The 111,865-nt window shown below is 46.4% G+C and overlaps 3 protein-coding genes and 2 long non-coding RNA genes across 15 annotated transcripts; 3 read left to right on the top strand and 2 right to left on the bottom strand.

Annotated features, from left to right (window-relative positions):
* Positions 1–26,444: 26,444 nt before the first annotated feature.
* On the bottom strand, positions 26,445–44,417 carry LOC140521260 (uncharacterized). 2 transcript variants are annotated; one of them, XR_011972858.1, is made up of 3 exons: positions 44,079–44,417; positions 39,797–39,892; positions 26,445–28,301 (listed from the first exon to the last, which is right to left on the bottom strand). It is a non-coding gene; the product is annotated as an uncharacterized lncRNA (long non-coding RNA). The 2 variants fall into 2 exon arrangements; XR_011972857.1 differs by lacking the exon at positions 26,445–28,301 and adding an exon at positions 38,504–39,325 and having other exon boundaries at positions 44,079–44,392.
* Positions 32,471–92,748, top strand: SLC12A4 (solute carrier family 12 member 4). 4 transcript variants are annotated; one of them, XR_011972856.1, is made up of 24 exons: positions 32,471–32,667; positions 53,471–53,565; positions 56,967–57,098; positions 66,072–66,218; positions 66,653–66,707; positions 69,469–69,599; positions 70,480–70,721; positions 71,276–71,490; positions 74,254–74,418; positions 74,543–74,641; positions 75,910–75,967; positions 80,887–81,061; positions 82,723–82,841; positions 83,644–83,742; positions 85,562–85,681; positions 85,993–86,097; positions 86,607–86,775; positions 87,443–87,638; positions 88,234–88,403; positions 88,498–88,629; positions 88,760–88,867; positions 88,981–89,672; positions 91,095–91,228; positions 91,807–92,748. XR_011972856.1 is itself a non-coding variant. In XM_072636085.1 (24 exons), the coding sequence occupies exons 1-24, from the start codon at positions 32,496–32,498 to the stop codon at positions 91,896–91,898; spliced, it is 3,315 nt and encodes a 1,104-aa protein (XP_072492186.1). In that variant the 5' UTR covers positions 32,471–32,495; the 3' UTR covers positions 91,899–92,748. The 4 variants fall into 4 exon arrangements, 3 of the variants coding, with proteins under 3 accessions (XP_072492186.1, XP_072492188.1, XP_072492187.1); XM_072636085.1 differs by having other exon boundaries at positions 89,488–89,672; XM_072636087.1 differs by lacking the exon at positions 32,471–32,667 and adding an exon at positions 36,577–36,703 and having other exon boundaries at positions 89,488–89,672.
* LOC140521261 (uncharacterized) lies at positions 77,383–94,914 on the bottom strand. Its single transcript, XR_011972859.1, has 2 exons — positions 94,786–94,914; positions 77,383–79,714 (listed from the first exon to the last, which is right to left on the bottom strand). It is a non-coding gene; the product is annotated as an uncharacterized lncRNA (long non-coding RNA).
* On the top strand, positions 92,809–98,603 carry LCAT (lecithin-cholesterol acyltransferase). Of its 7 annotated transcripts, none has more exons than XM_072636094.1 (9): positions 92,888–93,350; positions 93,749–93,797; positions 93,949–94,005; positions 94,340–94,507; positions 95,083–95,239; positions 95,773–95,888; positions 96,144–96,239; positions 96,335–96,559; positions 97,474–98,603. In XM_072636094.1, exons 4-9 carry the CDS (start codon positions 94,351–94,353, stop codon positions 98,133–98,135), a joined length of 1,413 nt encoding a protein of 470 aa, XP_072492195.1. In that variant the 5' UTR covers positions 92,888–93,350; positions 93,749–93,797; positions 93,949–94,005; positions 94,340–94,350; the 3' UTR covers positions 98,136–98,603. The 7 variants fall into 7 exon arrangements, with proteins under 7 accessions (XP_072492189.1, XP_072492195.1, XP_072492193.1 ...); XM_072636092.1 differs by having other exon boundaries at positions 93,949–94,126; XM_072636088.1 differs by lacking the exons at positions 93,749–93,797; positions 93,949–94,005 and having other exon boundaries at positions 92,809–92,960; positions 93,222–93,350.
* A 3,835-nt stretch (positions 98,604–102,438) lies between these two features.
* On the top strand, positions 102,439–107,695 carry PSMB10 (proteasome 20S subunit beta 10). Its single transcript, XM_072636098.1, has 8 exons — positions 102,439–102,876; positions 103,204–103,291; positions 103,441–103,538; positions 103,891–104,031; positions 104,219–104,334; positions 105,104–105,162; positions 107,206–107,357; positions 107,502–107,695. The coding sequence occupies exons 1-8, from the start codon at positions 102,821–102,823 to the stop codon at positions 107,611–107,613; spliced, it is 822 nt and encodes a 273-aa protein (XP_072492199.1). The 5' UTR covers positions 102,439–102,820; the 3' UTR covers positions 107,614–107,695.
* The last annotated feature ends 4,170 nt before the right edge of the window (positions 107,696–111,865 follow it).

Below are 111,865 nucleotides of genomic sequence, written 5' to 3'. Positions count from 1 at the left end.
TCTCCACCTGGTTTTATAATCATAAGAGCTGGTCAGTTGTAATCCTGCTACTGAAAGAGGGTAAGGCTGGTGGATCGATTGTGCTTGGGAGTTCCAAGCTACAGCAGGGCTGAAGTCAGTCAGTGTGGAACAAAGTCTGGCACCAACATGATGAGCCCTCAGAAATGGGAGAGTCCCAGATAACCTAAGGAGAGGCAAACAGGCCCAGGTCAAAAATGGAGTAGGTCAATACAAGAGAGAACATCATGGGAAGAAAAATGGGTAATTGTGATTACATGAAATGAAAAAGGTTTTGCACACATGAAACCAATGAAGTCAAAATTGGAAGGAAAGCAGGAAACAGGAGGAAGAAGTTTACAGTAAGTTTTTCTGATAAAGGCCTTATTTCTCAAATACGTAGAGAATGGGTCCAAATTTGTAAAAACAAGAGCCATTCCTCAGTTGGTAAATGGTCAAAGGATATAAACAGGAAGTTCTCAGAAGAAATTAAAGCTATAATGGTCACATAAAAATACTCAATCACTATTGATTAGAAAATTGCAAATTAAAATAACTGAGGTATCACTGCATGCTTTATCAGAATGGTTAACATGACAGAAAAGGAATGATCAATGCTGGAGGGGATATGGAAAAATAGGGCCATTAATGTGGAGTTTTAAACTAGTTCAACCATTTTCTAGAACAATTGGAACTATGACCAAAGGGCAGTACTACTACTAGGTTTGTATCCAGAGAGATCAAAGAAAAGGAAAAAAGGATCTAATATACAAAAATATTTATGGCAGTTCTTTTTTTAATTACTTTAATTTTTTTAAATTATGGAATAAAACAAGCATTTCCATAACACAGTACAATAAAAAGATGATTGCATATAAAACCATAATTCCACTATATACAATTTGCTATTCCTTTCAAATATACAACAAAATCTATCATGTAATTTTGTTATTCTTTTTAAATTTTTTTCTCCCCTCCCTCCACCCTAGAGATGGCTACCACTAGACACAAATAGGTATACATATGTAAAATTATTCTATACAGGCTTCTATTTATCAGTTCTTTTTCTGGATGCAGATAGCGTCTTTCTTCATATGCTCTTTATAGTTAATTTGAGTATTTACAATAGACATAATAACTTATTTCCTCAAAGTAATTCTTAAAATAATATTACTATTACTGTGTATGCTATTCTCATTTCATTCTCCATTATTTCGTGTAAGTTTTCCATGTTTCTCTAAACTCATTGAACTCATCGTTATTATAGCACAGTAGTATTCCATCACAACCATAGAACACAACTCGTTCAACCGTTCCTCAATGGATGGGCATTGTTGTAATTTTTCAGTTTTTTGCCACCACAATGAGAGCTGCTATAAACATTTTAGAACATATAGGTTTTTTTCCTTTTTCTCTAATTATCTTTGGAAATAGACCAAGTAGTAGTATTGCTGGGTCAAAGGGTATAGACAGTTTAGAGCAAAATTCTAGATTGCTCTCCAAAATGGTTGGATCAGTTCACAACTCAACCAGCAATGAATTAGTGTACCAGTTTTTCCACATCCTCTCCAACATTTGTCACTTTCCCCTTCTATCATTTTAGCCAATCTGGTAGGTATAAAATGATATCTCAAGGTTGTTTTAATCTGTACTTTTCATTATAGCATTTCTTTTTTTTGGTGGCAAAAAATTGGAAATTGAGGGAATGCCCAATCATTGGGGAATGGTTGAGCAAGTTGTGGTATATGATTGTTATGGAATACGATTGTGCTATGAGAAATGATAAGCAGGATGATTTCAGAAAAACCTGGGAAGACTAACATGAACTGATACAAAGTAAAGTGAGCAGAACCAGGAGAACTTCATGCAGAGTAATAGTAATGTTTTATGATGATCAGCTGTGAAAGACTTAGTTATTCTAATCACAAACAAAAGGAAATTGAAAAATAAAGGAGAGCGGGAGGAATGGAGAGCAGGTACTTGGCACAAGGGGCATGATGGGGAAGTGTGGGAAAGGCTGGTCTGGACACTTTAGAAATGGAGATTCTGGAATGAGCCCTCCTCTCAGAGATAGGGGTACCAGAGGCAGAGGGTACTGGTGTGGTGTGATCCTGGGTTGATGAAAGTTGGACAACATGAAGAGTTTCCTAGGGCATGATAGAAAAATCCCTTCTTTCTCTCTTGTAGAATATTATAATGCAATTAAGAACAAAGTAGAAATTAGAAATGTAGAATAATATCAATAATATAAAATAGAGACTCCATATCCCTTTGAAGCCATAACAGCAGCCTCAGACCAAGATCTGAATCAAGTCATCTGATGCCCTGACCCCCATGCTCTGTCTTCCCTGCCCTATTCTGCTACTTTCATGGAGGGCCCCAAACATGGCAACCTCTTGATGTTGACAAATGGAGCAGAGTTTGAGTTCAAGTTGGTGGAGGAACATAAGGAATTACTGTCAACCTCAATGCTGCCTTTGACAAGCTCAAAGACAAGAAGGTGGGGATCAAGGCACTTGATCAAGGTTGCTATTGGGAAAACCAAAAAGACAAGCTAGGAATCTGGAAAGGACCTGGGAGCGAGGGAGACCCCTCAATCTTCATCAGTACCAGCAACTGTTGCATGCAACTTACCGCCTAACAATTGAGATAAAGATAAAGGTAAGAACAGTGAAAGTCAATGACCAGCCAATGATGACTTGCCTCCAGTGGTGCTGGCCAAACAGCTACTAGTTGACTCCCACTTAGAGAAGCTGTTGGGACTTGAAGTGGTACCATCTTCTTCACTGACCCAGATGGAGCCCTAGACAATAGTCTCCTAGTAAAGCTGAAAGGCACAAGGAGCAACCAAGCACTCTTTATAGAGGGCTCCAATCCTGCTGACCTGAGTGTCCTGGTCATATACGAGCTACATTCTTGACCTGGGCAGGTCAAGTTCTCCTAGACTACCCAAGATTGCTGAGTTTGAAAAAGAGCTGTCAGAGTTGGAGGAAACAGTTTCTTAGAATCCCTACTCTGCAGGTCTACAGGGATGGATACTGCTTAATGGAGCCTATTATAGGCAAAGGTGAGTAGCCCTTGGAACCTTGTCGCTTTGGACTCAGTGGGAGGGGGATGACTGATCAGAGAGCTGTTGGGAAGGATGCAGATGTACCACAGAAGGGACACCAATTGCCCACAATGGTTTCGGTGCTGGAATCCCATTGCTTCCTGGTCTGGTACAGACTTATTCTCAAAGAGCAGTTGTGGAATTTAGTTGACTCCAGACACATTTGGATACCAGCCAAGCTGATGACAGCTGGTTCTCAAAAGGATGGCCCTGTCTTACTGAGAACCTGGTCATGGTGAAGCATCAACACACAAATGAAGAAACTAGGAAAGTGGGCATAAGTGAAAGGGCAGTCCCTGATCTTTGTATATCCTGTACATAATAATAGCAACAGGAGTAATCATAGCTGGCCTTTATATAGCAGTCTTAGATTTGCAAAGCACTTTATAAGTATTATCTCATCCTTACAACTTTGGGAGATAGTTTCTAATATTTTCACCATTTTACAGTTGAGGAGACTGAGGCAGAGGTTAAGTGACTTGCCCAAGGTCACACAGCTAGTGTCTTAGTCCATATTTGAACTGGAATCTTCCTGGATCAAGTTCTATTTACTGCACCACCTAAATGCCTTATCGGCTTATTAGCTTGAGTATGGCTGTCTTCTTCCCTCCCCTCCCCTTTTCATTATAAAAATCCTGAGTGCCCAACTTACTTCCAAAGGGAGTCCTGCATGCGAAAGATTTCCACATTTTAAACATTGGTGCTTAAGGGGAAGTATTTCCTTTTACTTCTTAGGGCTGGGACATGGAAATGACCATTTTCCTAGCCCATATCTAAAATAACTTTCCCATGGTAGGGTGGGGGGGGGGGTATGAGGACAGCTCTTCTGTGGTTAACTATACAACTATTTCTCATTAAATATTTCTGTGCTGCTGAAAGACAAAACAAAATAATACAAAGTGAAGAACACAAGCAGAAAAGCAACACCCTCATGGAGTATGTAAATTGATAGATGATAGATTGAGCATTTATGAAGAGTTTACATCATGCTAAATGCAGTAATGCAGAGAAAAAGAAAAAGACAAAGATGGCCCCACCTTCAAGAAGGTTGTATTTTTAATGGGGGTAGACAAGTCATAAAAAGCAGTTGGGGAGGAATAGAGGGATCAGGGAGAAGTGGAGAAGTAGTCCTGGGAATTATGGGCGGGTACTTGTTGGAAGAGAATAAGACCCAAATGGTGGTGCCTCCTCAAAGGAACGTTGAAGTGACCAAGATGAAGAGAAAACTGGATAGCATTCCATACAAGGACTGGTTGGAGGAACTAGGGAGGGTTAACCGGAATAAAACAAGATGTGTGTGTGTGTGTATGTGTGTGTGTGTGTGTGTGTGTGTGTGTGTGTGTGTGTGTGTGTGTGTGTGTATTGGGGGTTGTCCACAAGCAGTAGTAGAAATAATTATAGTAGTAGTAGTGATGGTGGTAGTAGTAGTATTAATAGTAGTAGTAGTAAGATTTGTGATGGTGGTGGTGGTAATGGTGGCGGTAGTAGTAGTGTTAGTGATGGTGATGGTGGTAGTAGTGGTGGTAGTAGTAATAGTACTGATGATGGTGGTGGTGGTAGTAGTAATAGCAGCAGTGGTAGAAGTGGTAGAGGAGTAGTAATGATAATAATAATAGATAGTATTTATACAGTACTTTGAAAATTTTAAGGCATTTTACATATGTAAATATTTGCCCTCCCATAGCCCCTTTACTTTGTGCCCTAGGTGTTGCCTCCGTAAACCTACAGAAAAAATGTGTATGGTGTTAATTATCCCACAAGGGAATTTAATTAATGGGTACAATATGTGAGTTGCCCACCAGGGGTCACTCTAGTTGAGCTATCAGCCTAGGTCTTGTCACTTCCTAATTAGTACAGGTATGAGTAAGAGCCAGAAGGAGCTCAGCTTTCAGTTGTTTTGGTTGCTCTGTCAACACCAAGCTTACTTGAGGCTTAAAGCAACTATAATAAATCCTTCCCTGGCCGGGTTCAAATTTAATCTAGGGCATAGGTTCTTAACCCAAGGGGTCTGTGGATAGAGTTTAGAGGGAGGTGTGTCTGTAAACCTGAATTGAATTGGGAAAAAAACACATTACTTCAATATAATTGGTTTCCTTTGTAATCCTATGTATTTTATTTTATGTTTTTAAAACCATTATTCTGAGAAGAGGTCCAAACTACCAGCAATCTGCTAAAGGGAACCAAGACACAAAAAAGGTTAAGAACCTCCAACCCGGGTGATGAAAAAAGATATTGTTCAAAATATTAAAATGTGAAAACCGCCTTCTATATCTACCTCAGAGCTCCCACCTAGTAGTGAAAAGCCTCTTTCTTAATTTACATCACCATGTATTCACAGATTTTTTTCTTAGTTAAAAGAAGGTAAACTGAGGCACAAAGTTCAGAGGACAATTTATTAGTAATGTATAAATTTACCACCAAATAGGATCTCAGCTTCACCAGCAAAGCTAAGACCGTTCCCCCAAATGGGGAATGGTTACCCTTTTTGTATTTTTTAGGAAAGTACAGGACAAAGAATGGGACTTTGTAGGCAGGAAACAAGTTATGATTGGTTAAAAGAGCTTGATATCATATATGGTGAAATCAATAAGATTGGATACAGAGCTGAGGCATGGGGGGGGCGATATAATTGGTTGGAAATTGGGAATGAGGAACTAGCAGCAACCACCTTCTTTCCTCCTGTGACTTAGAAATGTTCATTGTGAAGGACCTTCATATACAAAAGTATTTATAGTAGCTGTTTTTGTAGTGGCAAAGAATTGGAAATTGAGGGGATGCCCATCAATTGGGGGAATGGCTGAACAAGGAGTGGTATATGAACGTAATGGAATATTATTGTTCCATAAGAAATTATGACAGGTGGATTTCAGAAAAACCTGGAAAAACTTACATGAACTGATGCTGAGTGAAATGAGCAGAACCAGGGGAAGATTGTACACAGTAACAGCAACATTGTGTGATGATCAACTGATAGACTTTGCTCTTCTCAGCAATACAATGATCCAAGACAATTATCAAAGACTCAACGGAAAATGCTATCCACATTCAGAGAAAGAACTATGGAGTCTGAATACAGATCAAACATACTATTTTCACTTTTTTTGTTTTTCCTTTCTCATGGTTTTCCCATGTTCTGATTCTTCTTTCACAACATGACTAATGTGGAAATATGCTTAATATGATTGTACATGTGTCACCCAGATCAGATTGCTTGCCCATCTCAGGAAGGGAGGAAGGAGGGAGGGAGAAAAAAATTAGAACTCAAAATCTTCTGAAAAAATCTTTTGAAAACTATCTTTACATGTAATTAGAAAAAATAAAATGTTATTAAGTGCAAAAAGAAAAAAAAGAGAAGTGCCAGTGAACCACTCAAAAAAAAAATGTTTATTGTTTGAGTCCACCTGCAAGGTTAGAGATAGTGGGCCAGACTTCTTTGGATAACAAACCAGACATCCTTGAAGGATAGCGTGGTGGAACAAACACTCTAGACCTGACTCCCAGGTGTCTACCTACATTCATCAAGGTTAACAGATTTCCTTGACACAAGAGAACAGTGATTAACAAAAGAATTGGATTTCTAAACTTAACTCATTACAGGACAGCTGAATTTCTGAACTAAGTATGGTACAAAACTGGTCAATTGCAAATAGGATCAATTTAAAAAAAAGATGCAGAATCAATCCGATTATTTCAGATTCAAAGACAGCACACTGTGATCACTTAGTTTATTATACTTTAAAAGAATTGAAAAGGAACTACATCAAACACACTTTTAGGGGAACATTCACTTTCCATCATCCTCTACACTTCCTCTCACCTTCCTACCAGATCTTCAGGTGTGGAAGAGAAGAATCCTGAATGCAACTTCTCACTGCTGGTGGAGAGGGATGTGTGCTACCTAGCTCAGGCTCATGAACTAAAAGGGGAAATGAAGTTCCCCAGCTCACCAGCTGAGCAAGATTCACAATAGTTGGCAGTCTTGGCATCTCTGTGGTTCTTCTCTCCTCAAGGCTTCCAGCTACTCTCTCTGCTCCAGGCCATGATGGTCTCACTCCATGTCTTCTGGCCAGTGTTCCTAGAAGTGCCTGCATGTCTCCATCTAGTTAGTATTCACACCTGACATTCTGCTTTCTTTCCTTTCCTGGAGGTCCAAATAAAAGGTCATAAGAAGGAAGACGCCCATCAAGAAATTCACTACCCTCTTTTTTCACTCACTTTTTTTATGAGTTCTATGCTTGACCCCAGATAAAGAAGGGACAGCAGATGAATTTTCTGTGCCAGGATCATCCAAAGCTTTTCTTCCAGGATTGTTGTTGTCATTTCAATCCTGTCTGACTCTGCGACCCCATTTGGGATTTTCTTTGCAAAGATACTGGAATGGATTGCTATTGACTTCTCCAGCTCGTTTTGTAGATAAGCAAACTGAGGCAAAAAGGTCTATGTGACTTGTTCAGGATCATACAGCTAGTAAGCATGAGACCAGATCTAAACTCATGATAATGAGTCTTCCTGACTCCAAGCTCAGCACTCTATCCACTGTGCCACCTAGATGACCCCTTCCAAGGTCTTTCTCTTTAAGTCATATCATTGGGCCCAAGGGGCTTCATACATATGTTATCTCATATGAGCTTCACAACAATCCTTTGAGGTAGTACTATAAGTATTATTCCCATTGTACAGATTGTGAAACTGAGATACACAATGAAATCAAGGAAAGTGGCAGGAGTAGCAGAGAGATAACAGAGAGATAACATTACACCTTTGGAAGTAACGAGTTCTCCTTCATTGGAAGCATTGAAGTCAAAGCTTGATGACCACCTGTGGTAGAGGAGGGGGTGTAGAGAGGGTTCTAGGTCAGGTATGCACTGGACTAGATGACCTCTGAGGTCGTCTCTGACTCTTGTGATCTGTGGAAATCTACACAGAAATAGGGGGCAAAGACAATGGAAAAGCATGTAGAAAACAGAAATCAAGAAAGAAGCATTTGTCAAGAGCCTGTTACATGCTATGAATTTTACAACTATTACCTCATTTGATCCTCACAACGGTCCTGGGAAGGACCATTTTACAGTTAAAGAAACTGAGGCAGACAGAGATTTAAGTGGCTTTTCTAGGGTCATATAGCTAATAAGTACCTGAGGCTTGATTTGAACTCAGGTCTTTCTGACTCTAAATCCGCTCTATGCACTGAGCACATACTGTACTGGAGGGGTCTTTGCTTCTGGTTAATTGTTAATATTAGCATAGTACACTTTTTGAAGTACCCTTACGGAGTAAAAATTTAGCACTGCACATTTTAGGCTAGAAGGTTCTCAAATACAAATTTGTTAATTAAATTCTAATAATCTCTGCTTGGGCAGCTAAGTGGCAGTGAAAATAGAAAGCCTGACTTGAAGTCAAGAAGTCTTATCTTCAAATCTGGCCTCAGATAATTACTAGCTGTGTGACCCTGAGCAAGTCACTTAACCCTGCTTACCTCAGTTTCCTCATATGTAAAACAAGCTAGGGAAAGAAATGGCAAACCACTCTAGCATCTTTGTCAAGAAAACCCCAAATGGGCAGGGCAGAGCCAAGATGGTGGAGTAACAGCATGGAATTGCTAGTGCTCTTTCCCTAAACCCAGTCAAATACCTGTAAAAAATGACTCTAAACAAATTCTGGAGCTGTAGAACCCACAGAATGACAGACTAAAGCAAATCTTCAGCCCAAGACAGCCTGGAAGGTCACCAGGAAATGTCTATTGCACCATGCTGAGAGCAGAGTACAGTCTAGCTTGGGCCACACCAGCACTGACAGGACCTGAGCAGGCCTTGGGGGTACTAAATCTTGAGCACCTGTGGCAGTTTCCAGACTTCACAACCCCAAAATACTGAGCACAAATTGGAAGGTCAGTGGAAAAAACTTGTGGGACCTGTGTGAGAGAGTAGAGTGGTGGGACCCCAGCCCCAGGGTGGTGGAGGAGGTGGAGGAACCCACAGAGGAGGAGCCTGTGATAGCAGCAGCAGCAACAGGGGCAGCTGCAGTGACTTTCTGGAGCTGTAGCCCCACAGATTGTGAGGGGATCAAGTGGCTGACAGTACACCTTCCACCCCCACTGAAAGCAAAGAACTATCTTGACAAAGAGCCCAAAATTCTAGTAATTTTGAGAAAATGAGCAAAACCAGAAAAAGAATCAGACTACAGAATCTTACTTTGGTGACAAGGAAGGCCAAAATATACAAACAGAAGAAGCAAACAAAGTCAAAGCTGCTATATCCAAAGCCTCTGAGAAAAATATGAATTGGTCTCAAGCCATGGAAGAGCTCAAAAAGGATTTTGAAAATCAAGTAAGAGAAGTAGAGGAAAAATTGGGAAGAGAAATGAGAGTGATGTAAGAAAATCATGAAAAATGAATCAATTGCTTGCTAAAAGAGACCCAAAAAATGCTGAAGAAAAAAATACCTTTAAAAAGAGATTAAACCAAATGGCAAAAGAGATCCAAAAAGCCAGTGAGGAAAAGTGTTGGGGGTGTAAGCTCAGTTTCACGTGGACAGTCTCGGGCAGGTAAAGGTGAGAACTTCTAAACCTTAGAGTTCTCATGAGGCCCCCCAGAGAACAGCTGGGAATTGAGGCCTGAGACATGGGCTATCTCATGCATCTCCACCTCTTCTCCGTGGGATACGTGCTGGGGAGAGCATCCCACCCTTGAGATTGGCCCGGGGTCTGAGCACACCTGTTGTTGACTAACTAAAGGCTGAGAGCATGCCTGGTATTCACGTGCAAACTATGCGGCGGGAGAGCTTAAGTAGGGTCAGGAAAGCCTGACGGCGCTCTTTGCGCTGAAGGGCCTTTAGAGGGCAGAGGGTCCCTTCCCACTCCCACTCCCACTCTCTTGCTGTACGATCCTTGCCTCCTTGGGAGGAGGATTCCTCTCTCCTGAGGAAGAATTCACCCTGCATATGTAACCAAGACCCTGAATAAAGCCTAACCCTTGTTCAGCTCTGGAAAGTCTCTTCTCTCACATGTTTATCCGGTTTGGCCAGCCGAAGACCTGAGACAGGTAAGGAAAGACTCGGGTAGCCCTTTGGCCTCTAGGCCAGACAGAAAAGAATGCCCTGAAAAGCAGAATTAGCCAGATGGAAAAAGAGGTCCAAAAGCTCACTGAAGAAAATAATTCCTTAAAGATTAGAATGGAGCAGATGGAAGCTAATGACTTTATGAAAAATCAAAAAATTATAAAACAAAGCCAAAGGAATGAAAAATGAGCAGACAATATGAAATATCTCATTGGAAAAACAACTGACCTGGTAAACAGATCCAGGAGAGACAATTTAAAAATTATGGGACTACCTGAAAGCCATGATCAAAAAAAGAGCCTAGACATCATCTTTCAAGAAATTATCAAGGAAAACTGCCCTGATATTGTAGAACCAAAGGGAAAATAGATATTGAAAGAATCCACCAATCACATCCTGAAAGAGATCCCAAAAGAAAAACTCCTAGGAATATTGTAGCCAAATTCTAGAGCTCCCAGGTCAAGGAAAAAATATTGCAGGTAGCCAGAATGAAATAATTCAAGTATTGTGGAAATACAATCAGGATAACACAAGATCTAGCAGCTTCTACATTAAGGGACTGAAGGGCATGGAATATGATATTCCAGAAGTCAAAGGAACTAGAACTAAAACCAAGAATCACCTACCCAGCAAAACTGAGTATAATACTTCAAGGGAAAAAATAGTCATTCAATGAAATAGAGGGCTTTCAAGCATTGTTGATGAAATGACCAGAGCTGAATAGAAAATCTGACTTTCAAACACAAGAATCAAAAGAAGCATGAAAAGGTAAACAGGAAAGAGAAATCATAAGGGACTTACTAAAGTTGAACTGTTTACATTCCTACATGGAAAGATCATATTGGTTTTTCTTTTCCTTTTTTTAAAAAATTTATTTATTTAACTTTTAATATTCATTTTCACAAAATTTTGGGTTCCAAATTTTCTCCCCATTTCTCCCCTCCCCCCTCCCCAAAATGCCGAGCATTCTAATTGCCCCTATCACTGATCTGCCCTCTCTTCTAACATCCCTCCCTTCCCTTGTCCCCATCTTCTCTTTTGTCCTGTAGGGCCAGATAACTTTCTATACCCCATTATCTGTATTTCTTGTTTCCTAATAGTAAGAACAATACTCGACAATTGTTCCTAAAACTTTGAGTTCCAACTTCTCTTCATCCCTCCCTCCCCACCCATTCCCTTTGGGAACCAAGCAATTCAATATAGGCCATATCTCTGTAGTTTTGCAAATGACATTCATAATAGTCATGTTGTGTAAGACTAACTATATTTCCCTCCATCCTATCCTGCCCCCCATTGCTTCTGTTCTCTCTTGGGATCCTGTCTCTCCCCAAGAGCATTGACTTCAAATTGCTCCCTCCTCCCATTGCCCTCCCCTCCACCATCCCCCCCACCCCTCCTATCCCCTTCTCCCCCACTTTCCTGTATTGTAAGATAGGTTTTCATACCAAAATGTCTGTGCATTTTATTCCTTCCTTTACTCGAATGTGATGAGAGTAAGCTTCATGTTTTTCTCTCACCTCCCCTCTTTTTCCCTCCACTGAAAAGTCTTTTGCTTGCCTCTTTTATGAGAGATAATTTGCCCCATTCCATTTCTCCCTTTCTCCTCCCAATATATTTCTCTCTCACCACTTAATTTCATTTCTTTAAGATATGATCCCATCCTATTCAGCTCACTCTGTGCTGTGTGTGTGTGTATGTGTGTAATCCCACCAACTACCCAGATACTGAAAAGTTTCAAGAGTTACAAATATTGTCTTTCCATGTAGGAATGTAAACAGTTCAACTTTAGTAAGTCCCTTATGACTTCTCTTTGCTGTTTACCTTTTCGTGCTTCTCTTCATTCTTGTGTTTGAAAGTCAAATTTTCTTTTCAGCTCTGGTCTTTTCATCAAGAATGCTTGAAAGTCCTCTATTTCATTGAAAGACCAATTTTCCCCCTGAAGTATTATACTCAGTTTTGCTGGGTAGGTGATTCTTGGTTTTAGTCCTAGTTCCTTTGACTTCTGGAATATCCTATTCCATGCCCTTCGATCCCTTAATGTAGAGGGTGCTAGATCTTGTGTTATCCTGATTGTATTTCCACAATACTTGAATTGTTTCTTTCTAGCTGCTTGCAATATTTTCTCCTTGACCAGGGAACTCTGGAATTTGGCCACAATGTTCCTAGGAGTTTCTCTTTTTGGATCTCTTTCTGGTGGTGATCAGTGGATTCTTTCAATATTTATTTTGCCCTCTGGTTCTAGAATATCAGGGCAGTTTTCCTTGATAATTTCATGAAAGATGATGTCTAGGCTCTTTTTTTCATCATGGCTTTCAGGTAGTCCCATAATTTTTAAATTGTCTCTCCTGGATCTATTTTCCAGGTCAGTTGTTTTTCCAATGAGATATTTCACATTCTCTTCCATTTTTTCATTCTTTTGGTTTTGTTTTGTGATTTCTTGGTTTCTCATAAAGTCATTAGCCTCCATCTGTTCCATTCTAATTTTTAAAGAGGTATTTTCTTCAGTGAGCTTTTGGACCTCCTTTTCCATTTGGCTAATTCTGCTTTTTAAAGCATTCTTCTCCTCATTGGCTTTTTGAACCTCTTTTGCCAATTGAGTTAGCCTATTTTTCAAGGTGTTATTTTCTTCAGTATTTTTTGGGGTCTCCTTTAGCAAGGTGTTGACCTCCTTTTCTTGCATCTCTCTCATTTCTCTTCCCAGTTTTTCCTCCACCTCTGTAACTTGATTTTCAAAATCCTTTTTGAGCTCTTCCATGGCCTGAGCCCACTGAATATTTATTTTGGGTGTTTGGGATACAGAAGCCTTGACTTTTATGACTTTCCCTGATGGTAAGCATTGTTCTTCCTCATCCCAAAGGATGGGAGGAGATATCTGTTCACCAAGAAAGTAGCCTTCTATAGTCTTACTTTTTTTCCCTTTTTGGGGCATTTTCCCAACCAGTTACTTGATTTTTGGGTCCTTTGTCAAGAGTAGGGTATACTCTGGGAATCTGTGAGATCTCAGTTCCTCCAAGGTGGCATGATCCAGCGTGTACTAGTCTGGATACAGAGAGGGATTTTTGTGCCCAGAATCTTAGCAGATTCCTCTCCACAGCCACTTGGCCTTCAGTTCCCAAGTCAGCACTGGGGGCTGATTTTCAGATAAGCTGGATAGGCTGGGCCGCAGTTCTGTGTGAGACAAAGACCAGCTCTCCTAGGGCCTCCACCCAGGGCTGAGGTAAGACTCAGCTTTTCAATGCCCCCAGGGGTTTTTACGCTCCAACAATGGAGCTTCCCCTACCTGCTGCTGTGCACCCTCTGAGGCTACTGTCTGCTGCCGGAGCTATGGGAAAGCCCTTCTTCCTTTCTGGCCTGCTGATTAAACCCTGTCTCTGACCTTTGTTGCCTGTGGGCCGAGGGATCTGAGGAACCCCTGCTGGGACTGGATATTCTGCCCCCGAAGTATCCTCCTCCCAGAGTCTCATTGCACAGTGCCACTGGGCCAAGGCTGGGCTGGGCTCCATGCTCCCCTCCGTGTCCAGTGCAACCAACGTTTCTGTGGGCCTTTCAGGTCTCCGTGGGCTGGAAATCTCCTCCACTCTGTAGTTCTCCACTTCTGCTGCTCCAGAATTTGTTGAGAGTCCCTCTCTACAGGTGTTTTATGGGTTGTGGGGAGGACCCTGCGTGTGTCTTTCTAGTCCGCTATCTTGGCTCCACCTCCCCCAAGATCATATCCGTTACTCTTGAGACTTTTCTCAGTATTAGGGCAGTTGGAGGGATTATATACATATAGACAGAGGGCACAGGGTGAGTTGAATAGGTAGGGATGATATCTAAAAAATAAAATTAAGGGGTGAGAGAGGAATATATTGGGAGGAGAAAGGGAGAAATAGAATGGGGCAAATTATCTCACATAAGAGGCAAGAAAAAGCTTTTTCAATGGAGGGGAAGAGGGGGAAGGTGAGAGAGAAAGAGTGAACCTTACTGTCATCGCATTTGGCTTGAGGAGGAAATAATACGCACACTCAATTTGGTATGAAAATCTATCTTACCCTACAGAAAAGTAGGGGACAAGGGAGTAAGTAGGGTGGGGGAGATGATAGAAGGGAGGGCAAATGGGAGGAGGGGGTAATTAGAAGTAGACATTTTTGATGAGGGATAGGGTCAAAAGAGAGAATAGAATAAATGGGGGGCAGGATAGGATGGAGGGTAATAGAGTTAGTCTTTCACAATATAACTTTTATGGAAGTGTTTTGCATAACTTCACATGTATAACCTGTATTGAATTGCTTGCCTTCTCAATGGGGATGGGTGGGGAGGGAGGAAGGGGGAGTAGTTGGAACTCAAAGTTTTAAAAATGAATGTTAAAAATTGTTTTTACATACAACTGGAAAATAAGACATGGGGCATAGAACTCTATCTTGCCCTACATGAAAATAGAGGGGAAGGGGATAAGAGAAAGGAGGGGTATGATGGAAGGGAGGGTAGATTGGGGGAAGTAGTAATCAGAATGCACACTGTCTTGGGGTGGGGGGAAGGGAGAGATGGGGAGAAAATTTGGAACTCAAAATCTTATGGAAGTGAATGTTGAAAACTAAAAATAAGTAAATAAATTTTTTTTTAAAAGACCATGAAGAGTCAGATATGACTGAAATGACTCAACAAAAAAGCATCTCTGCTTGGAGAAAGAGGAATCCAAGGGAACAGGGATGTATCCTGATTTTGAAAATCTCTCTGACTCAAACCATTTTCTATTTATAACTTATAGGGTTCAAGATCAAAACCCAAAATCCCATAATCAGGATTAAACAGAAATACAGTTTTGATTCATCCAACAGTACAAGAATAACTTAATTTCTGGTGCACCTGGGAGAAATCATTCAGTGAGGCTTCTTTTGTTGAATTATTCGAGAGGCTCCTACTCTTAGTCTTATCATTACCTTAATCAGTTTCAAGGAGCATTCTTTCTTAGGCTGATAAGGCCTATATTTCTTTAAAAATTGATTAGGCCTTTGATAAGAATGAAGCAAAAAGATTTTGATGCAGGGCACTTTCTTCTTGAATTAAACCCAGGTAAAGTTTCCTATTCAGATGAGCCCAAGGACTTTTGACAAAGACACTGAGAAAATGTGATTTCTTAAGATTTCTGAAAGAGGGAAAAGAGCTGAGCCTTCATGTATTTCCATATTCTCAAGTCATAGAAAGGGCTCCCCACAGTATAGGTTTATATTATTAAAGCCATAGCTCAGAAGCCCCCACAATGTGTTTGTTTTTCATTAGTCAGACAGAGAACAAAATAAGCTCCAAATAAAGGCATTTTGTGCACAGTACCTGGTACGTAGTCAGTGCTATATAAATATTAGCTATTATTATTGATAATCCTTTAATATAAATTTTAGATTTTAGTAAAGGCCAGAGCTTGAAGAATCTGGACCTAGTAGTCTCTTTTGTCATTTTGAGTAGACTTAGAGAATGCCTTTTTGGTGTGTCAGCAAAATAGATGGAGCTCACTTAATAATTCCATTAGGAGACCCTTTCTCCTAGCATTTTAGTGATAAGAGAAAAAAAAACACACACAGATATCCTGGGTTGTAATTTCAGTTGAAACTTTGTTTACCCTTTCCTATGTCAGCTATTTTGAATACTTGTGTAAGACAGGAAGCCTGCCACTCACTAGTGGTGGGATTTCCTTTCTTGTCGTATGTCACCGAGACATATGTTTACCCAGCCTGGAATCACAAGGCTCAACTGACATTGCTCTATTAATTGTCTTGTCTTACTGAATTTATGACTTGTTCAACTAAGAGAGTTTCTTTCTCACGGCAAAATGTATTTAAGACAGATGATTTCTGTACTAAGTAGTCAGAGTCACCTCTGACTCCATAGCGCTATGACTGTTATCTTTAAGAGGGAATTAATTAATTAATTGATTGATTGATTGCTTAATTAATTAATTAATTAATAATGCATGCCTTTAGCCTGATGTTTTTTCTTTAACCAAGTTTTCAGGTTAACATTGTTTACAGTAAGAAGATTTACAATGAAACATTCTCTCCTGTAATGTCACATTTATACCATCAATGGAAAGACTGGGCAAGTTTAGAAATGCTTCATTAGAGGTTCATAGGTTACAACTCTTATCCTCAACACTATAGGCCCTTACACCTCACTGGGCAAAATGCCTGGGCTTGGCCTACTTACTGGATTGTCTCTCCACTGAGTGCATCGCTCAGTTGGCCTAACTGGGCCTGCTCTCTTTATGGCCCATTGCTCTATAGGTTTTAATATCTGGCTAAGCTGAAATCCTTGGCTAGGGTACTGGCAAGGCTCTTTCATGAAAATCAGAACCTCACCGTAGGACCAACAAGAGCGTCTCCATTTTGTCTTGGCTCTGAGACTGGCCATTTCCCAAGAACCAGGATCCCTGCTCCAGATACCAAGCTGTCTGTCTTTGAACTTTTTTCTACATGTTGTTTGTTAGTCATCCTTCAAAGTCTGGTGAACAATGTCCTCATTCCCTCTGAGGGGAAACCCATACAGTCTTGGGCTTTTGCTACAAGATGCTATTACCAATGGCAGGAAGAGAAGCGAGAGGAATTTCTCCTACCCCGTGCTCCTTGTTGCACCTAGAAATGCTGCTTAGGGCTCTTAAATTGAAGGCCTCTGCCACAGTCAGTTCTCTGGATTTAAATTTGTCAAGTCACTAATGATCGCATCAATAAGTGGGTGTAGAAAAGTCAGTCTATAAGTCACAGGGAATTCCCCTACTTCTGCCTAACCTCAGGGGAGTTTCCTGGTCTCCTTCATATGCAAATTTGGCCAAAGTGCAAAAAACCATTTTTTTTTGCCTTACACCCAATAAAATTGCAAATGGGCTACTCAAAGGCTGAACCCCAATAATTTCATCTAGGCTCTGGGACTCATCCCCAGATCCCTGCCCTACCCCCAGTACTTAACTTTAATTGGTCTTTCTGTTGTTCAAAGTTAATAACAAATTCCTTATTCAAAAGAAACAAACCCTGGAAGGAAATGTGGCCAGTTTTGAAGTGAGAACTTACTATCATTCAGCCATATGACAGGGCAGTCCAAAAAAATCAGTATGACTTTGAGAGGTAGAGTGTTCAAGAATAAGGAGACAAGGGTCCCAGCGTGCTCAGCCCCAGAACACTGAGTTCAGTTCTGGAGGCTGCATTTTAAGGCCACTGACAAACTCTAGTCGCCTTTCCAGAGAAGAATACTCAGATAGTGAAGGGACAGATGACCCCATCATACAAGGAATCTTTGGAGAAACTAAGATTGTTTGTCATAGTTTAAAGAAGAGTGAGTACGGTCAAGATAGCTGGCTTATACTTATTTGTTCCTAGAGTGTAAGTAGAAGCTATATGGAGGCATTTTTTGGGTCAATCAATCCGCAAGCCCCTACTTTGTGTCAGGCACTGTGCTAAGTGTTAGGGAAAAACCAACCAACCAAAATTAAACAATTCCAGCTTTTAAGAAGCTTACATTCTATCAGGATGTCAACATGTATGTATTTATAAACATATACAGGGAAAACTTAATAATTAGACTTGTCCAAAAGTAAAATGGGTAGCATCAGAAAATAGTGATTTTCTAGTCATTGGAAGTCTTTGAGTAGAGACTGGATGTCCACTTATCAGAGATAATTTAGAAAGTATTCTTATTTAAATATAGATTGGACCAGATGACCTCTTAGGTCCCTTCCAATTCTCATATTCTGTGAGGAAAGAAGTTTGGTTTGACTTCCTCTAGGGAATCATGGTCATGTAGTAAGGCACATGACACATGAAATGCAATGTGAAGCAAGGCCCAAGCCAGCATCCAGGACAACCTATGCCCAATCTTTTGTCTACGTGACTTTCACTTGAACTACAATAGGAGATGAGACCAGATGATTTTTTTTCCCCAAAATTTATTAATTTATTTGTTTTCAGTTTTCAACAATCACTTCCATAAGTTCCAAATTTTCTCCCCTCCCTTCCTCCTCCCTCCCCAAGACGGCATGCAATCTTATATGGGCTCTACACATACATTCTTATTAAACACATTTTCACATTAGTCATATTGCATAGAAGAATTAAAACAAATGGGAGAAATCATAAAACAAAATAAAACCAAACATAACCAGGAGAAAATAGTCTGCTTCATTCTGCCTTCTGACTCCATAGTTCTTTCTCTGTATGTAGATGACATTTTCCTTTGGAAATGTTTTAGGTCCTTGCATTGCTGTGAAGGGCTCAGTCTATTAAAACAGTCCTCGCACACTGTGGCTGTTACTGTGTGCAATGTTCTCCTGGTTCTGCTCACTTCACTCAGCATTAATTCATATAAGTCTTTCCAGGTTTAGTTCAAGTAAGTCTTTCCAGGTTTTTCTGAAATCCACCTGTTCATCATTTCTTATAGGACAATAATTATTCCATTACATTCATATACCACAACTTGTTCAGCCATTCCTCAATTGATGGGCATTCCCTTAATTTCCAGTTTTTGACCACCACAAAAAGAGCTGCTATAAATATTTTTGTACATGTAGATCCTTTCCCCATTTTTATGATCTCTTTGGGATATAGCCCTAGAAGCAATATTGCTGAGTCAAATGATATGTACATTTTTAGGCATGGTTCCAAATTGCTCTCCAGAATGGTTGGACCAGCTCACAGCTCCACCGACAATGAATTAGTATTCCAACTCTCCCACATCTTCTTCAACATTTATTATCTTCCTGTTTTGTCATGTTAGCCAATCTGATAGGTGTGATATGGTACCTCAGAGTTGTTTTGATTTGCATCTTTCTAATCAATAGTGATTTAGAGCATTTTTTCATATGATTATAGATAACTTTAATTTCTTCCTCTGAAAACTGCCTGTTCACATCCTTTGATCATTTATCAGTTGAGTAATGGCTTGTATTCTTGTAAATTTGACTCAGTTCTCTATACATTTCAGAAATGAGACCTTTATTACAGACACTAGTTGTAAAAATTCTTTCCCAGTTTTCTGCTTCCCTCCTAATCTTGATTGCATTGGCTTTGTTTGTACAAAAACTTTTCAATTTAATGTAATCCATTTTGCGTTTCATAATGTTCTCTATCTCTTGTTTGGTCATAAATTCATCCATTCTCCATCAATCTGACAAATAAAGTATTCCTTGATTCCCTAGTTTTTTATAGTATAGGTCTTTATGCCTAGATCATGTACCCATTTGGACTTTATTCTGGTACATGGTGTCATGCATTGGTCTATGCCCAGTTTCTGGCACACTGTTTTCCAGTTTTTCCAGCAGTTTTTGTCAAACTGTGAGTTCTTATCCCAGAAGCTGGGGTCCTTGGATTTATCAAACAGTAGACTGCTGCAGTCATTGACTGCTGTGTGTTACATACCTAACCTATTCCACTGATCTACCCCTCTATTTCTTAGCTAGGATTAAGTGGTTTTGATGATTGCTGCTTTATAATACAATTTAAGATCTGATATAAGGTCAGACAATTCTTGCAGAACATAAGACCTAGTGTTATTTGTCATATTCAAGACCAAGCAAGACCAGCCCAAATCATCTAAGGATAAGACAGTAGAGTCTGATCTAAACACAAATCCAACCCAGACAATGAGGCTAAGTAAATGGAAGAAAATGCAAAATACAATGAAGACATACCTTGGACTGAGAAATACCCAAGGAGTAAACCCAGAAGAAGAGAATAATTCTACAATTCTAAATAGATTCTCAGAAGGAAAAAAGAGTATCTCGGTTCCAAGGATCCTCTTACAGAGAACCTGAAAGAACAGAAATGAGAAATACAAAATGGAGTAGTTAGGGAGAAAGAAATGGGAAGGAGGATTAATAAGCTAGAATATATGGAAGTAAAACATACTCAAGGACTGAATACCTTAAAAATTTTAACAAGTCAAACAGAAAATAACAATGCAATGAAACAATAAATATTAATATAAAATCAAAAGATTGGAAAAAACCAGAAGAATGTGTAAGAAATATATTATTAGAAACACCTGACATGGAAAACAGGTTAAAGATAGATCATTCAAGAATTATTGGACTACTTGAAAATCCTGGCCATTAAAAAAAGCTTGGATGCCATATTTCAAGGCATCATAAATGAAAACTGCTTAGATTCCTTGGGACCAGAGGTCAAAGTGAAAATAGAATATGTTAGTCACTTTCTAAAAGAAATCCCAAAATGAAGACTCCCAGAAACATAATAGCCCAAATCCAGAGTTTGTAGGTCAAAGAAAAAATATTGCAAGGAGCCAAAAATAAAGTGTTCAAATACCAAGGCATCATAGAATTACACAAGACTTAGCAGTTGCCAGTCTAAAGTAGAGGAGAGTTTGGAATATGATATTTCAAAGGGTAAAACATAAGTACTTATAATCAAGAATAACCTATTTGAAAAACAACATTGTTGTTATTGTGTTTGTCCTTCATTCTTGAATAGGACCATGACATGAAGATGATAACATGACTGATTTGAGTGAGGGAGGGCTGTGAAAGGTCACCAGCATCACTTTCTCCTCCTGAGTCATCTGCGTCCAGTGGCCAGATATTCATCAGGATGACTGGAGATGGCCCAGGATGCAATGAGAGACCCTGGCTATTTTAGGCTAAGGTCTTATCAGATTCTCACATTGAGTGAGATACACCCATTCATTAACCAGGCCTCTTTAAGTCATGTCATCATCTTGATGTCATGGTTCTCTTCAAGAACGAAGGACAAACACAACCTGTGAGTGAATAGTAGCTCCTCTCCTCTCCTCTCCCTTCCCCTCCCCTCCTTTCCTCTCCCCTCCTCTTCTCCTTTCTCCTCTCCTCTCTTGTCTTCTCCTCTCTTCTCCTCTCCTCTTCTGTCCTCTCCCTCCTTGCCTGGAGTGCTCTGCCCAGGGAAAGGTACACTTTGATGGTCAAAATCTGCCTTTTTTCCTTTGGGTTTACTGGCTAGATTTCTTCCTCAAAGACCAAGCCTTAAGTCCAATTCACTCTGGAGCTCATAGATTGGACAACAGTTCCCTGCCCTCCTAGCACAGAGTGAACATAAATGCTAAATATAAATACTAAAATGAAAAATAGAATAATCCTACAAGGAAAATACAGATTTTTAATGAAATGAAGGATTTCTAAGCATTTCTGTTGAAAAAAAAATAAGTAAGTGCATAATTTAAAAGGGAAATAGAGAAATCTAAAAAACAGAAGACTACACACATTTGATTATTTGGAAGAGACTGTGTAGGGATGTGTGTGTTTGTCTTTTGTTGCTGAAGAAGACCATGCCATCAGAGAAATGATGACATGACTTGCACTTGACTTTGTTTTTGAGTGAGGGAAGGCTGTGCAGGTCACCAGCCTCACTTCTCCTCCAGATCCATCTGAATCCAGTGGCCAGATATTCATCAGTATGACTGGAGATGACTCAAGATGAGGTAACTGGGATTAAGTGACTTGCCCAAGGTCACACAGCTAGTGAGTGTCAAGTGTCTGAGGTGAGATTTGAACTCAGGTCCTCCTGATTCCTGCACTAGTGTTCTGTCCACTGTACCACCTAGCTGCCCCCTATGTAGGGATAAATTGGGGGAGAAGGAACAAGTGTTTTCTCAGAACTCTAATGTCTTCAAGAGTCATAGAAAAAGTTAAATAAGACAGACAGAAAGCCTAGGAGTAGTTTTGTTTTGTTTTGATGGTCTTGAGAGAACACAGAAATGAGAGGGAGAGTAACCATTCATTATTAAGTGCCAGGCACTATGCTAAGCATTTTACAAACATCTCATTTGATCCTTACAACAACAACCCTGTGAGATTCTCATTATACAGTTAAGGAAACTGAGCGATTAAATGACTTCCCTACACAGCTAGTAAGTTTCTGAAGCCAGGTATGAACTCAGGTCTTCCTGACTCCAGGTTCATAGCTCTACCCACTGTACCACCTACCTTCCTCTAGGGAGCTAGGGAGAAAAAGAACAGGAAGGGGAGGAAACTTACTCCCTCACAATAGTAGGGGTGCATGAAATGAAGAGTATTCATGGAGGAAGAAATGGAAGGAATACATATCTCTAAAATATTCTGGAATAAAATTCCTTTGCTCTGTAATCTTCAAACTTTTATTTTGTTATCTTTCCCTTAGCTGCTTATAACATTCTTTTAAAAAAAAATCCTTTGTTTTCAGCAAGCAAAGGGGGAATATCTATTCCCAAACAGAAAAGTTGGGTAAATCAGTGTCTACTGAAGATCAACCTATTTACAGGTGCCAACATGGAGGGACGAAAGGAACTTCCAGCCAAGTGTGTGTGGCTCACTAAGAGGAAGACAGTTGTAAGGCAAAGGATACTACTACCTTGGAGTTAGATGGCCTGAGGTTGAGAATTGTCTCTTGTACTCGACCATTACCATGACAGACAACTTGGACTTAATCCCTGTTTTCTTCAGTTAAAACAAACTGGCTTAAAGGTCCACAAGATGCTGATGGCAGGGAAGGTAGTATTGTCAATAATCTCAGCTTTCCAGTGTTGGGGGCTGAATTTATCGTCCCGCCTCAAATGGGAGTGGGTGCCTTTCCTGATTCTTCCTCCAGGTGAAAAATTCCTAGTTATGGCTCTAATGTGTCATTTTAGACAAATTGTTTAATTTTCTAAGCCTCAGTTTCCTCATCTGTGAGAATGGGGGTAATATAATCACAGAACGATTGTGAGGAATTATAAGGAGGAATTGTAATTATAATGAGGAATTGTAAATCTTATTAAAGTGCTGAATAATTATCAGACATATAATTAGCAGATATTAGCGTTACTATTATTGAAGAGGAGGGTGAAGAAGCCTCTAAGTAGAGCTAGGATAGGGTATGTTTGGGAGGGCTGACCCTGCTTTCTCCCCATGTTTTTAACTCCACAGTCACATCTCCTGGAGATAAAATTGCTTGGCAAGAGGGCATGGTCGTTCCTGGGTAGGTGGTTATGTAAGTCCACACAGAGGAATTGATTGGAGTCTGGTAGTTCAAATTATCTCCAAAATTTCAGCTCACACTTTTTAGATCTATCTTAGAAGCACACAACCCTAGGGCGAGGCTTTACTCTGCAAGTGAGAATTAGAGAAGGCTCTCTGTGATTCACATCTGTGAGTACGTGGGTAGCAGGATCTGTAAGGCTGTTAGCAAGTGCCTCCCCTGGCAGGATGTGTGAGGTAGATGTGAGAAGACTGGCCACCTGGGTTGGAGATAGGATAAATTGGAGGGCAGAGTTTATTCGTATTTCTCATTTAGAATCAAAATGTAAAGTGGAAGGAACTTCGGGATTCATGAATACTGTCTTTCAGATGAACCCTCTCTACAATATTCTTAACATATTCACTCAGTCTCTTCTAGAATATCTTTAATGACTAAGAAATAATTACATTCCAAGGCAATCCATGATGCTATTGAAGAACTTTAATTGTTTTTCTGTATATTGACCCAAAATCTGCTTCAAGACTCAGCTCGAATCCCTACTTCTGCAAGAGGTCTTTCCCTAGTTTGCCTGCACCACTCATGCCTTCCCTCTTAGATTATATACCTCCAATTTACCTAGTAAAAATCTCTAATGTACATAGCTATTTATATATTGTCTCTCATATTAGAATATAAACTCCTTGAGACAGGAACTGTACCCAGTGTGTGTGTGTGTGTGTGTGTGTGTGTGTGTGTGTGTGTGTATACAATCTATCCATCCATCCATCCATCCATCCATCCATCCATCCATCCATCCATCCATCCAGTCTTCTTGTTATTCAGTCATTGTCAGTTGTGTCTGACTCCTTATGACCCTACTTAGGGTTTTCTTGGCAAAGATGCTAGAGTGGGTTACCATTTCCTTCTCCAGCTTATTCTACAGATGAGGAAACTGAGACAAGCAGGATTAAGTGATTTGCCACCAGAGCCACACAGCTAGTGAGTGTCTGAGGTCAAATCGGAATTCAGGTCTTCCTGACTCCAGGCCCAGTGCTCTCTCCACTATGGCGTCACTTAGTGGTCCATATCAGTACATCTGCCCAGTAAACATTATGTGGACATAGTTATTTGCATGTTGTCTCCCAGATTATAATGTAAACTCCTTGAGGACAGAATTGTCTTTTTTAAATTTATATTTCCATCCCTAGTGCTTAGCACAGGGCTTGGCACATTGTAAGAACTTAATTAATGCTTGCGGGTTTGTTGATTTCTACCCTCTGGTCCTAATTTTGTTCCATGGGGCCAAGCAGAAATAGGGTAATAATTTGCCAGCTCCTCATGACAGACTTTTCAGATGTTTGAAGGTAGCAGTTATGGCGGAGAGGATTTCTGTTCAGTTACAGATCAGACTCGATATCTGAGCTCCTTTCCTATGTGGTGCTTCTAGGACTCTGTTAAGCCCTACCGACATTTTCTCTTCTCCAGGCTAAATGTCTTCATTTCCTTCCACCAATTTTTGTATGATATATTTTCACATGCTCTCCCTACTCTTGCCATCCTCCTCTGGAGGGGCTCTAGCTTCCTCATATTTTAACGCAAACACTAAAAACAGAGAACTTTTCTCTCTTCCATTAACCAAGTCCATGGCTGCAGAAAAGAGAAGGCCTCCATCACCTTAACAAAATCATGTGGGTGGAAAACCCCCTTCCCTTCTCTATCCTGCTTCCAGAGAGTTCCTTATTAAAATGGAGAGATTGTATGCTTGCCTTATTACACAAGGAAAGGAGATAAGAAGGAAAGAACTGGGTTTCCTTTTCCTGATGTATCCTTGAAATGAGGCATCTTCTTACTGTAACTAGAGGCAAGTTAAAAGAAAGGAGGGAGGCTTTCTTTTTTCTTTTTTTGAAGCATTTGGGGTTAAGTGACTTGTCCAAGGTCATACTACTAGTAAGTGTCTAAAGCCAGATTTGAACTCAGGTTTTCCTTACTCCAGGATTAGGGCTGAGCCACCCAGCTGACCCAAGGAGGGAAGATTCAGAGTAGGAAGGGACCTAGGAGATCATCTGGTTCAATCCCTTCATTTCAGAGAGGAGGAAGTTTAGGCTCAGAGAGTGTCAGTGACTTCCCCTGTGTTGGGGTGGGATTCAAAGGCTGACTTCAGGTTCATTACTTTCTCCTATACCATTCTCTTTGGTAGCTGACACTGTATGTATAACCAACCATGTGTGGATTATTCAATCATCCACAGGCATGGGCTGGAAATTTTTATTCTTTATTGATAAGTTATTGTTTGCATAAGTCTTTTATGGATATCATTACTGTTGGTGTTCACTTCTACTTTCCTTCAAAGTCTGAGACCCATCGAGAGCAGGAAGGAAAGACCTGTTGGATTTCTTGTAAAGGAATGAATAATTCTTCTTCTTCTTCCATATAATACTTATTAACAACAATAATAATAGTCAGCATTTATGGAGGGCTTTAAGGTTTGCAAAGTGCTTTAGATATATTTAGGATTTAGATGCATGTTTAGCATATATTTGTGTATACATGTATATGTACATATATATATGTATATGTATATATATATATATATACGATCCTCACAACAACCCTGGGAAGTGCCAATATTATCCTCATTTAATAGCTGAAGAAACTGAGGCAGAGGTTGAATGATTTGCCTAGAGCCACACATTTAATAAGGGTCTGAGGTAGGATTTAAACTCAGGTCTTTCTGATTCCAAGTCCAATATTCTATCCACTGCACCACCTAGCTGCCCCATGAATCAGATTGCAAGTTTAGAGAGAACAGCTGTAATTAAACCTTTGAAAAGGTAGAACCCTGGAGTTCATGTCAGAAAGATCTAGGTTTGGGCACTGGCTTGCTATTTATTAACTGTGTGAGTTCAAAAAAGAAACTTAAGCTTCCTGGACCTCAATTTCCCAGTCTGTAAATTGGAGATGGAGAGTTAGGTGGCACAGTAGATAGAGTGGTGGGACATGGAGTCAGGAAGACTCGTTTTCATGAATTCAAATCCAGCCTCCAACACTTCCTAGCTGTGTGACCCGGGGGAAGTCACTTAATCCTGTTTGCCTCAGTTTCCTCATTTGGAAAATAAGCTGGAGAAAGAAATGGCAAACCACTCCAGTATCTTTGCCAAGGAAACCCCAAATGGGGTCATGAGTCAGACACGACTGGAAAACGAGTGAACAAACAAATTATGTAACAACCCCTGTACTAAGCATTCAGGATACAGAGAAAGGTGAAAGCAGTGCCTGTCCTCAAGGTGCTCACGATCTAACGGGGGAGACATGCAAACACTTATGGATACACAAGATACATATGTGTACATACACAAAATAATGTTGGTTTTTTTCCTCTTTTATTTAGCCACATGAATAAGTTTGGTCACTGGGAGTACAGTACAGGGAAGAAAGAGGAAACACAGGAGAAATATCACCGAATATTCATTTGTGAAGTTAATGAGATAACTGTATGTGAAAGTTCTTTGTAAAGTATCATGCTAGTATGTATTATTATTATGAAGAAAGCGGTTATTATTATATAACCCTTGTATCAGACTTGCACATGATAGGAAGGATAATAGCTCGCATTTATATAACACTTTAAGGTTTGCAAAGCATCAGATGTATATTATTTCATTTGATCCCTGGGAGGTAGATGCAATTTTTATCCTCATTTTACAGAGGGGGAAACTGAGGCAGCAAGTGGTTGAGTGACTTGCTCTTTTAAGCGTCCAAGTCAGAATTCAAACTCAGGTCATCCTGATTCCAAGTCTAATTCTTTCTCTACCGTGCCACCTAGGCACCCTACATTTAGGGATGTCTCATTTTTCTGGCTCATCCACTCCACAAAGGCAATATGAGAACATCACTATCTGATACTAGCTAACGTTAGTGTCTGACTCTCCCTGCAAGCGCAGGTTTGGTTTTTGGTTTTTTTTAGAACCCTCAGAAAATGACACACATTCGAAAACAGAAGAACAAATAAACCACCAAGCAGGGCTCCCATCAGGGCTTGTGGGCAAACTTCACTAGAGGCCTGAAGAGAGGCTTTCCATAGTCCCAGCAGAGCAACCTGGGGGCCTCCTCATTTGCATTCCCTCCCAGGGCTCTTCTGGCCACCTGTGAGAAAAGCATTGGGTTTTTGCATTTTGGATTGGTTTTTTTTAAACTCTGCATCTATGCAATGCAGTTCCCGGAAAAGCACTGGGTTTTCATATTTTAGGTTTTTTTTTAACTCTGCATTCAGTGCAATGTGGTTTTCAGAAAAGCATTGGGGTATTTTGTATTTGGGGTTGTTTTTTTTTAAACACTTCATCAGTGCGATGCAGTTCCTAGAAAAGCACTAGGGTTTTTTGTATTTTAGGTTGTTGCTGTTTTTAAAACTTTGCATTCAGTGTGATGCAGTTCCCAGGACATCCCAACAGATGGCAGCAGGTTGCCGCTTCCCGTTGCTGCATTCAATCCCAGTGCCACCATGGTGCCAGGCCCCATCTCTCCCTTGCAGTTCTCCAGCAGATGGTGTTAGTGACCATTCTCCACCATCGCCTTCCCTCAGAGGGAGACGTGGAATTGCAAAGCTTACTCCATAGGTCCTTAGTCTTGGCTGGAAACACTCTACCCCTCTGCCTGTCGCCCTATCACAATGACAAACAAAGGTTCTCTCCCTGTACTACTGTCCTTTCTGACCTCTGACCTCACAGAAGTTTGCTTTGTGATTAGGAGCACACCCTCATCTCCATCCCGAAGTGGAGACTCTACAGTCTAACTTCTTGCCACCCCAAGTACCCAGACCAAGCACCTACTGCCCATATCAGTATTCTTATAGGTTGAGCAGCTTCGAAAAACCTTCCAAGTTACGCCTTCCCTTCCCTCTTCCCATTTCCACACATCCTTCAGACCTATGCATTCCTCTGAAAATGGATGGGTTCTTTCAACTGACCTGGGGCTTCTCCTCTTAGCATACAAGGTGTAGGCAAGGGTAGGCAACCTGCTGCCTTGAGGCTGCCTGTGGTCCTCTAGGACCTCAAGTGCGGCTCTTTGAATGAATCCAAACCTCCCAGAACAAATCCTTCTATGCAGGGGATTTAAAACTTAGACTCATTCATAAGACTGCACCCAAGGACCTACTAGACCACATGTGGCCTTAAGGTGACAGTTTCTCCAACTGTACTTCTCCTCTCCCCAGCATTGTCCTTCCTGGGAAAGAAAAGAGGTCAGTATAAGTATAGTGCTTTGCACCATCCTCAAGTTGCGAATATCCATCCCTAGAACAGAGGAGAAGCCTGGGAGTTGTTAAAACAGAGGGGTAGGATGGGTAATCAGAGAATCTAAGTGCTGGGTTGTACCTACACAATGTGGCTCATCGACTCCACAGGAGTAATGTGAGACCATCACTATCTGATACCAGCTCATGTTAGTGCCTAATTCTCCCTGCAAGCACAGGTTTTTGTTTTTAGAAAGCTCAAAGAATGAATAAGTGGATGTACACATTTAAAAAACAACAACAAAAAACCCCTAGCCAACAAGTAGGACTCACATCAGGGCTTGTGGGCAAACCTCCACTAGAGGCTTGAAAACCTTCAGTCAGATTGAATTTCCAGAACCTTCACATTAAAATATGAGAATGAAACTACTCTCCAAAGACCAATATAAAGAACCTGAGCTTTGTATTAGAGTAGGGGTTGGATTAGAGATGACTTAAGGTATCATTTAACTCTGCTCTAGGAACCAGCCCTTCATTCCCTGTTCCCTATAATTTGTGTTTTCTTGCCTTCCCTCATGTAAGGCAGTCTCCTTACATGACAAATCCTTCCTTTCTGCCTGTCTGAATCCTACCCAATCTATGACACTATGTGTGTGACCTTGGACAAGTCACTTAACTATCCTCAGTTTCCACCAGCTTGAAATCTATGATCCTATGATCATAGGATAAGTTGCCTTGGAAATGGTGGCCCTTGTAGCTCTAAATCGGGTTCAACCTTCAAAGCTTGGCTTAAACTCTACATCCTCTCTGAACCTTCTTGACCAGTTCGTAGGGAAAAGATTTCTCTCTTCTCTGTCCTCCAACATTTATTGTCTCATGGTGCTACCTCATTCTATACTTCCTTGTAGAGCTATTTATCCTTACACAGTATCTGTCTTATCTTTTTAAGTAGATTGTAAGCTTTTAAAATGTAAGCACCTGAAGTATCTTTGTGGGCAAGGAGAATAGGACTTGGGGTCAGAAGACCTGACTTTTAAGTCCTGGCTCTAACATTTAATAGCTGGGCAAACATGGATAAATCACTTAATCTCCCTCAAACTCAGTTTCTGCCCCTGTAAAATGGATTCATTTACCTCCAAGGTCCCATTTATGATTTTTTGCATCTTTCACAATTCCCCTGGCACGGGACCTTGGATACAGGTGGTTTTTAGAATTTCAACAAACACTTGAGTACCTACTGCGTACCACCCCCTGTGCTGGGCACTGGGGAAGATACAAAGAGTAAATAAAATGCACCTCCTGACATTATGAAGCTCATAATCTCAGAGGTGGGAATTTGGCACATGTGGTGATAACTTGGATTGTTTGAAGGATCTACATACGATCTTCTTAGTATGAGGAGTCCTTCCACTGAGCCAGATGGAAACCCATCACATCCGTGTCAGCTAGTCAAGTTCCTGTCCATGACAGATGGCAATAATAACAGCTGACCTTTACACATCAAGAACGTGTACCTCTGGGAGGTGGAGTGGAGGTGGGATCTGACATTTACACAGCACTTTAATGCTTGCAAAGTGTTCTGAATTATCCCATTTCAACCTCACAACCCCATTATCACAGGTATTATTATCCCACTTCACATGTTGGGAAATTGAGGCTCAAAGAAGGTGAGTGACTTTCTCAGAGTTACACAGCTAAGGGTCAGAGACAGGATCTGCAGGTTCCAGGTTTAGCCCTCTATCCACTGTGCCTCTCTAGACCAGAAAACAATATATCACAACTGCACAAAAGAAGGGTGTGGGGAAAGAAGGTCATTAATGATTAGGAAGGTTGGAGAAAGCAATGGTTTTTGAACCCAGCTTTAAATGAAAGGCCAGGATTTCAAAAGGCTGATGGAGATGGGAGTGGTAGTGGTGGAGATTACTTCAGGAGCAGGGAATGACATTAGCAAAGACAGGGGCAGAATAGTAAAGGACACCCTCAGAGGATGGGAGAGACAGTCTAATACGGCTGGATAATAGTAGCACACATGGAAGTCATAGGAGATGAGGCTAGGGATGCAGGGGTACCACCAGACTCTGAAGGTATATGAATGCTAGGCTAAGGATCTTAGATTTTGTGTTGTAGGCAATAGGAAACCATGGACAGGCTTTGAACTGGAGTGATACATCCAATGAATGATTGAATAAGAATCCATGAGATTTGACACATTTATAGGTAGATAGATATAGATAGATTGATGTAGATATATAGATAAATAGATAGATGATAGGTAGATAGAGATAGATAGATGATAGATAGATAAGTAGATAGATAATAGATAGATAGATAGATAGATAGATAGATGATAGATAGATAGACAAACATAGCTATACACATAGGGGAAGAAGGAGAAATCAGAGGTGTCTTTAAGCCTTATGTCCTAAGTGACCTGGAAAATGGTGATGCCATTAACAGAGACAGAGAGGATGGTGGGAGGAAGAACCTGTGTTATGAGAAAATGAGTTTGACATTAGAATGTTGAGTTGGAGACATGTTACCTGTAAGCATTTGGAGATTCAGGACTTGAGCCAAGCTCCCTGTGCTATAGCGTAAGGGCAATCTTCGGAATCAGCAGAGAATCTCCATTCTATTTGTGTGACCCTGGAGAAGTTGCTTAACCTCTCTGGGTCTGTTTCTGAAAACTGAGGAGCTTAGCCTGGGTGACTTTCTTTCGTCCACTTCAGCTTTAAATCTATGATCCCCTTGTCTTTCAGGTTCGAAAATTATATGATTCCTATGAGAAGTTATCAGCAGAAAGGGGAAAGTCGATCTTTTGAGAGGTGGACAGAGCTTTGTAATCACTTTTTTTTCTCATTCTTCCTACCGTCCCTGACAAGGAGAGTGTGTGTGTGTGTGTGTGTGTGTGTGTGTGTGTGTGTGTGTGTGTGTGTGTGTGACAGGTTATAGATAAGGATAAGGGATTCCTAAGAGGAGGCACCCTGATGAACTGGAAAGTTAGAACTGAAAGTGACAGGCCTCTGGTGTTCATGATCTGGGGGACCTTGGTTTCCTCAACTGTCAAATGAGGGGGATTACATGGCCTCTGATAACCCTTCCATCTGTGACGGAGGAAGGTGGACCTGGGTTATCCTGCCCATGTGTGGACAGTATTCAAAGCAGGTATCAGAGATAGGTACTTCAGTATTTATTCTGTACCTATGGAGTGACAGCAGAATAATAAGGTGCTGGTCAGTCCCCGGCGGACTTTGGGAGCCAAGAGGCCAAAGGAGGACAGGCTGGAGATCCGGCAGCGGTCAGTGTCCTCTGCCTGGGGGTGAGGCTTCAGTCAGGGGCAGCCCGCTTGGAGCATTTTTGGTGGGCAAGGGCCCAGGGGAGCCCCAAAGGAAACCAACCCCCCCACCCCAGGTGGGCAGCCAGAGAGGGAGCAGGTGGGGGGACATGGGCCCCTGGGCGGACCCCTGGGAAGAGGCTCCTTTTCGTGGACGCTGGAGGTGACCCCGGGCACCCTGTCCCGGGCCAGCCTGGCCCCTGTACAGAGGGAGGGCGCCCAGCCAGGGGACCCGCCGGGATCCGCAGCCCGGGCCAGCCTGGCCCCTGTACAGAGGGAGGGCGCCCAGCCAGGGGACCCGCCGGGATCCGCACCCCGGGCCAGCCTGGCCCTCGTACAGAGGGAGGGCGCCCAGCCAGGGGACCCGCCGGGATCCGCACCCCGGGCCAGCCTGGCCCCTGTACAGGGGGAGGGCGCCCAGCCAGGGGACCCGCCGGGATCCGCACCCCGGGCCAGCCTGGCCCCTGTACAGAGGGAGGGCGCCCAGCCAGGGGACCCGCCGGGATCCGCACCCCGGGCCAGCCTGGCCCCTGTACAGAGGGAGGGCGCCCAGCCAGGGGACCCGCCGGGATCCGCACCCCGGGCCAGCCTGGCCCCTGTACAGGGGGAGGACGTCCAGCCAGGGGACCCGCCGGGATCCGCACCCCGGGCCAGCCTGGCCCCTGTACAGGGGGAGGACGTCCAGCCAGGGGACCCGCCGGGATCCGCAGCCCGGGCCAGCCCCCAGCCGGACCCCCCAGCCCCGGCGGCCCCGCCCCGGCCCGGGCTCCTCCTCCTCCCCCTCCGCCCGCGGGCCCCCTGGGCGGTCCCGGGCCGGGCGGGGGGCGGGCGGAGGAAGTGAGCGCACGGGGGAGGAATGCGGGAGGGAAGGCGGGCCGGGGCCGGGGCCGGGGCCGCCGCGGGGATGCCGCACTTCACCGTGGTGCCCGTGGAGGGGCCGCGCCGGGGCGACTACGACAACCTGGAGGGGCTCAGCTGGGTGGACTACCGCGAGCTCGGGGAGCAGGACGACTCGGGGGGCTCGGACGGTGAGAGCGCGACCCGGCCCCTGCCCGCCCCCCGCCCTCCCCCACGCGCGGACCTGCCCCGCACGCTCCCATCCCCTTACACGCTGCCACGAGGGGCCCCCCTCGGACCCGCGCACCCACTCAGACACCGGGGCCCCGTCCACGCAGGACACCCCGCGGAAGCACGCGCGCCTCTGCCTCTAGACACCCCCCCAGCCGATCCACTCGTCCCGCGGACACGCGGCCCACCCGGGGAGGGAGGGGCTGCGGACGTGGCGGCGCTGGGAGGGGTCCTGGAGCTCCTTCCCGATCGCCCGCCGGGGGTCCGGGGGGTGCGGGGTGGGGGCCCTCTCCGGCCTCCAGCTTCCCCTCCTGAAGTTTTCCAACTTCCAGTTCTGGTGCCCCCGGGCCTGGGAGTGCGTGTCCCGAGGCCTGCCCCTCCCCCCGCTTTGGGTGTGGGTGCCATCCCCGGGGTGACCCACCTGCGGTCCGTGGGGCCCGCGCTGGCCGCCGGGAGCGGAGCTCTCCGTCCTGAAGGCACTGTCCAGTGCGGGGTGCTCTGCCCGAGGGCCGGCACTGGCCGGGCTCAGAGGTGGGGGGCTTCCTTTCGGTGGGTTTGCTCTGCTCTATATTCGGAACCCTCCTGAGGAGGGTCCGCCGGGTCAGCAGCCCCACGCAGGTGCCCTCCCAGAGGCAGAAGAGGCCGGGTGATTCCCCCAGGGTCCCTCGGAGGTGGCCCAGAGCCCTTGGCTCCGGATCCTGTGCCCAGCTGGCGCTTAGTTTCTGCCAGCCTCAGTCTCCTGCACTGTAAAATGGGGAGGATGATGCCCTGCCTCCTAGGGTGGCTGTGGAAGTGTTTGGCTCACAGAGGGCTCCCTACACAACAACCACTTAGTTATGACTGTCAGTACTGTACTAAGTGCTTGGTACAGGAAGAAAGGGGGAAAAAGCTCCCATGTCCATAGCCCTGTGATTTTTGCAAACAAAGCACTTTCCTCCCAAAGATTCTGTGAGTGAGATGGTGTCACTACTATGACCCCCATTTTACAGATGAAAAAGCTGAAGTCCAGAGATTTTGACTCACTCGTGGTTACGTGGCTGTTACCCAACCTGAATCTGGGTCTTCTGTCTTCAGCCAATAATCCGGCATTCTAGCTTTAAGGTTTACCTCACTATGGGAGCCTCTCCATCCTTCCTACCCCATCTTGCTGCCCTCTGGAAACATGTGCCAGCCCCATTTCTTCAGTTGCAGTCATGTTCATCTTCCTCTTGTCTGGAATGCCCCCTCACCCCCCCCTTGTGAATTCAATCCTCCCTCAATCTCTGGCTCCAATCCCACTTCCTCTGTGAGGACTCCTCTAAATTCTTGTGGCTTGGGGAAAGGGGGTGGGAACAAGCCTTGAAGTACTCCTGTATGGGAGGTGCTTTGTTTTTTACAAATATGATCTCATTTGATCCTTATAACAACCCTGGGAGGTATTTATTATCATTATCTTTATCCCCATTTTGCAGATGAGGAAACTGAGGCAATCAGAAACAAAGTGACTTGCCCAGGGATACACAGGTAGTAAGGGTCTGAGGCTGGATTCGAACCCTGTTCTTCCTGACTCCAGACCCAGTGTTCTGTCTACTGTGTTACCTGGCTGCTTCATCACTGACTGTCTGTACCTCAGACTCGGCTTAGAACGTATTTTGTTTGTTCTCCTACTTAGGCAGGTCTTCAGGACCTCCCCAACTCATAAGTGCCCTCAGGGCAGGAATCTTTGAGTCACTGGTTACCAAACTACATCTAGCACCTTGTCTTGTGTATGGCAGTCATGAATAAATTTCTTGTTTAGAGAAGTGTGTGCATGCAAATATGCATGTGTGTGCATATGAATGCATGTTTATATAGTCATGTACATGTGAGAGGGAAAGGTTATGGATCTTAGGGAAGGAGGAATAAATGTTATGATAAACTGGGCAAGGGTCAGCCTTTCCCAAGTCCTCTGTTTCCTTCCACAACTTTCAGGCTCAGCTTAAATCTCCCCCTGTTCCCATGTATCTGGTGTGCCCCCCACACCCCCTCCTCACACACACACACATGCGTGTGTGTTCCAACCTCATGGATTTCTTCATACCTTCATCCTTCACACATACTGTAACACACAGGACTTTCCTTTGGGATCTGTTCAATCACATACAGTTCCTGAGTGCCCCTACTATAACTGGGATGGACTAAGGCTTCCCCCCCTCTCAAAATGCAGATACATCTTAATGGAATGGACTTTAGATGTCACTGTCAGCACCTTCACTTTTCAGAAAAGGAAAATGAGTGAGAGAGAGAGGTTAAATGTTTTGCTTAGACAACGGCAGAGTTGTGATTCAAACCTCTGTCCCTTGACTGACTCTCTAAGTACGTTGCTCTTACTAGTTATTGACACTTTAGTAGGAATGAGGATATAAGAGTGTATCTTGTGCAGGATTTGATAGGGGTAACAGATGTAAAGAAGGTCTGAAGTAAGTCTCTGGGTGTGGGACATGGGCCGCCGTGGTGGGCAGAGAGGATTGGGGGGTGGGAGTGAGGGGGAAGTACCTCACTTATTAATTCTAACTTTGTTTATGTGCCCTTTGCCATATGGTCCATCTGTATCCTGTATACACCCTTTAGCCGTAAACCAACTATCTTCCTTGATCCTGTATCAGATGGGAGGGGCTAGAGGAAAGATTCCAATCCCCAAGGGCACAGGTTGATGTACAGTTCTCAGAGCCAGCCACTTTATCCCATTTCCCAGCTCCATCAGGGGGAGGGAGGGCAGGGAAAGGGGGCCTAGCAGCACCTCTAACCTCTGGGTTCCTCTGGGAGATCAGTGGCAATCACATGTGAATGAATAAAGAGCCTTGGGAGCTGCTGTTCTGCTGCGTTGCCTTGGGGCATGAAAATATGACCCTGGCACATTGACCTGACCCTTTTTTTTCCCTCTCCTACAAGACTGACGGACTAGGGAGAATGAATTATCTGGGCCCGGGACCAAAACTATCCCAACAGGCTTTCCTAGCACCCTGGTGCGTTAGTTAGTTGACTTGCTCCACTGGCCTGATTCCCCCCAACCTCTTTTGGGGGCCCCTCCCTTCTGTTGGGTTGGAAGTGTTTCCCCAGACTTTGTTAGCTCTGTGTCCTGAGGATGCCTCAGTGATATGTAGGGGACATGTGTCACCGAGGTGTCTGGCAACTGGAGCTGGGGACTTGTCGGTAACTAGCCTAGGTTCTGTTCCAAGGACATATGCCATTGAAATAAGGTCATAGGACTGGAAGTGTGTGCAGGCCACCTGGGCAAACAGGACTCAGAGTGGGCCACTGCCCTGAAGGCAGTGTTGGTGCTACCTAGCTCCTTCCTCACCTCCTTGTTGCCCTAAACCCCCTCCACACATACACACATTTTGTGTAGAGCTGCTAGGCCCCAAGTCCTAGAGGCAGGAACAGTCTGTCCCTCATTCCTTTGTCGCTGGGGAAAGGACATTTATTCTGATCACGTCTGCTGTGTATGGCACTGGGAGAGAGGCCACCCTTCCCTCCCCTGCTGCCCAGGATTTAGTGAGGGAAGGGGCCTGGTGGCCCAGCAGGTAGGGCTTTGGGCTCTGTAGCATGAGGTTGGCCTGGGCCTTTGGGCTCTGTCTCTGGGTTCTGATGTTGATGACTCGTAAACTCAAACAGGAGGAATTTTAGAGAATTAACTCAGAGGAATCAGGTGAGAGGGAGTTCTCTGAAGGGAGCCCACCCCCTACCCTTGCACCCTCCTCCGGAGCTGACCTGCCCTTCTGCCCTGTCCCTGAGCCCACATTAGTGACTCCTTCCTGCCCAGCCAGGAAAGTGTGGTCTTGACTCTGATCTCTCACACCCACCCCACACTGAGCACAGATTAAAACCCTCCCGAGCCTGATTGGCCAGGGAGAAGCCAGCCAGGCATGACACCCCCCTCCACCCTGCCCAGGAGCCCGGAGTCCAGAGCCAGGCCTCACTCCTTGGGGAGCACCTTTCCAGCTGGTTTGATGGGGGACAACCAGGGCCCTCTTCGTGGTGAGTAACTTTTAGTCAGCTTTCCACAGCCCCCACACCCCAATTATCTTCAAGCACTGAGATGGGAGGAGCCCCAAAGCAGGATGACTGGGGGACATGGAGGGGGATCCATTGTTAGCTTATCTTGGGTATCCTCTCTGCCAGTCTCCCCTGCCTCATTCTGTATCTTCTTTATCCTCTCCCACACTTGTGACCCCTCCCTTGTTAGTGTTCAGCCCCTCTGTGTCTCATTTCTACCTTCTATCTTTGCTCCATTAGGGCTTTCCCCCTACTCATCTCTCCTTTCATTCCCCTAGCTTTTCCCTGCTGGACCCTCCACATCTTGCCTTCCCCCCACTTAAAGTTCCCTGACCTTCTGTCTTTCTCACCCAGGGCCTTTGGCCTCAGACCCTTAGCCAGTCCTTCTCAGAAATCTTTTAAAAATTCAAAGGATCTATTTGTCTCACTGTTTCTCTGACCTCTCTCTGCTGTTCAGCCCCTGTGTTTATGGCTAAACAGAGCAAGGGTCTCTGACTTGATACTGAGAGGTGAGGGGTAACAGCCTTGGGGATTGCCCCAGCTCTGAAGGGGATCTGAGGGTGACTTTTTGCTTCTTCTGAGGCTGGGTAGAGGCTGACTCTGGTCTAGTTACAAGCAGGGAAGTCATAGCCTGAGGATTTAGAAGGGGGGGCACCCTCCTCCTTTTACAGATGGACCGGCCTGAGATCCATAGATGGGACATAACCTGTCCTAGGTCACCCAGGTTGAAAATGGCAAAGCCAACATTGGAAACCAGGTCTCCCGACTCCAAATTCAGTGCTCCCATCACCATTTTGTGTTGCTACCACAGGTGCCCAAAAGAGATTGGCATGAGAAAGCAGGCTATCTTGGTCCTGTACTCTTACCCACCTGGTTCTCTATGGAACTTACCTCTTAGAGCTTCATTTCCTCTGCTGTTAAATGAGGGATTTGGGCTCAATGTTCTCTGAGGTTCCTTCCCTTTCAGACATTTTGTGATTTTCTAGTCCCTCACCCCTGTGCCTGGAATGGTCTCTATTCTCGCCTCCATCGCCTGGCTTCCTTCACCTCTCCCCTAAAAGCCAAGCTTTTCCAGGTTCCCCTTAATGCCGGATTACTTTTCTCCTACCCTACACGTCTTTTGAATGTACATAATTGGCATGTTGTCGTCTCCCTCTCTGTAATGGAGTTTCTTGAGTATTGGGACTGTTTTTGCCTTTCTTTGTATCTTTAACACTTAGTATAATGTATCTGGTGCATAATAAGTGCTTAATAAAGGCTTGTTAACTGACTTACCCTCCCTAAGCCTCAGTGTTCCCTCCTGAAGAATTCAAAGAGCTACACAAATATGGGGATGGAAGGCAGGGGGCCTAAGTTTTTGTATCACTGTAAACTGAGGCAGTAGGAGAGGCTTTTTTTTTTTTTTTTTTGGCCAGGCTGGCTGTGTCCCAAAGGATGCAAAGAAGCCTTCTTCATCCTGCCCACCAGGCCTTCGGCATGATGACTGGTGTTCTGGCTGTAGGAAGGGCTTGGTGGTATGTTTCTCAGGCAGCAGTCGGTGGTACAGACATGTTGGGACCTGCTGTAACATTTTTTAAATTGCTGAAAACTGAGAAGCAAGCCAAGGTTCTCCAGGACTCTACGTACAGCTGGAAACTGGGATTTGGGTTAGTTTGAAACAACTCAGATCCCTCTGTGCCTCTAATTCCAAACTTAGTGCAGTACCCCTAAATCAGGGATTCTTAATTTTAGTTAACTCTAATTAATCAAGAACATCCCTTGCAATGTATGAGAAAGTTGGTGTGTCTTTTAAAAATTTTTTTGTATTTTATTTTTTCCCAGTTACTTGGAATAATTATTTTAGCATTCTTTTTTTAAAATTTTGAGTTCCAAATTCTTTCCCTAGCTCCCTTCTCTCTCCCCTCTTTGAGAAGGCAAGCCATTTGATATGGATTATAGATGTGTAGTATTGCAGAACATATTTCCATATTAGCCGTGCTGCAGAAGAAAACTCAGACCAAGAAAAATAAAGTAAAAAGGATGCTTCAGTCTGCATTGACTCCATCAGTTCTTTCTCTGAAGGTGGATAGCATTTTTCATCCTAAGTCCTTTGGAGTTGTGTTAGATCATTATATAGCTGAGAACAGATAAGTCATTCATAGTTGTTCGTCATACAGAATTACTGTGACTGCGTACAGGGTCCTCCTGGTTGTGCTCACTTCACTTTGTATCAGTTCATATAAATCTCTAGGTTTTTCTGAAACCATCCTGCTTATCATTTCTTATAGCACAATACTGTGCCATCATAATCATGTACCACAACTTGTTCAGCTGTTTCCCAATGGATAGGCATCCCCTCAATTTCCAGTTCTTAGCTACCACAAAAAAAAGCTGTTATCAATATTTTTGTATGTATAGGTCCTTTTCCGTTTTCTTTGATCTTTTTGGGATACGGTGTTATTGCTGTAAGGTATACAGAGTTTTATAACTCTTTGGGCTTAGTTCCAGATTGTTCTGCAGAATGGTTGGATCAGTTCACAACTTCACCGGCAGTACATTAGTGTCCCAGTTTTTCTCCATCTTCTCCAATATCTGTCATTTTCCTTTTCTGTCATGGCAGCCAATCTGATAGATGTGAGGTGGTATCTGAGTTGTTTTAATTTGCGTTTCTCTAATCAGTAGCGATTTAGAACATTTTTTTATCTGACTATTAATAGTTTGATTTCTTCTTCTAAAAACTGCCTGTTCATAGTCTTTAACCATTGATCAATTGTGAAATGATACATATTCTTATAGATTTGACTCATTTATCTATGTGTTTGAGAAATGAGGCATTTATCAGAGAAAATTGCTGTAAAACTCCTCCCATTTCCTGCATTTCTTCTCATCTTGGCTGCATTGGTCTTGTTTATGTAAATCCTTTTTAACTAAATGTAATCAGAATTATCCATTTTACCTCCTGTAATGCTGTCTCTTGTTTTGTGGTAAATTCGTCTCTTAGCTATAGATCTGACAGCTAAGATATTCCATGCTCCCCTAATTTGCTTATCATATTACCCCGTAGGTATACCCAAAATGCACCCATTTTGACCTTACCTTGTGTATGATGTGAGATGTTGATCTGTATCTAGTTTCTGCCAAACTGGGAAGTTGGTGTTTCTTACATGGTTATATAGCATAGATTCCACTCACCTGTAAGGGGAGTTGGGGGAGAGAGGAGATTGAACTTTATAGATCTATATTGCAGGGACAGACACAGTAGAGGGGAGCAGCCTAAGTCTTCTTTATATACCTATATTGAGCAGTTTGCTTTGCTAGGTCTCAGTGGGGAAGTTCTCTTTTGTACACCTGTACCTCAGTTAGGTATGTCTTTTGCGTGCCTATGTAGGAGGAACAGAAAGGAGGACCTCTTTTGAATTAATTTAGGGAATTTGCACACTATTAATGGAGAGTAGGGATGGAAGAGGGTGGGTGGGAAGCTATGTGGGGTAATGGGTTCAAATCCAGCCTCTGATACTTTGTAGCTGTGTGATCCTGGGCAAGTCATGTAACCTCTGCCTCAGTTTCCTCATCTGTAAAATGGGAATAATATTAGCATTTACCTCTCAGGGTTGCTAGGATCAAACAAGCTAATATTTGTAAAGTGCTTTGCAAACCTTAAAGTGTTACATGGACGTTAACTATCATTATTATTTGCATATCTATATGAGGACAGGAATGTCTTATGCATATCCCCGCCGTGGGAGAGAAGAGAAGTCGTCTTTTATACATCCACATGCTAGAGAATACAGTTTGCTTTCTAGTACTTCTTGGGGGGAAGTGGAGAATGCTCTTTGCCTGCCTGTTTGGGGTTAGGGGGTGAGCACCAGGTACCTGTTGGCTGCTCCCGTCCGCTGCCTGGTTACTCATCCCTCTTAAAGGTCAGTCCTAAGTAAGGATTCAGAGATGCAAAAATCTAATTCCAAGACTAGCTGATTGGGCAGACAAATCTAAGCTTGGCCACATCACTCTTGGGAGTGGGCTGAAGGTCAGTAGTCTACTCCATATACCTGGAGAAGGCAACTGGTCCCAACGGGATGTTGTTGGGTGTTTGGGGAGATCGCCCCAATTTTGTGGGATGCTCTGTCACCCTTAAGATTATGGGATCATAGATTTAGAACAGGAAGGAACCTTGGCGACTTCCTAACACCATCTCATTTTACATTTGAGGAAATGGTGAACAAGCATTTATTAAGAACTTACTGTATTCTAGACTTTGTGGTAAGAGTGAACTGTAATGTGTAAAATGAAGCAGAAACAATCCCTGCTCTCATGGAGTTCATATACTAATGGGAGAGGCAACATGAGGATAGCTAGGTACGTCCGAGATATGTACGAAGTATATGAAGTGTTGTTGCGGTTTGACCTTTGTTCCTGAGGAGGACCATGACGTCAGGGAGGTGATGCCATGATGTGCATGTGAATTGGACTTAAGTGAGGCAGGGCTGTGCAAAGTCACCCACCTCACTTTCTCCTCCGGAGCCATCTGGGTCCAGTGGCCAGACAGAGATGAGGACAACTGGAGATGGCCCCGGATGCAGTGGGAGACCTTGGCCTTTTAAGCTAAGGTCTTTCCCAGGTCTCAGTTTGTCTGAGGCAATGCCTATTCAGTGATTAAAGCTAGGTAAGAAATGAGGCAGAGAATGGCTTCTTTTTACCTAGCCCAAAAAATAAATAAATAAATCTGGGAGGGGAAGACCCTCAGGGTTTCTTTCCAAACCAGAGCAGTTTTTATTTATACTCACTCAGTGCCACCGGGGCCCAAACAATGACCAAGTGTTTGAAGGGAATCTGAGAGAAGAAGGTGTTGGGGGAGGGTCAGGAAGGGGCCTTGAAGGAAGGGGGGGGAATATGAGGTTAGGTGATTGGCCCCAAGGGAGAAAGCCTCACAGCTAAGCATTTGAATTTAGGTCTTCTAGCCCCAAATCTGGCCCTCTTTCCACTGCTCATCAGAACCCCTCCTTGTATTATTGATCCAATGCCAGCAGAGTGTTGATGTCTGCAGGGCTCCAGGGGTCTCGCACGTTCTTGTGCTAAGCTTGGGTCAGTGAGCCAAGGGGTGATAGGACCCTTCTTTGATTTCTGCAGGGCTTTCTAGGGAGTGCCCTGTGGCGCCTTGGACTTTTCTGTGTGAACAAAGAGAGTTCACATTTTCTACCTCCTGGGTCCCCCTCTTCCCTCGCCAAAAATCTATGGAATAAAGGAGGAAAATAGTGAGTAAAAAGCAGAATGAGCACTGGAATCAGGGTCCAAGGACCTGTGTTCAAATCCTGAGTCTCCTATTTGTCACCTAGGGAAAAGCATATCCATCTCAGCATTATTTTTTTAGATCTATAATATAAAATGCAAAGGACTGCAAAGGACACTAAATGTATTGAAATATTTATAATTTTTTTTTGAAAAAAACTTCACAGACCCCCAGGAAAGACCTCTGATGTAGTGTGTTTTACACTGTGGGGAACAGAGGAAAGGGAAAGCAGCCTGGGGGTGAGGTGATTGGGTGCTTTACCACGGGGGATGAAGCCTTTCATCCATAGCATATGACACCTTGTGTGGGCTCTTTTAGCCCTGAACACTGAGAGTTTCTTCTGCGTTGGCGATGATGTGAGCAAGGTTAATCTTCCCCTTCACCTTCCTGTCCCCCAGAGATTTAGGGGAAGGTGAGCCCTGGCTCAGGCATTTCCTGGGTGAGTTGAAGGAACAGGTCAGGGAAACCCCAGTGCCAGCTGGAGATGCCCAGGCCCTTGTTCATGGGGAGAGAGAGAGAGAGAGAGAGGGAGAGGGAGAGGGAGAGGGAGAGGGAGAGGGAGGGAGGGAGGGAGGGAGAGAGAGAGAGAGAGAGAGAGAGAGAGAGAGAGAGAGAGAGAGAGAGAGAGAGAGAGAGAGAGAGAGAGAGAGAGAGAGGAGAGAAAGTGGATATCTTGGTGGCCCATATCAGACCTGGGACTTGGACCCGAGGCGAGATAGCTTATCTCATCTCAGAGATCAAAGAAAACAATGGAGGATGGTTTCTCTTTTTGAATTGTGTTTAACTTCCTAAACTCCTGTCTCAACTGCAGTTTAATTATTGATTAGTAAGACCCTTAGAGCCAGAAACCTTTCGCTGTTTGCTCTCTCCTTATCTGGACCAGGAGTCAGATGGCTGAGCAGATAGTGGGACTTTTGGAGTAGCAGGGACATCGCTACCTGCCCTCTGGCCTTCTTCCTCTGAGTGCATAGAATTCTTTGCTTTCCAGGCTTTCTCTGGCAAGAACTGGGGTTTCTTAACATAGGCTCTGTGGGTAAATTTCAAGCAGTGAATGGGGAAAAAAATCCTGTCTTTATTTTCATTAATCATTGATTACCTTTGAATTACTGTTTTTTATGTTGTACATTTAAAAACATTATTCAGCGAAGGGGTCCATAGGTTTCCCCAGACTGACAGACTAAAAAAGTTTCAGAACCACTGGGCTAGAAATGAACGTGATCCTTCTCCCTCAGTCACTGGGGAGGAAGGTACTGGGGGGGGAGCCATTCTCTTCTGGGACTTGGGGCTGAGCACATTGGTGTTCCCAGACCTAGATTTCTAATCTTCCCAAGTCCCTCCTACCGTAGCCATCCCCCTGCCTCTCCCAAGGCAGACTGTGTAGGAGATGGGGTGGGGCAGCAGGTGAGCCTATCCCTGCTATAGCCAGAGGGCTCTGGTTTCTAGGAGATCTTGCCCTCACTTGCCATCATGTAGGTTGGGAGTATACTTAGCTACCCTCTTTTAGCTAGCCTCACGCCCCCAAAGACAGACACTGTTCCTCATCCTGGTTTGGGTTTGCTGTCTGGTCCAGTTGTGTCTTGTTCCTTCCATCCCACCTCCACCCCCCCAGTGGGTTTCTGCTTGTTTATTCCAGGTACTGAGCCTTTTCTTTCTGCTTTTCCCACCAAGGACAGGACCCATGTCTGTATGATCCCACATGTGGTAATTAAGCCGTTATTGAAGACTTGGAGGGAGGGAGGCACAGAATATGGAGGAAAGAGGTAAAGACACGGGGGCCTGATTGGGGTACTGGAGGAAGAACTGAATGGAGTCCTAAAAGCTTCAAAGCTAGGCCTTGAGCAGATTCCAGATGTGGGGGATAATGTGGTCAAAAACTGTGATCAAGGAGGTATGGGTCTGTAGTATAGGTCTATGGGGAAGGAGAAGGCCTTCCATAGGAGCCAAGAGGGCTTGGCCATCTCATGCCTTCTGTCACCTCCAGGATTAAATAGAAAATTTTTTGGTATTTAAAGCCATTCAAAACCTGATTCCCTCTTACTTTTGCCATCTTCTTACATACCTCCATAAACTCTGGAATCCAGTGATACTTGCCTGGCTTTTTTCCTGTTCTGGTCATTTTCACTGGCTGTCCCTCATGCTGAGGACATTCACCTTCTTCACCCCCACCTTCTGGCTTCCCTGAACTCCTTCAAGGCCCAGTTAAAATCCCGTCTTCTCTAAGAAGCCTCTTCCAGTCCTCTGTCATTCTCATGCCTTCTCTCTGTTGGTGGAGTCATTTATCCTGTGGATAGCTTGTTATACGTAGTTGTTTGCATGTGGTCACTCCAATAGACTGTGCGTTCCCTTGGAGCAGGGACATCCTTTTGTTCTTCTTGTGTCCCCAGTGCTTAAGTACACACCCTGGCACAGAGTAAAGAGTTGACTTGACCTCTTGGCGTACTTGGCTGAAGACTTGAGTTGCCTAAGAGCCAAAGGCCTGACTGGCTGTGGGGCCAAGAACTTGCCTGTGGAAAGTCAAGTCAAGAAGCGTTTATTAAGCTCAGTGGAATTGGAGCCCAAAGACTCCAAACTACCAGTATGACATTGTAAAGTACCTTTCCCTCTTGGGCCTTGATTTATCCATCTATAAAATGGTCAATTTTTTGAACCCATCAATGAGTCAATCAGTGTATACTGATGAAACACCTGCTTCGTGCCAGACATTAGGCCTAGGCACTGAGGGAAATGTCTTTTTTCTTTTTTTGGATTGGGATTGTTTTTTTTTTTAATTAACAAAAAAATCAATTTTCTCTCCTACCATATCCCTACCACTGGAAAAAAAATAATAGCAAAATCCTTTTTTAACAAATATTCAAGCAAGTCAAGCAAGACAAATTCTCACACTGGCCAGTTTCTAAAAATATATATATATGTTTAATTCTGTCCCGAGTCCGTCACCTCTGCGTGGTTCATCATTAATTCTGTAGGACCAGATGGTCATCATGTTGAGCAGAGGGTTTGCAGGGTGGCCTGGAGGCAGCAGGTTCCCCAGCCCTGCCAGGCTTTGGAAGTTGTATGCGTTTACAGCGTTGTTGTTACATAAATTGTCTTGCAAGTTCTGCTTTGTTCACTCTGCATCAGTTTCCTGGAGTCTTCCTCGTTTTCTCTAAAATCATCCTGTCTCTCATTTCTTGCAGCACAATAGTGGTATTCTTTTAGATTCATTAATATTCCATAATGTGTTTTGCACTAGGAGATACTGATGCCGTCTTTGGACTGGGGGAGGGGGTACCATATTTGGAGTCGGAATGGTTGGCTTTGATTGGATTTGAATTCCAGGTCTGCCACTCACTCCGTATGTGATATTGGTCACGTCTTCCCTTACCCCCAACTTCAGTTTTTCCTTCTGTAAAATGGATGAATTGGCCTAAATGACCTTGAAAGCCCCTTCTGGTTCTAACATCCTAGGATCCCACAACCAAGATCCTCTTCCAGGCCCTCCCGTGTAATTCTGCTTCCCCCACCTATTTTCTTGGGGGTGTAAAGGAGGAAGGGTCTTGAAGCCTCTCCCACCCCCATCCTTAGGGTTTTGAGTTCAGTGGGGATAGAGAGGCCTTTGGAGCCTGGAATGCCACAACGTTGTTACCATGGCGGCCAGCTGGGAGGCCTTCACCTCCCCTCTGGAGGCTGCTTCCTTGGGGGCTATCCCAGAATACCTCCAACTGTTCCAGGCTCCTACCATAGAGGGAGCTTGAGGGATTCCTCTCTGTCCATCCCCAGGGGTCATGTGGGATAGGTAGAGGAAGTGGGAGGCCCTGGGCAGCATCAGTGACCACTATGGACACTCTAACGGATGGCTCCTTCTGTGATCTCATCTGCCTCGAGGGTGGGATGGCTGAGCTGCTCCGGCAGGAGTTTGAGCCTGTGCTCATCAGGCCCAAGATCCTGGGTAGGTTTACATGAGGGAACGCTCACCTTACCCCATGCCTTAGTTTCTCTCTCAGTACCATCTGAGCAAAGATTTCTTTCTGGATTCTGGATTTCTGCTTCTGGATGGAATTAAGGGGACTTGGTTTCAAATTCCCATTTTCAGCCACTTGTTAATTATAACTTGGGCAAACCAGCCTCTTGGGGCCTCAGTTTCCTCATCTGGAGAACAAAGGACTTAGACCAAGTGATCTCTGAGGTCTCTTCTGAAGCTAACAAATTCCACTCCTTACCTCCATCTCTCAGAATCTCTCCTTTCTTTCATGGCTCTAATTGGGAGCCCCCTTCCACAGGAGGCCTTTCCTGGTCCCCCCTGTGCCAGATGCTAATGCCTTTCCTCCCAGATCACTTGAAGTCTTGTTTGTAGAAACATCCATACACACACACACATATGTACATATGTACACATGTACTATGTTAGTATGTATATATGTATCTACAATATAGGCCTATGGGTTATTGTATGTGCATATTTTTTACACACCTATATTTGTGTGTATTTATTTTTATTGCACACATACGTATACAAATATATACACACACATTTATTATAAATAATACATATGCATACATACGCATGTACAATACCGAGGTGGATCTATTATGTCTATCTGTACACGTGTCCATATATGTAGATGTCGTCTCCTTGGCCTATGCTGTGAGCTGCTTGAAGGCAGGGATGGCTTTTACTTTTGTCTTTGTAAAGTTCTCTCTGATCATAGATGACATAGATACACGTTTAAGTCTGATGGCCTGTGGAGGGCAGCTTCTGGTAGCTTCTACCCAATGAGAAAGGTTTCAGGTGTTGGCCTGGCCACAGACTGTCTCCTGAGGAGCAGCGCAGCTAAGATTTGGAGAGGCTTTATCCTCGAGAGATGGGCCATCTGTCAATTTAAGGTCTGGGCACAAAAACTGCCAGACTGTGGAATGCTGACATCTTTGTCAGGAAGAAAAGCTGGGGTACTGAGGAAATCAGAGAGCCGCTAAGGATTGGAGCATTTTGTTCTTTTTGGACTAGATCAGATAACTGTAAAGCGCTTAGCACAGTGTCCGGCCCATGGTAATGTTATATAAATATTAGCTGCCATTAGAGTTATCAGTATTGTTATATTTGTAGAGTTCTTAGCACAGCACCTGGCACGTAGTAAATTCTACTATCATCAGCTCAGTTGTAGGAGTAGTATGTTTGTTAAGTTCTTAGCACAGTGCCCAGCACGTAAAAGTCACTGTGTAAGTGATAGGTATAATAGTAATTAATATTAATGATTTCGTCGGCATCAGGGACCCCAAGGAGGAAGCTTCTGTACCTTCTCTGCAGTTTGCATGGTCTAAGTGACTAGCCCAGGGTCCTACAGACAGTATGGGTCAGAGGCAGCACTTTAACCCTGTCTCCAAGGATGACTCTTCACAGTCTCTCTACGTCTCCTCTCATTGGTGTCTTCATGTATTCTTTATCACCCAGGGCTGTACCTGGGCAGCCTGGCCTGGCCTTGCCCTTCTGGGGAGGCTGCAGAGTCCCTGGGTCAGTGCAGTCTTCATTGGGGCCTGCAGGGTCCGTGTGTGACAGGCCACTGGGACAGGTGCATCCTCTGCCCGGAGGAGCATCCGGGAAGGAGGAGGAAGGGAGATGCCCACTCAGTGTTAACATCGTGCCAGTCTGCCCATGGAATGTAGATTCCATTCCTACAGGGAGTCAGAAATGTGGAAGGCAGAGGAGGAATTTCGAGGGAGAAAAGAGATGAGAGGGGGCAGGGGCCAGCTGGAGTAACTCTGTAAGGGACTGAATCCTCCCAGAAGCCCCAGGGAGGTGTCATGGTAAAGGCAAAGGCTTGGGGTGAGGAAATAAGGTGTTGGGCCCAGCTACTCCATTCACTGTTACCTCCAGCAAGTCCCTTTTCCTCTCTGAACCTCAGTTTCCTTTCCTGTAAAATGGAAAAGTGGGACTCAGTGAGGCAGCTAGATCATGCAGGAGATAGAATGGTGAAATTGAAGTCAAGGAGTCCTGAGTTCAAATCCCACCCTCAGATACTTACTAGCCGTGTGACCCTGGGCAAGTTGCTGATCCTCTCCGCCTGTTTCCTCTTCTGTAAAATGGAGATAAGAAATGACTTCATCCTCCAAGGGTTGCTGCGAGGAACAAATGAGTTATTTGTCAAGAGCTTTACAAACTTTAAAGTGCCAGTGATGATTACTATTTTACTACCATCCTCTATCATCACCATCCATCTCGTTCTGACATTCTCTGCTGGAGGAGACAACGTGGTCCTGTGAGAAGAACCTTGGAGCTGTAGATGCCTGGTGTTCATTTCTGGTGAATAGGTGTTGGCATTCACCTCGCAACGCCTCGGTCCCTGGTCCCCTTGGCTTTGGGACTTTGCTTTGTCCCTGCCATCAGATTGTAAGCTCCTTCAGGGCAGGGGCTATTTTTTGTCACTTTTTGTGTCTTTCGCATTTAACACAGTGCCTTCACATAGTAGGTGCTTAATAAGTGTGTATTGAATGACTGACTGAAAGGTGTGGAAGCGTAGTGTTGTAAATCCCAAAGTGCTGCAAGAATAGGAACTGTTGTTAATTATTATTATCCATTTAGCCTTAGGGAGGTTGTTTTATTAACAACTTTGAGACTGAGACCCACCCAGACCATTCCCAGAGTATCATGTGCTTCCACTTATACTCTTACACCACCCCCAAAGTCTGTCACCTGTGCTGTTTGGTATACCTGTGTGGTCTGCACCTGGTGGGATTCTCTAATCCAGTTTTAGAGCTAGAAAGAATTCTAGACTTGCTTCATTTTACAGGTGAGGAAGCTGAGGCCCACAATACGAAGTGCAGAGATGGGAGCAGTACCCAGTTTTAACTGCCCAGATCAATCCTCTTTCTCCTTTGTAGGGGTACAGGTAGCGCCTCTGTAATAGAGAGCTGATTGAATCCTCATTTTCTGAATGAGGAAAACTGAGGCAGGGAAGCGGGGACTTGCCTGGGGGGATCACACAGGCTGTAAGCAGCAGAACCAGGATTTGGTCTTTGTTCACCCAGCTTTCTGTCCTGTTCTGCGGCCACCCATGCAGACCTGACTACACACCATGCATCTGAAATGCACACAGACTCACAAACTGATCTATTCCAGGGCTGGGTTCAGAAGGTGAGGAATGACCAATCTCTTGGAGCCTCTGGCTCCTTCTTGGGGGTAGTTGCTTCATCTGTTTCCTGCTGCATCCCAGGCCAGCCAAGGCCTGAGGGAGGGACAGATGGATGGACTGAGGGAGAGGAGGGGCTGTGTAGGTATTGCTGTGGATAATTAGTGGCTCTGTTCCCAACACTGACTGGTTACAACAGACCCAGGCAACTGCTGCTCCCAAGTCAAGGTCACCCTGTTCAAAACCAGCAGTGACCAGTCGATGATGGAGCTGGCCTCGGGGTGGGTGGCTTTGGAGTCTGTGCTTGTGCTCTTTGAAGTGGCAGCTGTGTGTTCTGGCAGCGGTCGTTTCACTCCCAGCCCAGAGTTAGACTGGAGGCACAGTGGAAGGGGGAAGAGAGGGAAGACCCAAGAAAGTCAGTCTGCCCTTTTGAGCTCATCTCCTTATCTTCAAGATAGGGATGATGAAGTTCTTGCCTCTGAGGGTTCTCACTGCACAGGGTTGGAAGAGACCATAGGGCTATTTAGAACCTGGAAAGAAGCTTAGGTGGTCATCTAATTCAACCTGCCCCCTCCCCATTTTACAGATGGGGAAACTGAGGCCCAGAGACATTAAATGACTTGCCTCCCACACGCTATGTAGGAAGCAGAATAGCAGGTGGGATTTGAACTGAAGTACTCAGCCTTAGACTGTAATGTACTTCTCCATTAAACCATTCTGCCTACCAAGCAGCCCTTCATTCATTCATTCATTCAACAAGCGTTTATTAAGTGCTTAATGTGCACCACAGACTCTGCCAGGTGCTGGTGATCTAAGGACTAAAATGAAACTCAAAGAACTTGTGTTCAATTGGGTAGAAAATAACAAAGAAAAGTAAATTCAAAACATAGTATAATAATGATCCTTACAACAACCATGGGAGGGAGGTGCTGTTATTAGGTTAAGTGACTTGCCCAGGGTCACCCAGCTAGGAAGTGCCTGAGGCTGGATTTGAATTCAGGTCTTCTCGACTCCAGGCACTCACTGTACCACTTAATTGCCCCTAGCATAAAGCTCTTCCTAGAAAAGGAGACATTAACAGCTGGGGCAGGGGCTGGATTTGCTTCCTGGAGGGAGGGGTATTTGAGTTAACATCTACCTCAGCCTACCCCTGAACAGGAATTCTGTTTAAACATTTATTAAGTGCCTACTATATGCTAGGCACTGGACATCCAAAGATACTTCAGCTTCCCCTCTCTTCTCCCCACAAAAGGGGATGGAAGGGATAAACATCAGTCTCTGCTCTTAAGGAGTTTATATTCCATTGGAATCCCCTCAACAAGTGCCCACCCAGCCTCTTCTTGAAAATCTCCAGTGACTGGCAGCTACCTCCTTCCAGGGCTGCCTGATCCACTTTGGAACAGCAGTTGTTATCAGGAAGTTTTTTCTTAAATCGAGTGAAAATGTACTTCTTTGTAACTTGCAGGCGTTATTCAGAATTATACCCTCTGGTGCCAAACCAAATAAATCTAATCTGTCTTCCCCAGCACAGGTTCTCATATACATACTCAAAGATCAGTCATCCAATATTAAGTACCTACTATGTGCCAAGTACTAGGGGTCCAAAAAAAGTAAAAGACAGTCCTTGCTCTCAGGGAGCTTAAAATTTAATGGGAGAGACAACAGGCTAACAAGTCTATACAAATCCAGCATAACTAGAAAGTAATTAAGAGAGTGAAGGTGCTAGAAGAGGGGTTGGGAAAGGCTTCCTACAGATGGTTGAACTTTAGTCGGGACTTAAAGGAAGCCAGGGAAGTCAGCAGTGGGAGCAGAGGAGGGAGTGTCCCAGGCATGGGGGACCAGCCAGAGAGAATGCCCAGAACCTAGAGACGGAGGGTCTTGTTCTTGGATCAGCCCAAAGGCCAGGGTCCCTGACTCTTTGATACGCTTTTGTAAACCTTTTCAATGGCTTTGTGTTTCAAAGATCTCTTAAATATATATAGGACATACTGCCCTTCATATGCTCAAAAGAAAAAATCACTGGATTTTGAAAAATCTGAAAAAGTCACTGGATCAAAGAGTACATGTTGCAGGGGAAGGTGTAAGAAGACTGGGAAAGTAGAGGGAGCTGAGTTATAAAGGACTTTGAATGCTAGACAAAGCATTTTGGATTTGATCCTGTAGGCAGTGGGGAACCAGTGGAGTTTATGGAGTAGGGGATGATGTGATCCATCGTGCACTTTAGGAAAATCACTTTGGTGGTCAAATGGAGGATGGATTAGGGGGAGGAGAGACTTGGGGCAGGCGGACCCAGCAGCAGACTACTGTAGTAATCTAGGTGTTGGTGATAAGGACCTGCACGTGGGTGGTGTTGGGGTCAGAGGAGAGAAGGGGGCATATCTGAGAGATGTTGCATGGGTTCAATAGACAGGCCTTGGCAACAGATCCAACATGGTAGATAAGAGATCATGAGGAGTCCCAATGAAGGCTGGTATTGCCCTTTATAGAAAGAGGGAAGATGTGGGGGCAGGGAGGGTTTAGCGGAGAAGAGAATGAGTTTAGATTTGGACATACTTAATTTAAGGCATCTCCTAGACATCAAGTCAGATAGGTATGAATGGCAGCTGGAGATGTGGGATTGAAGGTCAGCAGAGATTTGAGAATCATCCGCAGAGAGATGGTGATTCTGACCATGGGAACTGATGACATCCTTGAGTGAGGGAGAAAAGAGGGAGAAGAGAGGACCCAGGACAGAACCCTGAAGGACACGTATGGTTAGAGGGCTCTCATATACATACTCACCTGGAGCAAGATCCAGCCAAGGAGACCAAGGGGCAGTCAGAGAGGAGAGAGTGGTCAGCAATGTCAAATGCCGTGTGGAGGTCAAGCAGAACGAAGGTGGAGAAGAGGCCCTTGGATTTGGCAGCTCAGAGGTCACAGAGGACTTTGAAGAAAGCCGTTTCCAGGAATGATAAGGTCAGAAGCCAGTTGTAAGGAGGAGGTACCTGTTTGGATGGCCCACCTTTTTGGAGTGGAGCTACAAAGATGAGTCTTTTCCCTCCTAGGTCTTCTCTGTAGAATCCTTAATTCTTTCCAACCTTTGTATCAAATTCCCAGGCCCCTCCACCATTAAAGGGTGTGAGGCATTTTGTAAACAAACTTAAAGATTTAGAAGAACCAGAGCTGTTTTGTGAGGAGTCTGGGCAGCTCTGAAGGTGTCCACTCAGTATTTGGGTGTGAAAGTAGTCTTGTCTTACTTAGGATCTGGCTGGCTGTTTTTATCAATAAGCAGGACTTTGGGGGAAATAATGAGAGCATGTAATAACCCCTTTTTGCCTAAAGCTTGCTAGGCTCATGTAGGGGGCCAGTGGCCAAGCTGGTATGAGAAACCTGGACCCTGCCCACAAACTAGATGCCATCCTAACGAGCCAGAAGGTTCATCAATTGCCATACAGGGTGCTGTGTTGATGTACATTGTAAACTCCTTAAGGACAGGGCCTTGGACCCAGTCCAGGCCCCTTCTAAACAGAAGAGATAATCGAGCAACTGGCCAGCGGTCTGGTCAGTAGTACCAGAGCCACCAGGCCAGCCCGACCTCCCTTCTTTTACAGAGGAGGCCTAGAAGTGACTTGCCCAAGGTCACACAGGTAATAAGCGGCGGAGCCAGGATTCAAAGCCAGGTCCTCTGACTCCCAACACCAGTGCCTTTTCCACTATGCTAGAGGTAGCGTTGACATTCAGGACCCATGTGTGACATTGACATTTAGCGGCATGGCCAGAGGGTCTAACATTAGCACTGGGGTAATTTGGTGTGGGTGTGTGTGTGTGTCCGACAGCTGTTTCCAGGCAGCCATTTTGTCTCACTGCCATTGGGCATGCCCAAGAGTGGTTTTAGAGGTGGCTAAATGTATTCCTGGGCTCCCAGGCATTATTCTCTTTGCTGAGTCTATTAAAGCCTATCCTGTTTTAGAGGCACTTGGGAGCACCATGGAGAGAGTGCTGGACCTGGAATCAGGAAGATGAGTTTAAATCTGGTCTCAGACACCTGCTAGCTATGTGACCCTGGTCAGGTCATTTATCCCATTTGCCTCAGTTTCCTCAAATGTAAAATGGAGATTACAGCAGCCATCTCCCAGAGTTGTCATAAGGAGCACTTGTAAAAGTGCCTGGCATTCAGTTGGCGCTTTATTCATGCTTATTCCTTTCCTTTCCCTATGGCCAAGAGTCCTTCCTAGGGAAGTAGTTTCTCCTGGAATCCCCCACCCTTGACTCTCCACTGGCACAGGCTTCCAGTGGGGGCAGAGTTTCCCTGTTCTTCTTTCCCAAGCCGGGTCTCCTGCTTACACCTGTTGAGGTAGTCTCTGGGCAGCCGGCTAAAACTGTCTCTCTGTTTCTCTGCAGGTCACAGCAATCACAAAGAAAGCAGCCCTTTCCTCAGCTGCTCTGAAGCTACCAAAGGAAGCGATTACTATGATAGAAACTTGGCCCTCTTTGAGGTAAAATGTTGCTTTTCCTCCTCCCTTACTGTCTCGATCCCTAAGGACTTAGATCTTTATTAATAAGCCAGAGGGGGGAAGGAGGTTCCTTCGACTCCATCCATTCATTCATTCATCCAACAAATGCTTATGGATCCTGGCTATGTGAAAGGCAAAGTGATGAGCAGAGTACAGAGATGAGGAAAGTAGAGCTCCTGCCCCTGTCAGCTTTAGTAGGGAGGGTCAGACCCATCCTATAGATGAGGCCACTTCTTTGAGAAGGAGGTGGACTGAGAGCTGTGGGCATGGAGGCCCCGAGGTGATCAGGGAAAGTTTTTCTGAGTCTGGAAACATGGGGAAGATTTCCAGAGGTGGAACAGGCCTGGGGAGGAGAGACCTGAAGGAGTACACATCGAAGGCAGGGTTGGGCACGTTCCTTATAAGCTGAGGGAATGATGTGAGCCAAGATTTGGAGGCAGAAAAGGGCAAGGTATATTTGGGGAAAAGGAAAGGGCTAGGATGGAAAGAACCCTGGCTCTGGAGTCAGCACCACCTTGGGCCAGGCTGTTAACTTCCTCTGGGTTCCAGTTTCCATTCATGTAAAATGCAAGGAGGGAGAGCTGGGACTCGGTGGCCTTTGAAGTCCTTTCCAGCTCTCTAGGTTTTTTTATGCTATGTAATAGTACAACTGAAGTATGTGATACCTCCAAGAGATGAGACTGTCCAGCCTCTACTTTGAATGCTGAACTAAGGAGTTTGAACTTTGTTCAGTCAGGAAATCATTAGTTCACGTCTGGCCTCAGTCACTTGCCAGTTGTGTCCCAGCCTCAGTGTTCTCATCTATAGAATAGACACAGTAGTAGCATCTACTTCAGGAAGTAGTTGTAAGGATCAAATGAGTTTGTCTATCAAAGTGCTTTGTCAGTCTTAATAGGATAGAAACGTTAACTGTTATGCCTGCTATTCTGGACAAGATCAGGGCTGTGCATAAGAAAAATGATCATCTGGCAGAAGTCTTGTGATGGATTAGAGGAGGGGGTGACCATGGATCATTCACCTTTGAGTTCCAAAGGGTCTGAACTAGGGTGGTGACGGTGGCAGTGGAAAGGAAACATCTCAAAGAATGAATTGGCAGGAATTGCCAGCTACTTGGGTAGGGGGACAGTGGGAGAGGGCAGGAGGCAAAGATGACTCCAAGGCTTTGAACCTAGGGGGCTTGGGAGAAGGATGGTGCCATTTACATAAATAGAGTAGAATAGAAAAGAATCAGGTGATTTTAAGCATCAGGAAGGTGCTTAAGTTGGTTTTGGACATATTGGGTTTATTAAGGTGGAGGGGACATGGGATATCCAGGTGGAGATGTCCAGCAGCATCAGACAGTCAGAAAGTAAGACTGAGGCTCAGGAGAGCAGTGGAGATAAAAATAAGGGTTTGGGAGTTGATGGGAAAGCACACAGACAAGAGAAAACATGCTGAGGCCAGAGCTTTTGGAGATGCCTCGGTTAAGTGGGGACAGGGAGACAAGGAGCACCCAGAGATGGGGGAAGGGGAGCCAGGCTGGCGGCCAAGGGAGCAAAGTTTCAAAGGCCCATTTCACGGTGTCACTTGTGGCCAGCATATTGTGGAGGATGAAGCCAGGGAGAGGGCCAGTAGTCTCTGGGATCTTGGACTCTTTGAGGATGTGGTGGCCCAAGAGACCTGATGGAATCCCTTCCTCTCCTTGTTGTTTATACTGAAGACAAGGCCCCATGTTGAGGCTCACAGGGTCCCACGTGGGGGATCTCTCTGGCTCCTGTGTCAAATTAGCCTTGAGCATGCTGTTCAGAAGGTCCAGAAGGATGTTTAGGGGTGGGGGAGTGACAGGAAGCAGGAGGACTGGCCATGAGAAGAGGGAGTAGGGAAACCAGTAGGGGAGACTTTAATGCTTTCCATAGAAGACTGGGGCACATTCAGTGTGCCCCTCCCCCCTTGTCCTTAGTACATTCTCTGACCTAGTGCTGTTGTTGAAATGGTGTTGGATGGTGCCAAGGACTGTGTCAGTTATGGTCCTTCCGTGCCCAGCACTGTATTCACACAGCAGGAGCTTAATAAATGTCTGCTGAATAGAACTGAATTGAATTGAAGAGCTGGGGTAGCTGAAGAAGCTTTCTAGATGATCGACTGAGATCAGGAGATGGCCTCATCTGTTTCGTGCCCTCCTTGGCATGTCCTGAATTAGTCCATGGGGGCTTTTGAAAGCTAATCCTAGTGGGCGTTGAAAATATTAGCAGTGGCTTGAGGGGAAGGGAGAAAATAGTGAGGAAGCAAGGTGGAGGGGCTATAGCAGAGAGCATGGCAGGCACATATGGGGAGGAGGGGAGAAAATGAGGGGCAGGATGGGGGAGAAGACATGTACTGGGTGTGGCAGGGCCAGGAAACTGGGAGCTGATGGTGGGGAGGGCAGGATGGCCCAGCCCCAGCTGGGAGGAGAACCTGGCGGGAGCCCAGCAGGGCAGTCTGTACTAGGAGAATGTGTGTTACCTTGCTGTAGGTGTACCAACAAGCCCTGGCACCCCTTTGGGGCCTGTGGTTTTTCACAGCCACTCATTTGTAGTAATGAGGATCACTAACAGTTACAGTGCCCTGCTCCGGGCTTCCCCTAGAGGGGAGGAAGGACTGTGACTCCTGGAGAAGCCCAGGGGGGTGGAACAGGCCTTTACCCAAAGGAAGGGTACCTATTCTTATCGTGGTTTTATCATTAGCATGACAGTCATTGTTCTCCTGGGTAATGATTGCTGTAGGGTGAGCCCTTTCTGGGGCTCAGAGCACTTTGCTTACCACCACTCCATGAGCAGGTAGTAGCAGCATTATTGTCCCCATGGAGAGCCTGAGTGGAAGCCCACTCTCTGCTGTTCACCACCTTGGGCACCTGCCTTCCTTCATCTGTACTTTGAGATATTTGGAATAGATGGTTTCTAAGGTTCTTACAAACTTACAATCTGGGAAACTGAGACTTAAGAGATTTTTATGCTTATTTTATTCCATAAATTAAAAAAAAGAGAGAGAGAGATCAAGCGATTGGCCCAGAATCCTTTGGAGCGTCAGACCCAGGCCACTTTGGACTTGGACTCCTTGACCATTGCCCTTACTGCTCAGTGAGTGGTACACAATCACATACATACATGCTGAAATATATACACATAGACATATGCTGGAATTTGGTTCACATGCTTATAGGTTGAATGACTTCGATTTCCCATATGGTCAACATGTTTAATCAGAAAAATACCCACAGCGATAGCTTCCTTCCCAGGCCTTCCCCCACCCACTCCCTATCTACCTTCCTTCCTCAACCCTGACTTCAGACCTGATTTTTTTTGCATGCCCAAAAGGACATCTGAGGGAGGTTCTCATGTTCACATTTGCCTTGATTCTGTCTGCAGGAGGAACTCGATGTCCGCCCAAAGGTGTCATCTCTCCTCGGGAAGCTGGTCAGTTATACCAACCTCACCCAGGGCGCCAAAGAACATGAAGAGGCTGAGAGTGTGGAAGGCTCTCGGAGGAAAGTATCAAAAGTGAGTAGGCCTGCCTGTTCAGACCATCCCTGCTCCAAACCAGAAGTGTGCTGGGCAGGGACACTCCCATTTCTCCTAAGTAGATCTTGTCTTCCAGCAGAGTCGCTCAGGCCTCTTGGGCAGTCCTAGCTGGGTGGCCTTGGTGGTATTGGTCACTTGCCAGCGGCTTGGTTCGTTGCTTTATTTAGAAGAGGTTAGGTTAGATCCAAGTCACCAAGGTCTCCAATTCAAGAAAGGCCCACTCTGGGAAAGGTAAAAAACAACAACTTTCCTTTTTTAGAGTATCTACTGTGAAGCCTTTTGGAGAATGAGGCTTCTGGGGTGCTCAGTGGTAGAGGCTCATGGAGGCTGTAAACTAGAAAACAACTCTGCATTTTCCCAAATGAATCTGGATGAGGATATGTTCTACTGACCAGGGACCTATCTTCTTACCTTGGAAAAAACCCCAGTGCCCCAGAGTGGTAGCCAGGAGGGGCTGACCCTAGAGAATCCTCCAGCCTGGGCTGTGCCCTTTGATGTGTTGGTTAAACAAAGAGGTATTTGAGATTGTGCACACTCACAACAATAGCTCAAGATAAGTGAGACCAGGTCCAAAGGCTGGGGATTCAATTGATCTGGCTTGATCTCTAAAGATGTCCAAGGCCAAGCTGGATGGTATTCATTTGTTCCAAAAGTGTTTATTAAATTGGTTTGTTCCCAGTGCCCTAGACCAGTGTTAGAGGGATCTGCACTCCCCACTCCTGGAGTTCACAGGGGAAAAGAGGAGAGAACAGCACAGAGAAGTACCCTCCACCCAACCCAGTAGATGCTTTGGCCTGACAGACCATCAGAGCTGCAGAAATTCAGAGAAGGCAAAGATCGTTGCAGAGGAAGCTCAGAGAAAATTTTGGGGAGGAGGTGAGGCTCCAGAGTGGAAAGCTGTGGCACCCGGATCAAGGATGACTGTGGTTTCTGCAGCCATAAGGAGGATATTCTGCCTTGGATGGAAAAGGAACATGGCGTCCATGTCTAGTATGGCTATGTCCTAGCAGCATTCTGTCCCCATCAGACTCCACCTGGGAAACTGGGCATAGTTTGGGGCACTGCTTTTTAGGAAAGAAATTGGTCATTTGAAATATGTCCCTAGGTGGGTGACTGGAATGGCAGCCGTCCTCATAATCACACCAGGAGAGGATCACTGAAGTAACTGGAGAAGAGAAGGTTTGGGAGGTGTGGGGGACACAGTAACTATCTTCAGTGCAAGAGGGAGAAGACTTTAACGCTTGGATCATAGGGCAGAATCAGGAGTTGGTGGGGGAGGGGACAAAGAGGTCAATTAAGGCTTCATCGAAGGAAAAATTTCTTGATCATTAGAGCCATCTGAAAGTACATACACCTAGCAGGTGGCGAGGTGGCGCCATAGTGGATAGAGTGTCAGGCCTGGAGTCATGAAGACCCATCTTCCTGAGTTCAAATCCAGCCTCAGACACTGGCCAAGTCACTTAACCATCTTTGCCTCAGTACCCCATCTGTAAAATAAGCTGAAGAAGGAAATGGCAAATCACTCCATTGCAAGCCATTCCAGCATCTATGCCAAGAAAACTCTGGATGGGGTTACGAAGAATTGAACACAACTCAAAAATGTCTAAAACCACAACAGTAATAAGTTACGGTAAATGCCGCCAAAGATGCTTAACATACAGCTGACTGGTTCTTCTGGTCAACCAAAAGTGCTTAAACCTGAAACTTCCAAGGGAAGGAAATAGTAAATTTAATCACCACCTTTTGAACAATTTGCAAAACCATGTTATACTCTCCTCCTTTTTCATTTTATCAGAAACTCACTTGCAAATATTCTGAGACACAAGACACAAAACGCTAGATTTCGAGTCCACTGCCACTGGTGTCTGAATTCACTATGGGTGTATAAATGGCGATGAGAATCCCCAAGAACAGTGAGGACAGGTTGAGGATGTCCATGGAGAGGGCCTAGATGCTCACAAAATCCTTTCTTCTCCACCCCTCTGCCATTTTAGTTGGAAGAAATTCAGTAAGTAATTACGGTTTCCTTTGATTTGGCCCACCCCTTCTCATCTGAAAGGCCTTGGTCCTCTCAGCGCTTGGTTGTCCCTGTTCACCTACTGCAGGAGCCCTGCATGTGGAGAGCACAGAGAGGCAGCTGTCATCATTCTTGGGCTGACCAGCGCCAGTCACGGTGAATCAGCTCAATTCTGGAGGGGTGGATTAACTGTTTTAGGGCTGGAACCTCCCTATCTTGCATTCCCCCATAATTATACTGGAAGATCAGAGAATCCAGGGCACCAGGCACCCCTAAGCCTGAAGTGTTTGGTATTCTTGGCTCCTTTTTCTCTGGCTGCTGCTGCTGAAATCGACCCCCTACCCTTGGTGCCAAGGAAAACAGTGTGTGGTTTGTTTGCAGGGAAGGGGAGAACTGTGCAGTCAATGTTTTCTTGTGCCTGGCTTACTGAGGAGACCAGGTTTAGGAGCAATATCAGCCCCAGGGAGAGGGTGCCTGGTAGGGGAGGATGTGTGCAAGGGCCTTTGCTGTGATGCTGGGCAGCCCAGCTCTGTGTTTGGGAGCTCTCTCCCTCCTCTTCTTTTCCCCTGGTTGATCTTTGCTCAGTACAGATTCCTCCAAAGAGCCATGAGAAGTTGGACATCTGAGAGATGTTTTACAGCGACTGCTTGAAGCAGCCTTGGCGTTTAGCTCAGTGGGCAAGAGGACTTTTAGTGTATGGAGCAAAGGAGGAACTGGTGCTTCAGTGATGCCTCCCTCCGTTCTCCTTATGGCCAGTTGGGCTCAGCCCCACTTTTGCACTGGTGTCTGCACATAGCAGGTAGTTAGTACTTCTTGCACATAGTAGGTACTCAGTAGTTCTTGACTGGTGACTAAGATAAGTAAAGTCGTAGCCCCTGCAGGGAGCTGTGTCCTGTATTAGAAAGAAAACTGGATTTGAAGTCAGAAGTCGTGAATTGGAATTTTTGGTGTTTCTCTTCTCCATCTCTGTGGACCTGGGCAAGTCGCTTTGTTTTTATTTGAAAAAGCATGTCTCTGGGATGCCTTTGGGTTTTTACTCCACAGATTCCTAATAACTACATCCTCCACCTAGACAACCCTGCATTACAATGAAAAAGACAAATTAGGCAGAACCAGCCAATGCCGCAGGCCCCCTTTAGCAGTGTAGACCACCTTCCCCACCTGGAGACCTCTGTCTCTCTACTAGAGAAGCAGGGTATGTCTCCTTTTCCATCCGTGGCCCTCCGGAACCCAGACTGGTCATTGCATCTTATCTAGATTCTGTCGTATTCTGATGTTGTTTGAGTGTGTGTTATTATAGTCCTTGAGAGGCAGGGTGGAAGAGTGGATGGCGCCTGCCCTTGGAGTTGGGAAGCCTTTTGTCCAGGATCTTCTCAGACCTTTCTTGGCTCTGTAACTGTAGACGGGTTATTTCACCTCTGGCCTACAGGCAGTGCTTAAGCATAGAAGTTAAGAAATACGAAGGTTGCAATCTGGATCCCTGGAGGGACCCTAGGAAATGCTCCTCCTGGGGGTCCCTGCACCAGCAAAATCAGAAGTTCTTCTGTTCCTCTGCTGTAGTTGTATTGTTCTGGTTATGCTGGTTTTGGTTTTGTATCAGTTCATCCGAGTCATCTTGTCTCTTTGAATTCTTCCTATTTGTCCTCTCTTACGGTGTAATCTTTCCATGATATGCCTATGTCACAGTTAGTTTGGGTGTTCCCCAGTGGATGGGCCTATGCTTTGTTTCTAGTTGTTTCGTTGTTTTTTAAAAGTGCTTCTATCTCTCTGTGTGTATGTGTGTGTATTTACATATGTGTATGTGTACATGTACATATACTTTATATAGAGAGACAAATAGATATGTGCACATATGTATACCTATAGGGCAGCTCGGTGGTACAGTGTTTGGAGTGCTGGACTTGTAATCAGGAAGACTTATCTTCCTGAGTTCACGTGTAGCCTCAGACACTTATTAGCTGTGTGACCCTGGGCACGTCTCTTCACCCTGCTCTCCTCAGTTTCCTCATCTGCAAAATGAGCTGGAGAAGGAAATGGCAAATTACTCCAATGTCTTTACCAAGAAAACCCAGTTGGAGTCACAAAGAATTGCATGCAGCTGAAAAAATTCAACAACAACACGGTGTGTACGTGTGTGTGTGAGTGTGTGTGAACTTTGTTTCGTTATTGACGTCCTTGGATCATATACCACATGTTAAAGACTGCTGGGTTAAGGAGTATGAACCTCGAGGTGGTTTTTCTCACGATTCCAAGTTGTTTTCCAAAGTGGTTGGACCAATTCATAGCTCCACCAGCAGTCCATCAGTGCGCTGCTCTTCCCCTCCCCCATCTAGTACTAATTATTTTTATCCCCTGTCATCTTTGCCAAGAGTCGCTTTAATTTGTAATTCTCTTATTAGTGACTTGGGACATTTTAATTTAATTTTTAATTATTTGCAATTCTCCATTTGAAAACTCTTCCTGTCCTTCGACTATTTACCGATTTGGAAGTGACTCTTAACCCCCTTTCTCTGCAATTGGTCAAGTCATCTGTGTCACCAGGCCTTGCTCTCCTCCTCTGTCAAAAGGAGGCTTTTGACGTGGATGATCATGAAGGTCTCCTCTCACACTAAATTCTGTAATCCTATGAATGACACTCTGAGGCCTTACAGATGGCACTAAAGACAGACCAGTTTATTTACTTGTCAGATACGGCCGTTTTTGTAGAGGGTCTATCTCACCTCTGGACCTGTGGCTTAAAACCTTTAAGATAAAAAGGTCTGCCTTTCTGGCAGGGGATTCTGATCTCAGTGCCCTCCTGGTGATTTGCTGAGGTTATTTTAGGACCTAGGAAATTTTTCTTTCATTGATCTTTCCCTCACTGCCCTTTTCACAATGTGATCCTTGTAGGAGGGAGGGGGAGGGGTGACAGGAGGTTTCTGAAGGCACTGTATAATAATGATAATACACTAGTAAGAGCTCACATTTATATATTGCCTTAAAGTTTGCAAAGCGCTTTCCAGACATTGTCTCATTTGATCCTCACAGCAACCCTGAGAGGTAGAGGCTATTTTTATCCTCATTTTACACATAAGGAAACTGAGGCAAGCACAGGTTGCATGACTTGCCCAGGGTCACAGAGCTAGGAATTGTCTTGGGCAGGATTTGAACTTGTATCTTCCTGACTCCAGGTCCTGAGCTCCATCCTGTGTGCCACCTGGCTGCCAATGATCTCTGTGTCTTCTCCCAAGACCACCTTGGTGGATCCTAGAATATTCGAGGTTGAAGGACCTCTAGAACCTAGAACGCCAGAGTTGACTCAAAATCCAGGATTCTTGCTACACTCCTCTGCCTTCCTGTTTTGGTTCCTATAAAGTACCCTCTGGCTTTTGTTAGAAATCCTAGGGACTTCCCAGTTGCTGCTCTGGCTACGTCTTCATGGCTTTTGTCTCCAGAATGTGATCTAGCTCTGTCCTGCCCCCAGACTGTGAGGTTATGTTCCTGAGTCATTTCTTAGTTCCTTCTCCCACTTGGTCTGTGGGCTCTGTTCCCCCATCCTGTCCTCCCCGCCTCCACCCCCTTCATTACATCATTTCTCCTTCAAGTTTCCAAAAGCACCCAGTCACTACTCTATATATTCTCTCCTGGGCGTAATCCATTCTCACTTAGCCTAACAGGATGTTCTCTTGTCCCTGAACATAATTTATTTACAGTATCTCCAGTCATGTCCCAGGTATTGTGAGATTCATAGAGAGAAGAGATAAGCTGGGCCAAACCCTTAGTTTATAGATAAGCAAACTAAAACCTAGAGTTGGACTTATGTGGCCAGAATCACTCAGGGAGTAAGTGGCACACCTGGAATTCAAACCCATGTCTCTGAATGCTAAATTCACCCATCTTTCCACTAGACCCTCCCTACTTTTCAGGCAAGGCTTGATTCCTAGGGGAATCTTCCATGGGTGGTAGATTTGGTAGCTCCATCCGGAACTCAGATCTTCCATTGGGTCAGTGACTTCCACAATGTGGAGATCTCTTCTGGAGAGATAGACCATCGCCCCTCCATGCCTGAACATCCATCAGGTCCCTTACCAGGTCCTTCCCTAAGTTTAGCTGTGGTTGGGACCAGTACCCAGCATGCTGGGATCCTCTTTCTTTCTCTAGAGCTCCCAGGATGGTCCTGAAGCACTTGGCCCAGCTACCTAGCTGCCTCTTATCTCTCATGCCTGGCCCAGCTTCTCTTTCAAGCCTGCCTTTCTTTGTACGGCTTCTTTACTCCGATTATCCTTTGTAGCTACTTGTTGGTAACGTATCACAGCCTGCTTCCAGCAACTTTACACCTCTACATTGACTCTGGGTAACGGTCCTTTATAGTACTCAGAGGCTGTGCTGTTCCATGACTCAGAGCCATATGACCCCAGCAGGATATTGGGCTTAAAGAGAGAGGAGTCTTTTTATTCAGAGAGAAGCTCAGTTCATTTTAAAATTTTATAGCTTCCCAAATTTCTACCTTGTTCCTTTCTTGGTGAACTGTGGGCCGAAATCATTGTCTGTTTGTAGCATCTATGAGAAAGAGAGAGGGAGAGGAGAAGAGAGAGAGAGAAGATGGAGAGGGAAGGAGAAAGGGAGGGAGAGAGAGAGATGCAAACATACATAGATGTGTATATACACAGTTATGTATACACATATACATATTGTTAAGTCGTTGCGTTGTGTCCAACCCTTTGTGACCCCATTTGGGGTTTTCTTGGCAAAGATAGTGGGATGTTTTACCATTTCCCTCCTAGCTCATTTTACAGATGAGGAAACTGAGGCAAACAGGGTTAAGTGACTTGTCTAGGGTCACACAGTTTATAAGTGTCTGAGTCCAGATTTCAATTCAGGAAAGTGAGTCTTGACTTCAGCCCTGGCACTCTATCCACTGTGCCGTATTCATATAGGTGCGTGTCCATACACTTACATTCATGCCAACGGCTATTGGCATTGGTATTCACTTATATGTATATTGTATATATACATACACTATTGTATATATTGTGTATAGTCTTATACACACATACACACACTTACACAAGCTTTCTTGATTGTCTATATAGCATGGAATTTGTTAGCAGAGTCATAGACCCTTTTGGCAGTCTGGTAAAGCCTGTGAACCCCTTCCCAGAATAATATCTTTCAATGTATAAAAGGAAATACATAATTATAAATAAAATTGATTGCATTGAAAAAGTTATCAAAAAAATTTTTTTAATGGGTTTATAGAGTCCAGATAAGAACCCCTGTTCTAACTGCATCTTGTAGATGAACCAGATAGGCATTCTTCATCCACTTAGCCGTCTGTGTGTGGATGGTTAAGACAAACTTTTTAAAAATAGATTTTACTGCTATCTTTTATTTTTATATCACCTAGGTTCCCTCCCCCCATATCTCCCCTTCACTTCCTTCCCACAGAGCCAACCCTGGTAACAGAGAATTTTTTTTTTAAAGAAAGAAAAAGAGAAAGAAATTCCCTAAAACCAACCAGCAAGGCCTTAATGCAGTCAACACGATGTCCTCCACAAAACAAGAGCATCAAGAAGGTTTTGTGCATGGCCTGGAATAGCTTCAGCTTGGATCCCTCCTCCATGCCAGTGGTTGGCAGACAGCTTTGGCAAGCATCAGTCTCCATATGGTGGTCAGACAAGGTCCCCATCGTTACATGAGAATCTTGTGTGATTCTGACCCATGTAAGGGAGGGGCTCTGTTGGAATAGATAGAGGCAGCGTTTTGCTCTTCTCAGGCAAATCCCTTTTCATTGTCAGCCCAGAGTAAGCGCAGAGAGAGCTTGTGTTCTTTCCCTCAATCTTTCTGTCAGTTGTGCAATGGTGAAGATATGGTTTTTGAAAGCCTCCCCCCAATCGCTAGTAATATCTTCATCAAGGATGCCCTCAATGTACATATAGACCGTTTTCATCAAAATGTGATATAAATGGGAAAGTAGCTCTCTGTTATCCAGAATATTGGACTCAAGAGAACCTGACCATGATAGTGCACTGAGAGCTTACCACACAGCTTTACCCCAAAGGTCACAAATAAGGAACACATTAAGTCAAGAGATGGTATGGACCAAAAATGTGAATTTGGGTGATAGCACCAGGATAGCCTGTTATGGCTCTCCTTTGGATTATACTCCAGCATCTGGTGCCTGGGAGGTGAGTCTCGCCTTTCCTCATCATTGCCATCCTTAACACCAGTGTCAGAGGCAAGATACTGGTCTGCTGGTCTGGCCATAGAGGGCTGACCAAGCCTGGAAGTCATGAGACTGTGTGTGAACTGATGAAACAGGAGAGTGAGTGCAGCAAGAGACTCTTCTCCAGATCCTTTGTTTTCTGTAACTTCTTATTTGCCTTCTGTGATGAGGACTGCGATGGTAGCTGCAGTGGATTTAGAAAGCACCTTCTTCATAACCACCCAGGGAAAGTGGGGTGTCCAAATAGTGTTACCTCATTTTACAGACTGTCAAAGCGAGCCACAGAGAAGTTAAAAAGTCATACCATTATTTATGCGTAATAGGGATGACCAAGGAATAGCCTGATTGGTTGGACTGGGACACCTCCCATGGAGCTGAGCATGGGCTCTGGTACAGATCCAGCAGACCCAGGGGGCTGCTCTGACTACATCTTCAGTGTCTTAAATGAATGTGGAAGTCATTGCTGCTGAACTTGGCCATGTGTGAAGCTGTCTTCTGATTTCCAGATTAGGATTGGTGCCCTGCCACCACCACTCTGGGCATCTCATAAGTCAAGAAAGCACAACCAATGCTGTGCTTGGCCATAGAAGATCCAGTCAGAGAGTGACATTAAACGCCTGTATTCTGGGTCATGCCCAGGCTTTTTCTTCTATCCGGACAGTTCCTCAGCTCTACCCACTGCCCTGCTCCCCACCCCCTGACTCAGACAAGGCATTTGTTTGTTTCCTAGTCACCCAGCATGGGCACCTTAATGGGTGTGTACCTGCCCTGCATGCAGAACATCTTTGGGGTGATCCTATTCCTTCGACTGACCTGGATGGTGGGGACGGCTGGTGTCCTGCAGTCCTTCCTCATTGTCCTCATCTGCTGCTGCTGTGTGAGTATCTGCTCTCCCATTTAACTACAGGCGCCATTTTCCATTCCTTTTCCCACCCAAAAGGCAAAACCTGTACCCTGTTCTGCTGGCCCCTCTGGCTGAAGTGAGGTCCTTGAAGGGTAGGGGTGGGGGCACTTCTCAAGAATAACAAATGTCAGGAGGGAAAGAAATTTCTGATCCATAGAACGTAGTGCTTTGGTTCTGAGCCCATCCGTCACTATTACTCCTGCCTCAGTTATTGGGGGAGGAATGTTTGATTGTTTAGTTTGCTTTACTAAAGGGAAAGAATGCTTATAAGACAGGCTTACTCCTCTTTAACACTTCTGCAAGAGTCAGTGACTGACTGGCTAACAATGGAGTCTTTTTTGACTAACAATGGAGTCTTTTGGGTGGGAATTTTATGTAACCCGTGTTACAATTTCTTGTCTTTATAGACCCTACTGACAGCAATATCCATGAGTGCCATCGCCACCAATGGGGTTGTTCCAGGTTTGTTTGTAGATGTGATCCTCGGTATTCTGGGCTACTACATCTGACCAGGTGCCCTTACAGTGTAAATGCTTAGCCTCTTAGAAGGCCCAGCTTCCTCAACCTCGAGAAGGAGGAGGAGTGGATCTGCTGACCTCTGAGTTCCCTCCCAGCTCTGAAATCCCATAAGTCTATGAGTGGGAAGGGATCTTAGATGTCATTGAGGTATCCACAGATCATTAGAGCCAAAAGGGACTTTTCTCCAGTTGAGAAAAACTAATCAAAGGGAAACAAAGGAATTTGGCCAACAGCAGTCACACCGCGGGTAGCTGGTAGCATGGCTAGATCTGGACCGCAGGCTCTCACCTGTCCCATCACTCCTTGTGGATTTCAAGTCACAAGATCTGGGTCCAGATCCCAGCTCCATGACCTTGGGCAAACAGTGCCCCCTGTTCTGGGCATCAGATTCGTTCGCTGCAGAATAAGAAGGTTAAGTGTCAAGATCCCTTCCGGGCCCTTTGTTCTTCTCATTTGGAGTCTGTGTTCCGACTTTCTTTAGCAAGAAGCCCAGTAAAGGCAGAGAGTGAGCCTGGGTGGGCTCCTTGGCAGGCCCAGGCCTGATGGGGACCTGGAGCCATACATAAGTCCCACTACTGGAGGAGTGAGCGCTCTGCCAGCCTAGTCCTTGATCCAGGTTTGCTGCTCAGAGGAAGCCTAGTAGCTTCTTTGGCCTGGCGTCCTGGAGCTTGCCCCCCATTCATATTCACTCGCCCTCCAGCTGGGAGGTCCTTTTCCCTGGCAAGAGCTTATCTCCTCAGGGTGGGCCATATTGCTGGTTGGATGTCGTTTAGTGTGGGAGCCAGATGGCCTGGGTTATTTATCACTCACTCGTGGGGGAAAGGAGCAGTTTTATCTCATTCCTGGAAGAGGCCTGTCTCCTTCTGCTGTTTCTCTGTTCTGGTTAATGGCCCTCTCAGAGTTTCTCAGGCCAAAACAATAGCCCATGGGGCCTCTGTAACCAGAGTGGCCCCAAAGACCGCAGTCATAGAAAGAGCAAGGATTAGAGGCTGCAGCCTTTGTTTCAGGGGGAGCCAGCTGAGCCTGCTGGGGAACTGGCCTCAGATGGGAGACCCGCCTAAAACCTTGGCTCAAGGTCCCTCCTCCACTCCCACCCCCAGGCTAATTTCCTTGCTGCTGTGGCTTCTGGCCAGCTGGGGCCTCAGAATAATGATTTACCAGCTAATGGAACAGGAGAGAGAGCTCATAAACCCAAAGGGGACCCTAAAGACCCCCTAATACATGAAGGTGCAGAGGCCCAGAAACAGGAAGGCACAGGCCAAGGTCACATAGGGACTAAGTCATAGAGACAGCTTTGACTCAGAATCCATAGTGCTCTTTCCACAGCATCTTTGCCCTTTCCAGCTCTGGCAGTGAGATGTGATGGCCCGGAAAGACTCTTGGACTAGGCTAAGAAGGCCTTACTGCTAATTCCTGTCTGAGTGGTCTTGGCCATATCATTTGATTTCTCAAAACCTTGATTTTGTCATCTGGAAGAAGGAAATGGGTCCACAGGCTTGAGGGGCCCTTCCCTGCAGAGCCTAGAGAGTTAAACAGAGCTGGCCATGCCACGAGGTCATGGTTCCATGGACCACACAGACCCTGATGGTTCAGGGAGTCACTGCTTTAGGAACGACACGTTCAGAACTCCCGGTAAAAGCAGTTCGTGAGGAGGTGAGAGGAGAGCACAGGAAGGAAAAAATGAATGAAACCACTGGCAGCAAGGTTCCCCCAGGCTTCTTAAGAGTGCTAACACAGTCTGTAGGTATGGGGTCCCTGGCCAGTCTAGTAGGGGCAGGATTACCTCAGACTGGCTTATAACAGCCCTGCTGATGTAGCATGGAGATTAGCCCAGGCTGCCCCAAGTCCTCTCACATCCTGGCCCACAAGTTCAAGAAGGAGGGAAAGACAGAAGTTGGGCCTTTATGAAGGGCTTACCATGTGTTGAGTGCTCTATAGAGACCTCCTTTGATCCTTCCAATGACCCTAGGAGGTAAGTGCTGTTGTTATCCCTGTTTTGCAGTTGAGGAAACTGAGGCAGACAGAAGTTAAGGGTCACATAGCTAGTAAATGTCTGAGGCCAAATTTAAAGTCAGGTCTTTCTGAGCCCAGGCCCAGCCAGCACTTTTTCCCCTGCACAACCTAGCTGCTGGACAGAAAATCAAGGGAGGTAAGAGATGGTGATGGACTGGTTGAGAGACTGGTGTAGAGGTGTAAGTTAGCATGTGCTCTAAAACTAATTGTGAGAGTTTACATGGTGCACATACTACCAGTATGTGTCAGAGATGGGACCTGAACCCAAGTTTTACTGATTCCAAAGCTGGCTTCTCAGATCAGTCTCTTTCCTGGGTGCCATTCCCTTCACTCCATCCTCTAGGTGGTCATGGGTGTAGAACTTAGAGGGGACCTGATTGATCATCAAGGCCAAACCTCTCACTTTACAGATGAGGAAACTGAGACATTTCCCCCAAAGGGTTAGGTAACTTGTCCAGAAGCATCCAGCCAGTAAGTAGTAGAGGGGTTTGTCCTGGAAGGGCCGTCTGAGCGTCCGAGATGGCCTGAGGGCTGCCAAAGGACAGCATCACCTGCAAAGCTCTCTGGGCGTGTCTGGAGGCACAAGCTTCCACTGCTTGCCAAAGGAGCTATTGGGGTGTTTGGAGAGAACCGTAACTCTCAGAAGCAGAAATGGTGTGAACTCAGTGTTTTCTCTTTGCCCCTCCTCTAGCTGGGGGATCCTATTTCATGATTTCCCGCTCTCTTGGGCCTGAGTTTGGAGGAGCGGTTGGCCTGTGCTTTTACCTGGGTACTACCTTTGCAGCAGCTATGTACATCCTGGGAGCCATTGAGATCCTGCTGGTGAGTCCAGTTCAGCCCTGCCCTTCCCAGGGTCCCCTGTCAGGGACCAAGGTCCAAGGCTACTCCCTCATTCCCCTTCCCAGGACCCGGTGATGATCATGATGACATGGGAGGAAGGCAAGGGTGGGACTGAGACCCTTCTCCTCGGGAATCTGCCACTCGGCTGATGGTGAAAAGGGGAGGGCCTTGACTAAGAACCGGTGAAATAAAGTGGGGGGGAGGATGTTGGCAGCTCAGGAAGGGATCTGTTGCCTCTCCTCTTTAAATGTGACCAAGAATACTTTTTCTCTGTGGTCGGTACTCTGGAAGCTTTGGTTTTTGTGAAGTGTTTAATTTAGTTACATGACTTTACTTGGTGTCTCACACAAAGCATCACATCCATGTCATCTTGCTTCATCTGTTCTTCCTTAATGACAACAACCCAGTACTTCTTTTTGTTGTTGTTGTTAAGTCCTAGGGAAAGTGTTTGTTTGGCCAACATCTGGCTTCCCCCCTCAGCTCTTAGAGCCTGAGCAGTCGAGCTAAATTTTAGCCTTGGCAGCTGCAGCATCTTGAGGATGGCCTGAGCAGGAAGCCAGGGCTGCTGGGCGGGGATTCTTACTGGCCTTGCCCTAAGCGTGGTTTATAGGGCACCCCACCCAGTCTGAGGCCTCTTCTTTGTGTGTGTGTGTGTGTGTGTGGGGAAGCGGGGGAGATGTACAAATCCTCAACCCAGCCCTTGTTCCCAAAGAGGAAAGGGAGTCACCACCACTTCCTACCTCAGAACTGCCCCTCCAGCAGTGGAGACCGGGTTTGGCTCCTGGCCACCTGGTCCTTGGGAAAATGGAGATGGAAGGATTTGTTTGCCCAGCCAACACTTCCAAACTTGCCCTTGTTTCAGACATACATCGCCCCGCCGGCTGCCATCTTCCACCCAACAGGGGCCCACGACACCTCGAGTGCCACCCTGAACAATATGCGAGTGTATGGGACCATTTTTCTGACCCTCATGACTGTGGTGGTGTTTGTTGGCGTGAAGTACGTGAACAAATTCGCCTCACTCTTCTTGGCCTGTGTGATCATCTCCATCTTGTCCATCTATGCTGGCGGCATCAAATCCATTTTTGACCCACCAGTGTTTCCGTGAGTGATGAGCATGCTAGACCCAGAGGGAGAGTTTGAGTGAATAAGGTCCCTTTGGGGGCAGCTTTGTCATTTCACCCTGAGCCAGTCAAGAAGGAGGGCTCACAGCCCGCCGAGCAGTGCAGGTCAATCAGTCATGGAAGAAAGGAGAAAGGGAAGGAAGCCACTTTGGGAGAAGGAGGGGTAGGTTTATCGTGTATTACAATCAGAAAAGACCATAGAGCTGATCTGATCCAACCTCCATGCTTTACATGGGAAGAGACTCACAGGGTTATTTGCCCAAGGTCAAAGAGCCATTAAGTGTCAGAATCAGAACTCCAACTCAACCCTGTTCTCTGTCTACTGCCCCTTCTAAAGGTGAGGTAGCTGATAAACCAGCTGACTATCCCACTGAATAGTTGGGGGCAGGAGGAGCAGAACCCAGACCCCCTGGGGCCCCAAGCTCTCCCTGACCCTTGGCCTGACAGTAAAGAGTATGACAAGTCAGCCAGGGGAACATGTTCGATGAACTCATATCTTTGACTTAGCAAACTTTGACCATTCCCCGCTTCCAGAGTCTGCATGTTGGGCAACAGGACCCTGTCCCGGGACCAATTTGATGTTTGTGCCAAGACCACAGTTGTGGACAACGAGACTGTGGCCACAAAGCTGTGGGTCCTCTTCTGTCACACCTCCAATCTCACCTCGGAGGGCTGCGACCAGTATTTCCTCCTCAATAACGTCACCGAGATCTCTGGGATCCCTGGAGCTGCCAGTGGGATTCTCCAGGGTAGGTGTACAGAGCAGGGCTCTGGGGTGAAGATGGCCAGGCCAGGCCTAGGCGCATGGATTCTCAGGAGGAGAAGAGGGGCCTCCTTGGGTGGGGTCTGACATCGTCCCTTCTGAGAAAGGCGGAGGAGGCAGTCCCAGACTCAGAGAGGGTCCTTGTCCCTTGTCCACCCCACCCCTCCCCAGAGTCGCCACCAGCCAGTGTGGGACATCGCTTGCTTGTATGGTGCCACGGGGAACTCTGGCCTGGCCTTCTAAGCTGACCTAGGTGGATTCATCCTGATGGACAAAACACACTTCCAAGGGTCCCCTGAGGCCAACGCCCCTCTCTCCAATGTCCCTGGGAGAAAAGGAAATGCTTCTGAGTCACTGGGTGTTTTTTCCTTTCAGACAGTCAAGCCCAGCTGACGCTGGCCTGAGAAGTTCCCATCAGAGCCCATAATAGGCCTCTGTTTGGAAAGTTGGCAGTGGCTGAGAGCTCTCCCACTGAACCCTGGCATGCACACATCTCGTGTAGCTGAGCTGCCAACTTTGGGGATGCCTCATTGGACACTTGGGACCAGTTAGTCCTTGTTTGGTGGGCTTGATTCAGAGGCGTGAGGACCCCATAGTGTCCCTTCCCGGCCTCCTGGAGGAAGGTGAAAACCTTGACCTGGGGACTACCCTGGAACCTTTTTACAGTGTTAGCTTCTTGAAGGCAGGCATGTCTAGGCATAGTGCCTGGCAAGGGTTGACTGGATGTTTGTCGATTGACTGATTGATTGATCGGAGCCTGTGCTTCTGTCCTGGACGAGGCTGCTGAATGCCTCTCAAGCAACATTTCCAAATACCATTGGCCCAAAGAGGCATCTGATTTCCAAACAGCCTGTAGAGCCATGTCATCAAATAGTCCAGCAATTCAAGTCAGTATTTAATAAGGACTTGCTGTGTGCAGGGTTTGGTGCTCAGGGTTGGGGATATGAAAATGAAAAATGTCCTCAAGCTCTCTACCTCCATCCCCCAGCAGATGGGAGATAAGCCATGGCCACAAATGGGGGGTCCCTAGGTTAGGCCTCCAAATTGGGCTCACTAAAGGAAATGGATTTCAGGGTGGGGAGATGAGGAGAGCATACCTGCCAGGCCTGGGGGAGCCCAGGGCAGAAGGCTAGGCAAGTCTAGGGCCGGCCAGCTGTGCCATTCAGTCCAGCCAGATGTGATGCTGGGGGCCTCCAACTGTTTGGGGGCTCGTGGCAGAGTCCCAGCCTCCAGCCCCCTCCTGTGCAGCTTGGGGGCCTGGGCATTCTCCAGAGACTAAACAGCCCTTCCCTGGGCATTTGGGCCTTCACTGCCCCTTCCCCAGACATCCATGGAGCACTTTCTATTTGGGAGCTATCAAGAAAAATAAAGCACAGTCCCTTTCCCCCAGGAAGTCACCATGAGTGGAGCTGAGGGTTCTAGAGCAGAGAAGAAATGTGGCAGGTCCTACAGTGTCAAGAGGCCAGCTCTGACATGGAGTAACACAGAAGGGATGACATCGAGAAGTCGGGCTCACGACTGCTATCCCAATAGTCAGATCCAGTACCTTTTCTAGGTGTTTTTTTCATATGCGATTCCTTTAATATTCTATAAAAGGTAAAAAAAAATATTCAGAACAAAACTTTTAAAAGCTGTTACGGCCCGTATTATCATTTACATATAAATTTATATACAGATACATACTATATGAATTATATATTGCATACAAATAACATAATAAATTAGATATAAATCCTATAACTATTACGTTCTACGAGTGATCATTAGTCTAGCCAGACACTTTAGGTATATGGAAGTCCAAAGTAAACCTCGCTTTCATGTAAAAAAGGGGTATCACAGTGGGTTCCCATGTGAACTGCACACAGTTTGCTCATCTGTAAAATGGGGATGTAGTTCTGGCATTTTGTAAGAAAGTCCCCTGGTAAACGTTGGGTGCTCTAGAAATGTGAGTTGTTAAAGCCCATAATATTCTGGAGAGATGGAGAAGTTAGCCCCTGCCCATTAGGGGTACCTGGCACTCTTTGTACCAAGAGAGCTGGTGGTGCAGTGGATAGTGTACTGCGTCAGGAGTCAGGAAAGATCTGAGTTCGAATGTGACCTCAGATGCTTCCTGACTGTGTGACCCTGGGCAAGTTATTTAACCTGTTTGCCTCTATTTCCTCATCTGTAAAATGGGGTGAAGAAGAGTGCCTCACTCCTCAGGTTGTGGTGGGGCTGTCACGAGATCACACTGGACAGAGCCAAGCGCTGTGCCTGGCATGTAGCACTTGCTGTGGAAGCGCTTTTTCCCTTCCCTTCCCTTCTTCCCAGGGGCCAAGTACAAAGATGGTCACAGATAATTCAGGATTTGTGAATGAGAAAGCCTAGAGGAGGAAGAGGAGGAGGTCACAGGACCATCAGTCTGGAGTGGAGAGGAACCCTAATCCAAACCCCCTCATCTTACAGATCAGAGAAGGGAAGGGACCTGCCCTCTGTCCATGGATAGTATTTATCCAATGTAGGATTTGAATCCAGCTCCTTTGACTCCACTGTGTCCCAGCACTGTGGCCTCTTCCTTTAGTGATGAGAAATGGAGACCCAAAGTGGGGGCCAGGGCCAGGACCTGAGCCCAGGTGCACAGTTCTGTCTCACCCCACACCAGTTCACCTGGGCAGATCTTGGTGGGACACCTAGGTGCACACTCTCCTTCATCCCCTGGACTGGCTCGCCCAGCCCTCCCTCTGGCTGATGCCACTCTTTCCCCCACTAGATAACCTATGGAGCAGCTACCTGGAGAAGGGTGACATCCTAGAGAAGCCAGGGATGCCCTCCGTGGATGTCCCGGGCCAGAAGAGCAGCCTGCCGCTCTATGTCTTTGCAGATATTGCCACATCCTTCACGGTGCTAGTGGGTATCTTCTTCCCCTCTGTGACAGGTGAGGTCCCTTCCCCATGGGGGAGCCATGTGGGACTCTCCCCACCCATTTCAGGAATCCAAGACCCCCAGGGACCCTCTCACCTCCAAACCCCAGGGAGAAAAAAAGGTCTTTTATTTTGCAGGCATCATGGCTGGGTCCAACCGCTCTGGAGACCTCAAGGACGCCCAGAAGTCCATCCCGGTGGGGACCATCTTGGCCATTGTCACAACCTCTATAGTGTGTATCCTTTAAAATTTTGTGCCTATGGGCCTGGGTCTCCCAGCCCCGACCAGCTATGCTACCCTTCAGTGCCACCTGCTGGCAGACCGAGGAACCCCTTGAAGGCCCATCAGAAATACATCCCTTGTCAGGGGACCCCAGAGACTCAGCTGGACTCTGGGCAGGGGAGGGCAGCAGGCCTCCTCCATGCTTGCTCCTTTCTCCCAGCGGCTCTGAGCATCCCATGCTTGAGAAAAGCCCTGGGCACCAAAGGTCTATGCCGCCTCTCCTTGTCGGGCCCAGTCCCAGGCTGGCATCTTGGTCATAAACTCTTGGTTATTTCTTGGCTGGACTGTCTCCCTAATGCCATTAGAAAGCAGTAAAAAGTAAATGGGGACCTTTTTACAAGTAGAAAAACAGACCAGATCAGACCAAAGGACCCACTTGGCTCAGGAGTCAGTGAACCCAAGAACACACATCACTCCAGAATGGGACTCCCTATTCAGTGGCATCTGCTGGTAAAACAGCTTGGTGGAAAGTAGCTGTGATGTTCCCCACCACCATAATAAGCCCCAGATGGACATACTGTACCACCTAAGTGTAAAAAGAGACCAGAAGGAGGGACCTTTTACAGTACTGATTACAGGGAGACAAGAGCTCACAAGAGACAAAATGAGTGGTTTCAATTATGGAAATAAATCGTAAAATAAATTTTGCCCGATTCCCTTCTGACATGCACACAGACCCTAGTCACTCACATACACGGACAGATCCCATGGTGTCCTGTACACACACGCCCCGTGCTGTTGTGCACCAAGCACCCATGTCTCTCTGCTCCATACCAAACCACACCAAACTCACAATCCCACGCACACACACGGACCCTGCCCACCCCACCTCTCTCACACTTCGCCAGTCACCCCCGCTGCCAGACATGCTCGTCATGCACATGACTGGCCCACTGATCACTTTCTGTCCCACACATTCCATTGTCTGCTCTCCTGTCCCATTTCCCGCTTTGTCCTTGCTCTCTTCTACCCTCTAATTCTAGTCCCATCTCTCTCTGTCCCCTGACCCTCGGAGGTGATGCCGCTGCAGTCCCCAGGGATGAAGAGCCCTGGCTACACTGATAGAAGCCCTCATAGGGGGCGCTTTCAGGCTGGATTCATTTGGCCTGTCAGAAGCTCAGGCCTCACCAGCCAGCTGTTCCTGCCAGGACCCTGGCCATCTGTGGCTGGACCATGGGTTGGCTGGAGAGCCGTTGACAATTTCTTTGACTGTGCTCCCCAGATTTTAGCAGTGTGGTGCTGTTTGGAGCCTGCATTGAGGGGGTCGTCCTCAGAGATAAGTGAGTGCTTTGCGATTTATTTTCTGCTTTCAAAAATGTACTTTTTAATCAATGCCTTTTGTTCTTATATCATAATTGTCATTTCAGTCGAGGGTGGAGAGCCTCCCCCACACCCCCTCCCCCCCAGATTAATCTCTTCTTTTTGACATACAGTGAAGTGATTCATAGGACCTTGGCAGCACGGGCAGTGGCCATGTCTACAATGTGCTGCCTCCAAGTTCCCCATCTCTGCCACAAGGAGGGGGCTGTTTGTTCTTCAAGAACATCATTGCTTTTCTCAGTTACTCAGAGGGTGGCTTTGGGGTCCAGTCTTTGCCCCAAAGAGATACTTTGATTTTGATGTCCTTTGTAACTGCCTGTCATCCCCTTGGAGAAGAGGCTGTTCCAGGCAGGCTGATAGAACCCCTGGTTTCTCCAGGACGGCTTGGAACGCTGGGAGCAGGGAAGCAGAAAAGGGGGATGTTAGAAGTATCTGAGGAATAGAAGGAAGGCACTGGGGGATGAGCTGGAAGCACCCTGGCTCAACCAGACCTGGCAGACCTTGACCCAGACGTTTCTCTGTCCTCCTCCCCTCTGTGGGGATGGTCATGCTCGGTAACACCGAGGCCCCGACAGCCTTTGTTCCTGTTCCCTACCAGTGCTGGAAGATGTGCTAGGGAGAGCTTCACCTCTGGGTTACATTCACACACTTGCACATGCATGCCTGAATACATACGTGTGTGTGTGATTTTTAGTACCAGAAAACTGACTCTTGGACATCTCAAATTGGATGTCCCATAGACACTTCATAACTCAGCATGTCCAAAATGGAGCTCATTATCTTTACTCCAAAACTCTCTCTTTTCTTCCAGAACTTCCCAGCTTTATTTTTTTTAATTAATTTATTTAACTTTTAACATTCATTTTCACAAAATTTTGGGTTCCAGATTTTCTCCCCATTTTCCCCTCCCCCACCCCAAAATGCCAAGCATTCTAATTGCCCCTATCACCAATCTACCCTCTCTTCTATCATCCCTCCCTTCCCTTGTCCCCATCTTTTCTTTTGTCCTGTAGGGCCAGATAACTTTCTATACCCCATTACCTGTATTTCTTATTTCCTAGTAGCAAGAACAGTACTCGACAGTTGTTTCTAAAACTCTGAGTTCCAACTTCTCTTCCTCCCTCCCTCCCCACCCATTCCCTTTGGAAGGCAAACAATTCAATATAGGCCATATCTGTGTAGTTTTGCAAATGACTTCCATAATAGTCGTCTTGTGTAAGACTATATTTCCCTCCATCCTATCCTGTCCCCCATTACTTCTATTCTCTCTTTTGATCCTGTCCCTCCCCGTGAGTGTTGACTTCAAATTTCTCCCTCCTCCCCATGCCCTCCCTTTCATCATCCCCCCCACCTTGCTTATCCCCTTCTCCCCCACTTTCCTGTATTGTAAGATAGGTTTTCATACCAAAATGAGCGTGCATTTTATTCCTTCCTTTAGTGGAATGTGATGAGAGTAAACTTCGTGTTTTTCTCTCACCTCCCCTCTTTGTCCCTCCACTAATAAGTCTTTTGCTTGCCTCTTTTATGAGAGATAATTTGCCCCATTCCATTTCTCCCTTTCTCCTCCCAATATATTTTTCTCTCACTGCTTGATTTCATTTTTTTAAGATATGATCCCATCCTCTTCAATTCACTCTGTGCTGTGTGTATGTGTGTGTGTGTATGTGTGTGTGTGTGTGTGTGTGTGTGTGTGTGTGTGTGTGTGTGTGTAATCCCACCAACTACCCAGATACTGAATAGTTTCAAGAGTTACAAATATTGTCTTTCCATGTAGGAATGTGAACAGTTCAACTTTAGTAAGTCCCTTATGACTTCTCTTTGCTGTTCACCTTTTCATGCTTCTCTTCATTCTTGTGTTTGAAAGTCAGATTTTCTTTTCAGCTCTGGTCTTTTCATCCAGAATGCTTGAAAGTCCTCGATTTCATTGAAAGACCAATTTTCCCCCTGAAGTATTATACTCGGTTTTGCTGGGTAGGTGATTCCTGGTTTTAGTCCTAGTTCCTTTGACTTCTGGAATATCCTATTCCACACCCTTTGATCCCTTAATGTAGAAGCTGCTAGATCTTGTGTTATCCTGATTGTATTTCCACAATACTTGAATTGTTTCTTTCTAGCTGCTTGCAATATTTTCCCCTTGACCTGGGAACTCTGGAATTTGGCCCCAATGTTCCTAGGAGTTTCTCTTTTTGGATCTCTTTCAGGAGGTGATTGGTGGATTCCTTGAATACTCCAGCTTTATTTTTTTAATGGAATATCTTTACTGACAGTTGAAAGTAGCAGTATTGAAAACATTGGTTTCTTCATAGACATTTTGTAGTTGTTCACTGAATAGTTACTATGCCTTTTTACATAACTTTTCATCTCTACTGAGCTTTCTTACCACCCACCCTATCCTTAAATTGGATGCAGTTAATTCTACTTCTTTAGTTTACAGTAAGAAATTGTGCTAAATTATAAATAATCATCTTTAGTGTTTAACCATTTTTATGAATAATGTATTGGCAAGTTGTTCAGTTGTTTTTCTGTCATATCTGACTCTTGGTGACCCCACTTGAGGTTTTCTTGGTAAAGATATTGGAGTGCTTTGCCATTTCTTTCTCCAGCTCATTTTAATAGAGGGGAAAACCAAGGCAAACAAGGTAAAGTGATTTGCCCAAGGTCACACAGCTAGGAAGTGTTGAGGATTTGAACTTGGGAAGGTGGCTCTTCCAGACACCAGGCCTGGCGCTCTGTGCACTATGGCACCTCCCAGCCCTCTTGGCAAATATCTAGTTTCAGATTAGGTTCCTAAAACAGGGAAGATGTCCTCCTGGACTCCTCCCACTCACCCCTCCATCCAGTCTTGTCAAATCTTATTTTTCTGCTTTCATGACATCTCTTGTATACATCCCCTTCTCTCTACTCCACTCACTGCCCTAGTTCAGGCCTTCAAATTCATGCCATTGAAGCAGCCTTCTAATCAGTCTCCCCGCTCCCCAATCCACCTATACCCACACATTTGCCAAAAGGAATTTCGTAAAGCCCTGTCCAGACCTCCCTCCTCAGTCAGCTCCAGAGTGACCCAGTCCTTTCCACCCTTTCTCATCTTCTTATACTTTACTTCCTTCCATGAACATTATGGTCCAGCTATCTTGGCCTATATTGGCAGTTCCTTGAACACAATACCCCATCTTCTATTTCTCCCTCTGCTTAGAATTCTCCATCCCCTCACCTCCGCTTTATTTAATAGTATTTTGTTTTTTCCAATTACATGTAAAGATAGTTTTCAACAGTCACTTTTATAAGATTTTGAGTTCCAGAATTTTTTCTGCCCACTTCCCAAGATCTCAGACAGTCTGACTTGGGCTATACATGTATGATCATAGTAAACATATTTCCACATTAATCATGATGTGAAAGAAGAATCAGAAAAAAAGGGGGAAACCACAAGAAGAAAGAAAAAAGAGAATACTATGCCTTGATTCCCATCCAGACTCTACAGTTCTTTCTCTGGATGGGAATAGCATTTTCCATCATGAGTCTTTTAGAATCGTCTTAGACCATTACATTGCCGAGGAGCTAAATCTCTCATGGTTGGTCATCCTACAGTGTGGTGGTTACTGTGTACAGTGTTCTCCTGGTTCTGCTCGCTTCCCTCAGCATCATTTCATGTAAGGCTTTCCAGGTTTTTCTGAAGTCTGCCTGCTCCTCATTTCTTATAGCATAATCTATGGAAAAGAGAAGAATTGATGACCAAACAAGAGATAGCAAACATTACAAAATGCAAAATGGGTAATTTTGATTACATTAAATTATGCCAAAGCAGCCAAGATCAGAGGGAAATCAGAAGGCTGGGAAACAATTTTTACTGCCAGTATCTCTGATAAAGGTCCCATTTCTAAAATATATAGAGAACTGAGTCAAATTTATAAGAATACAAGTCATTTCCCACTTGATAAATGATCAAAGAATATGAAAGGGCAGTTTTCAGATGAAGAAATTAAAGCTATCTACAGTCATATGAAAAAATGCTCTGAATCATTATTGATTAGAGAAATGCAAATTAAAAAACTCTGAGATACCACCTCATATCTAACAGAAAAGGAAGATAATAAATGTTGGACACGATGTGAGGAAATTGGAACACTGATGCATTGTTGACGGAGTTATGAACTGATCCAACCATTCTGGAAAACAATTTGGAACTGTGCTCAAAGGGCTATAAAACTGCATGCCCTTTTGATCTGGCAATACCACTACTAAATCTGTATCCCAACAAGATCATCAAAATGGGAAAAGGACCCACATGTACAAAAACCTTTATAGCAGCTCTTTTGTAGTGTCAAAGAACTGGAAATTAAGAGACTGCCCATTCATTGGGGAATGGTTGAAGAAGTTATGCTATATGAATGTAATGGAATATTATTGTGCTATAAGAAATGATGAGCAGGCAGACTTCAGAAAAACCTGGAAAGACCTCCACTTTCCAATTTCCTGGAGTTCCTTCAGGACCCATCTCAGATCCCAGGTACAGCTGTTCTTGCCCTCGCGACTCTGAGTGCCTTCTGTCTACTCTGTGTATATATATTTGCCTAATTATATGTCATGTCCCAGTTAGGTTGTAAGCTCCTTGAGGCAGGGACTCAAAGAGCCTTTCTTTTTATTTCCAGTGCTTAGCACCATGCCTGACTTGTAATGAGTATTCTTACAGTAAATGCTTATTGACCTGATCTGAATTACGTGGCCTTTTGGGGCCTTCTGAGGACTTCCTCTTTGGATAAGTGATAGGATAGGGGCATACCTGCCCTTAGGATGTTTTTTCGGGGGATGGGGATGGGGGAGGCCTTAGAAACCACATGTCAGTGCCGGGGAGCTCACTCTTCGATATTCTCTCCCTCAGGTACGGGGACGGTGTAAATAAGAACTTAGTGGTGGGCACACTGTCCTGGCCCTCGCCATGGGTCATCGTGATTGGCTCCTTCTTCTCCACATGCGGCGCTGGCCTGCAGAGCCTCACGGGGGCACCCCGCCTGCTGCAAGCCATCGCCAAGGACAACATCATCCCTTTCCTGCGGGTTTGTTCCCCTCCCTGATCCATGCATGCTCCTTCGCAGATGCAGAGTCCTTTAGACCCATCAGTGCACTTTTGAGGCTGTGATCTTGGGAGGGACCTTAGAGGTCATCGAGTCCAAGCCCCTCTTTTACAGATGAGGAAACTGAGACCCAGAGAACTTAAGTCCCTGACCTGTGGTCACAAGGTGACTGAGCTGGGGTCAGAGGCCTGGTCCTCACTGCCTCCAGAAACCATTGGCTCTTGAGGCCATCTTGCCCAGTCTCCCACTTAGTTCTAGGGATGACAGCATCCCTAACAAATGGCTGGTGCCTCTTTGCTGGGACAGACTCAGTGTTGGGGAGTTCACTCCTTTGTTTTAGTGCTCTCATTTTATAGATGGGAAAGTTGGTGCCTCAGCTAAGATCGCTCAAGCATCTCGCCACACACCTGGGATCAGAAAACCTGGATTTTCTGTAAGGAGATCTTTACTGTTCTCCCCACTTTTCCACAGCCCCTCCCACATTCTGTTGGCATAATCCCATCCCCGGCTGATGGCACTGATTGCCTAGCTTACATCCTTAAACCAGAGAATCTCTCCAGGTCAGAGCAGCCCCTATAAGGGCAAAGGAGATGTCAGGACCTGCCAGGTATCAATAGACTGGAGGAAGGAATCCTTCCTAGCCTGGAGGCCTGTTTAATTTGTCCTGTCTGGCACCTGCTTGCAAGGCTCTGACCCAGAAAAGAGAACATGGAATAAATGGAATTAGAAAAACAGTACAGATGGAGATGGGCAATGCATAGAGTGCTGACCCTGGAGTCAGGAAGACCTGAATTCAAATCCAGCCTCAGATACTTACTAACTGCGTGACCCTGAGATAGTCACTTAACTCTGTTGGCTTCAGTTTTCTCATCTGTAAAATGAGCTGGAGAAGGAAATGGCAAACCACTCCAGTATCTGCCAAGAAAACTCCAGATGGGGTCACCAAGAGTCAGACACGACTGAAATGACTCAGTAACAACAAGAGATTGAGATTGATTTTTGTGTGAGGAGGAGGCCGTATTTTGAGAAGCCTATTTCCCTTAGGGAAATCCAGGAGTGAACTTGTGTATGTTGGGAGAGGGTGATCTATGGATGGCCTAAGATAGGGGTTCTTAACCCATGAGAGATTTCAGGGAGTCCATGAACTTGGATGGGGAAAAAAATTACACCTTTATTTTTACTAATCTCTGATTGAAATTTGACATTTCTTTCAATTATTTAAAAATATTCTTCTGAGAAGGAATGCATGAGAGTCACCAGATTGCTGAAGTCCATGGCACAAAAAAGATAGAGGACGCCTGGTCTAGGACTTGGCTGGGCCTGGCCGATCCATCAGGCTCTTAGGGCCCATTCTGTCTGAGCCTCCACTCTTCTCCCAGGATGTGTTGTTCCTGTGTTGTGGGAATGTGTCTGTGTTTGAGGGGGAGAGGCTGTAGTGGGGTAAGGAGGTGAGACTCCCCAGAGTTAAAGTTGCTATGAAGACCCATCCTTTTGACCTTCCTATCCAAAGTGGGAAGCTGTATCCAAGATTCAAGTGTTGAAGTCACCAAATCAGCAGTGGCCATTTAGGGAAAGGAGAGGGGGGGATCCCAAGACCCTCCGAGCTGGGGATGCCTTCCCCTCCAACCTCTTTCTGGCCTCAGGTGTTTGGCCACGGGAAGGCAAATGGAGAACCAACGTGGGCTCTTCTCCTGACGGCCTTCATCGCCGAGTTGGGGATTCTCATCGCTTCTCTGGACATGGTGGCTCCCATTCTGTCCATGTAAGCAACAGGAACAGGAATGTCCGTATTCAATGTGTGTCTGGAATCCCCTTTCCTCCTCCACATAAATTCTTCCCAGCTCAGCCACAGGGAGAGAGCTGAGGAACCACGTATGAGGTCTAGTGGCACAGTGTTTTACAGCTTCTCCACTGTTGATCTCCAAAGTTGGATGAGCGTTAAAATAGCGCTCATAAAAGAGCAGCCAGAGGTGCTGGGCCATTTCCAAATTTCCCTCCTGTGCTGTCTCTGTTTCAATGTTGTTTTTAAAAGCTGGGATCTGGTGTAAGCTTGGAAGTCTCCAACAAAGCAATCTGTATCAGAAAGCAGCTTGCAAAAGCAGCCCGGATTGCTAAGGCAACTTGGATACAAATTTCAGTTGTTTTATTTTTTAAATAAGTTTAATAATTAATAATAATATATTTAATAAGACCCAACTAAGGAAGTAAAAAAACTTTGAGACCCTTCCCTTTTCCCCCTTTCCCATCTTTCTCTTTTCCTATTTCCCATCTACTGTCCATCCCCCATCCCCCCATCCTTCCTCTTTCTCCTCTTCCCTCCCCTTCTATTTTCCCTCTTCCTCTTCGCCTTTCCCTCCGTTTCCTTTCCTTATTTTCTTTCCTTTTCCTTCATTTCCTTCCTTCTTTTCTGTTCATCTCCTTTCTTCCTTTTCATCAGAATTTCTATCCAAGGATGTTGGCTCCAAGGGTCAGGGTCAGCTTGGGTCTTGGGTGCTGGGAGAATAGGAAATTCCAGGGCTGCAGAAGGAGGATCATGGACTCTGAGATTCCTTCCAACTTCACAGGTTTTTCCTCATGTGTTACTTGTTTGTGAATCTGGCCTGTGCAGTGCAGACACTTCTGAGAACCCCCAATTGGCGGCCCCGTTTTAAATACTACCACTGGTAAGTTGACAGTAGCTTTATGGGAAATGACATCTCTGGGAAATGACTGATAAAAATGAGAAGCTGTTGCATCCCCGACCTGCCCCTGCCCTGCTCCCTACCCCTGCCTGCACCTCCTGCCCAAGGAAAGGGACAGACTTGGGACAGCAGGCCTGCCCGCTGATCCCAGGACCCTTGACACCAGGGAATGAGGGGGACATGCCTCTGACCATCCCTGTTGGGACGTGAATTCATAGGAGCATCATTGGTCTGTGAAAACGCCATCCAGTGGAAAAAGTGAAACAGGAATGAGAAGCTCTCCTCCCTACTTGTCTTTATCTGAATATATGTAGTGTGTGTGTGTGTGAGCGAGTGTGTGTGTGTGTGCAAGTGTGTGTGTGCGAGTGTGTGTGTGTGAGTGTGTGTGTGAGTGAGTGTGTGCGAGTGTGTGTGTCTGTGTGTGCGAGTGTGTGTGTCTGTGTGAGCGAGTGTGTGTGCGAGTGTGTGTGTGCGAGTGTGTGTGCAAGTGTGTGTGAGTGTGTGAGCGAGTGTGTGTGTGAGTGTGTATGTGTGAGCGAGTGTGTGTGTGTGTGAGCGAGTGTGTGTGTGAGCGAGTGTGTGTGTGAGTGAGTGAGTGTGTGTGCAAGTGTGTCTGTGTGTGTGTGTGAGCGAGTGTGTGTGTGTGAGCGAGTATGTGTGTGTGTGTCTGTGTGAGCGAGTATGTGTGTGTGTGTGTCTGTGTGAGCGAATGTGTGTGTGAGTGAGCGAGTGTGTGTGTGTGTGAGCGAGTGTGTGAGCGAGTGTGTGTGTGTCTGTGTGAGCAAGTGTGTGTGTGTCTGTGTGAGCGAGTGTGTGTCTGTGTGTGCGAGTGTGTGTGTCTCTGTGAGCAAGTGTGTGTGTGTGTCTGTGTGAGCGAGTGTGTGTGTGTCTGTGTGAGCGAGTATGTATGTGTGTGTGTCTGTGTGAGCGAGTATGTGTGTGTGTGAGCGAGTATGTATGTGTGTGTGTCTGTGTGAGCGAGTATGTGTGTGTGTGTGAGCGAGTGTGTGTGTGTGTGTGAGCGAGTGTGTGTGAGTGTGTGTGTGTGTGAGCGAGTGTGTGTGTCTGTGTGAGCGAGTATGTATGTGTGTGTGTCTGTGTGAGCGAGTATGTGTGTGTGTGAGCGAGTGTGTGTGTGTCTGTGTGAGCGAGTATGTATGTGTGTGTGTCTGTGTGAGCGAGTATGTGTGTGTGTGAGCGAGTGTGTGTGTGTCTGTGTGAGCGAGTATGTATGTGTGTGTGTCTGTGTGAGCGAGTATGTGTGTGTGTGTGAGCGAGTGTGTGTGTGTGTGAGCGAGTGTGTGTGAGTGTGTGTGTGTGTGAGCGAGTGTGTGTGTCTGTGTGAGCGAGTATGTATGTGTGTGTGCAAGTGTGTGCGTGTGTGAGCGAGTGTGTGTGTGAGCGAGTGTGTGTGAGCGAGTGTGTGTGTGAGTGAGCGAGTGTGTGTGTGAGCGAGTGTGTGTGTGTGAGCGAGTATGTGTGTGTGTGTCTGTGTGAGCGAGTGTGTGTGTGAGCGAGTGTGTGTGTGTGAGAGAGTATGTGTGTGTGTGTCTGTGTGAGCGAGTATGTGTGTGTGTGAGTGAGCGAGTGTGTGTGAGCGAGTGTGTGTGTGAGCGAGTGTGTGTCTGTGTGAGCACGTGTGTGTGTGTAAGTGTGTAATGTATATCTCCCTTGATAAAATGCAAAGTCATTGGGGCCCCAGATTATTTGTTTATTTCATTTTTTCCATTGCTTCTAACTCCATGCCTGGTACACAGTGAGTGCTTAATCAGTGCTTGCTCATTGGTTGGCTTTATTCCAGGGCCCTGTCCTTTCTAGGGATGAGTATCTGCCTCGCCCTGATGTTTATTTCTTCTTGGTACTATGCCCTGGTGGCCATGCTGATTGCGGGCATGATTTACAAGTACATTGAGTATCAGGGGTGAGTAGGTGAATTCAGGGTGGGATGAGCGTCAGCCAGGAAGGGATTGGGGGCTGCTGACTCAGTTGTAGGACTGGGTCGGGGGGGTGAGGAGAAGGCAGGAAGGGATGGGGGACCTCAGGGGCTTGACTCTATTGCTAGGAACGCTGGGGCAGGGCTAACATTAGGGGCTTCTCAGGGGGGTGGACAAGGCTGGGAAGCTGTTGGTGGCTTCAGGTCAGCCCCGTTTGGAAGGGAACGCATCCTTTGGGGACCCAGAGAGGGGAAAGACAGCATCTTCTGGACCCAACTGTTGGTTCTCCATCATGCAGAGCGGAGAAGGAATGGGGAGATGGCATCCGGGGCCTGTCCCTGAGCGCCGCCCGCTATGCGCTCCTTCGCCTGGAGGAGGGCCCTCCACATACCAAGAACTGGAGGTGAGCCTCGAGCGATTCTGTCTCCCTCCCCCATCAGGACTCCCCACTAGTTCTCAGTCTGCTTCCTCCTACCCATCCCCAGCCCCACTGGAAACCTTGATGAACAGGGCCAGTTTAGGGTTTGGTGGAGGGAGAAGATATCTTTGGAGATGAGGCTAGTTCAGGGTGGGTTAGGAAACCTGGAGCAGGCCTCTGTGGATGGGACCAGGGTGTCTGTGTGATGAGTGCTAGGGCATCGACCTGGCCCAAATGGAAGGAGTTTACCAGCCTAAGAATACTGTTAGCAGTAGCCAGCTGGGTGAACAGGTTGGAGGTAAATAAGAAGGGAGAGGACAGGAAAGGGAAATGCCTCCTCCACCAAGGCCCAGATGCTGTTGTCAGAAATTGGGCTTGATACCCAGGAGCCCTGGACTGGCACCAGGGTGCAGGCAGACAGGGTGCTGATGCTAAACAGGGGCCTTCACCTCCCCCCGACTTCTCTTCCCCATTCTCTCCCCCTCTCCACCCAGGCCTCAGCTGTTAGTGCTCCTGAAGCTGGACGAAGACCTCCATGTGAAATACCCCCGCCTGCTCACTTTTGCATCCCAGCTCAAGGCCGGCAAAGGCCTCACCATTATTGGCTCTGTGATCCAAGGCAACTTTTTGGAAAGCTATGGAGAAGCCCAAGCTGCTGAACAGGTACCGGCGTCTGGGGGCTCTCTTTGACACACCCCCTGTAATGGAGCCCGAGAGTCAGGATCTGGGGAACCCGACTCCAACCCCCTCAGCTGGGGTGGCCGGGCCAGGCCCAGAGTAGACCAGAGGAGCAGAACCATGGTCCAGGTTGGGCCGCCCCTGCCCTTACTGTCAAGAGGCTTAGAGCCCTGGGCCAGGCTCTGCTTGGCGATTTCAGAGGAGATTTAGAAGGGAATATGTTTTCTCCTCCATCTCTGACTCTTTCCTTGGCCTGGTTGGGAGTGTACCTGAACATAAGTCTATAAAAGTCCCGGCTTTGTTCTCTGGGGGTCCAGGAACCACGTTCAGCCAGTCCACAAGAACTTAGACTGTGCGCAGGGCTGGAAACACAAAGTGAGGCAAAAACCTGGTCCTGACCTCAAGGACCTTACATTCTCACATGTAAATAACCAAGCACGTACAGGAGATGTACAGACTAGGTGGTGGGTGTTCACAGAGCTCAGGATCCAAGGAGAAAACAGTGGGTGGGCTCTGGGTAACTCCAAGGACCCCCTGAGGAGAGCTCATATGTTGCTTCCAGCGTAGGGGATGCTCAGGGAACCCAGCCCCCCCTCCCCCCCAGTTTACATTGGCCCTTCTGACCCATTTGACTATGGTCTCTTGTTTTCAGACAATTAAGAACATGATTGAGATTGAGAAGGTGAAGGGCTTCTGCCAGGTGGTGGTAACAAGTAAAGTGAGGGAAGGCCTGGCTCACCTCATCCAGTCCTGTGGCCTGGGGGGCATGAAGCACAACTCGGTGGTGCTGGGATGGCCCTATGGCTGGAGGCAGAGTGAAGATCCCCGGGCCTGGAAAACCTTCATCGGTAGGTCCCTCAGACGGGTTAGCTTGCATCCCACAGGGGCTTTCTAAACGGATGCCTCCCACCAGATGCCTCTCTTATTAATCAGTGACCTTGCGCAGTTGGGAATGGTGGGAACATATGGGTAGCTGATAAGACAAAACCCAGTAGCTTTGGGCCTCCTGTAGGCTTGGGCTTAGGATTTGGAGGCATAGGTAAGTTACCTGCATGATATAATTTGAGAGGCCCTGTGCCCAACATTATGCCCCTCCTCCCACTTCACCATTAGATATGCATTTCTTTGGATGTTAAAGAAGCCATGCTTTAAACTTTTATCTGTTAATACTTTGGTTAGAATGAGTGCCTTAGGATTATAGAGGATAGGTAGAAGGAAGGGGAAGACTGCAAGATGGGATATAGGAGACAGATTTTGCCCACCTTATTCTCCAGTGCCAGGCTTTCCCAGAGGTCCAGGAAACCATCTCTGGCAAAGTATGGTTATATCTACAGCTGGTCAGGACTGGCTGGGACATGAGGGCCTTGCCAAGGAAACTCCTATGGTAAAGCCTGGGGGCACCAGGCCCTGCCCCACATCACCTGGCATGTCTTTGTCTCCTAGACACTGTGCGCTGTACCACGGCCGCCCACCTGGCGCTGCTGGTGCCCAAGAATGTTTCCTTCTACCCCAGCAACCACGAGCGCTACAATGAGGGTAACATCGACGTCTGGTGGATAGTCCACGATGGCGGCATGCTCATGCTGCTTCCCTTCCTTCTCAAGCAGCACAAGGTGCCCAGTCCCGGGGGACAGAGGGAGGAGCTGGCAGGGCTCGAGTCTCCCCAGCCCCTAACCCCACCCCTGCCCTCCTGCGGCCCTCTCCTAGGTCTGGCGAAAGTGCCGCATGAGGATCTTTACTGTGGCCCAGATGGACGACAACAGCATCCAGATGAAGAAGGACCTGGCCACTTTCCTGTACCACTTGCGCATTGAAGCAGAAGTGGAAGTCGTGGAGATGGTAAGAGCCACACACCTGCCCTATGGAAGCTGTGGCCTCTGTCACACAGCAGGGCCCTCCCTGCTATGGTTGCCGTCACAGGCCCAGAGGGCTGCTGCCCACCCCCGCCTGCACTCTGCTCTCCCCACAGCACAACAGTGACATCTCCGCCTACACCTACGAGCGGACGCTAATGATGGAGCAGAGATCTCAGATGCTCCGACAGATGAGGCTGACCAAGACCGAGAGGGAAAGGGAGGTAGGAAGCCTCCACCATCCCCAGGAGGTTGTGTGGCCCACAGGGTGGGGCTTCCCTGCAGAGGGAGGGTGACAGTAGCCTCCTCTCTCTCCTCTGTCTTCCCGGCTTTCCAGCTGCTTTGGAATGAGGTGCAAGGAGCCTCCACAGGAATCCTTTGGGTCAGTTTGAGGCTAGGCCAAGCCCAGGACCGACCCCTCGGCCTGCCTGACCCAGTGTTCAGCCTCCTCCAAGCTTTAGAGGCAGCATGGCATAGGAGAGAGAATGCTGGAGTTGGAGTCAGGAGAGACCTAGAGAAATATGGGCCTTCATCTCTCCTGTAAAATGGGGATAATGTGAGGAAAGCGCTACAATTGTAAACCTGAAAGCACTGCAGAGATGGGAGTTACTCTCATGAGGGACCAAGGGTTCTCAGTCTGGTGTCTGGACTGCACACCTCACCCAGCCCCCCTCCCCCCTGAGCTCCCGCCTTTAGGTCTGCATAGGCTCCTGGGGCGATTTTCCTCACCTGACAAATGGTAGATGACTGTGCTGGGAGCTTGAGGGCCAGACCCTTTTCTCTGCTTCCTTGCCCTGCCCCATCCCCACCCTTCCTGGGTGCCTGGATCTGTGCACTCCCCCAGGCCCAGCTGGTCAAGGATCGGCACTCCCTAATCCGTCTTGAGAGCCTGTACTCAGATGAAGAGGATGAGGGGGAAGCCAGGCCTGAGAAGGTACAGATGACCTGGACCAGGGACAAGCACGAAGCGGAGAAGAGGAACCGCGGCAACACTCTAGAAAACTTCCGGGAGCTGATCAGCATCAAGCCGTGAGTGCGGATACAGCGCCAGGAAGATGTAGGCCCACCCCAGAGTCCTTATGCACGCCCACGTGCACCCATGCACACCCACACACATTCAGTCTGGCTTCCATATACACTGCGCACATCTGGTACCCTGGTCCCTGGCTGTAGGGGCTAAAGCTCTCAGGGTCAGCCAGGAAGGCAGCACTGCCTCCCTCTTGCTAGTCTGCCCAAGGTGGATACCAAGATTGGTGATTGTGCCCAGGAGGACACATGTTGGAAGGTGGCAAGGGGAAGGGGGGGTACAGTATAGTGGGGATGTTCAGGGAAGGTGTATGGAGAAGAGGGTGTGTAGATGGGGTAGGGAGGGTCTGTGGTACAAGCACATTCCTTCATTTCTTTACTTAAAGTGCCTAGCATGTGTAGAACACTGTGCTGGGCAAAGGGAAGATACAGAATTTAAATAAGACACAATCTCACCCTCATGGACTTACAGGGTAGACAAGGAATCATGACACAAACACAGATGGACATGAAACATAACATTTACATGGTTAGTGGATTAGAGAGGTGCAGACAAAATTCCATGCAGTCTTGGAGGGTGCATCAATCAGAGTCCCATGGAAGGTGTTTGAGTCCTTGCATGTCTACGTATTGTGTATAAGCAGGGGAAAGGAGAGGATATGTAGAGCCTAGGGGATGGGGGAGCAGAGAGGAGGGGATGGCTGTAGTGTATGAGAGTATGGAGGCCTGTGTCTAGGCAGTATAGGTCTACATTAGACAGGCTGGAGAAGGCCTCATTGAGGTAGCCAGGGTGGTGAAGGACCTTAGGGCCACGAGGCATAAAGGTGGGTCTAGGAGCTAGAGGTATTTAGTCTGGAGAAAAGAGATGAAATGGGAACACTGTCCTTCAAATATCTGAAGGGCTGGCACATGGGACAGGGATTAGGCATGGTGGCAAAATTAGGGGCCATGGACGGAAGCTGCAAAGAGATAGATTAAAGGCATAATGTCAAGAGGTTCTGGGAAGCAGAGAGAGGAGGGAGAGAGAAAGGGAAAGCCAGGGAAAGAGGACAGAGAAAGAAGAAAAAGAAGGGAAGGGAGAAAGGGAGAGGAAAGAAGAAGGAAGAAAAGAGAGAAGGAAGAAAGGGAGGGTGGGATGGAGGGAACAAAACAGATGACCATTTGGTGACTTGACGTCAAGGGGATTCTTGTCAGGCCTGGCTAGGATCAGATGACCTGACAGGTGTGTCCCTGCTGGGAGAGCCTGTAATTCTGTGTAGTTGGAGGGATGGGAAGAGGGATGGCAGGGTGCGGAGAGGTGAATGGAGGTGAGACCAGAGTGTGACATCATGGCTGCACAACACACAGGCAGAGGACCCCTTGTTTACTCCCCGCTTTCAGTTCCCTAGTCCGCCTGACTACCCCGGTCCTCTGACTCCTTCACAGAGATCAGTCTAACGTCCGGAGGATGCACACGGCTGTCAAACTGAATGAGGTCATCGTCAATCGCTCCCATGATGCCCGACTCGTCCTTTTGAACATGCCTGGTCCGCCCAAAAACAGCGATGGAGATGAGAACTGTATCCTTTGGGGAGGAGTTTGTTGGGGGTAGGTGGTGCCAGTTGCTCGGGGCTCTTATCAGAGCTTGCTCCTTTGGCACCAGCGGGGAGCCTGCCCAGCCACCCAGGTCCTATGTTTGAGGACACTGACCACTGGCCCCTCTGGCTGGTGATGGAGACTCATTTGGCAGAGCGGCTGTGAGTAGAGCTACAGGCTGACAGCTGACATTGAGGGGAGTTGTCCTGCATGTGGCACTGTGCTCAGTACCAGAGACTCACAATCAGTGTAGATCCTATCTGTACACTAGATGTCCAGAGGGAGGGATTATGAGTGCTACAGCATATGCAGATGAAGAAACTGAGGCTCGCAGAGATTGAGTGACTTGCCATGGGTCACAGGCATCAGAGCTGGGACGTAAAGCAGTCCCGGTATTAAGAACCATAGGAGCTTCACAGGAGGGAAAGATTGCTGGGGCCAAGCCCTCTCATGCCGGACAGTGGTCAGAGAAGGGGCAGCCTCTGTCTTCACACATAATCTCATTTGAGGATGAGGGGAGGGTCTGCAAATGGCCCAGTATGGCCCTTGATTCCCTGCTCAGACATGGAGTTCCTTGAAGTGTTGACCGAAGGCCTAGAGCGGGTGCTGCTGGTGAGGGGTGGGGGCCGTGAGGTCATCACCATCTATTCCTGAGCTCGGGCTCCCACCGGGGCCTCTCTGGCCAGCGACGGACACTCCAGTGCAAAACGGACAGCCACAGTTCCTGCTTCCCTTCCCACCCCACTCACCCATGCTGTCCCGTCCAGTTCTATTCCCCTATCCCGGGGGGCTGAGGGTGAGAGCTGGGCATCCCCCCTGGCTTCAGCCCCTCCCGCACTCCTAACCTCCTCTTTCACCTCCTGCCCACAGTGTCCGACTTTGAAACTTAACCCCTTGTAGATGAGGGCTCAGTGCAGTATGTTAGTGAGGGAGGGGCCGCGGGGAAGGCCATTCCCAGAAACATTCTTGAAAGCTTTTCTTTGAGATCTGGGGTCAGGCCTTGAAGGCTGTTCCCCAGGCCCCTTTCCCTGCCCCGCCTTCTCCCTGACTCCCTAGACTCTCTAGGCAGCAGGGAGGGTGTCGAGGACGCCATTCAGCTGGGCCCACAGGCCCACCAGCAGCAGAGACAGGAATCAGTGAAGCCAAGCGAGATGAGGATTACGTTTGCAGGTGGCCATGGCCTGCTGGGGACCTCTCCCTATTTATTTGTGTATTTATTGGTCAAGAAGGTTGTGAGGGAGCAAGAGAACAGAAAGATGCTGAGGGGAGTGGAGGCCACTCCCCTGACCATGGGCACATCCCTCCCCCAGGAGCCTACCAGGCTGGAGGGTCTGATTGTGCCAGCGAAGCCCCCGTTGGACACACAGCTCTCCCTCCTCACCAGCCAGCCTTGGGGGATGTCAACCTTGCCCAGGAAACAGAAGTGGACAAGGCAGAAGGGCCCTACGAGTTTGGGGTTGTTATGTGTTTATTTTCCCAATAAAACATTGTTTACTGACTTCTACTCCCACCTTCTGGACCTGGTTTTGTTTCCTTCTTTTGCAGAGGGAGGGCAGGAGGGAGGGAGCATCCAGATAGAGACAGCCCAGCTTCCAGAACGCTGTGAGGTCATCGGGACCTGGCTCTGCCCCAGTCCAGCCTCCCTCTCTGGCCTGGCCTTTTGTTGATCCCTGGATTGGTTCTGGCTCCTGCCCTGGAATCCAGGCCAGTTGTCGAGTGGGTGGGAATGTTTCACTTCTCATGCTTCAACATCCCCTTCCTGTTTGGGGAAAGTCTTCCCTGGGGACCAGTTCTACAGATTGAGAGCTTTAAAAAACCTCAAAAACAGCCTCCTGGTTTTATAGGGAAGTGAATTGTGCAGGGTACTACAGGTAGTAAGTAAGAATACAGGGGTTTGAGTCTAGATCCTCTGCCAGGGCTGGGACAAGATTCCTAAGGATTGTAAGATCTTGGGCTGAAAATAATTCTGGCCCACAGTTATGTATGATCTAAGATCTGGAAAGCATGCAGTCTCCATGATCTCATTGGACTCAACAAAACTGGGATGTGGTCCTCTTATTCCCGTTTTACAGATGAAGAAACTGACACTGAAGTGTCTTACCCAGGGTAAGTCATTAAGGTAGGATTTAGCCTCTGGTCTGCCAGACCCTTCCTCCAGCACTGTAGCTATTATGCCCTGAACTTAGTTCAAATCTGACCTCAAACATTAGCTGTGTGACCCTGAGCAAGTCACATAACCCTGTTTGCCTCAGTTTTTTCACCTGTGAAATGAACTGGAGAAGGAAAGGGCAAACCACTCCAGTATCTCCTCTGAGAAAACCCCAACTGGAGTCAGGAAAAGGCAGACAGGAGAAAACATTAGCAATCAAACCCTCCAAGGGTTGTAAGACAGAAGATCAAGTAAGATAATTGTAAAGCACTCAGCACGGCGCCTGGCACTGTGTAAATACTAGCTATTATCATTCTCAGGGATCTGAGAGCGTTAGCCCAATCTTATTTTTCAGAGAAAGAAACTGAGGTCCTGAGAGACTGATTTGTCAATGTCCAGTGCTGGTAAGCATCTGAGACAGAATATGAACCCAGGATCCCTGGAAGGCAGGGAGGAGGGCACCCTTTCGTCCTGTCCTATTAGTAACAATAGCTGGCATCCTTATCGGTTTTTTCCCCTTATCTCTCTCACTTCTCACTACAACCCATGTTACAGATGAGGATGCCGAGCCCAGTGGTCCAGTGACTGCCCCAGTGACGCATTGCTAATAAGGTCTGAGGCAGAATTTGAACTGAGTCTTCCTGACTCCAGGACCAGCATTTTACTGGCTCTCTTTGTGCCAACAAGGGCAGAGTCCCAGCGGGCTACACGGGTACCCAGGGAAGGTCCCAAGGTCAATGGCCCAGCCAGTTTTCCCACATTTTCCCAGCCTCCCCTCGCCAAGAGACTCCCTCCCCCAGCTCCTTCCCTCCTCCTTTCCCCAGTCTCCTCCCACTGCCCCCAGAGCACCGAGTCCCAAGCCCTCCCATGCCCCACACCCAGGTCCTCCGGTCCCACCCCCTGCCACCCACAACACTTATGCGGATAAGGCCTGTGTTTGCTCCAGGCACGGGAAGCATGGGGCTCCTGGGACGGCTGGACTGCCGCTACTCCCTCCTAGGCTTCCTCCTCCTGTCCCCCTCGGTCACTTCCTTCTGGCTCCTCAACGTCCTCTTTCCCCCAAGCGCCACCCCCAAGGCTGCCCTCAACAACCATACGAGACCTGTGGTGCTTGGTAAGGTTGCCCCCGGCCCCACCCCTCCCCCCTGGGCCACGGAGGGTGAGGGCCTGGGGGGGAGGGGGCGGGAAGGTGGGTAAGGGGCTCAGCCTGTCGGCTGGAATGGGGACCCAGCCCCAGCTCCTAACCCAGTGGCTCAGCTTGTGGTATGTGGGAAGGGGAAGGATGTCCCTTGGGGCCGTGGGCCGGGACAAAGGGAGGGAGTCCTGGCTGGGGCGGGGTGACCTGGGTCTCCTCTTCCCCCCCACCACAAACCCCACCGATCCACACCTCACCTTGTAATCTCTGGTGGCCTCTTGTCCAGGGCCCTGCTGAGACTGTTTGCTCCATCCTGGACTTTGGCTGAGGCCCTGGAGGGAAGAAGAGGGATGTTTGTGTTTGTCTAGCTCTGTCCTAGGTGGGGGTCAGGGACACTGCCCCCCCTCTTCTCCCCTCCCCTCCCCCACCCCCACTGCCTGGTGGGAGCCCAGGGTTTAGAGAGATAATCTCCTCCTCCCACACGGGGCAAGGGGAAGGGGGAGAGCAAGTGGGGGACGTGTGACGTGTGAGGGTAAGAGCCCTCCTACCCATAGTGCCTGGCTGCTTGGGGAACCAGCTAGAAGCCAAGCTGGACAAGCCGAATGTGGTCAACTGGCTGTGCTATCGGAAGACAGACGACTTCTTCACCATCTGGTTCGACCTCAACATGTTCCTGCCCCTTGGGGTTGACTGTTGGATTGACAACACTAGGTGGGCCCTGAGATGCATGCTCAATCCCCCTCCCAAAACCAAGCTCCCCAACTGCCCCCACAACCCTAGTCCGGAGCCCTCCTCATCCTCAAATACATTGTAAGCTTGGCAAATTTTTACATCCATTGGTTCATTAGATCCAATGAGACAGACTGTAAAAGGGTTAAAAAATAGGAGTCACACTCAGGACTCTCCTCAGACCATGTCAGATACCGCAAGGCCAGGGCATCCATGTATCCAATACAATAGCCCAGGTCACAGAAACTCAGAGTTGAAAGAGACCCCCAGAGTGATCGACCAGGTGTACTGACTATACCACCCAGTGCTTGTCCTCACCTACATCTGCTTTTCTTCTCTCTGCACACATATACACACATCCCACCTTAGAATGAATACCTCCATGCATCTTCCCCACACACAGATTCATGCAAGCATACATACAAACACATACACATGTGCGTGCGCACGTGCACACACACACACACGCATACACCACACTCTTTGGAGACTCAGCTTCGTTCTTGATTCTGCAGGGTGGTCTACAACAGGACCACAGGACAAATGTCCAATGCCCCAGGAGTACAGATTCGGGTCCCGGGCTTTGGCAAAACCTTCTCCGTGGAGTATCTGGACCCCAACAAACTGGCAGGTAAGCAGGTGTAAACTGGCAGGTGTAAAGCCTGGGGCCCAGGCTGATTCCATGAAAGCCTGGAAGTAGCTCCATAATGCTTGTCACCCAAATCCTAGACCCACTGGAGGGAAAGAGTCCCAGAAGACCCCATACTCTGAAGGGTTGGGTCCATGGGGGAAGGTAAGGCACCACCCTGTGGCCTCTGTCCCTGAGGCCCTGCCTACCACTAGAATTGTCATTAACCCTTTATCCTATATCTCCACCCCAATGAAGGCTATATGCACACACTAGTCCAAAATCTCGTCAACAATGGGTACGTGAGGGACGAGACAGTTCGGGCTGCACCTTATGATTGGAGACTGGACCCCAGTGAGTAGGGGTGGGATTGTGGGGAAAAGGCTTGGCATGGAGGGAAGCACAGGGCAAGAGGTCCAGGCTGGTGTCTCACACCTTTGTGGCCCCAGCCCAGCAGGAAGAATACTTTAAGAAGCTAGCAGGGCTAGTGGAGGAGATGCACGCCACCTACGGGAAGCCTGTTTTCCTCATTGGACACAGCCTGGGCAACCTTCATCTGCTCTACTTTCTTCTGAATCAGCCTCAGGCCTGGAAGGACCGATTCATCGATGGCTTCATTGCCCTGGGTGCCCCCTGGGCTGGCTCCATCAAACCCATGAAGGTCCTAGCTTCTGGTAAGGACATCAGCAACTGAGACCCAGGGAAAGACAGAAATGCAGAAATGCATACACATAAAAATCCTCCAAGACACCTCTGGAGACACATACGGATCCTCTTAGATACAGAGCCGACTTGGCTTACAAGCATGCACCCTCAAAAACACACATCCCTCCATATTGGTCATAAGTATATACTGATTCCCATGGACGCACAGAAACCTACCCTGATGTACATAGGTACATACACATACCACATATAATCCACCTAGGAATGGAAAGATTTTCTGGCCTCTCATATCTGTAACACCTTTTGAGATTTTGCCTCCTGAACCCTTCCCAGGGTTCTTGGCAGAGGAGGGTTAATGGGGAGATACAGTGGAGGGAAGAAGGAACAGGTATGAGTCTGACAGTGAGAGAAAATAGGAATCTCAAAGTCCCCAGGCTCTGGTTCTAAGTCAGACCAAGTTTAGGATCTGGGTCAGCCTCTCATGTCAGATTCCAGGCCTGTGCCTCAGCCTGGGGTGTGCTAAGGGCCAGGTGGTCAGTAAATATTTTATAAGTACCCACCATGTGACAGACACAGAAGATACAAAGAAAAAGTGAAAGACAGGGTCTGAATCAATTTGAGGCCTGGCTTAAGCCTGAGCAAGGCTGTGACCCATTTGGTGGTTTAGGGCTAAGGTCAGGGTTTGAAGCTGGGATCTGGGGTCCAGCCAGGCCTGAATTGGGATCCTTGGATTTGTGTGTGAGTTGAAACCAGAGCGTGAGTGGGATCTGGAATCCTACTTGTGATCAGAGTCAGGTTTTAATCAGAACATGGATTGGGTTTGGAGGTAGTGAGTGATGGGGCTAGGTTTGGGGTCACAGGCAGGTCTAGTGCTAAATTCTGGGCTGGGCCCTGAGTCCCTCACTCTGTACTCGGCACACAGGTGACAACCAGGGCATCCCAGTCATGTCAAACATCAAACTCCGAGAGGAACAACGCAGGGCCACTACTTCCCCATGGATGTTTCCTTCCCGCCTTGCTTGGCCTGAGGACCATGTCTTCTTCTCCACACCTAATATAAATTATACCTTTCAGAACTTGCAGCGCTTTTTTGCAGACCTGCACTTTGAAGATGGTTGGTACATGTGGCTACAAACACGCGACTTGTTGGCAGGGCTTCCTGCGCCAGGTGTGGAGGTCTATTGTCTGTATGGTGTGGGGCTGCCAACACCCTACACCTACATCTATGACGAAGGTTTCCCTTACAATGACCCTGTGTCCGTTCTCTATGAAGATGGGGATGACACTGTGGCCACCCGTAGCATGGAGCTCTGCGCTCGCTGGCGTGACCAGCAATCCCAGCCAGTCCACGTATTTCCAGTCCCAGGCCTAGAGCATCTCAACATGGTCTTCAACAACCAGACATTGGACTATATCAACTCCATCCTGTTGGGTACCTATCGAACAAAAGCTCCCAACAACTCCCACCCAGACTCCACCCCCTCCAATGACTCCCATCCAGACCCTGCCCCCTCCAAGGACTCCCGCTTGGCTTCGACCCCCAGAAACAGAAAAGGTCACAGACCACAGATGAGGGGCCAGTAGTCTGCTCCAGATAGCCAGAAGGGCAGATGGCACCACATCCCTCCAAAGCTTGGCTCTGCTCCTGACTTTGGGCCCCTTCTGCCACAGACCCTGCCTGGGGTTGAGAGACATCAGATGACATGAATAAAAACCTCTTCTTTGAAGGCCAGCTCTGGAGTGACTAGGGAGGAAAAAGAGTCTGACTCTGAAAGTGGGAGGAGGAGAACGATAATAAACATTTATTAAGCATGTATTGTGTGCAGAGCACTGTGATAGGCAACGGGGGATGAGGAAGAGAGAGAAGGTTTAGGTGGGAAAGGATTCCTGTGGTTTTTATAGTCATATAGGAAGATAAGACAGGTATATCTATGAAACAATATTACATGATAAGTGTATTGACATATGTAAAACTAAGTGATATCCAGCTTCTAACCTCACCACATGATTGGAAATGCATGCTATAAAAGTTGTCACAATGTTCAATGTCAAGATCTAATGTTTTCTTTTTTTGTAGCCCTCATCCTTCATCAGTTTTCTGCAGCCTTCTACACTGAAGCCCTCCATCCCTGTGATTCTGAACCACCAATTTCATAAGAATAAACCTCCACAACCTCAATTATCTGCACCCTCATTCCCATCCTCACTCAGAACTACCAAAACCTAAACATTGACCAAGTGAGGCTTGAGCTGGGACCTTTTGTTGTCAGTCAGTGAGAGCCAGAGTGATTTGGGTTTAAGGCACAGTCATGTAGCTCCATTTGAATCCCGATAGACTTTATCAAAGCCTGGTTTTCTAGTGCTGTATTTTAAGAAATCTGAAACTACACAGATGAAACTACATGGGGCAAAAGAATTAATTGTCCCAGTTTTGGTTTTCCTCTCCCAGATTGATTTTTTTGTTTGTTTGTTTGAGTAGGTAAAAGAGGCCATTCTTTGCCTCATTTCTTACCTAGCCTTAATCACTGAATGGGTGTTGCCTCAGACAAACTGAGACCTGGGAAAGACTGGAGCTTAAAAGGGCCAAGGCCTCACAGTGCATCCAGGGCCATCTTCAGTTATCCTGATCTATATCTGGCCACTGGACTCAGAGGGCTCCAGAGGAGAAAGTGAGGCTGGTAACTTTGCACAGCCCTGCCTCACTTAAATCCAATTCACTTGCATGTCCTGGCATCACTTTCCTGATGTCATTGGTCCTCTTCAAGAATGAAGGAAAAACAACAGTCTCATTCACTTCAACTCTCCCCTCCCAGTGTCCTATTCTAGAGCTGCTTGCCCTTTCCATCATGCTCTCTATGGAATTTTTGTCCATGATTCACAAACTTCCTTTCATCTTAAACTTTTTCTCTTGCCATCTTCTAGCTCTCCCTGAGACCTGACTCCTTCTGTATGTCCCTGCATCTCTGACCACCTTTTCAGTACTGATTTCACTCTCTCTCTTACCCCCAGACTCACTGGTCATGGTAAAGAATCAAAATATTCCTTGCTCCCAAATGCCACTTCCAGATTTTCTATCACAATCACTCAAGGAACCTCTTCATCCTTGAAGTTTGTTCAATCAAAATGTATTACCCAATCAAGATTCTGGTAGCCATTATCTATCAATCCCCAAGACATTCTCCCTCCTTTCTAAATGAGTTCAGTACCTGGTTCATGGCCTCCCTGCTTTATTTCTAGGACACTTCATCATACATTTTTAAAATTCAATTTCATTTTATTTTCAGTTCTGAATTCTCTCTCCCACTCTCTCATTCATTGAGAAACCAAGAAAAATAAAACTCATTACAAATGTACATAATCATGCAAAACTAATTCTTGCATTAACTATGTCCAAGATTTTAAAAAGGAAGGAAAAGAACATATGTTTCCATCTGCATTCAGAGTCCACCAGCTCTCAGACTGGAAGTGGATAGCATGTTTAATCATGAGTCCTTTGGTATCATGGTTGATCAGTTACTAAGCCTTTCACAGTTTACGTTCTTTACACTAGTGCTGTTACTGTGTAAATTGTTCTGGTTCTCATTTCATTTTTTAAAGTAATTATATATTTTTCAAAATACAACACCTATTCTTATTAAAAATAATAGAAAGCATAGGAATAAATGGAGTCTTTTTTGCAATAATAAGTACCTATCTAAAATGAAAAGCAAGCATTATCTGTAATGGGGATAAGCTAGAAGTCTTTCTGATGAGATCAGGGGTAAGGCAAGGATGTCCCCAGGAATGAATATAATTCAATATTGTATCAGAATTACTAGCTATAGCTACCAAATAAGAAAAGGAAATGGAAGGACTAAAAACAGACAATGAGGAAATAAAGCTGTAACTCCTTGCAGATGATCATGACGCTATATTTAGAGAATCAACTAAAAAACTAGTTGAAACAATTAACAACTTTAGCAAAGTTGCAGAATATAAAATAAACCCACATAAATTATTAGCATGTCTATATGTTATTAATAAAACCAAGCAGAAGGAGACAGAACAATGCCACTTAGAATAACTATAGACACTGTAGTTATACTTGGGAGCCTACCTGCCAATACAGCGTTGTACATGAGCACAATTACAAAACACTTTTTACACAAATGAAGACAAATATAAACAATTAGAAAATATTCATTGTTTATGGGTGGATTGACCCAATATAATAAAAATGACAATTCTACCTAAATTAATTTACCTATCCAGTGCCAAGCCAAACTACCAAAGAATTGTTGTATAGAGCAAGGAAAAACAGTAACTAAATTAATCAGGAAGAACAAAAGGTAAGAATAACCAGGGCATCAGTGAAAAAAATGTGAAGGATGGGGGCCTAGCAGTACCAGATTCAAACTGTACTACAAAGTGGTTTTCATATTGGAGGTGGGGGCAGTTTTCTTCACAGGTTGGAAGCTGTAGGGACTCCCATTAGCCATTTAAGAGATCTCACCTTCTCTGGAATTCGCCTTGATCTTCTGAGTTTCCCCTGCCAAGTCATGTCTCCCTGATGTATGCCACACTACAGCGTCATCCTTCAGGAAACCACACGAGCCTACTTTGGGCAGGGGTGTCACAAAGGTAATGGTTCTTCTAAAACTGAATAAGCAACGGTTGTCTGATCTATCAGTTAACCTGGGAGAAAGAGGTTTCCATTAAGTGGTGCCACAGGAAGCCAGACCACAAAGGGGCAAAGTCAGCTAGTAAAGGCAACAAGTATAGACATCTTTTTCTAGCACTTAGCTGAGACAGGTGGATGAGAGTTAGGCCAGTGGTTTGAGGGGATAATAAAGCTAAGTAAAGGTTTTTTTCTCAAGCTAGTGGAGATGTGGGCATGTCCATAGTGGTGTGGGGGAAGTCAGTAATAAAGAGAGAGTGAAGATGAGAGTGAGAGAAGAGGGAGAGGAGGGGAGGAGGCAGGGAGAGAGAGGCAGAGAGGCAGAGGGAGAGGGAGAGAGAGAGAGAGATGGAAAGAGAGAGGGACGGGGAGAGAGAGAGAGAGAGGGACAGGGAGAGAGAGAGAGAAAGGGAGAGAGAGAGGGAGAGGGAGAGGGAGAGATGGAGAGAGGGGTAAGCCACTTTTCCTTAGTGATTTTTACTCTCTCAAGTGGTTTGAGGACATAGAAGATCAGTCAGGTGTCACAGTGGACAGGCACTGGACTAGGCTTCAGGAAGACCTGAGTTCAAATGTCCCCTTGGATAACAGCTGTGTGACTCTAGGCAAGTCTTTTAACTTCAGTTTCCTCCCCTATAAATGGGAATAATAATGGCACCTACCTCTCCTTGTAAACCTTAAAATTATATATATACACACACACACACACACACACACACACACACACACCCATACCCATACCTATGTATATATGTGTGTACACATGTACATATATATGGATATACGCAAGTTATTTTAATTATCACCAGGATGGATCCGAAGGAAGCATCCCAGTTTGAACAATCTGAGACCACTGATCTCCCCAGTGACGTCTCCTGAGGAGGATGTAACTAACAGTCACTGACTGTGCTCTCTGTCCCTGTGGGAACATACACTGTTTCCATCCTGACTCCTAGATTCAGCTTCATTGTACTTAGGACCAATATCAATGCTTGATGGAGAAGGGGGCAGAGAAGGGGAAGGGGAATGAACATTTGGACAGGATAAGAATCTTAGACCGTCTGAGGCAGAAGGGACCTCAGAGATCAGTTTTAACCCCTCATTTTCAGATAAGGAGAGAGGCAAGATTAGTTCTCCTAAGGCCACCCTGTGAGTCATTAGCATAACCAATGAAGGGCAGAGCTACCTCCCAGGGTCACCAATCGCAGCAGGGGCTCCTCTGTCCCCTCTCTCGAAAAGTCCTCAGTAATGGTGGCAGGGGTAAATAGGAAGCAGGGAGCGCCTGTGTTTACTGTTTCTTCACTAGGGATGGAATGTGGGGAAAGGGAAAGGGTGGGGAGGGGAGGATGCCCCAGAAGAGCTCAGGCAGCCTCCCTGCTTCCCACCTTCCTCCACCCCCCTACCCCAATCCCCGCCCCTCCTCCTGCAGTAGCTAAGGTGAAAGTGAAAGCTGAAGTTACAAGAAAAGGAAGCGTCCAAATCAGCCACACAAAGTCCCCTCGAGGTCCTGCAGGAGCCCCCACCCCAGCACCTCCCTGCCCCCTCCTGACCTCCCCAGCCTGTCTAGCCTCTTTGGCACACCTGCGGAGTGCCTCACGTCCACCCAGCTCAGACCATGCTGCACTCTGCCTGTGAGCCCCAGGGGGGCTTCTCCTTCGAAAACTGCCAGAGGTAAGAGGAAGCCCGGCTGACACGAGGGGCCTGGCCCAGGATTGGGGAGCGGAGAGGTTAGGCTGTCCCTGATCCCCCTCTCTGAAGACTTTGAAGTTCTGGGAATGGAAAAGAAAAGTGAAACTAGCTAAATGGGGGAGGGGATGGGGGAACTCTTGAGGGGCCTGATGAAATTCGTAGATGAAAGGTCTGGGAGCAGAGGGAAGGAGGAAAGCCATGAAGAATCCTAAACTGGACAGAAAGGGCATATGTTCAAGGAGCTAGAAAGACCCCTCTGGTGTGGTTCCTGGCTCCAGAGTGTCTTTTCTTCCTTTTCCCACACCCCAGAAATGCATTTCTGGAATCTTCCCTAAAAGGACTCCATGTTCCCCATGCCCGTAAAACTGGTACCACCATCGCTGGCCTCGTGTTTCAGGTGAGGGGGCGGGGGGAGATGGGTCGGGAATGAGAGGGACAGATCAGCTGGTGGGGGGCGGTGGGTGAGGGGATTGATTTTGGGGGAAGTGTAGAGATGGGGCTAGTAGGGTACTGAGGTCTGGAACTAAGCCCTGACCTCTCTTCTAGGAGGGAGTCATCCTTGGGTCAGACACCCGGGCCACCGACGATTCGGTTGTGGTCGATAAGAACTGTGAAAAAATCCACTTCATCGCCCCCAACATCTAGTGAGTCACCTTTCCTATCTCACCTCCCTGCCCAACATCTCCCCCATATATCCCCAGCTACCTCCTCCTTAGTACACAGGAATTAGAGCTGGAGGGAGCCATCATTAGGCCAACCCTCTTATTCTACTCAGGAAACTGAGTGCACAGGGGAGGAAATGAGCTATTGGCAGAACTGATTAAAAAACAAACAAACAAATAAACAAGACCTCTGGTTCCAAACTCAATGCTTTCTCCATAATTCCTACTAGTTGACCTTTTGCTCCAGCCTTCACCCCCCAGACCACCCCAACCCTAGTCTAGCTTGACCCTCTCCTCTACAAGTCTCTTTCTCTAATGCTGACTCTCCCCTCAGCTGCTGTGGGGCAGGAGTGGCAGCAGATGCAGAGATGACCACACAGATAATGGCGTCCAACATGGAACTACATGCTTTGTCCACCGGCCGGAAACCACGGGTGGCCACTGTCTCACGAATGCTCCGCCAGATGCTCTTCCGGTGCAGTGGGAGCTGGGGAGGGGAGGTTAAAAAGAATTTGAGAGATCTGGGAAGGAGGCAGATGGAGTGCATCCTTGGGATGGGGACAAGAAGATAAATGGGGTGGGAGGCAAGAGCTGGAGGGAGATGGGGCTGGCTTGGGGACCCTGGGCGTGGAGAGAGGAAATGATGAGATTTCTCCCTACAGCTACCAGGGCCATATTGGGGCCTCCCTCATTGTAGGGGGAGTGGATATCACAGGCCCCCATCTCTACAGCGTACATCCCCATGGCTCTTACAGCCATCTCCTTTTCACTGCTATGGGTGAGTCCCTGACCCCTAATCAGACAGACGTCCTCCCACCCCCAGACTCACAGAGTCACAGGATGTTGGTTAGAAAACACCCAGAGGCCACCTAGTCCATATCCTGATTTTATAGTGAGAAAACTGAGGCTCAGAGACCTTGGGAAATTGGCCCAAGGTCACATAAAAAGTAAAAAGAAAAGTCAAGACAAATCCAGGGCCTCCAACTTCAACTCTTCACTTTTCTTCCTTAGACAGGACACCAATGATTGTTGGGAAGGGTTTCTTTCCATTCATTCTAAATCTGCTCCAATGTAACTTCCATGGCTAGGTAGCACAATGAAGACAGTCATTAGACTTGGAGTCAGGAATCCTTGTCTCACTAGTTGGGTGACCTAGGCAAGTGACTTGCCCAGCCTCACCTGGCCTTGGTTTCCTCATCTATAGAGATGGGTTAATTAATAGCACCTTATTTCACAGGGTTAATGTGAGGATCCAAGTGAGATACTGCGTGCTTTCTGAACTTTAGTGCTACATAAATACTAGCTATTATTAATAATTAATATTATTACTAATTATTAATAGCCCAGACCTCTGAGACCAAATGTCCCCAAGGATATTCACCCACTCCACCCTTCACCCCCCTTCCAATAAATAGCCCTCCCAGTCCTGTGTGTATGTGGCAGCAGGAGATGTGTCTTAAGGAATTGTGGAAAGGGGAGAAAGCTGAGGGAGGTTGCCTAGGACCTAACAATGCTCACTACTGCTGTCCTCCCTCACCTTCCAAAAGGCTCTGGACAGGGACCGGCCATTTCTGTGCTAGAGGATCGCTTCAAACCAAATATGACGGTGAGAGCCCCCTTCCCCCATCCTGCCCCTGACCCACCTTTCTCGTCCTCCCCCCATCTCAGCTTCTTCCTGTCTTCTCATTCCTCTCTACCCATCGTTGTGCTGAAACCAGCTTCCTTTCCGGTGGGGAACAGTTTGGTGCCATCTGCACTATGTGTGCAGAATGGTTTTCTTATTGCAAGCCCATCAAAGACAAGTCCCTGGGCCTGGCTGAGAACCTGGGGGCTGCGCTGAGCTCAGGACCCCGTCTACCGCCTCCCCTTTTCTGTAAATGAGCTGAGAGGTAGACTCCTCCTCGGCCTGGAAATGAGAATGCCTTAGGGAGCTAATGAGTGGGAAAGCACAGAACAGCTTAGAAATGTGAAGAGAAGGCAGCCTGCTCCTAAGGTGTAAAACACCGCCAACCTTAAAGTGTTTGTGTGTGTTCCCCATTAGATTGGAGAGAGTGGGAGAACTGTAGATGGACTATAGGGCTTGGGTGGGGGGAGTTCATAGGGACTGTTTGTTTCCAGTAGCAGAGCTAGGTTCATTGGGGCAAGGCTGAGATTATGACCAGATGCTCTTAAGGCCGCCTGGCAATGACATTCAGAACCCAGCTTCACTCGAGGGTAGATAGACCCCCCAATCCCCCAACAAGGCAGAGTGAAGAGTGGGCGCAGGGGCTCTGAGATTCTGCACCCATGCACTCATTCCTTCAGGGCCTTTTTGTTCTGGTTTGCTTTGACCTTGGTTTCCTAGTGAAACAACTTTAGGTCTTTTTTTTTTTAAATTCTGGTGAAAGGTCTTATCTCAATCCAACCACCCATGTGCCTAAAGTGAGTTGAGATTGGCAAAGCCCTGTCCTCAGAACCAGCCTATGAGAGAGGCAACTGCATTAAATAAAAGGACTTTGTCCACACTTGGGCTGGGCTGGGCTGGGGATATCATTGTATTTTAAGAGGCTGGGCTTGGTGGGGAGAAGGGAGATCAGATATTGCCTCACCTTCCTGAAGAGAACCTGGGAATGAGACTTAGAGAGAAAGATCAGAGGAGAGTGTGAGATGCAAAGGGGTGTGGATGGCAGGGAGACCAGCATGGCTGGAATGGCTGATCCCTTCCCTCACCTCTGTCCCCCTCACTTTTCTCTGTTCTATTCCTACCCCCATTTTCACTTCCCCATCCCCTTTATCTCTCTCTGTTCCCTCACTGTCTCCCTTTGCCGTCTTCACTTCTTTCTCCCTCACTTCTATGTCCCTTCAATGGCTCTTCTCTTCCTTCATCTCTATCCCCTGATCACTTCCACTCTCCTTCCTTCTTGTTTTTACGTCCTCTCACTGACTGCCTGTCCTCTGTCTGCTCAATCTCTTTATTTCTTTTTTTTAAATTTTTTAATAATTATTTTATTTGTTTTCAGTGTTCTACAATCACTTCCATATATCTCAGATTTTTTTCCCCTCTCTCCTTGAGATGGTGTGCAGTCTTATATAGGTTCTACACATACATTCCTATTAAATACAGTTTCACCATAGTCATGTTGAATAGAAGAGTTAAAATGAATGGGAGAAACCATAAAACAAAACATAAGATAACATAAAAGAAAACGGTCTGCTTCATTCTGCTGTCCAGTTCCATAGTTCTTTCTCTGGATGTGGAAGGCGTTTTGCTTCAAAAGTCCATTGGGAATTTTTAGGTCCTTGCATTGCTGTGAAGTACTAAGTCTACCAGAAGAATTCCTCGCACTCTGTGGTTGTTGGTGTGCACAAAGTTCTCCTGGTTCTGCTCCTTTTACTCAGCATTAGTTCATATAAATCTTTCCAGGCCTCTCTGAAGTCCTCCTGTTCATCATTTCTTACAGCACATAGTATTCCATTACATTCATATACCACAACTTATTCAGCCATTCCTCAATTGATGGGCATCCCTTTGATTTCCAGTTTTTGGCCACCACAAAGAGAGCTGCTATAAATATTTTTGTACATCTGGGACAAATCCCTTTATTTCTATACTCACTCCTTCACCTTCATTCTTTTTCTCACCTCTGGCTGTCCCCTCACCATCCCCCAGCTGGAGGAAGGCCAGCAGCTGGTGGTTGAGGCAGTGACTGCTGGGATCCTGGAAGACCTGGGCTCAGGAAGCAATGTGGATGTGTGTGTGATCACCCAGGCTGGCACCAAGATCCAGAGGGCAGTGAGCACACCAGCTGTTCTCTCTAAGAGGTGAGAAGCCGGCTACCAGGCAGGGGGAGAGTGTGTGGTGATGGGAGGACACATGGGAAAGGAGAGGTCACAGACAGGCTGGAGGGATGGGGAGAAGCATATTGAGGAGAGCATAAAGGATATGCCCCATCCTCTACCCCTCAGGCAGGGCAAGTATGACTACCCAAAGGGTACTACAGCAGTGATGAAGGAGACTGTAACACCTTTGGCTTTGGAGATGATTGAGGAGACCGTGCAGACAATGGAGGTGGAGTGAGTGAGTGAGCGAGCCCTAGTGGTCACAGGATTCCACCTTAAATCATGGAATACTTCCAGGACAATAAAAGTCTTTGTAATGAGCTCTGAGTCTGATTGTTTCTGGACCTGCACCTCCTCATGGCAATGTAAAGGGGACACACTGATACTCGGAGAGATGGCCTGGCACATGTAAGTGCTTAATAAATGACGATTGATTGGGGTGGTCAGGGTGGCAGGGAACAGCCCTAGGGGTAGCTGAAGCCCAGGACCTGCTCCCCAAGGTTTCCTCTAACAAACCCTGTGTGCCAGAGTGGGCATCCCAAGGCTGCTACTACCCCATGGAGCCTTCCAAGCTCTCTTCTCTTAGTTCAACCCAGATAAATGTTAGGGTTTTTAGAAGACACTTTACTGAGTAATCATTGAGAAATAGAGCAAATAGGAAGTTGTAGGGCTGGAGAATGAAGAGCCCAAGAGCTCTCTGAGGGTACCTATGCCCCTGCTCTGATTCCTCCCTGGGGTGGGGGAAGATATGAGGAGCCCTCCTGTCCTGGTCACCCTAATCTGAAGTACTGAGTCAAGTCCTGGTACCACAGTTTAGGAAGTTCACTGACAGCCAGAATGGGGAGGGGATGGAATACACATGCCATGTGAGGGTCAACTTAAGGTAGTAAGGATGGCTAACCTGGAGAAGGGTCCTCCTCAGGTGCTCTGAAAGAAGGCCTGGTCTTGATACCTTGGGCCAAAGGAAGAACAAGAAGCAAGGGGTAAAAATTAGGATGGCAGATCTGAGTTTAAAACAAGAAAAAACAAATTTCCTACTATTAGAGTTGCCTAAAAGTGGAATGAAAGTATGTGGCCTAGTGGAGACAGAAACCATCAGGAAGACCTAGGTCCAAGTCCTGCTGCTGATGTAGGCAGGCTGGTTAGCATTGGTGGAGGGGCTCTCCTTACCTGGAGCTCTCCATACCAATAAAACACCAGCCCCCAAATGCAATGATGTGCCCTGAGGTATGCAGAGTTCCCATCAGGGGAGATCTTCAAGTAAGGGTTGTATAGCCACTTGACAGGGATGTAATTTATAAAACCATCTTTGCAACATGCTGTCTATATTCTACTACTATCTTTACCTCCTGCCCACAGAAACCTTGGGCTCTGCCCTGGAACCATGTTGGGCTCTGAAAGGTAAGTTTTCACCTTCTTGCCCAGAACCAGGCCCCTAGGCCTTGGGCTTGTAGAGAGCCCCCTGCCCAGGTCCCCTTTCTATATTGTACTCCCCCATTAGAACAGAAGCTTTTTGAGTGCAGGGACTGTCAGGCTTACCTGTATTTGTATTCTCAGAGCTTAGCAGAGTAACTGGCACATAGGAAGCAAGTAACAATTGATCTAGGGCACCTAGGTGGTACAATAGATAGAGTTTGGGGCCTGCAGTCAGGAGGACTCATCTGCCTGAGTTCCAATCTGGCCTTGGGCACTTTTACTAGCTGTGTGGCTCTGGGCAAGTCACTCACCTTCTTTGCCTTGGTTTTTTTTTTTTTTTAACTTTTAACATTCATTTTCACAAAATTTTGGGTTCCAAATTTTCTCCCCTTTTGTCACCTCCCCCCACCCCAAAACACCGAGCATTCTAATTGCCCCTATCACCAATCTGCTCTCTCTTCTATCATCCCTCTCTGCCCTTGTCTCCATCTTCTCTTTTGTCCTGTAGGGCCAAATAACTTTCTATACCCCTTTACCTGTATTTCTTATTTCCTAGTGGCAAGAACAGTACTCGACAGTTGTTCCTAAAACTTTGAGTTCCAACTTCTCTTCCTCCCTCCCTCCCCACCCCTTCCCTTTGGAAGGCAAGCAATTCATTATAGGCCAAATCTGTGTAGTTTTGCAAGTGACTTCCATAATGGTCATGTTGTATAAGACTAACTATATTTCCCTCCATCCTATCCTGTCCCCCATTACTTCTATTCTCTCTTTTGATCCTGTCCCTCCCCATGAGCGTCGACCTCAAATTGCTCCCTCCTCCCCATGCCCTCCCTTCCATCATCCCCCCCACCCTGCTTATCCCCTTCTCCCCCACTTTCCTGTATTGTGAGATAGGTTTTCATACCAAAATGAGTGTGCATTTTATTCCTTACTTTAGTGGAATGTGATGAGAGTAAACTTCGTGTTTTTCTCTCACCTCCCCTCTTTATCCCTCCACTAATAAGTCTTTTGCTTGCCTCTTTTATGGGAGATAATTTGCCCCATTCCTTTCTCCCTTTCTCCTCCCAATATATTTCTCTCTCACTGCTTGATTTCATTTTTTTAAGATATGATCCCATCTTCTTCAATTCACTCTGTGTACTCTGTCTCTATGTGTGTGTGCGTGTGCGTGTGCATGTGTGTGTGTGTAATCCCACTCAGTACCCAGATACTAAATAGTTTCAAGAGTTACAAATATTGTCTTTCCATGTAGGAATGTAAACAGTTCAACTTTAGTAAGTCCCTTATGATTTCTCTTTGCTGTTTACTTTTTCATGCTTCTCTTCATTCTTGTGTTTGAAAGTCAAATTTTCTTTTCAGCTCTGGTCTTTTCATCAAGAATGCTTGAAAGTCCCCAGTTTCATTGAAAGACCAATTTTTCCCCTGAAGTATTATACTCAGTTTTGCTGGGTAGGTGATTCTTGGTTTTAGTCCTAGTTCCTTTGACTTCTGGAATATCCTATTCCACTCCCTTCGATCCCTTAATGTAGAAGTTGCTAGATCTTGTGTTATCCTGATTGTATTTCCACAATACTTGAATTGTTTCTTTCTAGCTGCCTGCAATATTTTCTCCTTGACCTGGGAACTCTGGAATTTGGCCACAATTTTCCTAGGAGTTTCTCTTTTTGGATCTCTTTAGGCGGTGATCTGTGGATTCCTTGAATGCTTATTTTGCCCTCTGGTTCTAGAATCTCAGGGCAGTTTTCCTTGATAATTTCATGAAAGATGATGTCTAGGCTCTTTTTTTGATCATGGCTTTCAGGTAGTCCCATAATTTTTAAATTGTCTCTCCTGCATCTATTTTCCAGGTCAGTTGTTTTTCCAATGAGATATTTCACATGATCTTCCATTTTTTCATTCTTTTGGTTTTGTTTTGTGATTTCTTGGTTTCTCATAAAGTCATTGGCCTCCATCTGTTCCATTCTAATTTTGAAAGAACTGTTTTCTTCAGTGAGCTTTTGAACCTCCTTTTCCATTTGGCTAACTCTGCTTTTTAAAGCATTTTTCTCCTCATTGGCTTTTTGAACCTTTTGCCAATCGAGTTAGCCTATTTTTCAAGGTGTTATTTTCTTCAGCAGCTTTTTGGGTCTCCTTTAGCAAGGTGTTGACCTGCTTCTCATGCTTTTCTTGCATCTCTCTCATTTCTCTTCCCAGTTTTTCCTTCACCTCTCTAACTTGATTTTCAAAATCCTTTTTGAGCTCTTCCATGGCCTGAGCCCATTGAGTGGGCTGGGATATAGAAGCCTTGACTTCTGTGTCTTTCCCTGATGGTAAGCATTGTTCTTCCTCATCAGAAAAGAAGGGAGGAAATACCTGTTCCCCAAGAAAGTAACCTTCTATAGTCTTATTTTTTTCCCCTTTTCTGGGCATTTTCCCAGCCAGTGACTTGACTTCTGAATATTCTCTTCACACCCACTTTGCCTCCAGATCCACCCAGCCAGCACTTGGGGTCTGAGATTCAAATGCTGCTTCCCAGCCTCAGGGCTTTGGGCAGGGGAAGGGCTGCTATTCAGTGTGAGATTAGGTTCAGCTGCTCAGGTGGGGGCAGGGCCACCTCACAGGCTCAGTTCCTTCAGGGGGTTTATGCAGAGACCTTCAACAATGGATACAAGCTCCTGCCTGCTTGGGGAGCCCTGGTCTGCTCCCGCCTCTGCTGCTGCCTCCAGAGGGGGCCTGAGTTATGGGGGCACCCCACTCCCCTCTCGACCCACCAAAGAGACCCTCTCACCAACCTTTGGGGCCCGTGGGTGGAAGGACCCGCATGGCCACTGGAGATTCTGTCCCTGAAGCCTGCTCGGATCTGCTCCTCTCGGTGCAGTGTGGCCAAGGCAGGGCTGGGTTCGGCTCCGAGTCCGGGGCGTGATGGACCTTTTGCGAGAGGTTTACAGGTTACTCTGGAACAGAAATCTCATCTGCTCCATTGTTCTGTGGCTTCTGCTGCTCCAGAATTTGTTGGGAGTTCTTCTTTACAGATATTTTATGGGCTGTGGGTTCGGAGCTAGCGTATATGTGTCTTTCTACTCCGTCATCTTGGC

Source organism: Notamacropus eugenii, chromosome 1 (genome assembly GCF_028372415.1).
Source record: "Notamacropus eugenii isolate mMacEug1 chromosome 1, mMacEug1.pri_v2, whole genome shotgun sequence".
Classification (NCBI taxonomy): Eukaryota; Metazoa; Chordata; class Mammalia; order Diprotodontia; family Macropodidae; genus Notamacropus; species Notamacropus eugenii.
This window is presented reverse-complemented; position numbering and strand designations above follow the sequence as displayed.

Coding starts and splice junctions, on each gene's coding strand:
- SLC12A4 (XM_072636085.1), top strand. CDS start 32,496: ATGCGGGAGGGAAGGCGGGCCGGGGCCGGGGCCGGGGCCGCCGCGGGG. Junction 86,776..87,442: donor AAGCCCAAGCTGCTGAACAG/GTACCGGCGTCT, acceptor TCTTGTTTTCAG/ACAATTAAGAACATGATTGA. Junction 89,673..91,094: donor GAGCTGATCAGCATCAAGCC/GTGAGTGCGGAT, acceptor ACTCCTTCACAG/AGATCAGTCTAACGTCCGGA.
- LCAT (XM_072636088.1), top strand. CDS start 93,224: ATGTATGATCTAAGATCTGGAAAGCATGCAGTCTCCATGATCTCATTG. Junction 96,240..96,334: donor TGATTGGAGACTGGACCCCA/GTGAGTAGGGGT, acceptor TTGTGGCCCCAG/CCCAGCAGGAAGAATACTTT. Junction 96,560..97,473: donor CATGAAGGTCCTAGCTTCTG/GTAAGGACATCA, acceptor CTCGGCACACAG/GTGACAACCAGGGCATCCCA.
- PSMB10 (XM_072636098.1), top strand. CDS start 102,821: ATGCTGCACTCTGCCTGTGAGCCCCAGGGGGGCTTCTCCTTCGAAAAC. Junction 104,335..105,103: donor TCTCCTTTTCACTGCTATGG/GTGAGTCCCTGA, acceptor ACCTTCCAAAAG/GCTCTGGACAGGGACCGGCC. Junction 107,358..107,501: donor CCAGCTGTTCTCTCTAAGAG/GTGAGAAGCCGG, acceptor TCTACCCCTCAG/GCAGGGCAAGTATGACTACC.